Here is a 144,179-nt window from a genome sequence, read left to right as displayed (position 1 = left end):
ATACCCATCATATACATTAGATACTGGTATGTATCTGATACCTTGGGTCAGATAAACTTTAGTTATCTTTGGTAGATGCTGCCAGCACTCCACCCCTTTCTCCTCTGCTTTGGGATTGAAGCAGGCCTGACTTCCAGATGTTGGAAGGCTGCCTCCAACACTTAGACTCATGAGGTAGGGCCCAAGTACGTGAGAATGAGGGCCTCCTGGAAGCAGCTCTCAACCAGAGACTGAAGAGATACAATGTATTAATACCTCAGCTCCCTTACCTCTCTGGTTGGACTCTTTGGAAATGTGCGTTCCTACTGATTGCTAAAGCTCCCCCAAGAGGTTAAGATCCCATTGTCCACAGTGGTAATTTGATAACACACCCTTCCCTGGCCACCTTCCCTTCTCTGTCCTCCCACATTCTTCCAAGCCTGCAAGTCTTTATCAATTTCGCCTCCAAAATACATATACCTAAACACTTATCTCAAGGTTGCTTCAGGAAGAACCTAGACTAAGATAAGCTACAGCACTAGTTATGATTTTGAGCACCCCCTAGCAAAAATTTTAAAAGTGCATTCCCTTATCTTCTGTTTACTATAAAATAAACTTTCCCCCAGCAAGGACGATGTGCCCCTAGGGTCTTGTGCAATTAAGAAACAGTCCAAGTGGTATTCATACACTAGCTGAAACTTGGAGCAAAATTTACAGATGCCAAAAAAATGTATATATGATAAAGAATGACCAGATATCATCTGTGACTTTTTCTTATGGCAAGTGTATTGGTGGTGTTGGAGTGGGGAGGAGATGGGGGAAATGTAAAAGACCCACCATGAAACCTTACAATTGCCCATTGGGATTTAGGGCAGGAGCCTGATGCTTGGAAAAGAGATATGTTAGGATTCTACCAGAGAAATAGAACCAGTAGTATAGATAGATATGTGGTAGAGGATGATAGATATAGATAGATAGATAGATAGATAGATAGATAGATAGATGATAGAAAGAAAGAAAGAAATAGATGAGGGAGAGAGAGAGAGAAGGGGATTCACTGCAAGAAGCTGACTTACATGACTGTGAGACTGGCAGAGCAGGCCATCAGCGAGGCCAGGCTAGAAACGCTGGAAACTCGGAGATGAGAGCTGTCCCTGCCATTCCCAAGAGGAATCTCTTCTTCCTCAGGGAAACTTCAGTTCTGCTCTTAAGGCCTTTCAACTGAGAGGATTAGGCCCACCCAGATTATAGAGGATCATCTCCTTTGTGTAAAGTCAACCGTTGTAGATGTTAATTTCATGTACAGAGCAGCTTCACTACAACACCTACACCTAGTGTTTGACTGAGTAACTGAGTACTGTAACCGAGCCAGACTGAGACATAAAACTGAACATCGCTGGAGGTGTACTACTGAGCAAAAAGTGAGGGGAAGCCTCACCCACACCAGGAAATGCAGTGAGTGCTGGGCTGGAGCTCCAAAAATGGGCACAGAAGCCCCATTGACTTTAGGATTGCCTTAGCAAAATGCACCGACACCAAATTACAAGTCTGACAGCCATATATGACAAAAAACCTTTGCTCTATCCCTCCCCCACTTTCCACCTGTGAAGAGCCTTTAATGGTGAGTGGGGAGGAGCCTGGATGAGTGAGCCAGTAGCTAACCAGGCCCGCTTTCCACTGAGGCAAGCTCAAGCTGGAGTTTTTTCCAAGTTGTATATTATGGAGCCTGGAGAACTAAATTTTGTTTGTTGTATGAGTTTTGTGTATATGTTTATTTTAAATCATTTTGAAGTTTTGAGCTAATGTTCAATGTACAGAAAAGTTGTAAGAATTTTACAAAGAATTCCTGAATATTCTTCGCCCAGATTACCTACATGTTAACCATATGGCTTCTTTCTTTCTTTCGCTCTTCATTTATGTGTGTGCATGTGTGTGTGTAATTTTTTTCTGAACTATTGGAGTGTCAGTGGAAGACCTGATGTCCCTTACCTTAAATACTTCAGTACGTAGCTCTAAAAAACAAAGACATTCTTTTAAAGAACCATGTTACAGCTATCAAAATTAGGAAATTAATATTTGAATTAACTAGTCTACAGATGTTGTTCAGATTTTGCTATTTGTCCCAATAATACTCTTATAGCAAAAGAAAATCCCAGGTTGTGGGCTGCATTAGTTGCCTATCTCTTTCATCTCTTTAACTTGAAACAGCTCCTCAATCTTTGTGTGTGTGTGTTTTATAACATTGATATATTAGAAGAATGCATGCTAGTTATCTTGTAAAATTCCTTCAATTTTGAAGTCTTAAGTTTCCTCAAGATAGATAGCTTCAAGTGATACATTTTAGGCAGGAATACCACCAATGTGGTATTGTGCCCTTCTCAGTACATCAATGTTTATAGCAGCAATGTCCACAATAGCCAAACTATAGAAAGAGCCCAGATGTGCATCGACGGATGGATGGATAAAGAAGATGTAGCTTATATATATACAATGGAATATTACTCAACATAAAAAAAAAAAAAGAAATCTTGTCATTTGCAACAATGTGTATAGAACCAGAGGATGTGGGGTGCCTGGGTGGCTCAGTGGGTTAAAGCCTCTGCCTTCGGCTCAGGTCATGATCTGATCTCAGGGTCCTGGGATCGAGCCCCGCATCGGGCTCTCTGCTCAGCGGGGAGCCTGCTTCTTCCTCTCTCTCTCTGCCTGCCCCTCCGCCTACTTGTGATCTCTGCCTGTCAAATAAATAAATAAAATCTTAAAAAAAAAAAAAAAACTAGAGGATGTTATGCTAAGTGAAATAAGTCAGAGAAAGATATCATATGATCTTGCTGATATGTGGAATTTAAGAAACAAAACAGAGGCTCATAGGGGAAGAGAGGGAAAATGAAACCAGACAAAACCAGAGAGGGAGACAAACCATAAGAGACTCTTAATCCCAGGAAACAAACAGAGGGTTGCTGAAGGGGAAGAGGGGGGATGGGGTAAGTGGGGGATGGGCATTAAGGAGGGCAGTGATGCAGCGAGCACTGGGTGTCATATAAGATTGATGAATCACAGGCCTGTACTCTGAAACCAATAATACATTATGAGTTAATTAAAAAAAAAAAAAAAGGCTTTTGTAGTCAGCAGACCTGGGTTTGAATCTTCACTCTGCCATTTACTAGCTGCCTGTCCATGGATCAAGTTACAAATGGTCTTTGAATCTCAATGTCATCCTCTATGAAGTAGGATAATAATCCGACACTCAGTCTTCTGTCATGAGAATCAAATGGAATTACATCTGTTAGGTTCTAGTTTTGTGTCTATGCAGTCTGTGCTTGGTAAGAGACTTGGGTTTTTTTTAATTTTTTAAAAAAGATTTTATTTATTTGACAGAGAGAAAGGGATCACAAGTAGGCAGAGAGGCAGGCAGAGAGAGAGAGAAGCAGGCTCCCCACTGAGCAGAGAGCCCAATTCAGGGCTCCATGCCAGGACCCTGAGATCATGACCTGAGCCAAAGGCAGAGGTTTAACCCACTGAGCCACCCAGGCACCCCAAGCAACTTGTTTTTAACCCTCCTTCAGTCTCTAGGGGACAAGGTAAACCAAAAGAAGGTGCAGGGACGGAGATCCAGACCTAGATAATCAGAAGGGTAAAGGTTTGTTGAAGCAGAATCACTTTCAGACTGTCAGTTGAAGTGATTTGAACACCGAGACATTTTCTTTATCTAGTTTCTGATAATCAGAGAAAGATGAACATTACCCTTTTCACTATGAAAATAGTCACTTAATCCCAGCCGTATTAGTTATAGTGCCCAAATGTTAACTTTTTTGTTTCTAGAGCCTAACCCAACTTCTTCTAGAATTAAAATAGGTTATTAAAACAGAGTTGTAGTTGAGCTCCTTAGAAATAGAGCTTGAGATGGAAACTCTTACGTAAATGCTTTATTGCAGGAATGCTCCCAGAAGAGACTTTTCAGGACATGATGGATGCTGATAAATAAGAGGAGGACCTAAGGAAGAGAAAGTTAGATTCAGCCTGACTCCAGGGGGTAGTTGTACTCTGCATAGTCAACATTAGCCAGCCACCAGTGGGGACAGATACCTCACAGATGCAAGGTGGCTCCCATCAGTCAATGGCAATCCTCCAGAGCAGGGGGGGAGCTCTGAGCCACCAGCCACGGCCACGGAGCAATGCACGTGCCAACTGGTAAGGGGAATTTGGTAGCATCTGCTATAAATGACAAGTTTATGGTCACAAAGTTCAGGTGTAATGTTTCTGTGATTTCTTGGGGCTCATTTTGTATAACAAATTCTCTCTTTTAAAAAAGAGATGTAATTTTTGCAAACTTCCAGACTTGTCTAAATCATTTTTTAAAAGATTTTATTATTTATTTGACAGAAAGAGACAGTGAGAAAGGGAACACAAGCAGGGGGAATGGGAGAGGAAGAAGCAGGATTCCCACTGAGCAGGGAGCCCAATGTGGGGCTCTGTTCCAGGACTCTGGGATCATGACCTGAGCCGAAGGCAGTCACTTAACTGACTGAGCCACCCAGGCACCCCTGTTTAAATCATTCTTTTTTTTTTTTAGATTTTATTTATTTATTTGAGAGAGAGAGACAGGGAGAGAGAGCATGAGTGAGAAGGGCAGAGAGAGAAGCAGACTCCCCGTGGAGCTGGGAGCCCGATGCAGGACTCGATCCCGGGATCCCGGGATCCTGAAAATTAGTACTGTGAGAAACAGGCAAATGCATTCAAACCCTATGCTCAGGAGAAGGTCATGTCTAATTGGTACAAATGAATCACACATACACACACCCCAGCCGTGTAGTTGATTTAGCAATTTTTATTGAATTCACAATGTAGCAAATTCCCTATGTAGCCTTGAAGGTGCCCAAGAGAACCACTGAGCCTGCAGTTTGTTTTTGAGGAGGTGCTATGACAGGAGAGGGAGGGAAGAATTTAGATGCCTTCTGCCCCCAGCTATAAATTTGTAGTAAATAGTCGTCTGCACTGCTATTATTTTCTAAATATTTGTACAGTGGGTATATTTTTTCCTGGATTTGTGTTTCTTTAACAATGGATCCTGGAGGGAATTTATAAATGAGAGCAGACGAAGCATTTGTGCACATCAGATAAGCTCATGATAACATTCTTAGGTCCTTAGGCAATTGTTACTACATCATGAATTTTATCTGGGCAATAAAGAAGAATGGAATATTCTGTTAATATTCGGGAATTCACTGGAGATTTGTTTTTTCATCCCAGATAAATAGTTGAGTATTATGTGATGCATATGTGTGTGTATTTTATTCAGGATCAATAATGATGGTCTTTTCCTTTTATCTTCAGTAAATAAGACTTTGAAGAACTAATACATAAAAGATGATTTGATTTCCATAGCTTTAGTGACTTTTTTATAAGATGGTTTGAAATATCCGTGTATTTCCTTAAACCTGGGAGGTTATTATGTTCTTTGTTGTTGGGACACGCAGGCTCCAATGTGATGCTCCTCTCTTAAAGAAGTTGGAAATAAGAGAAATAAATATTCTCTCCCCAAAAATTATATAATGAAATTAAGACAGGAAGAATGAAATGAACAAGAGACAAAGTATTCCTGATAAGTCTGAAAGGATCCCAAACTAAAGCAACATATTGGTCAGCTAGAGAAAGAAGAGCATCGGCCAGAAGGAGGATTGGACAGTGATAGAATTATTGTGAAACGACAGCAGCCAGGCTGACGATGTTTCTCTAGATTCTACCCTACCGAGGGATCTTTGTTCTCTGTAACATATGCATTTTTGTTGTAGAGCTAGACCTTTCAAGACCGGTTCCACTAGAACTTTGAGTCAACCAACAACACTTTTTCTGTGCAAAATTTGGTCTGATTCATTCATTCAGCATCTGTTTGTTGAGCACTGATAAGGACGATCTAGGAACTGTTTCTTACTTTGCTCATGTGGTGTATCATGGAAAGGAACCCAGGTTTCTGCTTCCCTGGCTTCCAGCTGGATTTAGGCAAGGGTAGACACTGGTAAAAAAGATGGGAGAAGAGAGGAGGGAGAGGAGGAGCCTGGCTAGTTCTATGGTTCTCTCCTTGCCCTAGGCAGCTACTGTGTAAGAGCTGTGTCCATCTCCCTATGGTACATCTCTCCCCTGACCACCCACCAGGTTCCAGCTTCCACCAGGTGAACCTGGCCCCTGGACTCTGGTAGCACCACCCCTTCCATCTGTCCTTCCAGCTTGGGGATGATGCCGGCTTGTTAATATCCAGACTGACTCACTCAGCCTCTTCTACCAGCTGCATCACCAAATCCTTGCATTCACCTCCCTTCTGTAAGAGCTCAGAGTGTTTTCTGTTTCCCTGGCTGGATCCTGGCTCGCCATGTATCAGACATGATGGCATGTCAGGAGAAAATAAAATGCAAAAAATCAGGCTTGGTCCCTAAAAATCAGGCTTCCAGCTTGGTAGCAGAGACCTATTTTAATAGAATAACCACAAAATCCATCTGTGACTATCGCACGAGTTTGGATAATTAATGATTATCATTAGGACAAGATTCCATAGGGTATCCTCATGTAAATTTTTCTTTTTTAAATTCCAGTTAACATACAGTGTAATGATAATTTCAGATATACAATATAGTGATTCAACAATTCTCTACGTTACATAGTGCTCATTGTGCTACTTGTACTCTTAATCCTGGTCACCTCTTTCACCCATTCCCCCCTCTCACCCTCCCCAACCATCAGTTTGTTCTCTGTGGTAAAGAGTCTGTTTTTTGGTTTGCTTCTCTTTTCCCCCCTTTGCTCATTTGTTTTGTTTCTTAAATTTCACATGAATGAAATCATAGGGTGTTTGTCTTTATCTTATTTTCCTTAGCATAATACTCTCTAGATCTATCCAGGCGGTTGCAGAAGGTAAGATTTCATTCTTTTTTAGGGCTCATATTCCCATTGTGGCTATAGATCACACCTTTATCTATTCATCAATCAATGAGCACTTGGGCTGTTTCCATAATTTGGCTACTGTAGATAATGTTGCTATAAACATCGGGGTACATGTATCCCCTTGAATTTGTATTTTTTTTTTAATCGTTTGAGAAAATACCTAGTAGTATGATCGCTGCATCCTAAGGTAGTTTTATTTTATTTATTTATTTAATAAATGAATATGATAGAATATGAAGAGAGAAAAAGAATGCTGGGTGAGGGGAATACAGGCCCTGGCCTTTTACTTTGCCTGCAGGAATGAAAAAGAAAGTGCAGGAGATTCTCCCTACACAAAAGGGCTGAAACAGTCAAGTTCTCAGTCTCACATAGGGAGAAAGAGATGAGCCTTTCCAACTGTCTTGTATTAGGAACCCCTCCCCAGGTGGTCTTCTTTATTTTATTTGATAGAGACATAGAGATCACATATAGAGCAGTAGGCAAAGAGAGAGAGGGGAAAGCAGTCTCCTCGCCAAGCAGAGAGCCCAACACGGGGCTCAATCCCAGGACCCTGGGATCTTGACCCGAGCTGAGGCTTAACCCTCTGATCCACCCAGGTGCCCCCGTAGTTTTATTTTTAACTTTTTGAGGAACCTCCATACTGTTTCCCAGAGTGGCTGCACCAGTTTGCATTCCCACCAATAGAGGGTTCCCCTTTCTCCACATCCTCACCAATGCTTACATAAGGTTTTAATCTAGTTAGAGAGTACACTACAGCAAGACAGAGCATAAGGAATCAGAGTTGATTCTAAGGTTCCAGGCATACCACTGTTCTACCCCCCAGGGCCTTTCTTAGTTATTAGGATAAGTAGGACACACTTCATCTCCAGCTTATACACTATTAAGATAACTGGGAGCCCAGGGACTCCAGGTGGCTCAGTAAGTTAAGCATCTACCTTTGGCTTAGGTCATGATCTCGGGGTCCAGAGATCAAGCCCCAAGCCCCACATTGGGCTCCCTACTCAGTGGAGAATCTGCTTCTCCCTCTGCCTCCCCCCATCATCCTGCTCATGGGCACGCTCTCTAATAAATAAATAAAATCTTAAAAAAAAAAAGATAATTAACTATGACACCCATTTATTGAGGTAGCCTCGCACCACTGCAAGCTACCCTGTCCCGAGGCCACTCTGTGACTGTAAAGTCACAGAGTCCCTACAAAATCAGGGGACTTCACACTGATGAAATGCCATTTTAGCCGTGATCTGAAGGAGGAGTAAGCAATTCGGTTGGTCCTGATGGAAGGGAAGAGTCTGAAGGAAGGAACAGCATTTTGCAGGGCAGATTGGCTCCAAGAAATGAAATGAAGGCAGAATAATGAGAACAGAAACAGAAGCTGGGTGGAGGAAGAGGCCCAAACCAGATCCATGGAGAGCCCAACCAGGGTTTTTACTGAACTGACTGGGAGAGAGTACCTCTCTTCATTTGGGATTCTAATGGGTTGTGCACCTGGAGCTGTGGGTGGGCATCTGTGCCATGTCGAGGGGACGTTCTAGCTGAGACCAGAGCTCACACGAATTTAAGCAGAGCTGAAGGAGCCAGGGAGCTGGAGAGTGAGTGCCCACAAGCTCAGGAAAGAAACACACTTTCTCAAGGGTTCTGAGCAGTCTCGCTAGGTCCACCCCTGCAGATTCTAACCTTCCTGGGCCATCACGTTCTCTTTTGATTAAGAACCGCCCTTCAAAAGATATCGAAAAGTACCAGAAACTGGTGTTACTAAAGTGAAGGAAATGTCTAGGGTGAGGGAAGAATCAGCAGAATTAAATAGAAATCAATTACTTCCCAAAATCCATCTGCTTGCCTTGTAAATCTCTGAAGGGATATTCCTGCCACATTGAAAATGCAAGGTAACCTACACTTAAGTTATTTAAAATGGGTCATGGTGAGCAACTAAAAGTCATGCATGTATCTCCTTAGTGCCTAGTTCCCTGGAGAGAGGTTTCTTCTGATGCTAATTCATCCCTGATGGTTATGTAAGGACCTATTTAGCCAGAGCGACTCCATCTTGGTTAAAAGCCATTTTGTTGTTTGTGCAGGAAAACTTAAACTGACCCTGCCTCCCTTCCCCCAGAGAAACTTATTTAGAAGCAAGTCTGGGAAACCAGTAAAATATGGTCAGCTAGTTCCTAATAACAGAGCCCAGAATACAAGGCCAGGTCGGCCAGTTCCTGATAACAGAGCCCAGAATACAAGGACAAATCAGGCCAGGTGGAGACATCCAATCAGTAAAAGTACATATATTGTCTCCCTAACCACCGATGAATGTAAACTCCACCTTTTGGGCACCAAACTTAAGCGCCAATTCTGACCAGATTAATAGGTTAGTTCAAACAGCTACTAAAGGATAGGGACGCCTGGGTGGCTCAGTTGGTTAAGCAGCTGCCTTCGGCTCAGGTCATGATCCCAGCATCCTGGGATCGAGTCCCACATCGGGCTCCTTGCTCTGCAGGGAGCCTGCTTCTCCCTCTGACTCTGCCTTCCACTCTGTCTGCCTATGCTCGCTCTCGCTCACTCTCTCTCTGACAAATAAATAAATAAAATCTTTAAAAAAAAAAAAAGAAACAGCTACTAAAGGGTAAATTGTAATTCAATTGGCCACCTGCGTGTGACCTAACATGACTACAATCTCATTGGCCACCTATGTATGGCCAGACTTTTGCTCTATAAAAAGTAGTCTGTAAGCTGGGGAGGGGTCGCCCTGACCCGTCAGTCAGTCAATTCTTGAGCCTATAAACTGGGGGTGGCCGCTCTCTTCCGAGACGGCCCTGGTCGGTCAGTCTGACTTCTAATGCTTAGCATAGAATAGAGCTTTACATAACTTTCACCTTGTCTCGGTCTCATTCCCCTGTCCGATCAGTCTAACTTCTAATACTTATAATAAAATAAACCTTTAAATAACTGTCACTTTGTCTCAGCCTTGTTTCATTTAATAATGAACCTAACAGTTACACTCCTGAGTTCCTGCGCCTGTTTCTTCCGCATCCCTTGTTTCTTTCTGTGGGACTACATCAGCTCTCCCTTTTGCCCTTCATAGCTTTTTGTCTGGAGCTGGTCTTCTTCTTGTAAGGGCCTATTTAGCCAGAGCGAACCCACCTCGGTTGAAGAGCGATTTTGTTGTTCATGCAATAAAACTTAAATTGACCCTGCCCGCCCAGGGGAACTTACTTAAAAAAAACAAGTCGAGAAAACCAGTCCCAGGTAACAAAGCCCAAATACAAGGGTGGGTCAGGTCAGGTGGAGATAACAGCCCAAATGCAGCGATGAATCCGGTCAGGTGGAGACATCCAATCAGTAGAGCGTGCATATTGTCTCCCTAGCTACCAAGGAGTATGGGCCCCGCCCTTGGTGTGCCTTTTGGGCACCCATTCTGACTAAGGAGATAGGCTAATTCAAATAGCTACTATGGGGTGAATTGTAGTACAACTGGCCACCTGTGTGTGACCTAGCATGACTGTGCAGCTTTCTCTGTGTGTTGCAATCTCATTGGCCACCTGTGTGTGGCCAAGCTCAACCACATGGCCTTTGTTCTGTAAAAGTTAGTCTGTGAGGCAGGGAGGGGTCACATGCTCTGTAAGAGGCGTGGCCCCGGCTGGTCGGTTTGATTCCCGATGCTTGGCGGGAAATAAAGCTTTGCTTGACCTTCTCTTTGTATCAGTCTCGCTCCTTTAATCATGGACCCATTACTAGGGGACCCAACATTGGGGACCCAACATTCTAAAGGGCTGCTTCTCATCAGTGCCCACTGAGTAAGGGCCTCCCCCTTACTCTACCGTCCTCCTATCAGGGTTTCAGTTCCACCCCAAGCTTCAGGGTGCATAAAAAGTGTTATTATCGGGGTGCCTGGGTGGCTCAGTAGATTAAAGCCTCTGCCTTCGGCTCAGGTCATGATCTCGGGGTCCTGGGATCGAGCCCCACATCTGGCTTTCTGCTTGGCAGGGAGCCTGCCTCTCTGCCTGCTTGTCATCTATCTGTCAAATAAAAAAAATCTTAAAAGAAAAAGTGTTATTATCATTCTGAAAAAGTGAAGGAATTGCACATAAGCAGGGAGTAAGTGGTCTCAAAAACACTACACATGATTTGGCAAGAACATTTCTTTTTTGGAAGGCAGGGTGGGAGGCGGAAATGTTAGGCTAAGAACACTGCCTAGACCACACGTCAGCAGACTGATGTGTGCTGTAGCATTGATGTTGCCCTTGAGGTGCCAGTTTAGAAATGTGCCCTGTGCTTTACGATGCAAATGCGAGCACCTCGCCTCAGGCTTTTCTTCATTGGATATGTGTGAGTAGGAATGCACAGGAAAAAAAACACACACACACACACACACACACAAGAACAGATGATATTCTCTAAGCCATTTGGGGAAAAGAGTCTGACCAAAAAACAATGTTAAGATGTACTCATCGATTCGAACACAGTAATTGATTTGGGGCTTTTCTAGATCTCCTTTCTACTTATGGAAATCATCTTGGTTAGAACAGAATGTTCTTAATTTTTTTCTCTACGTCATTTTCAAATCAATAAGTCCAAAAAAGTTCATGTTTTTTAGACTTTGGGGGGTGGAGAGGGGAAGATCAGCAGAGGAGAAAACAATCTTTATTTTTACCTAAATGTTGGTTGTGTCAGGTTTCCCCATCTCTATTTTCTGATCGCCAGCATTAGAATAGTTGGCAAAGCTTAAAAGAAGAGAGACATAGAGTGATATCGGGGGAGTTCAAGCAAAATCCTCACTTAAAAAATATAAGTCTTTCATTCATTCATTCATTCATTCATTCATTGCTTTCAGTAAATATTAAGGATCCCCTACTTTCCCGTGAGCATCCTAGGCACCTGGTGTGGAACCTGAACAAAGCTCATTCACTCCTCCCGGGGTCCCTGCTGCCATGGTCGGGGGAGATAATAAGTAAATAAATACTAAATAAATAAATAAAAATTGTAATGAATTTTACTAGGTGAAGCTTTAGGTTGGGAGGCAGGGCTTCTCTGAGAAAGTATCTAATTCGCTACCTAAAGAATGAGGAGAAGCTACCAAATTGGGAGGCGAGAAGGAGGCAATCTGTACACAAAGGCAATCTGTACACAAAGTAACCACCTCCAAGGCTCGAAGTGAGAGGGAGTTGGGCAGAGAAGAAGCATGCTGCAAGGAAGACCAGACTGGCGGGAACAAAGACCGCGGTGGTGAGGGAGCTGCGGACTAGGTGGAGAGGGAGGCTAGACCCAGATGCTGAGAACTTGCAGGGAAGGGTGAGGTGTGTAAGACTTTCTAAGTTCAATATAATGGCATTTAAAGGATGCAAGCTGACAGATGACATGATCCAATTCTCTTTATTAAAAGGGCATTGTGGGGGGAAAAAATAGATGATTGTAGCTGCTTTATAGCAAAGGCTGAAATGAAGCAAAGTTAGAAGTGATCAGTTGGGGTCTTTTAATATTCTTGGTGAGAAATGATTATAGCATGGCTTGGAGTATCGGCAGTTGTGCTTGCCAGTCTCCAAATCAGCCCCCTCGATCCTCCTCCTGGGTTTCACATGCTGGTGCGGTTCCCTAGAACAATCAACAGGGGTGATCTGGGTAAGCAATAAGGCCATACCAAAATGATGGTGTGTGACTACAGAAAGTCAGTCCAAAGAGACATTACAGCCTCCTGTTTGTTCTCTCAAAAATCACTCCCTTTGGAGGCATCCAGCCACCATGTCCTGAGAACACTCAAGCAGCCCTATGGTTAATTCCATGTGGTGGGAGGAATGGAAGCCTCCTACCAATTGCTAACACAAACCTCCCCAACCGTGTAGGTGTGCTACTATTGGAAGCAGATCTTCCAGGGCTGGTCAAGCATTCAGAAGACTGCAGCCCTGGCCATCATCTCATGTTGGAATCACGAGAGTCCCCCCTAGCCGGAATCATCCAGCTAAGCCACTCCCATATCCTTGATCTCCAAAAACTGTATGCTATAGAAAACATTCATTGTTTTAAGACACTAAGTTTTAGTGCAACGTATGATGCAGTAAGAAATGCCTAATGCAGTTATGCAGGCAGAGAGAAGATACCTGGCTTTGAAGTGGGTTTGGAGGTAAGCAAGATGGGATGTGACCAAGGGTTGGGTCTGTGGGTGAGGTTTGAAGAGGGACAGCATTGAGATCACCTTCCAGATTTCTGGCTTGTGTAACCGGAGAGATTGCATTGCACAGTGAGAGCAAAGAAGACATCAAAAGAACACACATCTGAGGTCAAGGGTCTGGTTTGGGATATGCTATGTTTAGTTAAAGATGTCTATAAAACATCCCAGGGGATAAACAAACTCCAAAAAGAAATCTGGGTTACTGAGTCACCAAGGCGCCCATGTTCATTCACTCCTTAAACATTTATTAAATACCTGTTTTGTAAACCGTAAGAGACTCTTAATCTCAGGAAACAAACTGAGGGTTACTGGGGGTTGGGGTAGGGATGGGGTGGCTGGGTGATGGACATTGGGGAGGGTATGTGCTATGATGAGTGCTACGAATCATGTAAGACTGATGAATCACAGAGCTGTACCCCTGAAACAAATAATACATTATATGTTAATTAAAAGAATACCTGCTTTGCAGCTGGCATTTGGGCTAGGTGTTAGGGATATAAGGAACAAGATAGCAGTCAAGGTAATTACAGATTTGAAAAAAATAAATAAATGCACTTCAGTGTTTATATATTAAAAAAAAAAAGAAGTCTGGGTTACTGACATAAATTTGGGAGCTTTTGGCTTTATGATGGTGATTAGAGGCATAGGAATAAATTACAACAACTAGACCCAGGGGATGATTTTTGCCTTAAGAGTTGAAGTCAGAAGATTTCCATAATGTAGAAATCTAGAAGAGATGAGAATGAAAGAGAAAAACAGAGGAATTGGAAGAAAAGAGGAAAACAAGAGAGTGTGGAGTCATGGAAGCCAAGCTCACTGCTTCCCAAGAACAGGGAGGAGCCAATATCAAAAACTGCTGTGAAGTTTAGTACAATATTGACTAAAAGGAGCTTGCCATTCCTGACCTTGGGTGTATTTTGGAATCAACTAGAGAACATAAAAAGCAGCAAAAAAAAAAAAAAACCCCACAGGTACCTGTCCTCTACTCATAAAGGCTGCCTTAATTGAGCCTAGGTAGGGACAAGGTATCCGGATTTTAAAAATATATATATATTTATATTTTATTTATTTATTTGACAGAGATCACAAGTAGGCAAAGAGGCAGGCAGGGTTGGGGGGAAGCAGGCTCCTCACTGAGCAGGGAGCCTGATGTGGGGCTCAATCCCTGGACCCTGGGATCATGACCTGAGCTGAAGGCACCCCTGGTATCTGGATTTTTAAAAGCTTTGCAAGGACCGCCTTAAGTACAAAGTTGAGAATAGATCTAACAGATTTGGTGATAAGGCTGGACTTGTGGGTCTTGGCAAAATTGTTGGCCAGACACCAGATCGACAGGTGCAGGAATCAAATCTATTACAGTTTATCTTTCTTTGCTCTGGACCATTTCACTTCTTGTAAGTAGGAGTTATAACTGAGCCACCCAGGCACCACTGTCATTTCCCTTTTAACATCTGACATCTTGTGACCTTCAGCCCCTGCTCCTAGGTACTAATGAACCTCTGCTGCCCTAGATAGAGCAGCACCAAGCAAACAACACATTTTCCTTGCTTCTACAGAATCCCTGGCAAGTGGTTTCCACCCAGGCTGCACCCTAATACCCCAGGGTGTTTTCCAAAAAATCCCCTGGCCCTTCCCCCACCCTCGGGATCCATGGTCCACATCTAGTAAGCTGAGCTTTGTGGTAGTAACCCTGTCTTGGGATACTTATTAACTCTTTCTTAGGTCGGTCATTCTTATCATAGGCTACTATTAAAACCATGGGAGGAGCTTTGTAAAACATTCATGGCCCTATCCAGGGGCAGTCAAGTCAGATCCCGAGGGTGGGGGAAGGGCCAGGGGATTTTTTGGAAAACACCCTGGGGTATTAGGGTGCAGCCTGGGTGGAAACCACTTGCCAGGGATTCTGTAGAAGCAAGGAAAATGTGTTGTTTGCTTGGTGCTGCTCTATCTAGGGCAGCAGAGGTTCATTAGTACCTAGGAGCAGGGGCTGAAGGTCACAAGATGTCAGATGTTAAAAGGGAAATGACAGTGGTGCCTGGGTGGCTCAGTTATAACTCCTACTTACAAGAAGTGAAATACTACAGAGGAGAGGGGCTGAAATTGGAGGGTGAGTAGGACACGTGCCCCCTAGGAGGACAGACGTGTTTTTCAGACAGTGCATTGTATAGCTCCGGGAGGGTCCAGGACCGTGGAATATTTTGTGGACAATGTCCCTGGAGTTACAGTGTACAACAGGCCTGTCTCTAAGTCACCTTAATGAGAAATGCACACTTCTGAAGCAGGTTGGAAGGACAGTGTTGACTCTCCTGAGGGTTATTTGACTTTATCTTGCTAACAACATCATCCAAGTCATTGCAAGTCACATTGGTCCTATTAGTCACGAAATTATCCAAAAACTCCACAGGCCATAACATTTTTTTTTAATAAAGATTTTTATTTATTTATTTGACAGAGAGAGATCACAAGTAGGCAGAGAGGCAGGCAAAGAGAGAGGAAGGGAAGCAGGCTCCCTGCTGAGCAGAGAGCCCAATGCGGGGCTCGATCCCAGGACCCTGGGATCATGACCTGAGACGAAGGCAGAGGCTTAACCCACTGAGCCACCCAGGTGCCCCCAGGCCAGAACATTTTATAAGGAACTCAGCTCTGGTCACAAGGTCACTACTTTTGGTCTCCAGCTTTTGAGGTGTGCAGTTGGAAGTACAGCTAAGGGATTTCAGAGTTTACAACACTGAGACCAAGATATACCTGCGCATCTCTGTTCAGTTTCTAATATTCACGTCTTTCTAGATGTCACAGAATTGGTAGCCTCAGAATTTTCTACAGATTCAGTCTTAAGTCTTTATTTTTTTTTTAAGATTTTATTTATTTATTTGACAGGCAGAGATCACAAGTAGGGGGAGAGGCAGGCAGAGAGAGAGAGAGGAGGAAGCAGGCTCCCTGCCAAGCAGAGAGCCCCATGTGGGGCCTGATCCCAGGACCCTGAGATCATGACCTGATCCGAAGGCAGAGGCTTTAACCCACTGAGCCACCCAGGTGCCCCAGGCTCAAGTCTTTAAAAGCATCTTCACTCTCTCACTTACCAGCTATGTGACTTGGCAAACTGACCTCTCTCAGATTGTTTCCTCATGTGTAAGATAGGGACCCTTGCTCACTGTAGCAGTGGTTAGGTACTGTTTGCCAAGTATTTCCTGTCTGTCCCCACACGCTATAGGACTGCACTTCCTGCCCTGCCCCCTTCTGTGGGGTGGTTCCAGGCAACTAGTTGTGAACAATGAGTTGTGAGCAGAAGAGATGTTTGTCATTTCCACGCTGGAGCTTTGAATGGAAGGTTTGACAGTCACTTCCCTCTGCTGCTGGCTCTTCTGTCAGCCCAGGAGATACGGAGCTAGGTCCAGAGCTGCCTGTCAAGGGACATGACAGGGAGAGGTTCTGTCATGGTAGGTCATAAGCAGCTTGGATTACAGGTTGTCAACTACTCTAATAGACTTTCTTTCTAGATTTGTGTTGAGGACAGAGTGGGACAATAAATACTAGGCAATTTCTCTATTTATTATCTATGACACTATACAGTGCAGTGCTAAGTACATGTATGTTTCCATCATTCAGTCATTGCTGGCCTTCTGCATCTAAGTATTAGCATTTGTGTAGCTTTCAGGTTAGGAGTTTGAGGCCTAGGATTGGAGGACACTTTAGAAATCGCTATGCTGACATTTAATTATTCATGAAAATTATTGATCAAGTTTGTAGATCATATTTTCAGTTTGTGGTAATTGATAATATACAAGAACCTTAAGAACAACTCATAATGGCTAAAAACCAATACCTAATCTCCTTTTCAACAAATAACAGCAAGCAATTGATTTTTACTCAGCTCTCACCAAAGGCAATTGAGAAAAGTCTTAACTGTTTGATAAATATTGAAGGAGTGTTTAGTTTTAACTCATAATAAATGCAAAGCGTATGGGTTTAAAGAAGAAAATAAAAAGAAATTCTAAAATAATATTGATTCCTACCTTTCTCTTTGCCTTTTTTCAAATATTTACGCTCTACTTACAAATATGCATCTGTATAAATTATGACTAAAGCTGTTTTTACTGCCTCACAGTAAATCTTTTACTGAATATATGGAGCCTTAATCTCCGGTGTATTATGTACCAAAGGACAATAGATTTGGCAACAGAAATATTTACATTCCATTAAAAACCAACTCTATAATTCACAACTGGACTTAGGTTCTCTTCCTAGCCCAATGATACACTTAATGTGCAAAAGGTCTGAAACAATTTTTTAGTTTTATAATTTGCAGGGTCATATACTTTCCATTTTAAGTGATAGATTCTTATATTTATGTTGTTTTCCATGGGCTCAGAATAGGAGCTAAATGTCTTGACAATAAGTATGATTTGAGTAAATTCAGTAATCTCTTGTTAGGAGGTGGTTTGATTATTTGACTATTCCAATGATTAGTCATGTTATTTAATTTTTAAATACTTAAATACCATTTTTCTTGTAAAAGGAACACATAATCATCGAGGAAAACAATGGCAAATCTGAAGGAATAAGAAACAATGTCACCTATTATTCCAGCTCTAGAGAAAACTAGGGCTCACCCCTTGAGGACTTTTGCTCCGCACACATTTGCCATAGAGGTAAATGCAAATACAAAATAATATATAATGTTTCTTAACATTTGTTCCTGATTACAAATGTAATCCATATGGCTCCTTGTAGAGAATTTTGAGAATATGAAAACTAAGACAAAAACATAATCCAGGGGGAAGCCACCATAGATCACTACTACTAATATTTTAGGGCTTCCATTAAAAGCCATCATTACTTAGCTACTTCAGAGTTCTCTCAAAAGGTGTATTAGGAGAACAGTCGTCAGCAGCAGGATTAGATTTTTCAGAGTGCTGAATATTTATTCACTTCTGAGTAGGAGCACCTGCATTCATCACACGTTTGGGATACGGGGCAGCTACACTACATTACATCCCCCGGTTAGAGATAAAGATCCAGCCTGTTCTCACAAAAAGCTTCAGGTTTGGGGAGGATGTAGAGTAGAAAATAATTACAGTACAGAGTGATTAGTGCTAGCAATTGAGATAAGCTTAAGATGCAAGGGAGCACAAAGCTATCCTGCTGGGGAAGAACGTATAAGGCAAAACCAGCTTTCTGGAAGCTCTGCAGTAGGGCTTTGTTCTCAGGGGTGGGTGTAGCCAAAGACTGCGAGGCTGGGAGGATGGGAACCAGCAGGGAGCCCAGGCTACCCAAGAACAAAGGTAATCCCGCACACCGTTGGAAGACGGAAAGATCAAGACGAGAGGTGCGGTGGGAGACGTTAGCATAGGCTTTGCATTTTCCTTGTGAGGAGTCTGAGTTTTATGCAGATGGCAATGAGGCAATTAAGCAACAGTGACCTAATCAGGTGTACACGAAAGAGAGAGCACTCCAGTGGGAAGGGATGAGACACCCGGCAAGGTGGAGCCTGAGAGAGACCACAAAATATGGCATCATTCAGACTAGAACTGGAGAGAGCCCGTGTGAAGGCACATGTGACAATGACTACTGGGTACATCAAGGAGGCCTAGGAAGTCCCTCACTCCTTCACATGCCCCTCGGGGACCAACCTTTGATATTGACTATAACTGAAGTGAGAACACAGAGACCTGTGCTAGATCATGAATGGAGAGCAAATGACTCAGGCTGGTTACTTCAAAGACCGTTCTAGGGCAATGTGACCCCTGCAGAACTAGAAACGCACTCCTTCAGGCCATGATGATTTTATCTGAGGTACAGGTTGAAAGGGTTGACTCTATTCAACACAGTTATGGAATCATAATCATTCACAGTACACCCATGAGACAGTGACCCAAATAGGCACATACTTGCTGGATAAATAAACATGTTGCTTAGGGGATGAGGAATTTACAGATGTCAGGAGACATTAAGGTTCAATATAAATTTTTTTTTCCCCCACATGGGCTGGTTACATGGTTTATTTTGCAGAGTTCCCTTAATTAAGATGACCAACCCAGAAAGCTATCACATTTTTTAGCACAGCACTTACAACTGTCCATAATTAGGCCCCTGGATATTTTTTTCTTTAACAATTAGAACATTCTGAAAGTTGTTTGGAATGCATTGTGAGGGGATATTGAGTTTGCTATCACTGGAAGTATTCTTTATTTTTTTTATTTTTTTATTTTTTTAAGAGGGCTGAAAAACCACTGGAGGAGGAGAAGTTTTAGGTGAATTAAAATACTGGTTTAAAAAAAAATACCGGTTTACACTTTGAGGTGAGGATTTTTTTTCTGTTGTAGTTATGTAAAGATATGCTTATGTATTACTTTTTTCCCTTCCCGCTCTCCAGCATCACAAAGTCAGTGAAATTGGTATGAGATTTCAGATAGAAGATCAGAAACCCAGATACCTAGAATTCCTTTAAGACATATATTTGAAGTCTGCATACAGCTTAGCTAGTTGGATCTTCTTATAAAGCAATGACTTAAATGTTTTATTCATTCAGCCTTAACTGAGAGCTAACTTTGGGTTGCTAGCTATGGAAAAAATAGGTCACAGGAAAGGGCTATTGAAAATGGAATCAAATTACAGACAGAGTACAGGTGCCTATTCCCATTGTAAAGCTTTTTTAATGAAAGAAAATTTGATGAAAACAATCCATAATTATATGAAAAAACAAAGTTTTCCATCCGAGAAACAAACACTGTGAAGAGTCTCTGAGAGGCAGAAAAACATCACGTGCAGAGAACGTGACAAGACCAAATACAAATGGGATAGCATAATTCTTCCAAAAGTCAGAAACATCAGAGAAAGCCCAAGGAAAGGCGATACCATCTGTGGTAGAATAGGTTGGAAGGGGACATGCCATTATTTAATAACACGTGATGATGTTTCTACTGGAAGACTTCAGGAAATCTTTTAAGAAATGAGGTCTGAGCTGGCTTCATAATTCTTTAAAGTTTGTAGTATTCCCTCTAACACCACTGACTGAACTTGTTTAGGATGAAGCCACAAGTCCCTTGGGAGGGTGTTACACTGGAAGGAAGTAATGTGTGACTCAGGCAATTTGACAGTGACTCCCCTTGCAAGAAAGAAATCTGTGATGCAAGGTCTTTGGGGAAGACATCCCTTCTCATACTCATTTAAATCCCTTTCACTGTGCCACCATTACTTACAGAATGTCCACAAGCTTCAGGATTACTTTCTGAAAGATATGGAATTACCTTTAGGCTGAGGGGCAAGACAAAGTGGGGAAGTTTGTAACCAGACAAATTGGAGCAATTCCAGTCCCAGGTATTGGAATTGTCACCCTCACCATGTTGAGAAGGGATTGAGCCTTTCTGTGTCTCCAATGAGATTTTTTTTTTCCTTAAGAAACTAGATTAAAGAAACCTAGGATGGAAAATGGGAACTGTCAAAGCAGTGATTGGTGAAAATGGAACTGGGAAATGTGACTAATGGGTGGGCACAGAGAAATGAGAAGCATGATGTTAAAATAGGATCAAATGAAAAATCTGAAATTTTATCCTACAGGAGTTGGCTGAAAACAAAATAATTTCATTCTGAGTGAGAACAGAGAGCTAAGAATCACTCTTGAAGTAATCTAGGATTTAAATCTCCATGTTCTAGACTCAGAATTTACATGGGCAAACGGATGCAGAAGACTTTAGGACCACGCTCCTTTCTTCATATGTCTGGCTTCTTCCCATCCTTCCAGTTCCAACATTAAGATTATATCCTTACACAAAGTTTTCTGTGATTACTAAGCAATGTGGGCTTATGTAGTTCTTTGGAATGCAACACATTCAAAATCAAGTGATTAGAAAACTATGGGCCCTAAATACTGTTTGTGAAAATATGCATCCGTGGCAGACCCGAGCCCTGCCCAGCTTCTGCTGGCCCTCCCTTCTGATTCTTCTCTTCACCGAACAGCCCTTTACAAAACACCTACAACTCTCCCTGAGAGCTTCCTCTCCCTGCAGGAGCCTGATCCAGTGTGCTAGGAAGGCTAGAAATATCTATGAGCTGATGTCTCCAGAAGCAGCCCTCAATACCTGGCCAGTGGGAAATGGTGGGTAAGTTCTGGTGGGGAAACACGAAGGCATGTTATGCAAAATCTCCAAAGGCTTGAACTCCTGCTCCCCATGACCACAGTAATTCTGCTCATTAACACACCTTTAACACCTTTAGTGGCTTTTCTCCCTTCCTTTTCTTACCTCCTCACTCAGCTTTGCCTCCAAATGGTTCCTGGGGATCACCCTCCATATAAACTACGTGCACTCAGATCCTTATCTCATAATTTATGTCTGGGGAGACCCAAGTGGAAGCAGCATTTTCCCATATGAGAAGATGAAGCAAATATGAAAGAAAGTAGATTGAGAAGAGTTTGAGCCAACAGTGGCTGATGATTAAGAATCAAGCATACCTGTGATTGAGAACTCTAGATGACCCCACCGGGGAGGCACTGCTCAGGGTTTTCCCAAGCCTTGTGGAAATCCTCCTACCCACCTGTGCACAGCTGTGAAACAGTGAAGCTTTCACTGGAATCTGGAATTACTGTTCTCAGTAAATTCCAATAATGTACTAGCTAAAATGTGTGAATACTAAAGTTTAGTAATAGTGAATTCTTCATATAGTAGTTTACTAGTACATAGCACTTGCTTGTATATTAAAAAAATGATATATGGTATATTATTTGCTCATAATAAAGAAAAGCCTCTCAACCTTTCATCAGTTTGACCCTTTAAGACTCCTGAAAGCCTCATGAATGCTGCTCTACACTTTTGACAATTCCTGCCCTAAGCAGAGGTCACATTGGGTGAGAACCTCACTACTACAACCAAATGTTCTCTGCTTTCTTGGCAGCCTAACCCTTGGACCAAAAATACTTTAAACAGTGTGTTCCTAGTCTTTGAAAGAGCAAATACGCCTTTAGGGAAAAGAGGAAAAGAAAAGCACACAGCAGTCTTATCGATGTTGGGTTTGATATTTACTCTCTTTGTTGGGTCAAGGCTGCCGAGTATAAACTGGGCTCCCTTCAAAAGCCATTCTTCAGGAGGTTCTGCTTTTTAGAGGGAAAAACCAAAAGCACCTGGGAGGAAATCAGCCACACTTATGCTGTTCAGTGGTTCTCTGTTTGGGGTGGGTGGGGGTAATACATGGCATATAAATGTTAAAACATTCACTGAAGAGAACTTCCTTTGGGTCTAGATTTCCTCTATCACCTGGAAGCCATTTTTCTAGTTGCCTATATGTGTTTTGCAAGTTCGTCTCCACCTACTAGGTTGTAAAGGAGTTGAGGGCAAGGGTTTTGCTTAAAACCTACCTCCACATTCCTTGGACAGTGCAGAGCAAAAACCCTGCTCCCTTGCCTGCGTTTAAGGGGGAAAGCAAACCTAAGACCAGACTTCCACTGCAGCGCCCCCTGCAGGCTCCACCGACTCAGTCTGAATTCACCCCCTGCTTGACTTCCTTCCCGCTCGCTTCCACTGTTTATACTGTCTCTCTTGGAGCCGTTCCTTAACAAACGATTTGCACATGATTCTCATATACAGGTTTTCTTCGGTGGATCATCAGCTATGAGGTCAACCCTGAGGACTAAAAATTGGAGTACTAGCAATATGCAAATTAATGGCTACCATTTTGTCCTAGATAAGTGACTTCCAAGGAGAAACCCCCTCAAAGTAGTATGAATGGGGAGTTTACAGAATTTACATGGTACATGGTATACAGAAGTATACCATGCCGTGGGGGAATTAGAAAGTTACCTGTAACTTGTTTGTACCACATAGTCTCCCTTCTCTGATTCTCTCAGTGCATGAGTTCATTTATTTTGCTGCATTTCCATATTTCCCGTGATGTTTTACTCTAATGTAGTTGCTTGCACATGGCTGTGGCCTACTAAGGAAACAAAGTGCTTGCCCTGGTTCTACAAAAAAACAGCTTATTCGAACTCTTAGTTCCCTCGGTCCAAATGCCAAATATCAAGGGGGAAAAAACAAAACCCAAATGCCAGAATCTGATTAGCCCATCTAGGGTCAGGAGTCTTCCCCATTCTAACCAGATGCAGCTGTGGAGCAGGGTCCTTTTCTGAGACACAGCCCCTTCTTCAACAGTACCATGGCATGGGTGGACTTTTTCACAAGGGATTATAGGCTTGAGGCAAGACATCTCTCTCTAGGAGAATAATAAGCCAAGACTGTTTTGTTCTGCCTTGAAACCTCTCAGGTTAGCCCTGCCCTGCCCAATTCATCATGAAGATTCTCACTCTTGAACCTGTCTCATCTACTCGAATCTCATTGGCTTATTCACGGTCTACCAACATGCTATGCTAACTTTGTCTTCATGCTGATGTTTTTTTCCCACTTTCTCCAGCTGTACGGGCTTTGTCTCTGTTTCTGCAAGCATCCTACTTCCTCCATGAAGCTTTTCCCACCCTTCCCTAATGCCTACAGCACCATTCGATTTTGTTTGTTTGCCCAGGTTACATGATAAAGTGAGGGCTGTCCTCCCTACTGAGGAAGCACCTCAAAATCAGGGAAAGACCATGCTTCCTACTTCTGCTGCTTCTTTCACAGCAGCCGGCATCCTTCTGAGCACTCAGTAAAACAGCTGCTTTTGCTTAATGGAGTAAATCCAGTTGGAGTCAGTTGGAGTAGATCAACCTTTTCTCCAACACTACTTCAATGCCTTACTCATAGGCTGAAACACAGAGTTGTTTGTATGATCATTTTGGACCTTACCACTACAGTGTGAGCCTGCTCTACTTCCAGTGGCCAACATCTGCATTTCTTTGACAGAAGGCTTTCTTCAAAATAGCAGAAAGCCACTCTGGCCTCAGCACAGTTGACCAGACAAACTAGAAAATTACTCAGCTCTCTTGCCCTCCACAGAACAACTTGGGGTCTTCTACGTGGCTCCCAGAGTTCCCCAGTGGGCCTGAACTCCAGCTGCCCAGAGAGGTAGCTTAACTTGATAAGCCACTTCTTATGGTTTCCTTCCCTTCCTGTCTCACTTCCCGCTTCCTCACTAGTGTTTCCTGGGGTCACCTCTCAAATAAACTGCTTACCTTTTCTTATCTCAGGGTCTACTTTTGAGGGAAACTAAGCTAATATTGAACAAATATGAAATGAATGAAAAGGCAATTTTTACCTTCTCCTTACAGACAGAGAAGCCAGACCAGGGACAGGATTGGACTTCTCAAGCCTGGGGATATAGAAGGCTCAGCTCCCACTCTGCCCCTCAAAAGTGGAAGCATCCAAAAGGGAAGCTGCATGAAAATCTCTTTAAAGCAAAAAGTGCTGCATCCTGGGCGCAGTTACGAAGTTCACAGCATCCAGCTAAGCCTGAGAAAGCAGGTGTTGACAATACAGCTGCCCATAATTTACTGGTCCAATTTGGGAGGGTTAACATATCTTGGCAGCCCAATTGCCATACCCATATTTGTCTTGGTTTTCATTAGTCCAAGAAAAAGAAAAGCAGCCAGAAAACAACAACAACAAACAAACAAACAAACAAACTATGATTAGACATTTTGCTAACCTTCACAAACAACATTTGACTTGAGCTATGAAATCAAAGAAATGTCCCCTTTCTTGCATCTTAAATTTTGGAACAATGTCTAGCTGCTGAAATCATTTTTTAGAAACGAAGCATACAAAAACCCTACAAAAGAATGACAGGAAAAAACAGTTAACCTCCAATGAACTAGAAGAGCAAGCAGCTTGGGGTGCCTGGGTGGCTCAGTGGGTTAAGCCTCTGCCTTCGGCTCAGGTCATGATCTCAGGGTCCTGGGATCGAGCCCCGCATTGGGCTCTCTGCTCATCAGTGAGCCTGCTTCCCCCTCTCTCTGCCTGCCTCTCTGTCTGCTTGTGATCTCTCTCTCTCTGTCAAATAAATAAATAAAATCTTAAAAAAAAAAAAAAAGGGATATATCCTATAAAAGAAAAAAAAAGAGCAAGCAGCTTGAGTATTTCTGATGGCTGATTACATAATTCAACTTCTTGAACATTCAGTGTGTTATTCCTTTGTTTGCTGGAGGAATACAATTGCTCAATGAAATGTGAAAAGACTTGACAAGGACTATTTTCATGATTATCTACCAAGTTCTTACTTTAACTTGTTTGCTTAATCCGATGTCTACTTCTGATCTCTTTGCAAGGTTCTGAATTTCATTACCTCTTTCCTTAAAGAGAAGTTAATCTGCTTGGGAAGGAATAGGTCAGTGAACATTAGCACTTTCTAATGATTAGTCCCCAGCCTTGGTTGCTAGACAACTAACCAGTTCAGCAAAATTCTACTTCCTAAGAAATTGGCCTATTTTCAGCACAACCTCTGCAACCAGTGCAAAAAGTAATATCTCATAGAACTGTGTTAGTTTGTCATTATAGCCAAAATGATTTGCGACAGCAAAGCAACAATTAGAGCAAATGATGCTTGTCTCTTCATTGGGGGAAATCTACAAGACAGCTCTGTCATAACTTTAATTTGAGATCTGCCTGACTGTTCTGATTAAAACCACTGTAATGAACTTGTAAAATTCTCATTGTCTTCTATTGTAAAAATGTAAATAGCAAGTTTACTGCTCAGCCATACATAATCAGATGAGGAATACCATTACCTCTGTAGACTTGAACTTCAATAAACATTTTGCCTTCTCAGAAAAATAGCATGCTAAATGGAGGAGGGGTCTACATCCAAGCTAGAGAGATGGAGAGAGCCTTTAGTTTAATAGATGAAGGGTAGCTTCCTACTGTAAATCATCATGGTAGCCAGAAAAATGGGACCTTCCCCCAAAATGTCCATATCGTATTCCCTGGAACCTGTGAATATGTTAATCTACATAGCAAAATGAGGCTTTGCAGATGTGATTAAGTTAAGGTCTTGAGATGTGCAGTTATCCTGAATTACCTGGGTAGGTCCAACCTGATTACAAGGATCCTTAAAATCATACAAACTTTCCCTGCTGCAGTCAGAGGGAAATGGGTCTACAAAAGAACGGTCAAAGATGCACAATCTCGCTAGCTTTGAAAATGGAGAAAGGGGCCCAAAAGAGTGTAGCTGATTTCTAAAAGCTGGAAGAGACAGAAAAAAACCAAACCAAAACAAAATTAAAAAAACCAGGTTCTCTCCTGCCTCAAAAACAGGATGGCTACACTGCTGACACCTTAATTTTAGCCCCATAAGACCTCGGTCGTCAGAGTTTGGACTTCTAGAATGGTAAGATAATAACTTTGTGTTGTTTTAAGCCACCAAATTCACAGTGATTTGTTGCAGCAGCAACAGAAAGCTAATAATTATGATATTTTAATAATTCCTGAAAAAAAACCCTATGTATGAAAAAAATATATTATGATACTAAAGTTTATTTCACAACCCCAAAAATGTTCAGAAGTGTGCTTTTTCTTTTTTCTTTTCTCCTTCACAGTTCGGCCTTTTGTTCTTTCTGTAAAAGGATAAAATATTCATGATTGTTGAACATCAGGTCCCCTTTAATCTTAACCCCCAGGGGCATGCCCTGATCTACTTCATCAACCATAATCCTATTTCAATGTGTATAAGTATCCATTTTAAAATATTAATTATAAGTCCATAATCAATTACAGCATTATTTTATGTGCACTTTCTGAAATTTTATGTGTGAAGTCATAGAATGAAGGGTTGTTTGAAAAGAGCTGGAAGACAAAAGACACAAAGCCACTATCAAAGGTGACGCATCTTCAGAAAGAAAGAGTGGGGAGATAAGCTTCCCTTTGCTGTCCTACCTCCTGTTTCCTATCCATGCCTCCCATAGGCTTAACTGAGCCAGAAGCCAGCTGGCTGCAAAGACTGAGAAACGCAACTTGCAAGATGAGGCTTCTGCAGTGCAAAGGAGAGCAGGGGAGGTGTGGAGAGTGGATCAGGGAGCAAGCAGGCGAACGTATGACACATGTTTTGCAGGGTGTATTTAGATTTATAATGAAGTCCTTAAAAAAAAAAAAAAGTTTTGTTTTTTAGGTTTGCAGGGTGAAGAACATAGCATTGCTTTGTTGCTTTTTCCAAACTTTGAATGCTTAAAAGGAAAACCCAAAGGGAGTCCCTACCATGCAGAAGGGGACCTACTGGGCCAGGAGCCCTCCAGTTGGCAGATACCTTGTAGCGTGAGCCCTCATTCACCATTCTGCTTCTATTGTATCTTCCAGGTTCTGAGTGGAAGGAAGCACTCTAGAACCACGATCTCTGGAAAGTGCAAGAAATGAAGCCAAGTGGAGTTTTCTCAGGATTGCCAGATGATTTCAATAAAAATATCAGATACATAGGAGTAAACAGTTAACAAAATGGCAACCAAAGCAATACAATAAGGAAAGATTTCTGGAAATAATCTACAACACCATCTAGTGTTAAGTGGGATATTACCCCATTTTTTTTTATTTTTTAGGAACTTGTGTTTTATACCCTCAACTATTAGACTATCCCATAGAGGACCAGCAGAAGGATTGCCCATTGATCAACTAATGACATGAAAAATATTCAATAAAAACTACTTAATTAGATTGTTCCAGGATTTTTAAAGAAGACTAATATAAGAGGGACTGCTGACACATTTCTTCAATGCGTTTTCCAGAGTAAAAGTGCAAATCCTGAACACTGTCAGAACAAACCACCATGACCATTGGTTTGGTGAACTTCCTACAGAGTACCAGTAGGGTCTTCAAATCACTGGTTAGATAGTAACTGTGGAGCAGCATGGTCCAGTAGAAATAGAATATGAGCCATGTTTGAAACAGTATAAGGAAGTAGGTAAAATTTTAAGGATCCTTGTAGGAGTGCCTGGGTGGCTGAGTAGGTTGAGCATCTGACTCTTGGTTTTGGCTCAGGTCATGATCTCAGGGTTGTGAGATTGAGTCCCGTCTCTGGCTGCACACTCAGCATGAAGTCAGCTTGAGGTTCTCTCTCCTTCTTCCCTTGCCCCTCCCCCCACTCTGTCTAATCTTTAAAACAAACACTTTTAACTCAATATATCAAAAATATTTCAGGGACACCTGGGTGGCTCAGGCGGTTAAGCCACTGCCTTTGCCAAGGTCATGATCCCAGGGTTCTGAGATCGAGTCCCACATTGGGCTCCTTGCTCAGCAGGGAGCCTGCTTCTCTTTCTGCCTCTGCCTGCCACTCTGTCTGCTTGTGCTCTCTCTCTGACAAATTAATAAAATCTTAAAAGAAATTCAACATGTGATCAATATAACAATTAATAAACTATTTTTGCTTCTTTTCAAATCTAATCTTTAAAATCTCATGTGTATTTTATGCTTATACCACGTGTTAATTCAGATACCAAATTTTTATCAGCAATACTGATCTGTATTTAGATTTACAAAATGTACAGTTGGTAAGAAAATTCATATACTTGAGTTGTTCCAAGCATGCATAAAAACATCTTCCAATTACTAAGTATAAATTTTAAATTTTAATTTTAATTAAAATTAAATAAAATTAAAAATTACATTTCCAACTCACAGTGGCGGCATTTGCTGTGCTCAGTGGGCAGCTGTGGTTCATAGCTACCACAGTGAACAGCAAAACACTAGATCAGAGACCATGACTATCAGAACATGTGAGTTTTTTCCACTTTGAAACTTGTGTGTGCTAATTCTCTATGTGACCTGTTTTCTCTTCATAATGATGAACCTGAAGCCTTTGAATGAAAAGAGCCTGTGTTCTTGTTATTGGTGTTAATAAGGAGGTGAAGGTTCAAGGAGCCAAGCTTCATGTAAGACTGGGTGGATGCCAGTAGAAGCTTCAGAGAAAGGAAATCAACCTTACTGTCCAAGATTTATTACAGAAAGGATGGAGGCCCCCAGGGCAGCAGAAGGGGCCTGGAAAGTGATCTGTACATGTTCAGACAGGGCTCTTTGGTACAAATGACAGAACTTTGATTCAAACTGGCTTTGACAGTGAAGGTTCTCTATTGTCTCAAATAACTAAAAAGCCTGGAGGCTCTGTAATGAGAAGCTAAAGCATTTTACATCCAGGGGCTCAGGGGGCACTGAGTAGCTCATTGGGTTGAGGGTCTGCCTTCAGCTCAGGTCATGATCCCAAGGTCCTGGAGTTGAGCCCCTAGTCAGGATCGCCGGTCACTGGGGAGTCTGCTGCTCCCCCCTGCTTGTGCTCTCTCACACATGCTCTCTCTGTCAAATAGATAAATAAAACCTTAAAAAAAAAAAAAAATCCAGGGACTCAAAGAACATCATTAGGAATTTCCTTTTCTTAGTCCCCCAGCATCTGTGCCCCCTGGGTTGCTTTTAATCTCAGATTTTTCTCCAACCATGGCAAGATGGCCACACAGCTAGCTATCCCAGCATGAAGTCCCACACTTAACATCCCTACCAGAAAGAGCATGCATCTTTCCCGAAAGTCTGAACAAAAGTCTTAGAGTGGAGGCTCATTTCTCCCCTGCTCCCCAGGCTTGACTTATTTCCTAGCCTTGGAGATGAAGGGTCAGACCTGCCTATTCAAACCACATGCCCTAGCTGAGGAACAGGGTTTCTCCCAAGGGAAAGTTAGGTTGCCGTTGTTAGGAGGAAAAAGAAAGGCTACCGAGCAGGAAAAATCTGTTGTACGTCAAATCAAGACTCTCAGCAATGAGGCTTTTTGGTTCTCCCAAACTGATTACGCTCATTCAGAATTCATGTGGTTTCACGGAAGATGGCGTTATCTGCCAAATGGCTCACCTCCTTTTGCTATTCGTCATGGGGAAATCCATACCTTTTTCAAGCCACCCAACCTTGTAGTTGCTTAAACTCCCTCTGCTTTTGGGTTTCCATCTGTGAAACAGGATCAAGAATAAGACCTACCTCATACATTTATAATAAAATTTAAATATTAATACTTGTGAAGCTCTACCAAGAGTCTGTCACATGACAAGTGCTAAAAAAATAAACCCCACAAAACACTAAGTACACAAAAACGTATGTTTTTCTTAGAAGATTCATTGATTTCTCACATGAGCTCATATATGCTTCTTCCATCAACGGGGCCTCCAGAAAGAGGAGAAACTGGAGATGTTTATTGAATGAGTGAATTCCATTTTCAAAGAATATGTATATGTTTTTTCAGAGACACAACCCTGTTTTGTTTTTTTTTTTAAACTTTATTTATTTATCTGACTGACAGGGATCACAAGTAGGCAGAGAGGCAGGCAGAGAGATAGGAAGAGGCAGGCTCCCCGCCAAGCAGAGAGCCCGATGCGGAGCTCGATCTCAGGACCCTGAGATCACAACCTGAGCCGAAGGCAGAGGCTTTAACCCACTGAGCCTCCCAGGCGCCCCCACAATCCTGTTCTTAAATCTGGTTTGCTTGTATTGCCCTTTCCCTCTGAGCACACATCAGAATTTAAATTAAACCCCAATGCAACCTTCCTGTGTCAAGTATGTCTCGATGATATGTAACAGCACCAACAGAAACCCAGGGATCATGATCATCATGGGGAATACCTCCACCTCTATTCTATTCTTATTGGCGAAATATTTGTTATCAGTTACAGTAACTACCGCAAGTGCAGTTTAACTGAGAAAAGACTCCTTGAGAAATGAAGGTAACAGCTCCAGATATCACTGCTGCAGAAAGTAAGACTCATTCAACCCAGAGGAACTGTCTGCCCCTGCTAATGCCAAACTGATAAATGCTGGAAGCCGAGTGTCAGAATCCTGTTAGCTAGATTGCACTTATTAATAAAAGGAAAGAGTCACCTGTGAAAGGTGATTCAGGGTTCAACATGCTCCGCCTTCCCTAAAGGACTAGTGTGCCCTATTCATCCCTTCCCTCACCCCTAGAATCAGGTTATGATTGGATATTGCCTTCAGTAGGTCCTCGCCCTTCACAGGCGCGTTTGCCACCAGCAGGGACACACATTAACATCCTAGCTCCGCCACAACTTGCCACACACAGATAACACAGGTCACCCAGCTGGGGTACGGGAAATTTCCCCCATTCCTTATCCCTTTCCATACCCACACCCTTACCCAAGTAACTCTACAGTTCCTTCCGCAAAAAGTCTTGTTTGGCCCCATGCGGCTTCTTTGGCCATAAGGAATATAGACAAAAGTGGAGCTGTGCCAGTTCCGAACACCTGAGGTGAGAGCACATCTTTATTAAGGGACCCGGATTCCTCCACCAAACAAACAAACAAACAAACAAAGCGAGGCCGGATCCAAAAACAAAAAGCACAAGCAAGCCTGTATTACGGCCACAGCTCAAACTAAAAGGTTTCCCACCCAGCAGAAAGCAATCACACCGACCTCCCCAAACACCCGGAAGACCCTGCCTATATAGAGAAAGCGCCTGCACAGGTTCCCACTCCCGCCAAGTATGCTAATAACGGAGAGGGGAAACAGCTGCATCCTGATTGGTTGGAAAGATCATATCCTGATTAGTCGATATTGGCAGGCAACGCAGGCCGCTCATTGGTGCTTTTTGGAGCCCCGTCCTCTGTTTTAGGTCAGGCTTGTAGTTGGGGGCCGCATTCTGGCCTCATTCTTAGCCTGCTTTTTGAGAGGGGAGGCTTAACAGTAACAGCCAAGGGAAAGTGCTGTAGGTGTATAATGTTTTTCACGCGAGACTTCTTCCCATGAACCTTGTCTCCTCTTTCTGGTTGCCTCTCTTATGCTCACGAATTTGCATATTATATGCCACTGAGATTTGGGGTGGTTCTTACAGGATAGCTGTGGAAATAGTTGGCTTAATATACCAGCTATCAGGGAGGAAAGTCCTGGGTTTTGGCCACAGCCGATGCAGTTTCATGTAAGAGAAAGCAGAATTTGTAGGAACTTTCTTGCAGCCATTCCCTCTTCCCTTTTCCTTACTTTCTATAATTATAGACTCTTAAAAAGAAGTCCCTACATTTCCAGAACTTTAAAAAAAATTTTTTTTTAAAGATTTTAATTTACTTATTTGACAGACAGAGATCACAAGCAGGCAGAGGCAGAAGTAGGCTCCCTGCTGAGCAGAGATTCCCGATGCGGTGCTCAATTCCAGGACACTGGGATCATGACCCGAGCCTAAAGCAGAGGCTTTAACCCATTGAGCCACCTAGGTGCACCCCCCAACAACCCCCCCTTTTTTTTTTTGCCAGGGGAGGCCGTATGATCCAGTCCTAGCTCATGATACATAGGTCTAGTTTTGCAAGGGACTCCTAAGAAAACTTTAGCTGTCTTGCTCAGAAAAAAAAAGAACTTCTGTTACTGCCCTTCTCCTTTCTTCCTGCCTCAGAGACACTGGTGATGCCTGAATCCAAAGGAGCCAGCTTGCAACCAGCTGGCGAGTAGCATGAGGTTAAAGAGCCATCAGCTTAAGGAAGGCAGAGTATGGAAAAAAACCTGGATCCTTGATGATGTTGCTGAGTAGCTAAACCAGCACCAGCAAATGCCTATCTCCAATCTTCTCTTAACATGAGATACAACCAGTTGTCTATTTTGTTTAAATCCCTGTGAGATGGTATTCTCATCTCTAAAATGAAATGCATTCCTAATGGTATGACTGACTACATGACAGTTTGACTTGGGTCTGGCCCAGTCTTTGTATCAGAAAGATGCTATAGTTTCCTCCGCGTGTATTGTAGGAGTTAAGACAGAAGAAAACTGAAGTTTCCTAACCTCCTGTAGGAAGGTGGGGGGAAACAGCAGCTTTACCTTCTAACATCAGATAAAAGTCCCTTGGGAACTGAGATGGGGGAAGTTTGGATCAATTCTATCTCTGTCTCGACCAACTTGGTTTAATAAAATTCAACCCGCCCACCATTCTTAGCCCTATCCAAGAAATTTTCTCCAAATCCAGCCAGAATGAACCACTACTTTCTTTGAACTCCTGGAACTGTCTTGGTCTATGTGTTGTCCCTGAATTGATACATCACACTCGACCCTGAAGGAGCCCAGGTGTTTATGTCTTACCTTCTCTATAAGGATGGTGTCTTACTAGTCCCAGCAGAATCTCTTGCAGAATCTAGTAGAGTCGCCCAGCACACATCAGACTTTTAGTAAGTAGTAGAAACCATGAATTAAATAAAATGAACATGATCTTGCAGGATAGCATACCTAGCCTCACAACCAGGTTCATGGCTGTATCTGGAAATATAATTAGGGATTGGCAGCAAAAATAGTTCAGATTAGGATGCATTCCACCACAGAGGAAGCAGATTAAGCGAGAAATTAGGGGACAAACGAGAGGAGAAAGAAGGAACAATCCAAAGTCACCTCCAAAGAGACCAGAGTCTCCGTACAATTGATTCTCTCTTGGGAGCATTGCTATCAGATGTTCGGATGATAAGGAGTCAACCATCTGGCATGGTTTTGCATTTTTACCCTGTTCCTTAAAATACGTGTTGGATCATTCAGACTTTTAGCTTCCACTTCAGTCAAAAAGAAGAGGAACGCTCTTAGCTGGGAGGTGCTAGAACTCATAATTAAGAAGTGGGGGTATCTTAGACTGGATCCCCCAGAAGTGGGCCTTGAAACAAGGATTTGAATCTGAATGTTTTATTTGTGAGCCGATTCCAGGAAGCACAGGAGAAGAATATGGAAATGAGGCAGTGGAGGAAAAGAAGCTAATACAGGCGTGTTAATGAGAAAATTATGCCTGTGGGAAACTGCAACGCAGCCCTGGTGGGGAGCTCTGTGTAGAGCACACCCCCAAATTTTTCCTCACGGGTGATGAGGAGCTGGGATATTATCTGCTAATTCCCATTTATCATTGGGTGAGGAATGTTTGGGGGCATTAATGCTTTGACACTCCCAGCCTACCTCCCTCATGACTGAGCATGTTCCTGCAGCCAAGAAAATCCTTAAGCAGGGAATCCACGGTGCTTGCAGTAAGAAGCCATTGACATGGGGTGCCTGGGTGGCTCAGTGGGTTGAAGCCTTTGCCTTCCACTCAGGTCATGATCCCAGGGTCCTGGGATTGAGCCCCGCATTGAATCGGGCTCTCTGCTCAGCAGGGAGCCTGCTTCCTCCTCTCTCTCTGCCTGCCTTTCTGCCTACTTGTGATCTCTGTCAAATAAATAAATAAAATCTTTAAAGAAAAAAAAAAAAGAAGCCATTGACATGTACAGGAATGCTGAGCGTTGACAGTATATGGACAGAGCATCAATAGTACTTACTACATGGGGAGAAGTAGGAGATGGAGGAGCACTCACTGGGGGTGAGGGTGCCAGGGCTGAGGAGCACTCACTCACTATGAGATCTGGATAGCCTGGGTGATATGCCAATGAAGGAAGGTGGGTGTCACATTGAAACCCCTGGAGAAATGTGTCACACATCTTCTCTTTTATCATCTTGAGATTCTACAATGTCTTCAAAATCATGAGGGTCAAAACTCACATTTATCAACCCTCCCATCCTATATTGGGGAATGATAGAGTATATTCACACAGTGGAATATTCTGGAACTATCTGAAATTATAATGCTATTCGATGACCAATTAAAATCCAACTCAAAGAGTTTTCAATAACAAAGAAAAATATTTATTATTTAATGTTAAGTGATTAAAAAGAAAGCAAGATTCAACATTGTATATTCAGCAGGATTTCCAATATGTTAAAAAAAAAGGTACTTATTCAGTGTTGGAAGAAAATATTATTTTTTGAAAAGCCTTTGAGGGATGGACTTATGGTTACTTTCCTATGCTTTCTTATAATTTTTTAAACTTTACATATTTTCCACAATAAAAATGTATTACTTTCATAACTTGATCATAAAATCTTTAAGAAAATAGTATGTTACTCTTTGCCAATAATGACCCTAAAATGATTTTGCTGATTTGACCCATTTAAGTCTCTGCTGTTAGATTCTTTTTAGAACTGTGGTCAAGGATACCAGCTCCCAGGAGATGAACATCTTCAACTCTGTTCTTCTCATTCTGCAAGAAGTCCATGTCACATTCCAGTCCAGCCATCCAACCAACATGTATTCATTCATTTAGATAAATATTTACAGAGAGTACCCATTGTGTACCAGACAAAGCCAGACATAGACCCAGCCCTCATGGAGGGAACAGAGTAATGAAATAAAACAAATAAAAAAAAATTTGTATTTTTGAAGAGTGCTATCTGGAAGAGCCACATGGTTCTCTGGGAAACTACAGTAGGAGATTTAGATCTATTGGGAGCAGCTATGTTTTGGAACTGAGGTTCTGAGGATACATAGGAGTTAACCAGGCAAATGTGAATTGTGTTTCTAATGTGTGCATGGGGTCACCATGCCAGGGTCTTGAGATGTTATATTCAAACCCCTGCCCTCAAAAACCTAGCAATCTAATTATTGGGTCACAATCAAGTTTCCTAGAGTAAGATAACAAAGAGGAAAGAAACAGTATTGGATTAAATTCCTCATTGTTTGTAGGAAAATACGGGAGTTCAAAGGAAGAGGCAGTCAATAAAGATCTAGTCAAGAAAACTCTTTGAAGGAAATGTAGCTTGTTTCTGTGCCAGAAAGAAGGAAGGGTTTCCAAACAAGGGGAGCAGCAAGCATGAACACTCAGAGGGGTCAATGTCAAGGATCCTTTATTGATAGTGAGTAAAGGATGGGTATTATTTGAAAAGGGTGGCCTGTCCTTGGTAGCCAGGTAAGGATGCTTGACTTAATATGGTGGAACTAAGGAGCAAAGAGCAATAAGACTAGGAGAGTATCTACAGTACTCACGTGTCCAACTATGTCACCTGAGCAGCAAGAGTGATCCAGACAGCAACAGAGAGTCTCACAGGGAAAACAGCCCTTTTTTTCATCCAAGGGAAACTGGGATAAAAGAGGCTTGCTGGGTTTTTAGCCTCTGAAAAGGAAATTTCTATTAAAAGGGAAACAACTATATTGCTTAATATAATCTGATTCATCTCACTTTTTTTACCCATCTGTCTCCCATAACCAAGGAAATATACTGAAACTCAACCAATTTCTTTCCTTTTCCAGAAGCTCTCTGCAATGAGGGGGGGGGGGGCATATTTCCAAGTCATCTAGGACTCTGCTCTCTCAGAGCAAAACCGTGGACTGGGAGACCCTTTAACTTTCAGGAACCCTTGCTTCTTACTCAGTTAAGTTGCTCCTGCTATGCTGAGCAGGAGAGAGGGTGGCAGGTTTATGTTGGTAAAGGGCTTCTTTAGCCAAAATGCTCTGTTGGGGGCGCTGTAGAGCCATGAGGCTGAGGGAGAGGAGTCTCTTCCCCAGCAGATGCTGGCAGACAAAACAATGCAGATTCTGCCCTCTGCTCTGTCCTCCTGGCTCCTCTGGCTGGAGCACACATTGGTAGGTCATCTTCTAGATTTTTTAGATCTCTTCAGGAAGATGAGTTTCTAAACTTTTCCGGTGTTCTTACTGTACACTCTAAAAGCCTTTGAACAATAATAGAGAAGACAACTTCACCTCTGCTTCAATGTACATTGCAAAGTGCCAGTCAGGACAGTGCTAGGAGTTCTATCCCGGAGGGACCAATGTGTGGCAATCTTGTTACCCAAAGGGAATTCACTTGAGGCTATATTTGCATAGCAAAATGCTGTCTTGGTTTTAATTCAGTATAATGGGGAAGCACATGAAAGTCAAGGAGTACTAGATCCACACCTTCCAATCCTGTCCTTGATACCAGTACTGAGCCCTAAAACTAGGTTTCTTTTGAGCTAGACTCTCTTATGAAAGTCCAATACTTTCATCTTTACTTTCACTACAAGGACAGAAGAGCGGATAAACTGATCAGTTAACTACCTAACAGAGCTGGCTACTTCTTTCTCATGGGAAGGTGACACCTGCTAAGAAGGTTCTCAGGAATCAGGTCCACCCTCATCACCGCCCCCACCCCGCCCAGACCAGACCTGCCAACTGGCTTTCAGGGCCTCCTCCTTGGAAACACTGGAAAAGGTTTCCTGGATCTCTGAGGCCCTCTAGTGGCCATTTTAGGATGTTATCCTGCCTAACTGCTGCCCTTCCCACCTTCAAAAAATTCCTCCAACCCCAAGAAAGAAAAAGAAAGAGAATCCTTTTCCTCCGCTTCTCCAAAAAAAAAAAAAAAAACCAAAAACCAAAAACCAAACAAACAAAAAAACTTGGGGATGTCTAGTTTCTGACACCACCAAGATTAGTCTGACCTCTCAATGTTACCCTGGTTGGTTTGTTATTGATGAGCTTTGGAAGCATCTCACTGCCTGCTCTGTACTCAGAATGGCTCTCCCTTCACCCCTGTCCCCAAATTCGGACTTTAATTTGTTTTTTTGGTTTGCTTCAGAGCATTCCTTGACTGTCTTTCCCTCATAAAAATACAAGATCTAGCTGGGTCCTTTCCATGGCAGAGGACCAATTTCCCTGCCTGGTTGGCCAAGGTGCCCTAGCCAAGCTACTGCATGATTCCAGGTGCACCGCATAGAGCCTTCCCACATCCAGGAACTGCTTACTGTCTTTTGTGACTTTGGTAGGTGAACCTGGGGTGTGGTTTGAAATTGGCCACGTTGGCCATTTTTATGAATCGATTTGTACAAACAAACCCAAGAGAGGTGTTCCTAGTATAAACAGCCTGAGTTACTGCTGTCTCACCTTCATCTGACCTCTGGGAACTCTAAAGAAAAGCCCATCATGCTCACCTGGCCTTCAGCCCGAACCATGCAATTAGGCCGCTAGCCAGGATGAACTGAAAGAGAAGGAGCCTCCAAGTCTGATGACACCTGCTGTTCCCTTGGCTTGAGCTGTATGCTGACCATTGAATCTCTCCTATAGTGGGGGGTAGGTATGATCCTCTCCATCTGATAGACAAGAAAACTGAAATGCAGAGTTCGATGTATTTCCCAAGATCCCATAACTATGGTAGCCACAGTGTTAGAATTCAAACCCACTCTTTAGCCAGCCCCTACCTCTTGTACTTAGCTTTGGGGTTTAGGTTCTTGACTCATAGCCTATGTGAACTCCCCCCTTCTAGACTTGGGAAGTGCACAGCCTGAACATCTTGAGAGAGGCTCAAACCAACTTTGGTTGATTGGTTGATTTGAAACCATCCCGAGGCCACGAGTTTAAGCCTGGCTTTAGATCTAGAGCCTAGCTGCTCCAAGTATGATCCCTGCCCTGAAGAGATCATAATGCCATTGGAAAGCTCTGGAAGTGTTGGGAGCATTGTAGAAAGGTAAATTTGGGGGCGCCACCCCAGATATAGTGACTCACAATCTTCAAATCTATACCCAGGGCTTCTCAACTTTGATGTGCACTGAGATCACCGGGGGATTTTATTAAATTCAGATTCTGAGTCAGGAGGGCTAAGGAGATAGCAGTGAGCTTCTGCTCCTCTACCAGCTCTCAGATGATGCCAACGCCCAGAACCACATTTGGAATAACATGGCCCTAGATCAGCCATTCTCAAATTTGAGTCTGCATTCAGATCACTTGGAGGGCTTGTTAATACACAGATTGTTGGGTCCAAATTCAGGAGAATCTGATTCAGAGGGTCTGGGTGGAGACCCAAGACTTAAGATTTCTAACAAGTTCTCAGGTGATGCTGATGCCACAGGTACAAGGACCCCTTACCAGAACTTCCTTCAATTAGTGAACCTCATGCTTTCTGGCTTGGCATTTGTATGAGCTCTACTCCGTTCCTGAGTCCTCCTTCAGACTTCAGATACCAGAGGCAAAGCCAGGATGAAGCATGCTGACTCTCGACTCAAGATTGTTTACTCTGCTTCCCGCTGCCTCTGGAGCACCGTAAATTCTCCATGGAGCACCATAAATTCTCCAGCAACCAGCAACTGCAGTATTTTTGGTGTGCTCTCCCTCCTGGGCCAGCTTTGCAGGCACTTGAATCCCTATCAGACACATATGTCATCGGCACAATCCGTGAAAACACAGTGGCCTCCTACTTCACAGATCTGTGAAAAGAGAGCTTTGGAAAAAACCAGCAGCCAGGGATGGCAGCCGTGGTGGGGAGAAAAATGCAGCAGCGTGCAGGCAAGCCCAGACAGCCAAGGTGATTCAGCACAGAAGGCCTGGAGCAAAGTAATGAACCAGGAGACCGACAGCAACTGCCAGCTCCATTCAACTGGGCAACTGTGAGAAGGTCATTGAGCCTCTCTGTGCCTGAAAAATGGTCTTTTTTTCTTAAAGGAATGCCATACTCTCCTTCAAGGAAATACACATAAAAGAGGACTTCATATATAGACTTGGCTCAGGGGTCAGAACAGTTCGTTTCTGTCCTGTGAGAAGTCACTCAACACACTCAGTGGCTTAAAAAAGCAACTATTTATTATTGCTTATGAGTTTTGAGGAAAAAGTAGAAGTGTACAAGGTTCCTGCTATCACTTCTGCCATGTTCTGGTGGTGATAAGCAAGACCCACAGCTGGCCCACCGCTTGATGGGAGGGGCTGTAACATCCTTGGGGTAAAGAAAGAGGGAGAGGTGGCCATTTTTGCAGCGTACCACAGAGAGGTTTCGTTTGCTTAGGAGATCCTGAGACAAAGATTCCAAAGCACATGGTTTACTTGTTTACTTGGGAAGTGAAGGAAATCCTGGCAAGGAAGTAGGGATTGAGACACAGAGAAAAGTAGCCAGTAAAGGATCCCTAACTGGGCCAACGACCAGTCTGGGCAGTTGGAGCTTAATGCCATTAGAAAACTCTGGAAGTGTTGGACACAGGCTTTTTTTGTCATCCTACCTGAGTGAGCGAGCTGGAATATTTATGCTCTACATCCATTCACATCTGTCCTTTGTTGAGGGCTGCTCTCAAAGGGGACACGAATTCACATCAGCTTCCTACACTGGGCATAGTGGCTCAAGAGGTATGCAGATCCTGGTGGCTGGTGGTCTGGCCACTGTGCACTGAAGAAGTAAGAGTAGGGAGACACAGGCAGGACACCTATAGTAACTCCTGCAGGGCAGTGGTCATAAAAAAGAAGAAAACCCCTCGTGCTTCAGTTTTGAATTAGTCAAACATCTATCTTCCTCTCTTTTCCTCTTCTCTCCTCTCCTTTCTTTTTATCTATTTATTTTATTTTGGGTAATGCCTCACTTTTGTTGCTGGCAAAGGTTGGGACACTAGATGGCATCCTATCAAGTTGTCCTGCGGCTCAGGAAACCGATGTCAGGTAGTGTTAGTAGTGGTCCTTGGAACCGAAAAATACCAGCCTGGGCCAAGAACCAGGGATTGTGTCTGCATCCGGTCACGGTGGCAGCCACTTGGGAACCGCTCTGTCTGAGCTCACTGTGGGCAGCAACTTCACACACCACTGGAGCAGGGTGGGGAGCAGACAGGGTGCAGAGGGGCAAGTGGTAGTCGCTGGCACTTTCTAAGGAAGTGGGATTCACAAAATCCTGGGAAGGCAGGAGTAAGGAGGATGATGGTTTCGACGCCCAGGAAGATCTTTGAAGGGTCTAAAAAATGGGCTGGAAGGAAAAAAAAAAGATTTACAGTAAAGATTTATTCTTGGGGGTGGGAGTGGAAAGAAGACAGTAAGAGGAGGTGGAAAGTAAGGGTCAAAGTGATTTAATATTTTATTTAAAATATTTGAAACAAGAAAAATGTCAGGAATGACCAATTCTTCATAATGGATATTAGGTGGTTATCATATTATTATCTCTACGTTTTCTTAAAGAAAAAAAAAAAAAAAAGAGGTGTTGTGGGAGGTGGATACGATGTTCTGTAATTAGCAAGGTCCAGGAGGGTCCAAGAAGGAACACGGATCTCTTTCTTGAGTAACCTTTGCCAAATACTTTCCTATCTGCGCCTCTGTTTCGTTATTTAGAAAATGAAAATACTAAGTCAGGGGATTGCCACAAGCCTCAAATGAAGAAATGTGCCCACAGTAGCTAGTACAATGCCCCCAGGCAAGACGGTCTGTCCAAAAACGCTCGCTGCTCCTTTGCCCCCACCCCCTGGACACTTAGCACTAAGGATACAGAGGTTAGGCTCTTCTGTCACACTGAATCAAAAACCAGACCATCAGCTAGTTGTCTAGAAGTGGCAAGAAACAGAAGAATCTTAGTGAAAGCCTATCTTGACTCCTCTGAATCCAGAGACCGAGTTGATCTTAAAGACAGAAAGTATTTCATCCCCTTTGTGTAAAATGGGATTCTGGGATTTATCAACTCTTGACATTTCTCAAGGCCCTAAAGTTTTCTACCTTCCAAGAGCACTAACCTTTTCCAGAATAGACCTAGGTGTTTTTGTGTGGATTGCGAAACAGTTACGGCCTTTCTCTGAGTGGAATTGAGAACTCTTGATGCCTTATACAAATTAGAGAAGGCCCATGGCTAGCCTTGACAGCACAAAAGGCCATGAGGGTTAGAGGCAGAGGGAAAAAAATGGGCCTTTAAGAGTAGTTGGTATGGAATGAAGTCTATGGCATGGTGGAATTAGAACCTGACCTCCAGGAGAGAAGGCATCTCTGGCTTCGGCATCTCTGGCTTCTCTCTATCTTGCCGGGGAAGCTGAGGGTAGCCTCAGAAAGAAACAGAATATTCCTCAGGGCTTCTTTTTTATCTGAGAGTCTCTGAATCAGGAAGAGATTGTCCCTAAACAAAGACTGAGAAGGCAGAACCAAGAGCCACGCGGCTGGACTTGCTCTATGCAGGGATTACAAACAATCTCAGTCTTCTCCACACTCTAGGGTCCATGGGACGGGGTGTGTTTGCCTGTGCTTGTGTGTGTCTGTGCAGGGCTTCCAATCATTTTGTATCAGTTACCTGTTGTCATACAATGTTGCATAATAAACCACCCCAAAACTTAGTGACTTGAAATAAGAGCTATTTCTTTAGCTCCTGTTTCTGAGGCTAGCCATTGGGACTGAGCTCAGCGGGAAAGTTGTGGGCTCAGTTGGGCTCTCCTGGGTGTAGGGTCAGCGGCAGGTGTGGGAGTCCGCTCTGTAATCTGCGCTGGGCTTTCTCACAGATCAGGGACTGCGGTATTTATCTCTTCTTTCTGCCCATCTGCTCTACCTTCCTTTCTCTGCAGAACTGCTCCATTTACTTCCAGATTTCCTCATAGTCCTTACTGGCAGGCACGCTTCTAAGGCTACAAGAATTTATATCTCTGTCCTCCACTGCTAGCTGGCTGCAGTAGTCCGTGTGTGTGTGTGTGTGTGTGTGTGTGTGTGTGTGTGTGTGTGTGTTTCAAATTTCCAAAGGAAGCAAATTTATTAGTTCAGCCAAACCTTTACATGGCTATATTCGGGCCAGATGTCCATTCCTGGATTAACCAGTCATGCTGAGGGATGCTCTGAAGGGAATACGGAACTCAGATTTCCCCTGTCAAATGAAGGGTAGGGATTAAAAAGATCCACAATCCCCTTATCAGCTCTAACATTCAATGAAAACAGGAGAAAAAGAGAATGAATGAAGAAAAATTAAAAGCATTATGCTGAGTCCATCAAAGGGAGAGGCTGTGCTGTTGCTTGCTTTGTATTTGAATGCTGTGCATGGTTTTCATGATGGCAATAATAATTTATTGACAAAATGCTTTTATTGAATTGCCTTTACAGAAGAGGCCCTGCATGCTTTTTCACCAGCTTGTTACAATTAAAAGCAGCAGTAAACAGAGCCTTTCTATTTAGACTGAAAAGCAACAATTAAGCTTGCTCAGCTATAAATAGGAGGCAGCTTCACATCTATGGCCCTAACTGCACACATTATAGACTCCAGCCCCAGATGCCCCCAATTTATTTCTGCAGGGCAAACCAATAAATTATCAAACTCTGACCTTAAATCTGACAGTTTCTTAGAAAATGGAAGTAGGTAAATTATGCATAATTCTAGATAATTACTGGGATGTCCATGAGGCCAGGAAATGAGTACACATGCTGGAAATCTAAATTTATAAGCTTCTAGCTTTTTCATTTTACCATTATCAGACCACATTTTGCCTGTCAGAGCGGCTGTCAGACTTCACTCTCCTTTGCCTGGGAAGCATCAAAAAAAAATAATAAATTTAAAAATTAGGAAAGGGAAAACGGAAGATATAAAGTTCTTTCCCAAACTTCCCACTGATTTAGTAAAGAGAACAGAACATGGACAGTCGGTGCTACATAATTTTTAATTAAGAAAAAAAAAAGACCATTCATCCCATTGATAAGCCATATATGCTGAGTTTTCAAAGTTGTAAAGGCATTTATTTCAACCTTCTCATTTTCTGCAGGAGGAAACCAGAGGCTCAGGAAGCCACAGGAATTGTCCAAGGTCACAGAACTTGACAATGGCAGAGCTGGAACTCAATAGCTTTTCTGACTACCACTCCTGTATCAATTGAATGGAAAAATTTGCCTTCTCCTTCTTTCCAGTACAAAAGACTAGGTTAATGGGACCTAAGTAGCAAAAAGCCCAAAGGATGAAATATTTCTTTGAGTGCAAGACAAGTTTCAAAGGTGATGGGATTTTCCCACCTAGAGATATGGGATTCCCCTCTGCCTCTGTATCCCCCATCTGAACTGAAAGCCATCAGTTTCCAAACCACCCCCCACCACAAAGGGTGATTTTCCAAAATGTGTCTTGGGTAATATCTTTTTGATACTCTCAAGTCTTGGTTTTCTATTTGAGCATACCTTATGTCTCCCAGTGATTTTCCACCTGCCTCTGACTCTCCCTGGGTCATGTGCTAGGATAGTCTCTGAAGCCCTTTCCATCTTCTCTATCATCTCTGTGCTGCAGAGGACTGATGTTTACGGATTCCTCAATGGTACCCCAGTCCTTTGGCCCATTGAGCTTGGCTAATGTTGGGTAGGTAACTAATAGGAGACTGGATAGCAAGCGATTAAAAAGCCAAAATTTTTATTCCTTCATTTCCTGCAGAGTAAAGTAGAGTTGCCCAGATGAGCTCATGCCAGGTTAGCCAAACCCAAGCCAAAACTCAGACTCAGAAGTGAGAATAAATGACTGCTATAGTAAACCACTTAATTTTCAGTGATGGTGTGTTGTGCAGCAGTAATTGATACAAAATATGACATGGAGAAAGAACAGTTTAAGACAAGACCACCATTCTAGAAACTGAGATGAACCACTTGGGAGATCAGAAATGGAAGTGAATGCAGAGGAGTAACTGGGATTGAGTTTTCAGACTCACTGAACTCCAGATCCAGAAACAAATGGAGAAATCTGGGTTCCTGTGGGGTAATAAGAGCAAAAATGTCCCATGGGAAGGAAGAGACTGACTTTTCAAACTCACTGCTTGAAACTGGAAAAATGTTTGAGGTTTCTCACCCATGAAATACATTCTTAAAACATGTCCCAACTACTGTTTATATAAAGCTGTACGGCAAGGAAACTTTAAGAAATAAAGTCTTTCATCCTCAGTTGCTGAATATGTAATAACTCTAATCAGTGAAGTTTGGGAGCCCTGAGCTACCCATATAAGACCTGATTTTACAGATAACCATGTCAAAAAATGGGCAGAAGACATGAACAGGGGCACCTGGGTGGCTCAGTGGGTTAAGCCGCTGCCTTCGGCTCATGTCATGATTTCAGGGTCCTGGGATCGAGTCCTGCAACAGGTTCTCTGCTCGGCAGGGAGCCTGCTTCCTCCTCTGTCTCTGCCTGCCTCTCTGCCTACTTGTGATCTCTCTCTGTCAAATAAATAAATAAAATCTTAAAAAAAAAAAAAAGAAAGAAGAAGACATGAACAGACATTTCTCCAGTGAAGACATACAAATGTCTAACAGACGCATGAAAATATGTTCATCATCACCAGCCATCAGGGAGATTTAAATCAAAACCACATTGAGATACCACCTTACACCAGTTAGAATGGCCAAAATTAACAAGACAGTAAACAACGTGTGTTGGAGAGGATGTGGAGAAAGGGGAACCCTCTTGCACTATTGGTGGGAATGCAAGTTGGTGCAGCCACTTTGGAAAACAGTGTGGAGATTCCTTAAGAAATTAAAAATAGAGCTTCCCTATGACCCTGCAATTGCACTGTTGGGTATTTATCCCCAAAATACAGATGTAGTGAAAAGAAGGGCCATCTGTACCCCAATGTTCATAGCAGCAATGGCTATGGTCACCAAACTGCAGAAAGAACCAAGACGCCCTTCAATGGACAAATGGATAAGGAAGATGTGGTCCATATATACAATGAGTATTATGCCTCTATCAGAAAGGATTAATACCCAACTTTTGTATCAACATGGACGGGACTCAAAGAGATTATGCTGAGTGAAATGAGTCAATTATCATTTGGTTTCTCTTACTTATGGAGCATAGGAAATAACACAGAGGACATGGGGAGCTGGAGAGGAGAAGGGAATTGGGGGAAATCAGAGGGGGAGACAAACCGTGAGAGACTGTGGACTCTGAGAAACAATCTGAGGGTGTTGGAGGGGAGCGGGGGTAAGAGGTTGGGTGAGCCTGGTGGTGGGTATTATGGAGGGCACGTATTGCATGGAACACTGGGTGTGGTGCATAAACAATGAATTCTGGAAAGAAGTTTTTAAAAAAATGTAAAAAAAAAATAAGACCTGGTTTTATATTGAATGTTCTTAGGAGGAGGTGGAAGAAGAAACCAGATATAAATCTGCAAAACTGTGAGACGTGGGAGTTGAGGTGGAGGAGCGGGGGAACATCCATTCAATAATAAAATTCCAAAGCACATGAAGAAATAACACTAAGACAGCAACAAAATCAACAACTGGAAGTGGATTTTCTCAAGATGAAGTCAAAATAATAAGAGATTATTTTCCACTGAAAATAATAATAATTTAATAATAATAATAATTTCTTCACTGAAATAGCTACTAAAGAATATATTTCAGGCAGAAGAAGAAAGCACCCCACGAAACAGAGAGGGATGAAACGGAGTACATAAACAATAGCACAGAATTCCATAAAATATGATCAAGGTAGTTTGCGAGTGACTCAAAAAGAGAGTGATATTTTTCTCATAACAAGGTATAATTCAAATACTATCAAGGAAAAGATGAAGAAGGTATTCAGTGAGTAATTAAAGTATGCTAAGTTCTTGGGTTATTTGGGAGGAGGGTAGAGAAACTGAATAACTTAAACTTCGTTAATTTTTTTATGCTTTAAGCCTTAAGAACAAGTTTATCAGAATTTTAAAAATCCAGCCACATAGGGTTTATAATAGAAACTCTTAAAATATAATCACCTAGAAAGGCTGAAAATAAAGGAATGGAAAAAGCCAAAAAGGCAATTATTAACTAATAGAAAGCTGTGTAGCTATGTCAATAGCTAGAACACAGACCAAAAAGCATAGAAAGAGACACATTGTGATAAAAGAAACAATTCTGTATTTGAATAGGTAACACCTGGCTTGAAATATAAAGAAAAAAAAAAAAAACCACACTGATGAAATTAAAGACAAAATAGAAAGATCTACCATCCTATGCAAGGTTTTAAAAAATATATATCAAAACCTGTGCAATCAGCAGAAAATACTAATGTATATTTAAAAAGCTAAATAGGAGCACCTAGCTGACTTGGTCAGTAGAGCATGCAACTCTTGATCTTGGGGTCTACACTTCGGGTGTAGAGTCTACTTAAAAAAATAAAATATAAATAAAATATAAATATTTTAAATAATAATAAATTTTTATTTATATATATTTATATGTAATTAAAATATAAATAAAATATAAATATTTTAAATAATAATAATAAATTTATACATAAATGTATATATTTTTATATAAATAAAATATGAATACTTTTACAATAAAAATAATAAATAAATTTTTAAATTAAAAAATAAAAATTCAAATAAAATAATAACCCATTTTCTAGTTGTAGAAACTGAGGCACGGGGAAGTTGAGTGACTCCCTCAAGATCACGGTTTATATGAGTCAGAGCCAGGATTAAAACATCTTCTAATGCTAAATCCTATTTTATAATACTAGAACATAGAATAAACTGCATATTTGCAGAACTGACCAGCCTGTTTCAAGACCCTTAAAATAATTTTAAGTATGCATAAGTTAGCATCTCTGTTAGCACATCTTAAGTTAGCATTTACGTTGGTGTTTTACTCACATTTCCTTGGGTCCCTTTGACCTTTTCAGTTTTCCTTCATTTGCCTTCTAAGTGTTTTGCTTCTAATTGTCCAACTCTGGGATTCTCTGTAAAGAACCACATTTGGGCCACTGGGGTGGCCAGTGAGACACTGAAATTCCTCAGATCTATGTCCTCAAGAGTGGTCTTTATTCAATAAGGAACTGGGGTGGAAAAATGAAAGCCCAGCTCACTGGCCTTGGGATTAGGCCAAAATCAGTGGTGTAATTTACTCTTCCAAACTCCCCCGTGGGATCATGCTGAGGCTGGAACTCTGCTTTGCTTCTTTCCTTTTCTGTGCTGCTTTCTTTCCACATCTAGTTTTTCCCAAGAGGACCTCTTCAATAAGCCATATTGCACATGAATTATCATCTGGAGATCTGCTTCTTGGAACCCTTGCCTAAAATAAGGACCTCACAACTCTGTACTGAAAAGTATAGAGAGAGTAGAAAGCGATCCTGCTGAAAGAACATTTGAGTGCCTCAGGGTTCCTGATGCTGTCTTTTAGAATTTCCAATTTTATTTGGGCACTAGGAATCTGGCATTGTAAATGTGGTGTCTGCCAAAGTAGAGAAAAACTCTCTTGCAATTTCAGACTCGGGGTCAATAACTATTGACTGGCCAGCTTTCCCTTACAGACCCTCTTGGGTCCAATTCTGGATGAATGATGGTCAAAACTAGAGGATTCTTGATTTATAATTGTCTCTTTCTATCCTTTTCTCTCTCTCCCTCTTCTATTCCTTCTTCATCCCTAAGACTGGCTCTGAAGATGTAAATCAGGACTCTGGGCTTTAAGATGCAAAACCACTGATAGTCATACAAACATCATTATGACCTTTCAGGTTGGTCTGCTGTTATTTCAACCCCTACTTTTTATTGCATAGCTTTGCATTTCTTTACTTCCCAAGTTTGGAACCACGCGTGGGCCCTAAGTAGAAATCCAGGACCATTGCATAGCAGGCAAAAATTCCATTACTCACTGTGGCTTAGAATATTATTTCTATAATAAAATAGTTTCTATTTTCTGAATGTATGCTGTACGCCATTTTACAAATGAAGAAACTGAGGTTGGCAAGAGAAAACTAACTTGTCCAGATTCACATGGCCAATATGTAGTTAGGTCTTGCCACCAACAGACCAAGGATTTGGTAGTCTCATAAAATCCCTGAACCTCCATGTATACTACAAGTCATAGCATTTCTTACCCCTGGTTTTGCTGACCTGGGCTCTAGCATGGGGTTTGTCTCTGGTTTTCTTGCCAAGTACTCATATTTTCTTGGTTAAGAACCTGACATCCATCCTTGGCCCACTTATTTTCTTTCCCTGGGAGCTGACACCTGCTCCTCAAAATATATCTTTAATCTCTACCAGGCATCCCCTACATATACACTTAGCTGGAGGATTTGCCTGAATCCACATCTGTGGGGATTGCGTATTTCAAATCCCCACTCACCTCCTACCAAACTTAGCTGTGGCAATGAGCACTTAAAACCCTCAGTGCCATGTTAGGTCATTCCCCAGAAGCAGAACCCAGAATAGGGAAAATCAAGTGCCTATAGTACGTTGAGAAAAGACCTTTAGGAAGAGCATCTAAGGGAGGAAAGCAGACAGGGTAGGGCAAGAAGACAGACAAAGATGTGTGTTCAGGTAAAATCTAAACTTGGCCTGATCTATGAAAGGCTCTGGAGCATAAATCACAAGGTGGACATGATCGTCCTCTACTTAAGGCAAGGGGGCTGGCCTTCTGTACACCTTGATCAGTCAATCATTACTATAGGCTTCTCCTGGTGGGGGCTTAGAGATGTAACCTCCTAGGCATCATCTAAAGGCAATTCTTGGGGAAGGGGGCCTTTGTGAGCCCTTAGCAGCCAATACTTACAGCAGCCAGGGCCTGGGATCTTCTGCCCATCCAACAGCATCTACCTCAAGTACCTAAGCCACGGGCCCTGAACATGGGGGTTTCAGCAATCAAATCCCTCTTTCTCTCACTCTCTGTTCCTGGCCTCTTCCTGCTCCCCACCAGCCCAAATGGCTGGGGTCCCCCAGTTTACTTGCTTTTAGTATCTGCACAGAGTCAACCTCGTTGGCGCCCGACACTTTATTAGTGTTCTAAATCTTTGTTTACAGTTACCATGACTCCCCAGGTGGCAGCAAAAAAGTCAACAAGGAAATAAAACTCCACCAGCTGGCGTATTAGTTGGGGATAAAACCACCACACAGGTAACAGCTGGGTATGCACCCACAAGCCCTGGGGCACTGTTGGCCCTAAAGGCTCATCTGGAGTTGTGTGTTTTAATCCCCCTCTCCAAGCTAGCCTGTTTATCCTCCACATCTTCCAGGTCCTTTGCACCATGTGAGCCTCAGGAAGCTGAGCAGTTATGAGCTTTGAAGCTGTTCCACTGCCTTTGACAGCCCCTGACAACTGTTGGATCCAATTGCTGACTGTTACCTCCAGCAATCTCTTGGCAAAATCTGTGCCATTACACCCCATTGTCTCCATATACTAAAACTCCTGTCTTCTGATGCTAAATCCTATGTGCTTCCTAGTATGTGAAATTAACACTTTAACGTAGCTCTGAAAATACTCTCCAGCGTTTTTTATCTGGGACTAAAGAAATTAGGGTGGGGGAACCTGGGTGGCTCAGTCAGTTAAGCCTCTGTCTTTGGCTCTGGTCACCATCTCGGCGTGCCTGGACCACGTGCATGTACCCCATGGGGTAGGGACCCCATGAGGACTGCAGTGAGCTTGGTCTTGAGAGCTTGTGCTTGAAGCTTGGTTCTAACAAGAGAGCTGGTGATCTGGGGCAAAGAACTTATAATCTTCCTGCATCAAATTTTTTCTCTGCAATATAATAGAAACTATTACACAATTGTTGTGAGGATAACATTTGAAAATACATATTAAACATTCTGCTTCAAGACTGTATCTAGATTTGGTGGGGCCTGAAGTTTCTACAAATATGCCCTCCCACAATGAAAACATTTACATTTGCAAATTTTATGAAAACATGACTATGTGAATATGCTCAATCCCCTTCCAGAGCCTTAGGAAGGGTCTTGCATGTGAGGGGCCCCAAACTTCAGCTTCATTGGCTTTACTATAAATCTGCCTTTGCTTAACACAATGATTAGCATTTAGCTAGTATTCACTGAAGGTTAATGGTCATGGATTTGGTCTGGGAAAGAGAGTTTTCTGCTTCTTATACATGTGCTCCTACTTAGTCCCAGTGCCTCTTGGAAGTGACCTGAAGACCTGTCTTGGTGGTCTGGGATCTAGAGGGAATTTAGGATTTTTTTTTTAAGATTTTATTTATTTATTTGACGGAGATCACAAGTATGCAGAGAGGCAGGCAGAGAGAGAGAGAGAGAGAGGAAGGGAAGCAGGATCCCTGCTGAGCAGAGAGGCTGATATAGGGCTTGATCCCAGGACCTTGGGCAGAGGTTTTAACCCACTGAGCCACTCAGGCACCCCAGTTTAGGCTTTTTTTAAAAAAAAATTTTTTTAAAATTTATTTGGCAGAGAGCGTAAGCGATCACAGACGGGGGAGCAGCAGGCAGAAGGAGGAGCAGGCTCCTTGTTGAGCAATGAGCCCTGTGTGGGACTCGATCCCAAGATCCTAGGATTGTCACCTGATCTGAAGGCAGACTCTTAACCATCTGAGCCACACAGGCAACCAACCTTGGATTGGGGGTGGGTGTTAGGAGAATGTATGTGTGTCCGTGTGGAGTAGTACCCTAGGAAAGAGACATGACAAACTGTACTACTTAAGGCGAGTAATGTTAGTGCTGTACCAAACAACCTCTGCAATTTCAGCAACCCAGCAATATAAAAGTCTATTTCTTATTCATATATATTCCACCAGATTCTTCTGGTTTGGTTAAGGTCAGGCTTCTTCATCTCATGACTCCTCATCTTGTTGGTTAGAATCCTCTCCATTCACCTGGTAGATAGGAAAAACAAAATGGTAGAGAGCTCATGGGAAATTTTCATGGGCCACATTCTGTTGGACTGAACTCAGGTATATGGTTAAACTAAATCCAGAGGAGTCTAGGAAATGTAGTCTAGCTGTGTAGCCAAGAAGAAAGGGAAATGGGTTTGGTGAGCCAAGTTAATGTTCCCTTAAGCTTAACTAAGGACCACAAGGCTGGGGTGAAGTAGTTTACCAGAGCCTGATAATGGGCAGACTACTGTCCATAGACTGAGTAGACAAGAGTTATGGGGAACATGAGAGATTAAAAAGGAACCATGAAAGGCAGGTCTATAGCTTTAAAATTCATTGAGGTCTTTTGTTGACCTTTTGTTGATGCTCCTGAAAGAAACAATCAGGGGCAACTGGCTGGCTCAGTTGGAGGAATATGTGACTTTGATCTCGGGGTCATGAGTTTGAGCCACACATGGGATATAGACATTACTTAAATAAATAAACTTTAAAAAAAAATGGAAGACACAGTCCATGGAAAGATCCAGAGAAAATCTCCCTACATCTAAGATGGGGGAATGGGGATCTGCTGAAGTACTGGAAAAATACGCTGGACCAGACCTTGTAGACCAGCTAGAGATAGCAGCAAATGATAAGGAATAGTCCCCACCCCTGAGAGGTAGAAACAATTCATCCTCAAGGAAAATTCCACATTTGGGGAGAATAGACCAAAGGAAGAGGAAGCAAAGAGAGGTATCAGAAAGGAAGCAAAAACATCATCATCTTAGTAGGGAATATGACAGAACCTGCAGTAGCAAAGAGAGTCAACTCTACCCTTTGACCATAGCATCTCAGAAAATAAGGAAATATGAAGGCATTCCACATCCACAGAAAGCAGTAAGCAGGCCTTACTCTGGATTAATAGTCTCCATCATGTGAGGATGTACAGAAGTTTCCCCCAACAATCCCTCCAACCAATCCCTATAGCAGCCTCAGGAGCCAAAAGCAAAAAGATCTTGGTTTCATGATGTAGTTGGGGGAATTATGGTGATTTGGGGTGAATTAAGTGATTTGGGGATTTCTGTATGTTATGAGGCTCCAAGAGACTTTGGGTTATTCTCATCTGCCTACTGCAAAACAGAAAACATTGGATCCTTTATCTTTTTTTTTTTTTCTTTTTAATGTTTAATTCCATTCGGACACACTTTAGTTAAAGTTTATACAAAGTCCAGTACACTTCCAAGATGGCAGATAAAGTCAAGAAGGAAGCATCACCATCCACCTTCACCCCATAGAATGAGGTCCCCTGACCCTCAATTCTAAAAATTGGTGGACTCCACAGTTAACCTTGTGAGAACCTTTCTGCTTCAGGGCCTCCACTTCTCTTCTCAGCAGCTACTGAACCTCACCAGTCAGCTCAGTTTTACCCAAATCTCAAAGGTCAATCTCTACCTGTGAAGGTAGAATTTACCTAGCTTTCATGGTATCAGTTTTTCCTCAGTGCTCTGGCTCTGAGCTGTCTGTAATCCTGTTTAAATAGAAAGATCATTTCTTCCAGATACAGCCCACTACCAGATGGCTCAACACCAACTGGTTATGTGCTACTGCAAATTCCCCTGCTCATTGTACCTCTCTTCTACTGGATCACTTGCTTGGTCTCATGCTACTGTGTCTGCCTGATACCTTCCTATAGATCCCTGCTTGATTCACTCCTGCATACTCTTTAGATCTAACTTAAATCTCAGCTCCTTAGAGTATTGTCTTGTGATTCATTTATCTCAAACACAGCCTACCTCTATCATTCTCTTTCACCTTACTTGGCAATTACAGAATTTATTTATTAATATTCATTTTTTTCTGTTTCCCCTACTAGAATACAACACACATAAGGGAGTGATTTTGTCCTGTTTACCACAATGACCCTAGGACCTGTGGGAAATTAATAAATATTTGTGGGTTAAATGGATACTGTATTCTACCTGCCCTTTGATTTTTTTTTTCCCCCAGCAACAGCACCTTGGTTTTTCCCCTTCAGCTTAACCCTGAGTTAATGAGTCTAGTCCAGTTCTGTCCCAAGCTACAAAATTTCACATTGATAGAGAATGACAAACATGCACTTTGAACAAGTATTTGTGATTTTCTATCTTAGGGAAATTTGACTAATAGATTCAGTCTTCTGGAAAACATTTGCTATTGTATCAGCCATGTCTGGGGTTCTCTGTATTTTCTCCGGAAAGTATTATAGGACTGGGGGGAAAGGAAGAGCATCACTCAATTGTAAAGGTCAGTAGACTTCCTCTTGGTCTCCTTCTTGGCTTTACAGTAGAAACGAATAATGTATAGAAGTCCCCCCCCCCCTCCTTACCCTGCTGCCAATTGCTTCTCCAGAAAGACATGGTGTTAAACTATAAGTTCCATACATCAAAACTATGACTGCCTTGTTCATTTTGTAAGCCAAGTCCCTAGAGCAACTGCTGGCATATGGTGGTGCTCAATAAATGCACGTTGAATGCCTGTGGAAGGAACCCCAGTGGCCACCATCGTAAACATTTACCAGCTAACCAGAGTCCCAAGCCTTGGGAAGAAAGAGGCTGACTGTACCACTCCCACGTTAGTTCTGCCAGAGTCACTATTAAGAGGATGGATTTTGCAGGCCCAAATGTTAGCACACTAAGGAGTAGAAACCTAAAGACCTTCTTTGCTGGTTTTATCATTTTATCAAGTTCTCTTCACTCAGCAGAATTTAGCTCCTAATGAAAAGCCAATTCTGTAACGGAGAATTTTATTCCACTGTTTCAAAGGCATTTAAGGTCCAATGAAAGCGGTTAGCCCTGGGCTAGGTGTCAGAAATTAAAAGGAAGACAATCTACATATCTTTCACCTATGCAATTCCTTCCTTCTTTTCTTTTTTCCTTAAGATTCTGTTTATTTATTTGATAGATGGAGAGCACAGGTAGTCAGAGAGGTAGGCAGAGAGAGAGAGGAGGAAGCAGGCTTCCCACTGAGCAGAGAGCCCGATGCGGGGCTTGATCCCAGGACCTTGAGATCATGACCTGAGCCAAAGGAAGAAGCTTTAACCCACTGAGCACCCAGGTGCTCCTATGCAATTCCTTCTTAAACACCCTCACAAACATGTGAGAATGAGGATTCCCTAAATCACTTTTAAGTGGTTTCCTTTGAAGAGTTAGGTAGATGCATTCTTATCTTGCTTTCTCCCTGCCTTCTGATTTTACATACATGCTGGGTAATCACCACAAGGATGGAAAGTTTGCAGAAAGCAGAGCTTTGAGCCTTGGTGCAGTCAGGTGTTCTTATATTTTCCCTTTTACTCTCAATATGAAGACTGCCAAAGTTTTCAATTAACACTAGAACTCACCTTAAAGATAACATTGCGAGGTTTTTTTGGAAAATGATGAAATTCCAAGCAATAACAGATTGTATCATAGTCCCTCCAGAGTGCCTGTCTACTATTTTTCTCGAGTTTAGCTGTATTCTATAGAAAAAGCCCAAACTACTGGGGTGATGTATTGCAATAATTTAATGAGTGTTGAAAAGGATGCCAACTATCAAAAATATGCCGGTGTGCCCAGATGAAGACCACTGCACTTGCATGTGATGTCTAAGCCTCTTTTCTGGCACATGGTTGTTTAAGAGACCTCTTTTCTTGCTGTGCCCTGATAATCTCACCTTATTTCCACCAAAAGCAAGACAGAATCAGAGCAGCATGACCAGGGATAATCCCTACAATGTGATTTTGAAGGTGTGAAGGGGTTTCTCGGAGACCTGGAAACCACACATTGTTTAGGTTGACGCAAAGTCATCCCCAGGGGGTAAGATGGTTTTAAGAGGACTGTACATTCTTTGAAACACTTCCCACTAAGCGATGAATCTGTCCCTACCCCTTGAAATTGGTTGGGCTTTGTCATTGCCTCAACTGAAATATTGCAACAGAAGTATCACTGTGTGACTTCCAAGGCCAGGTATGAAAAGGGGCATACAGGTTCCTCCTTGTTTTCTTGGAACACTCACTCTTGGTGTCTTCATCTGCCCTATACGAAATCTGACAACCTGGAGGCTTCCCTGCTGGGGTGCCATGTGGAGATGCAACGGAGATGGGGAAAGAGAGAAAAGAAAGAGAAAGAGTTGAACAGTGAGCCCCAAATGTTCTAGCTCCTGCCATTTGATTTTCTCAGCCTAGGGAATACAGTACATATATGAATGAAGAAGTCTTCAAGAGGAATCTAGCCCTACCTGCTATCTGTAACCACTGAGAGCTGGAAGCTAGAAATGGCCAGAGGAACATAGTTGACTCCAGAACCATATGAGATACGAATAAATTAGTACTGTTTTAAGCTGCACTAAATAACTGGAACAGGAGGCACATGGCACAGAGTGTGTATAACTTAACCCAAATGATTCTCCTATCTATTACTGTGCATAAGTTTATGATAGACAGCACTGATGAGGACACACAGAGACAAGGCAATGCCTTATGGGTGAGTAGAGCTAGTAGTTGTCAGCCTGCTTCGATTTGAGAGACACTCAATGGAACCTCCCTCAATGAACTGCTCAGGCCCCTGACTGCTCCTATGGTTAATTGCTCTGATAAGATCTGCAAGCTGGCAAACTTGCAGAATGTAGAGATCCCCACATCCAATGGGCTTCAAACTAGGAACAATTAGGATTTTGAGAAGGGGCTGCCAAGGAGATAGGGCACAATGCAAGCCTGGTGGGTATAGCTTACTCTATTTGTCTCTTTTCAGGGATGGGGCTTCTTCCTTTTTCCCAGCCTCACTGGTGGAACATGTGACTCAAGTAGCCAATCAGCACAACACATTCTTCTGACCTTCATAAATGGTGTAGGCTCAGACACGTGGTCCATTCCAGGTCAATCAAAATGAAAGTTGGGACATTCACAGAGAATGCTACAGAAAAGATTCTCTCTCTTTTTCAGGATATTAGAATTTAGAAGAATATTGCTCTGGGACCTGCAAGCAGCTATCCTGTGATAAGGAGGGACAGGCGATCTAGGTGATGGAACAGAAAGAGGGAAAGCAGAGGGAAAGAGGAGAAAGAAACAAGCAAACAAAACTGATCTTGATAACTTTGTTTGTACCTGTGCATCTGGCTATTCTTGAAGTTGGATCTTCCTGGGCTATTTTGTAGCGTGAGCCCACAGATTTCTTTTTCTTGTTGATTTAAGCAACTAGAATCAAAGAACATCCATGAATACATATATGCTAAGACCTTTTGAATTTTATGTTTGAAAATTATTTTTGGTGCTAAAACTGTATTTAGAAATGGCTGATCTTAGTCCAGTTTATTTATTACTTTTTGTCTTGCAAAAGGAACGGAGTAAAGTAAAATTCGTACCTAGTTGAAATTAGCCATGTCAACTGGACATAACTCCATGGAATAATAACCATGATGACGATAATGATGACGAAACTAACATTCACTGAGCCCTCATCCTTGGCAAGACAGTGTTCCAGGTGCTATTAATATATTAGCTCATCTAATCATATTACTACTATTATAGAGTACTCCATTATTATCCCCATATACAAATGATGGAACTGAGGTACAAAGAGGTTAAATAACATTTTGCAGATAACACAGTTAGTAAGTGGTGAAACTCAGATGGAACCTGGCTTATTCTCTTAGCTATCCTCTACATCACCTCTGACGAGGTAGACTGCCTTTGGTCAACCAAAAGTTCTGGAAACTTTGTCTTACATGACACAAAGTACCTGCCTGATTCATGTCTACTTTTGATATCTTTACCATAGATAAGAAGATGCAGACATCAAAGAGAAGAATTTTAACCTACGTTGTCAGCTTGCCTCTGCTTCCCAAAATTCTCATGCTTAAAAATATGGCACAGTGCTTTATTCTTCATTAGGAAAAAAAAATCAAATTGTAGCTGACTCCAAGTTCTCATTTCACTTGTATTAGGGAGAATTCAATCACAGTGAGTATGTGGGTTCTTCTCCCCCACCTCTCAGCTCACAGAAATTTCCAGGAAGTTGTATACAGAAAAGAATTGGGGCTTGGGGGGTGCATTCAGGATTCTCCCTGGTATTTTGTTACCCTGTATGCTCATTGTTCAGACTTGTACAATCCCTGGATGGAAGATGGCTCTGACAGTTCTCTATCCTTCTTGGATACAGGATACTTACTTTTCTGAGACAGTTTCCCAGAGAAGAGTGTCAAACTTCCCTTTGTGGCTCTCACATCCATTTAATTCTGAGATGCTAGGGTACAAGATCAGAAGCCACCATCCCTTTCATTGTCTCCATTAATTTCTTCCTATCCCTTCCCTTTGATGAAGAGCACAAATGCCCATACTGCCCCCACTCTGTTCTTTGTAGGACTATTTATACTGCATGGATTTCAGCCTGAATTAAAGTAGGACTTTAAAAGAATTGTGAGGCTCTTAACCATTCAAGCATCATTTACTTTCATATCCCCTTAACTACCTTTTGAAAAATCTCTTGGAAGTCCAGTTAATTTAGGGGTTAGTTACTGTGTATTTTAATTGACCATTCAATTCAAATAAATGTGAGGAAATTATAACCCTCTTCAACAGCTCAATGACAATTTAAGGAGAATGAGACTTTGACTGAAACCATTAGGAACTTAGGAACCAGACTCGGATGTGGTTGGATGTGGTAAAAGAAAACAGCCCAAGAACTTTTAAATCCTGTCTTACTTTGCTTTAAGAAAAACTTCAAAAACCACAAAACTAGGAGAGATACTACCTCAAATTTTGAAACCATTTAATAAACAGATTGAGTGCAATTATTATACTTGGCATTGAAAAATATGATAACCAAAATTTTATCTTTTAAAAATAAAAATGATGGTTCTCACCTAGCCTATAGGCTTAAAGCTGGGAAAGAAAACATTTCAATATCCTGTCGTCTGTTACATATGTTGATCAACCCACGTAATCAGACAAACTCCTGATCAGATGGTCCATCTGCAGACTCCTAAGAACACTCTTCTCTATCAGCTGCAGTTTATTTATTCCCTTTTCAAATCTGTGAACAGAGGTAGTGATGCTTTAAACTTGTCCAAGGTCTGCAAACAGGCTAAGGTTGGAAGACCATCCTGACAGGCAATCAACTAAACTACAAATAAGAATGAAGAAACAAGGGGCACCTGGATGGCTCAGTTGGTTGAGCTTCCGATGCTTGGTCTCCACTCAGGTCTCAATGTCAGGGTCATGAGTTCAAGCTCCATGCTGGGCTCCATGCTCGGCATGGAGCCTGCTTTAAAAAAGAAGAAGAAGACGAAGACGAGGAAGAGGAAGGAGGAGAAAAAGAAGAAGAAGAAGAAGAAGGAGGAGGAGGAGGAGGAGGAGGAGGAGGAAGAGGAGGAGGAGGAGGAGGAGAAGAAGAAAAACAAGAAAAAAGGAATCTATTATGTGTTAGATAAAGTGCAGGAGCTTCTTCATAAGCCTTTACATTTTCTCCTCCCAACTCTAGGAGAGGAGGTGAGCATATTACAGATGAGAATCACAAAGTTAAGTGACCTGGTAAAGATTACCCAATGAACTGTATAGTTAGGACTTGTGCACTTATTTGTTGGCTGACCATCTACCAGTAGCCAGGCACCTGACTATATAAATGTTTCTTAAAATTTTGCACTCATCAAAATCACCTGGAAAGTTGGTGAAACACAGTTTCCTGGGTCTCACCTTCCAGAGGTTCTGTCTCAGTAGGCCTGAGGTGAGGCCCAAGAGTTTGCATTTCTAACATACTTTCTACTGCTGTTGCTGCTGCTGCTAGGTGAGGACACCATTTTGAGTGGTGAAGGACATGCATCACCTCTACCTTCTCAGAGCCCACAACCATCAACAAGCAATGTTGAGGGGTAGATGGGGAAACAGGGGGCAGTGGAAGCACATGGGAGGGACCTCTACCTGAAAGTTTGGGGATCAGGTTTCTTGGGAGAAATTTCAGGCTAAGCTGACAACTTTAGATTGAGAGGATGTTTTGCCATGTGAAGGCAGCTTGGGAGGTGGAGAAGAAGAGTAAGGGGAGGGTTCTGAGAGGAGGGGACAGCGTTTGCAAAAACTCCATGATGAAAAGGCATATTTAAAGAAGGGAGAAGTCATTGAATAGGATGGAGTGGCAAGAGGAGAGACAGGATATGCAAAAGATGTTATAAACTATTTAAGGAATTTGCGGTTTATGCTGGGGATAAAGAGAATGCTTGAAGGGCTTGAAGCAGAACAGTGTCAAAATCAGATCTTTGTTTTACAAGAACATTACAGCCAATATTCAAATGCACAGGTGAAGAGGATGTTGAAGTCATTTCACCTTTAAGTTCAGATCTATCAGTCTCTACATCTTAGAGTCCAGCATTGGTATCACAAGCATCCTCTGGCCTTTCCCCAGAGAGAATCTTCTGTCTATAGAGAAGATGTGTCTCTGGTCTATAGGAGGAAGTCTCTATGCCAGTCCTACATGACTGTTCCCATCTCTGCATGACTGTTCAACCTCACCCTTGTGTTGGCATACTTACTTCTGAGTGGGGCAAACCCTCTTTCGTTCCCAATAGGTTTAGTACCAGCTCTGCCATGAGGAAGCATCTCCCTGACCTTCCCCTGCCTTTAGTCTCCTCACCCCCAGCTCTCTTCCTCCTCTGACTCTAGATCATGTGTCTCCCCTGATCCTGCCTCACAAAGGGCTATTATTTAGCTAAAATGTGAGCATATTTATGCCCTCTTCAATTAAAATGTTCAGCCCTTTATTAAGTAACCTTCCAAGTCACTTAGGTTAAAGTGAATCCTTCCACAGTAGCAGCAAAAATCCACCCCCTCAGCCCCACAGCAAATATTGACTCCACAAATAAGCACTAATTGGCTACTAGAGAAATGGTCATAATGTTTTATTAAAATAATTATCAAGATGACTACTATTTATTGAGTACTTACTATGTGCCAGATGCTAAAATTTTTTAGATATCTCATTTCATCTTCACAACAACCCAAGGGAATAGAGGTATATTCTACTGTTATCTCCATTTTACAGTTGACACAAAGATTGGGGAGATAACTTGCCTATGGTCACACAATTAGTATAGATGCCAGAGGCTATATTTGTATATAGACAGGTCTATTTAACTCCTGAGACTTAATTATACTTCATAGTGAAAATATTATATGTTCCAGAAAACTGAATCCACAATATATAGAAAGGAATATACAACATGATCTACTGGGATTTATTCCAGCAATGCAAGGCTGGTTTGATGCCCCCAAATCAAATAATGTAATGCCCCATATTGATAGAACAAAGGCCGCAGACTACACGATAATCTCAATAGATATAGAATGAACATTTGACAACATTCAACACCTTTCATGATAAAAATATTCAATAAACTAGAAAAGAAGGGAACTTCCTCAATCTGACAAGGCCATCTAAAAAGCCCACAGCTAATGAAATACCAATATAAGATTGGAACATTTTCCCCAAGAATAGGTCTGCTCTTCCCACTTCTATCCAACATTTTCCTGGAGATTCTAGCCAGAACAATTGGACATTAATTAATTAATTAATTAATCAAATGGCATTCAGACTGGAAAGAAATTATTAAGACTATCTTATTCACAGATGACAAGATCTTGCATGTAGAAAATTAGAAAGAATCTAAAAAAAACTATTAGAACTAATTAAAAAATTCATGAGGTTGCAAGCTAGATCAATATATGTAAAACAATTTTATTTCTATATACTAGCAATTAACAACCCAAAACTGAATTAAGAATAACATGCCTTATATAATAACATCAAAAAGAACAAAATACGTAGGAAAAAAATTTAAGCAAAAAACTACAAGACTTGAATACTGAAAATAATAAAATATTGCTGGAAGAATTGAAAGAGTACCTAAGTAGAAAGACTTCTCATATTTAGGCACTGAGGGCTTAATATTGCTATGGTAGCAATACCTAAATTCATCTACAAATTAAAACAAGTCCCATCAAAATCCCAGCTGCATTTTTGTAGAAACTTACAAGTTTATTCTAAAATTCACACAGAAATACAAAGAATTGATAATAGCCAAAACAATCCTAAAAAAGGAGGAGTAAACCTGGAGAACTTATACTTCCTCATTTTAAAACTTGCTGCAAAGCTTCAGTAATCATCTTGAATACAAGCATAAGGATAAAGATATAGATCAATAGAATCCAATTTAGAGTCCAGAAATAAATCCTTACATTTGTGGTCAATAGATTTTTGGAAAGAATGCCAACACAATTCAATAGGGAAAGAATCGTTTTTTCAATAAATGATGCTGGGACAATTGGATATCCACATGCAAAAGAATAAAGCTGGATATGCGCTTCACATCATATGCAAAAATTAGCTAAAAATAGACCCAAGATCTAAATATAAGAGCTAAAATAATCAAAATCTTGGCAAAGAAACTAACTGTCAATATTTACAATACTGCCTTAGGCAATGACTTCTTCAATATGGCACCAAAAGCACAAGTGACAAAAGAAAAAAATAAATAAATGGGACTTCATCAAAATTAAAAATGTTTGTGTTTCAGAGGAAACCACAAAGTGAGAAGACAACCGTAGAAAGGAAGAAATAATTACAAATCATGTATCTGATAAGGGACTAGACTGTATAAACAACACTTACAAGTCAACAACAAAAAGACCAAAACAAATTAACTTAAAAATTGGCAAAGATTCTGACAAAACATTGCCCCAAAGAAGAAATACAGAAGGCCAGTAGCACAAGAAAAGATGCTTGACATCATTAGTCACTACCTAAATGTAAATCAAAACTATAATGAGATACCACTTCACACCCACGAAGATGACTAAAACAAAAAAGACATACAATAAATGTTGATAAGGGTAGAGAGTTTGGAGCTCTCACATTTTGCTGATGGGATTGTAAAGCAGTGCTGCCACTTCTGAAAAACAGCCTGGCAGATCCTTAAAAGTTAGACATAGAGTTACCATATGATTCAGCAATCCCATACCTACATATATACCCAAGCAACTTGCAAAGATGTTCATATGAAAACTTGTACATGAATGCTAATAGCATCATGACTTATAATCACCAAAAAGTGGAAACCACTAAATGTCCATCGCCTGATAAACAGATGTAGTGTATCCATACAATGGACTATTATTTGGCTGTAAAAAGAATAACATACGGACACATTCTAAAACATGGAGGAATCCTGGAAAACACAATGTTAAGTTAAAGAAGTCCATTACAGAAGCCTGCATACTGTGTGGTTTCATTTATATGGACTACCCAAAATGGACAACTCCACAAAGAAAGAAAGTAGATGAGTTATTGCCAGGCACTGAGGGGAGGGAGGAATAGCGAGTGACTGCTAATGGTTATGTAGTTTCTTTTTGGGGTGATGAAAATGTTCTGGAATTAATGGTGATGATTGCACAACTCTGTGACAATACTACAAACTATTGAAATGTATGCTTTAAATTACTGAATGTTATGTTATGTGAATAATATCTTAACAAAATTGTTCCAAAAACTATATATGTTAATATCACACATTATATAAGCCATGATGATCAATATAGTGTGTATTATACATATATATTATGTATTGTTACTTACATATTATATAAATACATATGTAATTATAGTGTATAAAATGATAAGTAATTGGACATGTTATAATTGTTAATGAGCCCTATACCTCTCCTGATCTAGTTTTGAAGACGCCTAAATTCTTTCAACCCCCATAAAACGTCCTACTTACATAAATAAGCTAACCCAACTTCCTTTACAGGGGATTTTTTTATTTGTTGGTTTGGTTTGGGTTGGGTTGGGTTGGGTTGAATTGGTACATTATGTGGTTAAGAGTTCTAAGGTCAGCCTGTTGGACCACTAATCCTTGGCTTTGCCACTTTACTAGTTATGGTTTAGGTGAAGTTAGCTGCCTCTCTTTGCCCTCTCTGTCAAATGGGATGAATAATTGAATTCATTACACGAGGTCATTAGGAGGCCTAAATGACTTCCTAAAAATTCATGGTTCAGTCATTAAAACAAGGATTTATGCTCAATACATGATAAGAGCATGTTTATAGTTACTGTCCTATTTTGCAGATTCTCAAAAACATCTTAAATTTTAAACTACTTAACCTTCTTATTGGAGCAGACTCAAACTCATTCCTAATGGGGGGAAATACAGAGAATGTGAAAAGCAAAAAAAGAAAAAAGAGAGAGAAAAAAAAAGGAAAAGATGAAACCAACCAAAAAACAAAGAACATGAAAGATAAAGGCTCAATATTCATAACCTCAGGACAGTGCCTATGAACCCAAAATTGGGGCATCCCTTTTTGCTCTTCTGCAAATGATCTCTGTTTGCATTGCCTATCTAACCTCAAGATTAATTACTGAGTTTAGAGGGAGGACCTTGAGGTTTGTCCATAAATTTTCAGCATTTAAAAGGAAGATTTTTGTCACTGAATATTCGATAGTGAGCATGAGTTCAGGAAAGTGACTCAGGCCATCTTCTTAGAGGAGGCTGGCTATAAATCAGCTTTTGCAGAAAATTAATCTCCCTGGAATCCTTTGGAAAGTTAGCAATTATTAGTAGCTACTGAGAGAGTCTTCAAAAGAGGAATGGTAAGACAATGTCACCTTGAGTTTCTTCTAAACTCACTGATATTAGAGAAAAGTTGTTCCCTCAAGTAAGCTTTGGACAGGAGTGGTTCCTGCAGGCAAATGCAGCCAAAGGAAGTTCTTGGTGCCTGAAATTCACTGCATATGTGAACTGGATCCCAAGAAATCCTTGGTATGTTAAGGAAAAGATAAGATTTCATGAAGCTATTTGACCCAACCATGGATTGTTTTTAGCCACTGCTAAATACCTAGGATGTCTTGAAAATATTTCACCAACCATTTTGACAGTTTGATTACCAGCATCCAACAGCTGAATATGGAGAGGATTCAGGTCTTTTGGCCAGTGTAGACAAAATTACAGAGCTAGGAAATTCAAGAAACAGACACTGAAGTGTCATTCACTTTAAGCTCTCAACTCGAGGCAGGTTTCCACTGAAACCATCAGAGATAGGTTTGCCTCCTTTCTGAGCATCTCTATCAATGGGTTCTTAAAGTGTGATTCCCAGACCAACAACACTGGCATCTCCTGGCAACTTTTTACAAATGCATATTCCTAGGCTTCTCCCCAGTTTTACTGAATCAGATTATCTGGGGCTGGGACTCAGACATTTGTATTTCAACAAGCCCTCCTGCTGATTCTGATGCACGCTCAAGTCTGAGAATTACTACTCTACTATTGCCAATAACAGAGCTACTTTAAAGAAGAGTAGATATACCAGTTGGGATTGTTTGGGGCTGCAAGACACAGAGAGTCACCCATCGTGGTCTCTCTAAATGAGGATTTCTCTTTTGTCACAAGAAGACTGGAGGTCAGCACCCCTGGGTTGATGCTGCAAATCCCACATTCTTATCATCATCCCAGCTCCTTCTACCTTCACTCTGCCGGTCTTGGTAAGTGGCTTTTGTCCTCAGGTACAACACTTCAAGGCCACAGGATGGCCTCTCCTCCATGTCAGGAAGGATGAAATAAAAAGGATGATTGATGACGAGCAGGAGGTAAAAGGAACAAGCAAGCTGGATCTCTCTCCATTTCTGAAAGGCTTCCTGGAAGCTTCAGCTAGTGATTGCCACTAACGTTTCGCTGGCCAGGACTGGCAGCTGCAGAGGAGGGTGGAGTGGTAAGCATTTTTAGCTGGGTACTTTGCTGCTCTGAAAAAGAATCAGGGTTTGGATAGTGAGGTGGAGAAAGGACATGGTTGCCTAATTAGCAAAGTGCTAAGTGGGCTTGGTAAAGAAAATGCAATTGTAGTTGAGACTTCCTTCATTATTTCTTCATCCCTGGGTGGTTTTCAACCTTGGAGACATTTCAGAAGTTGAATGGCTAGCATCAAGTATAACATTTGCCTGTAAGGCTGGGTCACTGTACTCGAGCAAGATGGCTTACGTTGTCTTTCTTGACTAACTTCAGTTCACTTATTTGTGGAATTTCTTTCATATCATACTGTTATTTCCTGGTCACAAATTTTTTAACTTTGCAAATAACCCAAATAAAATATCTTTATCACAGAGAAGTATTTCTTAAATCCACTTACTCTGAAGTATACAACTTTGTATACTCTGAAGTATACAACTTTCATCAGTGACTTTTTTTTTTTCCTGGCAGCAGAGTTTTAAATTAATTGAGAAAATACTCCATTCATACTTACAGTAGCACCCCCTTCTCACCAGCTCCTTTTCTAGTGCCAAATGAAGCCACTTAATACTTATCACTGCCTATCATGCATCCCAATGAATTCAACTCCTCTCCACCCACCCCCAACCCCTGGGCCCTAGCCAGGAGAAAGTTAAAAACCCCCAATGAGCACAGGTGGAATGAGATGGGGGTGGTGCTAAATCGAGGAACCTAGACTCAAAGTATGGTGTTCCGACCAGCAGCAGCACCACCACCATCACCAGGAAGCCTGATTAAAACACAGAGTCTCAGGAGCATCCCAGATGTGTTGAATCTGACACTTTATGGGTGGAGCCCAGTAACGTGTTTTAACAAGTCCTCTGGGTGATTCTGCTGTAAACTCAGGTCTGAGAATTGCTGTCTCTAGACCAATGGTCTTCAGTCTTAATTACACAATGAAATTAAAAATTATTTTGTCCCCCACCTTCAGAAATTCTGATTTTATTGGTCTAGAGAGCCACGGGATAGTAGGATTTTTTAAAAAGTCCCCAAGTAGGTTTACTGTGCAGCCAGTCTAAAAGATGAGAAAATTCTTCTAAGTGGAAGACCCATGTATCTAAAGGTACATCTCCAGTATGACTCAGAGCCAGAATTGAACCATACAGCATACAGTTTTGACAGGGATGTATCTAGTGAACTTTCTTCTTAGGGTCTATCTTGATCTTTCTTTTAGGGCCCACCTTTCTTTCTCCTTTGTAACTGGAGCTGTATGTACCCCATGGCTCACTTGTACTAACAGAAGAAGTGTATTTGCCCTGAATCAATGTCTCCATTATATACCTTCTTCTTAAATCTCTGGTCAGAACTTCAAGAACTCCTAGTCAGCATCTCTGTCTTTCTTTGAGGAACCTAGCTAATGTCCTATACTATCTACTTGTCAAACTCTGTCCAGTCACTTTTTGGGAAACTCACTACTCCTAGGATAGGTCTTTTCATGCACAAATTTGATTTCATGGAGGGTCCAATTATGGATCCTAGATCTGCCTACAGAAAAGTGTTCTCTACATGACATTACGGCTCATCGAATATTTAGACAGTTGTCAAACCTAAGATATTGTGATCTATAATAAGAAATATATACTTGGTCTTGTCCCTGTTTCTGGCATAGAGCTCCTGAAACCCTTGGAATTTCCCAAGTGACGAGAGCAATAAAAGAGTCTTTATGTTAATAGATGGCTTTTGGACTGCACTAAGGGTGGGGGCTGTTTGCCAGGAGAACCAACAAGGTGATTAGGGGGTTTCAGTCCCATCCCCCTAAAACTCTGCAGACTAGGGAAGAGCTGGAGGTTAAATCAGTTGTCAATGACCAATGATTTAATCAGTCTTGCCTATGTAATGAAGCCCCCATAAAAACCCCAAAGAACAGAGCTGGGAGAGATTCTGGTTTGGTAAATATGTGGAGATTGGGGTAGAGTGGCATATTCGGAGAAAACATGGAAGCTCCTTGCCCATTTCCAACTCCTTTTTATAAAAAACAAACAAATAAACAAACAAACAGACTCATAACCTGGTAAGTAAATGTTTCTCTAAATTTTGTCAGTCATGCTAGTAAATTACTCAAACACAAGGTGGGAGTCATTGAAACCTCTAAACTATATCTAGTTGGTCAGAAGTACATGTAACAACCAGGACTTGTAACTGGCTAGCCTGTGAAGTAGAGGGCAGTCTTATAGGGCTGAGTGCATAGCCTGTAGGACCTCAAGTAGACAGTATCAATTGAATGAATGTTGAATATCCAGCTGGGGCCTGAGAACGGCTTCATGCTGTGGGAAACCCAACCCCTTCCCCCATATTAGAATTGGGATGAGAACCTTTAAGCCTCTTCTATACTTTCTCTAGTTCTGCTTTGAGTTCAAAGTTCACTTTCTAGGGACGCCTGAATGGATCAGTCCGATAAGCATCTGACTCTTGATTATTAAAAGTCAGCTTTCACCTTTCAGAGTCAACTTTCAGCTAAGGTCATGATGTCAGGGTCTTGAGATTGAGTCCCACATCAGGCTCTAGGCTAGGCATGGAGTCTGCTTGAGATTTCTCTCTCTCTCTGCCCCTTCCCGTGCCAACTCCTGCTCACAGGCAATAAATAAATAAATAAATAAATACATAAATAAAATCTTTTTTAAAGATTCACTTTCAACATAGTGCCTCTCCATAGTAGATAGAATTGGGGTCAGCTCCAGACCCCCTTCCCTGGCTACACTCCCATTCCCACCTGCTCTGAGAGCTCACAGCTATATCCTCCAGAAAACTGCCTGAGGCTGATGGGAGCCACAGCAATAGAGATGTGTGCCACCCCTTACCCAGGGATAGCTGCAGCCAATGGCATGCGAACAAGAAAGCCCAGCTTCCTTCTCTCAAGGTGGAACAATTCTATCTCGAGGGGTGACCATGTCCATGCTCCCCTTTTCCTGAGAAGCTTCCCTCAACAAATCACTCACAAGAAGCCCCATTTCAGGCTTTTCTAGGGAATTTGACCTAAAGTGGTTTCTCATGAGCAGGAACATTTAAGACTGCTCCTTTTATGTGATCACCCACATTGGCACACATTTGTTTGACCAGTCAGGATTAAAACAGCCTGCTGAGCTCCAAAGGAATCATGCATAAAAGAGAGTTGGAGAACAGATTTGACTGTTTTTGTGGGGCGGGGGTCAAGGCAGTCGCCTGGGAAGCCTGAATACCAGCTGCTACCCCATAAATGCTTTGCAGAAAGGTAAAGACTCTATTCTTAATTCCACTGTCTTGATGCCCCAGCTACAGGGATCCGATTGATTACCAAAAATGGCCCTGATTTTCCACCCTTTTCTATATGTACGCTTCTTGCAGTGTGATTTTGCGGTTCTTCCAATATAGAGGTAGAGAGTGTCTCCCACTTCTGGAACCTGGGTTGGACTGGTTTTAACCAATAGAGTCAAGGAGAGCAGCAATTTGCCAGTTCCAAGCTTGACCTCCAGAGCCCTTGAACACCTCTCTTCTCTCTTTTGGACCCTCCAGCCACCACCACGTGGCAATGAATGCCCAGACTAGTCTGCTGGAGGATGGGAGATGTGTGATATAGTCGAGCCCATTTCCCCAGACAGCAGCCAGCTGACCACCAGCCATTGGGTGAGGCCATCCTCCAGAAGTCATCCTCTAACTGACCACGAACTCACAAGCCACCCCAGCTGAGATCAGCAGAGCCTGGCCCTGAGCAGAAAGACCACGCAACTGACTCACAGCCTTGAGGCCTAATTATGGTTGTAGCTTGAAGATGTTGAGTTTTGGGGTGGTCTGTTAATCAGCATTGTGATAACAGTTCACAGATACCCCACAGCTTTCAGATCCCTCTTGAAGAAACCCAAATATGGGACAGAAACAATGAACTACAAACTACAAACAGCTCTGTATGCCTGATTCTTGTCTGGGGAGACAGGTTTGCAGCTGACAACCATGGGGGGAGCAGGGGTTCTGGTGGCTAGAGAAAAACAGGGGAGCAGGAGCAGGTTTTGAGCTCAGAGGGGAACCTGTGAGCAGCAAAATCCACCGTCTGAGCCCTCCCGTGCAGTCACAGGGGAAGTGATGAGAAAGCATGTTCTATTTTTGTTCCAAGGTCCAGCAAAAGTACCTGGAAATTCAGCAGGGAGCAAAGCAGGGAAGTTGACCGATACAGCCAACAGGGGCTTCCATTCTATAAAAGATGTGGGTTGGAAGGAGAGGGGAAGAGGGCACAGAAATGTGAAAATCAGGGATGAAATTAGAAACAGACTTTCTCTTTTTGTAGCTTTAAAGTGTCTCCATTGGAATGTAACAAATATTCAGTAATTAGTACAAATCTTAAAAGTCCATAGCAGTGAATTGGTGGCGTCAGCACCCAGACCTGGATGAAGGATCTTTCCAACACCCAGAAGGCTCCCTTATGCCCATTCCCAGTCAACACCACCCCTTCATACAGAATTAACCCTGTTACTTACTTTTGCCTGGTTTTGAACTTCATATAAATGGAATCATGTGGCACATGCTCTTATGTCTGGCTTTTTCTGCCCACCCTTTCATTTGTAAGATCAGTAAATGAGGGGTACATGATGTAGTATTTTGTTCTTCCCCCTTTTTTAAATCATTCTGTAGTATTCCATTGCATGAATACACAATGATTTATTTATTCTACTGCTATTAGACATTTGAGTTCTTTCCAGCTTTGACTTTATGAATAGTGCTGCTATGAACAGTTTTGTACATGTGCGTTTTGGTGCACACACATTCTCTTTCTCTTGAGAAAACAATGGCTTTCCATCAACCTCTCTTTTGTCCTCTATCTGGCCCAGGTAAGGACCCCAAACCCTTGGTCACCTGTTGAACACAGGCTTAGGTAAGAATCTGCATTTGAATCTAGATTCAATCTTCTTTCTGGGAGGAGGGAAAGAGAAGAAAAAGGGAAAAGAAAGGAGGAGGCAGCTCCAACAACAAGAGAAATGTTAATCAGTTTCTCTTAACTTTACATTTTCTCTCTGGTAGCCATCTGAGATGCCTAAAATAATGACATTCATTTGAATTAAAGATGTGAAAGTCCCTTTAAGATGCAAATACGCTTTTTTGGGAGGGCAAATACGTAAAATAATTAAAATGTTACAGTTCCTTGGTGTTTTGTGATGTTTACATTGTTCTCTTCTTTGCTAGCCCATCTTACTCAGAGTGATCCCAACCCCGGAGCATCCATTAACCTGGACCTTTGTTAGACCTGCAGACTGTCCTCACCCCAGGCCAATGGAATCAGGATCTGCATTTTAATAAGATCCCCGGGTAATTTCCATGTACATTAAAGTTTATGAACTACCCCTTTTGATACCCACAAGACCCTATAAAACAGAGATGATGAGGGAGCAGGAGGCTGGCTGAGGACAAAGCAAAAGCTGGCGCCTTGCACACCCCCCCCCCTTCACCTGCTCCCCTCCATATGTGTAGCATTCCTCAGGCACCCCTGACTGCCATAAAACGATAAATAGTTAACTTGCAGAGATCACAGTCCTGCAAGGTAGGAGTCTCCCTTGGTTTGCAAATGTCCTTGAGATTTACAACAAAGAAGTTACCTTATCAATAGCCCTAATGTCACCCTCCCCTCCATAAAACACCGAAGAGCACGAAGAGGCGGAGGTAGAAGGAAAAGTAAATAAAGTTAAATTTCTTCTAAACCTAAATCTCATTAACAAGGATGCATGATAGCAGGAATGTAACATTCCACCAGGAGACTCCCAATTGTCTTTACTTGATAAATAACCAGGCCTTCAATATCCTGGTAGTGCTTTTTTCGCCTGCGTGGGCTAACCAGCCAGTTCTGCTTCTGTAAGATTGCTTTGTCTGCTTTCGCGCGGGGTCCCCTGACCCAATCCACTGACGCCAAGTATGCCTGTTCAAACTATCAATCAATCAGCTCAGCCCCACCCGAAACTTGTTTGTATCTGTCTATAAAAACCCTGCATCGACCCAGCTCTGGACCTCTCGGCGTTATCGGCAATGAGCGCTGCAGAGGTCCAGGTTCGAACCTGCAATAAACGACCCTTGCTGATTGGCTTTGACTCACGTCTCTGGTGGTCTTTTAAGGTGGGGGTAATACTCAATTGGCATTTCAATGAGAGGGGTATTTGTTCTCATTTTACAGATGGGGAAAATCAAGACACAGAAAGGAGAACTTGATGTACCAAGGGCACCTCGCTGGTTCCATGCCAGGGGAAGTCCTCTAGATGGAAACTGCTCATTTTCCATTCCTTCCCCCTGATACCCACTGACATGCCTAGCATGTCATGAGGCCAAACCAGCCTGTTTCTCTCTAGAAAGCACTGTGCCAATGGGAGGCCCTATAGTCTGGGTCACTTTCTCTGGAGGTTGGCCTGAAGAGTCACCGGAAGGACACAAGATGTGGCAGCGTGGGGGTGGGGGCGGAGAGGGGTGGGGTAGAGGGAAAGAAAAGGAATGAGGAAACACATGAAACAGCAGAGAGGCATGGAAAGCATTCAAAGCAGCCCCAGAGAAACATTGTAAGTCCCTGGCATTGCTGTTCTCCTCCTTCCTTGCTTGTAAGCAAAAGGTCTGTGCTGTGACGCAGTCTGCAAGAGACTGTTGGCAGGCAGCCCGGAGCTGGCCCGGGGCCCTCACTGCAGTGAGACTGGAGCCTACCGGGTGTACCTTTGCTGGGCCCCGCAGAGCATCAACACCACCTCCGCCAGAGGGGACACGGCTCTGCAGCAAACAAAAACCAGCCAGACTGCAGAGCTGTCTGGAAAGCTGGGTGCAGTAACCCGACACAGGCGCAGCTCAGGGCATGCCTGTATACACTTGCAGAGTCTAAGGACCCTGGAGTTTCACCTTCCCGTTCTGTCCCTCCAGGGGGCAGCTCCAGGCTACAGACTTGCTCCATCTGGCCTGGAGACATCTGAATGTTCCCTCTTGACCCTGACCCTGTGCTGACTCAGTAAGGCTCAGAGTTCAGACTGGTGCGACTTACCTAGACCCTATGGTCTTCCCTCAAATACAGCTGGAGGGGTCTGGAAAATACCCAGGGCTCTGTCGGTCTGGGTGCTGACATAGGATACTTCAAGGAAACCTATAGCCTCCCCCTCACCACCCCCACAGATGCCAGACATCAAAAGTACAGTTAACAGTAGCCTTCCAAAGCCAATGTCTGATTTGTTTCCTAACCCAAAAGGATGGCACTAATAGCAGAGGTTCCAGAACAGGCAAGGGGAGGGAGTCACCATGGGTTGGAGAGAGCTACTTAGGGAAGGTGACAAAGCTTGTGGGAGTTAGAATGGGGGCCCAAAGGTCCCTCTAAGTCTAAAGAGCAGAACTCTAGCTATCGCCTTGACCTGTAGCCTCCTGAGATCTTCCTACTGCCAATTTCCATAACCTTCACTCTTCTGCCATCAACGGCTTTCTTTCCCCCATGTTGGGAGACGACAGCCCCCTTTTCTATGAACAGCTGTGGCCTGTTTATTCAGTCAGAGTCCAGTTGTATGGCAAGGACACTGATCCAACCTCCTAACTGATAAATATATGCAAGAATGAAGATCAGTCTCCGGGCCAAGGTCAAAAACTGGTCTGTGCATTGTACGTGTTGGTGGATGGTCAGAAGTGGAGAAAGGAGGAGATGAAGGTCACTGGAAAGAATCCATCAGAATCACTATTTGAGGATGAACAGGTTTTCATGCAGCCAAGGTCTTCCTTCCCACTAAGATCCTCCAGAGTAAATGTTCTCCCCCCTCACCCCGCGACTCCTGCGGACCTCCACACAGTTACCAAAACAGGACATATCAGTGAATTTACTCAAACCTTCTTGTGAGAGTGGAAACACATTTAAAAATCTTCATGGCAGAAACGGTGGGTCAGCATAGGTGTCAGATACCCCATGACTAGAGTATAAACCAGTTAATTCCAGACACTGTGTTTCCTAAATTTGCATCCATGATTTTCCTACCCGTTTGGTTCAAGCAGCCAGAGCTTAGATTTTTGTCTTCTCTCTGTTGTTACTCTCCCACCAAGCCTCCTAGGTACTGGTAGTTCATTCATTCATTCAATTAATTATTGAGCACTTGTGTGTAAGTCATTGTGCTAATGAAGAATATAGTTTCTGCCACATAGGAGTTTCTTTATTCTACAAATATTTATTAGCACCGCCTGCTCATATCATACTGTGCAAGGTGCTTGAGAGGGTGAAAAGGAAGAGAGTATATAAGCCCTCAGGATGATTCAGACGCATCTGGAGAAATGTGCAAGATCACAGACAGCCCATTTCTATTGTCAGAGAAGTGACTTCTTGCTACAGAAGTGTGGATTCAATGAAAATGTGTGTGAGATACAGAGTCTCAGCCCAGCCCCCCACTATGCCCCCCACCCCAAACCTGCTGAATAAGAACCTGTATTTTAACTGAATCCCCAGGGAACTCCAAGCACAGTAAACTTTGAGATGACTGATGTGGACAATTGAAGCTGTTAGAGTTCAGGGGAGAGAGAGAGATTATCCTGTATTTCAGTGGTCAAAAATATACCCATGCATCGGTTTGGCTCTCAAGAGTGACTAGACTTTGGCTGGGTACAGAGGGCACAGGGAATAGTAATTGTAAGGTTTCATAGGCGAGATAAACACGACACCAGACAAAGTGGGTACAAGGCAAGATTTATTAAAGGCTCTCTCCGGTGAAGTTTCAGGGCTCAGGAGAAGGGGAGCCAAGAAAGTTGCACCGGGAGGAGGTGAGCACCCTCGGCGAGGTTCCATGACTCTGGAAAGCAGAGTGGGCGAAGTCGCTCTGGGAGGGAGTTGGCGGGGGTCTTTTATCTGTCTCCCGCATAGGTATCGGGTTACCTATGGAGCCGTGACCTGGGCATACATCCTTTTGGCGGGAGAGTCAAGGGTTGAGGAGTAGGGGGGTTGGCTGGAAGACAGTGGCGAGACCCCCCCCCCCCCCCCGTGGCAGTCATTTCCATTGCTCTTCCTGCACTCCCTCCCGGAGCCCACCGACCCAACAGTAATGTCCCACTTCCACCAAATTCATATGTATATCTGTCTGCAAACTGCAGAAAGCAGTAAAATTTTGCAGACACATTTTCTACAACAGCAAAAGCTTTGAGTCAGGTAGAATGAGTCAGCAAATTCTCGTGGCTGTCAGTGTCAGGATCCCCAAATGGCAACTTTCCCGGTTTGGACGGCCTCAAGGTCAGATGGCCTTGTGTCCTGGAATGGACCAGCCCACACAAGACTCCTGGCCTTGCCTAACCTGCCTGAGAGTCAAACAGATGACCAATGAGAAGCTGGCTCATTATTTTCCAGCAGTTACTCAGCCAATTGGCAACTCCCAGCAAATTGAGTCCTGGAGTGGCATCATATGAGCATCAGTGGGGTGGCTGCTTTATCAGGCCAGTCCAGGAGAGCAGATAAATCACCGTGAAGTTACTGTTAAAGGCAGTTTCTACCGTGACTATTGCTCTGTATCAGATCAGCTGAAGTGGGTGCCTCAATTCCCTTGCACTCACCCTTCCTACATCCAATTTAAGAATTAAGCTTTTTGGTCTAAATATAAACATTGAAACAAACAGATCAAAACATGACTACCTTAGGGCACCAGGGTGGCATAGTCAGTTAAGCATTGGACTCCTGGTTTAGGCTCAGGTCCTGATCTCAGGGTTGTGAGATCCAGCCCCACATCTGTGCTCAGTGTAGAATCTACTTTGGGATACTTTCTTTTTCTGCTCACCCCCAAATCTCTCTCTCTTTTTCTTCTCCCAAATAAATTAATTTAAAAAAAAAAGCAAAACAAAACATGACTACCTTTGATGTTATCTCCCGTTTCTACCTACCACCCCTCATGTCTAAGTGTGTCCATTAATTTAATCATAAAGAGATGATACAGAACTTCACAAGGCCATCAAAGGCATTACTTAAAATTCAGGCCTGCCCTCCACAGTGATAAAAACTGTGCATCTTTTCAGAAGTCACACCAAGGAGAATCTGCTCTAAAGCAGGTAAGTTCTAAAGATAATGTGGCCTGATTCATCTACCACCAGGCAGCTTTCTCCTTGGATTTCTTCTTTAGCAGCAGGGTTGGGTCTGTTCTGAGTGCTGCGTCCTCCATATCCTCTAAGCTTTGGAGCTGTGGTTTGTTTTGTGAGGCAGCTGGCAAGGTAAGGAGCTGAGCAGACACTGGGTAGCAGGTCCCAGCTGGCTGGACCACAGGAAAGGGAATCTCAGGTCTTTGACTCATCAGCTCTATTCTAATCCCATTGATCTGACACTTAATAACATGGCACTAACACCTGTCCTGAGCCCACCACCCCTCATGACCACTCTCTTCTGTCTTCTCTGCTCCAGTCTATTCTAATCCCATTGATCTGACACTTAATAACATGGCACTAACATCTGTCCTGAGCCCACCACCCCTCATGACCACTCTCTTCTGTCTTCTCTGCTCCAGTCTCCAGGACACTGGAAGCAGGGGTCGGTCAACTGCTTCTCTTAACCATTACCATGGATGTGATTTCAAACGGGTGCAGGCTGGGTTTATGCTTGGGCAAGATGGCAGGTAGGGGCAGCCACAGACAAGAAGGGTAGACCAACTCCTCTTTATATAGGGACTGTGCTTTTAGGAAAGAGCTTTTGAGTGGGGAAGTTTGAGCGTCAAATGCTAATCTCATCATTTTGCCTCCTTATTTCAGAGACCAAGCCTATTGTACTGTGTTTTTAAAAAAGATCAAATGAAAATTTGAGAAATCTGGGAGCCATATAGATTAAGAAATGGTTGAAGGTACTGATGGTGCTCAGATGCCAGTTATTTTCAAACTTTGGAGATGTTGTTGTGTGAAAGAGGGAGCAAGTAATTTTTTGTGTGCCCCTGGATAGTATGTGAGGAAGGAAGCACTTCCTCACAAAGGAAAGCCACCCATCAATGAAGGTAAGACCCTGCTTCTTGAGGTAGGGCTCCTCATCATGGCAGGTACTTAAGTTCCATGACTATTTTAGGAGATATCTGCACTCTATGAGAAAAATTGGAACAGAACTTGATCATTCTTCCAACTCTGATTCTAAGATATACACAGAGCTAACCTTCACAGAGTAGTTCCTATGGTCTCATTTCATATGTGTGATCCCATGTAACTCCCACAACACCCCCATAAGGTGAGTCCAGCTGTTATGTTTTGTTTTACATTCCTGCTCCCTCTGCGTAGAATATTCTTGCCTCTGGTACTGCGTGGCACCCTCCCTTCACAGTACTCTGGTCTTTTGTCTCCTCTAAGAGCCTTTCTTCCCTGTTCATTGTAATATCCCTTCCCTCAACTCCCCTTCCCTTTCTCTACTTCATTTGATTCTATGGCACTTAGCATTATCTAAAATTATGTTACAAATAGATCCATGTATCTACCCTCTTCTCTATGAGAACAGAAGGATTTGGCTGGTTTTGTGTAGTGCTCCATTCCTAGCATATGGAATCAATGTTGTGGTATGTGGCAGAACATATGTTTGGAATGAATAAATGAGTCTGTTTTACAGATGAAGAAACTGAGGCATTGAAGAGGTGAAGCTAAATCCCCAAGGTCACACAGGGAATAAATAGCTAGTGAGTGCTCAAGGATTTGAATAATATGGTTCAAGAGTTCACACTTGTAACTGCTATACTCCATTTGATTCTTTGAAGGAACCATGTTTTCTTGAAGAAAGGCTTAAACCCTTAAAAATTCAATGGCTGGCTCTGGCCAGTTACTTCTTGTTTTATTACTTCAAATGACTAGTGCCTATAAGCAGGTGACCATGGGTTTGCTCTAACATGGTATCAAAAAGTCCAGTGAGAAGGCATAAAGCAAGTCAGAAGGCACAAGGACAACTCTGTTTCACTGATCTTTTGCCTGCACAAAGATTTGGTGAGCAGAGAAGGTGGGTCAAAAGGGGACAGCAAGTAGCTTGACAGTCACCTGGTTCTAATCTGCCCGTGGGCAGATATATTGACTCTGACACCAGACCCATGCCCGGAGTCCTCAAAATCAAATTTGCAAACTCATACCAGATTCCTTGCCACTCCATGTGACTTGAAGAGGTTGAATTTATGTTCCCTGCTTCCTCCTTCTGGGTAGGACTTGGATTTTTCCATGACAAAAATCATATTGATTTGAATATTAACATGTCATAAAAGAGAGTCAACATTAGCTTTTGCAGTTAATGAAAAAGAATACAGACCTGAAGATCAGACATGCCTCAATTAAAATTCAAGTAAGTTATCCTCTGGGCACTTTAGTTTTCTTACCTGAAAAATAGGAACTAAGCCTTCCCACATGGTTTTTGTAAGGATTATCTGAGAAAACACAAAGGAGGATATTTGCCATTGATTTTCTCTTTAAGTGTCAGACCATTGTTTTCCTGCAAGGTGCCTTCTACTCCTTCTGTGACTGGTTATAGAAAAGAGCTTTATCAGAAGGAGATACTGGTTGAATCCAAAACAGCAAAATCAAATTGAGGGGGGGGGGAGGACATTTCAGTTCATTGAAGTGAGAGAAGTACTATATTTGTATGTTGTCTACATCTTAAGCTCTTTGGATCAGGCTCTGGACCATCTTCCTGCTTGAGTCCTCAGCCCTCCGTATCCTGGCTCACAGAGATTTAGCTCACTGTGGCTTCAAAATGGTGTACCTAAGAGAGGGCTGGAGCAGGAGCTTTCATAACCAGAACCTGCCATTGGTCACACCTTCTCCTGGAGCCTGCAGTGGGAGGTGAGGACATTTTTGCTAGGGTGGACATTTCCAAGGGCTCAACTGGGCCAGTGGATATGTCATAAAATTCCTTCTGTTCCAGGTGGATGAAAGCCCAGTGCCCAGCACTTTTAGGCTCAACCTATTACGTTTTCTTTTGGGGTCACCACTATTCTTCAGCTTAAAAATCATCCTCACTCACCCAGTAGTATCAGATTCTGCTGGATGCTTCTTACTAACAAAGCATATAAAATATTTGCTCATAAAATATAATACTAACATAAAATATACTGAGAAATATATCTATAAAGTGAACTGTGCTTATATCATTACCACTAAAATTTTTGTACCTATCCCTGGCCATTACTGGGACCCATGGAGTCTAATACAAGGTCCTGTGCAGTTGTGTTGGGTTGTTCCTAAGGAAGGGTAAGAAAATACATCTCTAGTGAGAGGTGGGCTCCACCTCTTTTTGAGATTCATAACACCAAGGAAGGGTATTCAGAGTACAGGGTGAGCAGAAAGATTATGTTCACTCTTGGGGTGCTTTAAAATAAATGTGAACTTCCTTACAGTCTTATATACTGAGTTTCAATCAAAACAAAATATACAGAATTAAACCTAACATCTTGGAATGAGAAATCTTAAGACTTCCTGGCACAAGGTAGGTTCTCCATAAATAATTTGAGTGGATGAGAGAGTAAATGAATAACTAAGTCATGAGGCCTCTGATGTTTGAGTGATACAGAAATATCCCGAAGTTCTGGTGAAAAAGGAAAGCCTTTTTTAATCCAATTAAAGAATTTCAAATCTCAAAAAGGGAGCAGATAATTACTTTTGCTGTATGTTTTTCAGTGGGTTAATAAAAAGAATTCTGGGGGCACCTGGGTGGCTCAGTGGGTTAAAGCCTTTGCCTTCAGCTCAGGTCATGATCTCAGGGTCCTAGGATCGAGTCCCGAGTCGGGCTCTCTGTTCAGCGGGGAGGCTGCTTCCCCCGCTCTCTCTGCCTGCCTCTCTGCCTACTTGTGATCTCTCTCCCTGTCCAATAAACAAATCAAATCTTAAAAAAAAAAAAAAGAATTCTGGTCTCTTCTCAGAAGGCTATCTGGATTGATACCATAGACTTGGCCAAATTTTCCTTTTTGTTCCTAGTGAATGATATCAGTTTTAATGCTGTGCTGCCCAAAGATAAATTTGATATGCCCTGAGAGAAAGAAATATGTAGCTGGGCCAACTTTTGTCAACCTTGACGCTGTTGACATTTGGGACTGGATAATGCTTTGTTGCAAGGAGCTATACGTTGTAAGATGTTTAATAGCATCACTGGCCTCTACTCACTAGATGCCAGTGGCACCACACCCTGAGTCATGACAGTCAAAATACATGCAGACATTGCTAAATATCCCTAAGAGGAAAAAATGTTTTTACTTGAGATTTAGACCTTAAAAATGGTCAACTGTTAGAGATGTAAAACTGACTCCTAAGCTTTAAAAAAATTGCAAACCAATTGGGCTAAGTGCAGCTCTGTGTTAATTTCTGCTCCAAGTCAATTAAGCCCTGAATAGAGTAGTTACAGAGACCAGAGATCTCACAGGGGGTTAAATCTACAAGACTTGTTGTTTGGCCAAATGATACTGTCTTAGTTAACTATTGACATAATCATATCACATACCACACCAATGTGGAATTCAGAGATTTCAAACAACAGTCATTATTTTTAATGCTTTAGGGTCTACCAGTTGGCTGGGGCCACTCTGCATCTGTAGGTACACTGGGACAGTTCTGCTCCATGAATCTAATTTTGAGACTCAGGCTGAAAAGGGAGCAATTACTAGGCAGAATCCCTTCTCATGATAGAAGAAGTTTCCAGAAGCACTAACAAAAACATGCATTATCTCCTTCAGGATAAGATACCATTTCAAAGAGGGAGAAGCTGAACGTATGTCAGAAAGATAACAAGCAGCAGTAACACTGTCATTTCCACACATATTCTACCCATCTGAACAAGGCACATGATCAAGGCCAACATGAGTTGGACAGGCAAGTACACACTTCACAATTCCCTCGGAAGTTGAGGGTGAAGGGAGAAAGGAATTGAGATAAGCTAAATAATAATATACTACAGTTACACCCATGAACGTCAAAGACCGCATTCAACACCACCATACTTTCTTCAGTTCTCACTGGCTTCATTTTTTTGAGAGACAAAGTGGGGGAGGTATCTTTGGCATTTGAATCATGTTTGCAAAAAATATTAAGATCTTAGCTGGGAAAGCACACAACATAAGTACCAAAATTTTCTTAGTTACTTTTAAGAAATCTTACTACTAAATCAGTAGATGGGCAGTTGTTTTTTTTTTTAATTGTGCTTTGTTTTCAGGACATTTGGTGAATATTGTCTTAATTTGGTTAATTAATTTTAAAGAAAACCTAAAATATCAATGCAAATGGTTTAGCCCTGCTTCTTTGTAACCAGAATGCTAAATAAATCACTAGCAGCTTGACAACAGCCAGCAGCCTACGATAGAGGTATAGTCTGTATTTTCTTCCACCTTCTTATGTACTCTGCTACATTAGTCATGACCATACTAGAGAGCTCTGTGTATTGTTTAGGCTTCTATGTGTTCTAAAGAATATAAAGAGGAACTGGAATGGGTCCAGCAACAAAATTATTGTTGTAATGGTATAGAAATTGGATGCTCTATAAGATAATAAATATCTACTCTGGGTTTCATTATTTAATCACTCAAATGCTCCTGACTCAACTTCCCAGGGACCTCCTGGAGGCTAATCCCATAATTTTATGAATGAGGAAATGAGCTGAAAGAAAAATTCATGTGTTGTTTAAGGTTACCCTTTAGCTGTAGCAGATATTAAGCTAGATCAGCTCAGGTGTTCTGGCTCCCAAACCAAGAACTATCTAGCACACTATTTTTCTTAATAAAATAAAAGACCTGGGCTGGCTCAGTTGGTTAAGCATCTGACTCTTGATTTCAGCTCAGCCCATGATCTCATCGTCATAAGATCAAGCCTTGTGCATGTGGCTCCATGCTCAGTGGGGATTATGACTGAGATTCTCTCCCCCTCTCTCCTTCCCTTTCCATCTCTTCCCACAAACTCTCTCGCTTTCTAGCTCTCTCTCTCTCTCTCTCAAATAAATCAATCCTTTTAAAAAATAAGAAAAATAAAATAAAAGGAAATAAAGTTGAGTTTTTGCCCTGAAGGAGACTTGGATTGGATTTTAAGTACATGATAGTCTTTTCCATCATCCATGGTGCGGAACTCTGGGATCTCAAATGAAATAGATGAAAAGTGAATTTTTGAGAATAAATTCTTGAGACCACCTCCCCAGTGGTCTCATCTGTGGAGAGGTGAGATAAGAATATTTATCCCAAATGATGGTGTCTTTCTGTCCCTCCCCTATCCTTACTCGGCATATTGTCCCTGGAGCCTAGGATTATGGCTCTCAAATCTTTTTCCCCAGTCTAAATTTTCCTTCTAAACCCAGAGCCATAGGGGTATCTAGATGGCTCAGTCGGTTAAGTGTCTGACTCTTGACTTCAGCTTAGGTCCTGATCTCAACGTCATGAAATTGAGCCCTGGGTTGAGCCCTAGATCAATCCTCACCTCAGACTCCATGCTCAGGTGAAAGTCTGCTTCAGATTCTCTCTCTCATTCTCTCTCTCTCTCTCTTTCTCTCTCTCCTTCACTGTCTAAAAGAAATGAATAAGTCTTTTAGTGTATGTGCTGCCGAAGCGAGCACAAGAAATGAATAAGTCTTTTAAAAAAAGGTTTCTGGGGGGCGCCTGGGTGGCTCAGCGGGTTAAAGCTTCTGCCTTCGGCTCAGGTCATGATCCCAGGGTCCTGGGATCGAGCCCCGCATCGGGCTCTCTGCTCCGCAGGGAGTCTGCTTCCTCCCCTCTCTCTCTCTGCCCGCCTCTCTGCCTACTTGTGATTTCTCTCTGTCAAATAAATAAAATCTTTAAAAAAAAAAAAAAAAGGTTTCCGGGGTGCCTGGTGGTTCAGTGGGTTAAAGCCTCTGCCTTCTGCTCAGATCATGGTCCCAGGGTCCTGGGATCAAGCCCCGCATTGGGCTCTCTGCTCACTGGGGAACCTCCTTCCTCCTCTCTCTCTGCCTGCCTCTCTGCCTACTTGTGATCTCTCTCTGTCAAATAAATAAAAAAAGTTTCCTTTAAATAGATGGATTGATAGATAGATAGATAAGCAAGCCAGCCAGCCAGACAGCCCAGAGCTTACTTCAACCTCTGGGTGAATATATGTTGGCCCATAGTCACCTGACAATAAATTCTCTCCTCCTGACAGTCCTTCAATCAACCATATCCTTCTCTAGTCTCCCCAGCTCAGTGAGCATCATTTTCATCCACCCAGTTGCCCAGCACAGAAACTAGGAATTCAATGTAGATTTCACTTTTCCCCACCATGCCTCACATCTAAGAAGCCAAACCCTATAATTCTGTATCCTCAATATTTCCCAATTGTCTTCTTCCCTTCACTCATTGACATTGTCTTCAGTTCAGTTCCTTTGTCATTTCTTGCCTGGATTATATGCTGGCCTCCTAATTACTCCTTCAGTACAACTCCAGCCCTCTGTACAAGCCATCTGTATAGAACACATATTCTTCAGTGAGTTTCCTCCGGTAAAAAATAAATTTGTGGTAGCCTGGTTGATATCAGCACTTGTACTCTGAGCATGGGACATTTGCTTATTTATTTATTTAGTGCCCATTATGGGCCAGGTCCTGGAAAGACAATAGCAGGAAAAAAAAGGGGGGGGGGGACAATACCCAAATCTCTCTCAGGGAGCTTGAAACTTAGTAGGGGGAGACATACACAATACAAATTAAATAGATACTTAAAATTAATAATATGAATCAATAAAATATCTATTAAGTTAAACAATAAAAGCATTTGTTAGAGAAATAAAGCAGAGAGGAGAATTAACGGTGTTGGAAAAGCAGGGCTGAAATGTTACATGAGGTGATTATTAAAAGCTACTAAGAAGATGACATTTAAGAGATCTGTACATAGTAGGCACCCAGAAAACTACTTTTTAAATGATGAAACACCTGGGTAAATGCCCAATTTCATGTGACACCCCCCCCGTAACAAGAGGTGAATTAATCAAAAAAGTAAATCTTCCCCTATTTTAGAGTTAAGGAAGCAGGGGCTCAGAAAATGAAATTGACTTGCCATCCAGGAGATGGTGGAGTCAAGTCTCAACCCAACTTCTTATTCTTGAATACAAGTGAAGAAACGAGTAACATCTCAAAATTCAGTTTACAACAACTTGAAGGCCTATCCTTGATTGGGGTGGTCAAAAGCCTGGCATGTACTCTGTTGTAAATAGTTTTGATCAATCTTACATTCTGTGAAACACAGTAAGGTCCAGAGTGAGTCTGAGATGGGTTCGAGCTTCTCTCTGGGTTAGCCTGGCTGAGCCAAGCAGGCTGGCTGTTCCTTTGCTCATTTGTTATTTGTTCACATGGTGAGAACGGAACGTCTGTAACAAGCAGTGTTCTAGACACTATGGGTTCTGCTGTGAACAAAATAGACTTCCATGGAGCACTTTGAAAGGCAGACAATAATAGGTAGTGAATCTGCTAGTCGTAGCTCTGGAAAAAAAAAATGAAGCAGAGTTGGAGATAGGAGGTTAAGAGGTGGGCTGACCAAGGAGAAGTGGAAGAAAACAATGGTCCTCACGCAGAGAAGGGTTTGCTTAGCTGGCAACATGAAGATGCAAAGTGCCAGGAAAGGAGTTGGTTCAGTGGACAACTCTTGCTCAGAGGTTTGAGCTCCACCTGTAGGGGCGTCCCCAGTATCCCACCTCTTGCCCTCTGCAAAGGCAACAAGGTCCTGCTTTAAAGGGACTGTTGGTCTTTGTTTCAGTCTCTGAAATTCCCTGGGTCACCTTTCCTGATGTTTTTCCTTCTCAGATTTGTAACTCCAGGTTGGATGTAAAAATGTGAGGTCTACCCTAGAACTTAAGACAGAGGAGGAGATCAAAGCACCTTCAAACTGATTATAACCTAATAAAGAGTTTCCCCAAGTCCATTGATGTACACTGCCTGTGGGAGTGTGGGTTCTGTGCGGTCCTCTCTATCTCCCCACCAGGAAAAAATAAAAAAGAAAGAAAGAAAGAAAAAAAGAAAGAAAGAAAGAAAGAAAGAAAAGAAAACTTGACTATGAGCTGCTCAGAAGCCTGCTTTAATTCAAACATGACCTGTCATTTCATTGCAAATATTGACTTCTGGCTCACACAAAGTGTATGAGGGTGGGGGGCAGGGCAGACAGGTAGCATGGGAGGAATAGTGCAGTTAGAGAGAGGCTGGGAGAAGAACCTTTTATAATTACTCTGTTCTCTCAGGGAGGAAAAATATTTTTGGCAAGTGTAAGGCAAAAAAAATTTCCTTGCATTTATTTTGACAATACCTTCTGTTAATGCCAAATGATCTTGGATTTTCATTTACAGTATAAATATAAGGTCTTCTTAAAAAGAAAAAAAAAAAAACAAAAAAATTTAATGTGTACAGTGAGTACAAGTGACAAGTTCTTGGATTCCTTCTCAACCTCTTCTTTTCTTTCCAAGGTTGGAAGTCTTAAAATTATACTTTCCAGATGCCCTTGCTGTTAGGGTTCTGGATACAAATTATATTGTGCCAGTTTGATGCAGTTGCCTGAGGTTTGTAAGGCAGAAATAAAACAGAAGCAGTCTGTACAGTAGAGGCAGTTAAATTACGCTTTGAAAGATGAGTGCACACAGGAGTCAGACTCAGGGTTCTGCTTTTCAGTCGACAGCCTCATGGGAATGACACTTAGAGAGGCACCAACAGTGGAAAATGTGATGAACACACTCTTTTTTTTACTTTGACACTGAAACTAAGATCCCTCTGGTGCCTCTGACTTTCATTCTTCTCACCAATTTGTAAGCACTTATTTCCCTGTATTAAATCACCTTCTGCTTGAAATAACTAGAATGGTTTTGCTTTCCTTCACTGAACCCTGGTGATGTGGCACATGTGACTAAAATTGTGAAGGTGGTAGATACTGGTCTTATGGAGCCATAACTAAAAACACACATTTTCCACATTTGCACACAAAGGTGAAACAAGTGAATTTCAGAAATGTTACAACTGGTGAAGCAAAGTAAACCTGTGGATACTGAGGCAAATACTCATTGGTGGATGCTCTGTGACCTCAAATAATCTATTCAAATTCTCTTATGAAATGTGTTTTCAATTAACTTAATTGTCTTGGAGTTCTCTAGTTGATTCACTTTTCCATTGGCTAGGAAATATCTATGTGGGAGACATTTTTATTGAGTGTAGGAAAGTGGTTTGTTTCCTTGATTATCTTCATCATGGAGTAAAAACTACACACTTACCTGAACTTGCCCACCATTTCCCCCCACACACATACACTATTTGGTTTGCCATTCAATTTCATAGCATTTGAGCTTCACAGGAAAGTGGACACTGGGCTCATGGTTTCTTTAAATAAACATGAAGAACAACTTTAAAAACAAACTGAGGGTTGCGGTGGGGTGGGGGTTTGGAGAGGGTTGGGTTATGGACGCTGGGGAGGGATGTGCTATGGTGAGTGCTGTGAAGTGTGTAAGCCTGATGAGTCACAGACCTGTACCCCAGGGGCAAATAATACATTATATGTTAATAAAAAAATAAATAAATCTTAAAAAAAAAAAAAACTGTGGATGAACCATGGACCTTTGGGGCTTCATACTAATAACTGGAAAGTCTGTGAGGAGGACAGAACCCTGGCAGTGGATGCTGATCCTGTAAGCTCTTATATATCCAAGAAGTCTGTTAAGTTTCTCAGGGGAACTTGGAGAAAAATCTAGCTGCCTCAGGAAGCCTGAAAGAGAGTAAATAGAGCGCCCAGAAACATCAACAAATATCTGCACCGTCACTACTACAAGCAGAGGAATCTTTTGAACGCTGAACCTCCCTTGGTCTAGAATTAAGGTGCCCTAGGTTTTAGGGGGGTTTCATAGACAGAAATTGCCTCTCTGGCTGCAAGGTTCCCCTTTTCTTTCACTTTGGTAGTAGATCTTTGTTGTTTCTCCTGCTACTATCCACTCTACCAATGTTTGCTAATCATTCCTAACTCTTCCTTGGGAACCACTCATCTGCTACTGTCAGCCCATGTTCACATGGGCTGACTGGCCTGGTCCCTGAAGACTTTTGATAGAACCATTTGGGAAAAGGGAACTCTTTCTGTTGGTATTAATAAACAGGAAGATGTAAGCTTATAACTATAGAAGGATCTCCTTGTGAAGAAAGCTAGAAGGAGAATGAAGCCAACAGGAAGGAAAGATAAACAAATGGAAATGAAAGTGAAAGACAGAAACAGAGACAGAGAGAGTTCTTTAAATGGCATATGAGCCCTGAATCCAGCCATACCTGAACTCAGAACTTCCCTCCTAGACTTAATTACATGGGCCAATGAATGTTCTTTGATGCTTAAATCAGTTTGAACTGAATTTCTGTCACAATACAAAGCATGCTGACTAAAACTTTAATTGTTCCTTCAATATTAGTATAGTGCTAGAGCATGTACTTTTTCTTTCTCCTTTTTTCTATATATATTTTAGAATTCTTCTGACTCTCAGTTTCATCATCTAATCATTCAGCAAATATTTATAAAGCACTGACCATATGCCAGGCATTGTTCCCAATGGTTTTAGGAAAATTAATAAGGCTTGGACTTGCCATTTAAAAGTTCAGAGTCATCTCCAGATGATAAGCTGGTCGTTTTGAGTCACCAAAATTTCAGTTCTCAAAAAAAGAAAAGAGATTTAGCACTCAATTTCAAGTGTTTGTAGCTCTTACCCATAATTTGACTTTATTGCATATGAATATTTTGACTTAGTAGCAGAAGTCACCTTTCCCCAAATTCCTTCTTATTTTCAATGTGGTTACCCCATTTTTTTCCTTAAGAAAGTTACTTAGGCTTCCTGAGTCTTAGTTTTCTCATCTGTAAAATAAAGGGTGAAATGTAGTGGGTTGTCTGATTTCTTCTCAAACTGAAATTTTGGCAGTTAATTTATATAAATCCTTTTCTTCTTTGGGAGCAATGTCCTACTCTGCCATGTAGCAGCCTTCTCCATACATATCTTTCCCACCTCCAAAATCCAGGACATCAAATGAGTTTCTCAGACAATTTCCATTCTTATTCCATTCTTAATACCTATAAACCATTCTCTATGCAGCAGCCAAATTGGTTTCCCAACCACACGTCAAATCAAGCCACATACTGTACAACTCGCACTTAAGATCCCGTGGAATGCTATCACCTTGGAATAAAATTCAACTTCCTTATGTGGCCCCTGTCTTCCTTTTCCTCTCTCATCTAACCGCCTTTCCTCCTGCTCGTTACTCACTATACTCCAGCCACACTGTCCTGTTTCCTCCCTCTTGAATCTGCCATTCTTGTTTCCCTCTTACCGTCTTTGGTCTTGCAAATCTCTTTCTGGAAAATTCCTCCAGGTCCAGGCAATGTACCCTCTTTTCACTTAGGTCTTCACATATGTCACTCATTCTGTGATTTCCTGACTCCTCCTCCTACCATCCATCTAAAATAACATCCAGATCCACCTCTTCCATTGATTTATTTTCTCTCTAGCTCTTATCACTCCCTGGAGTTATAGTAGATCATGTTATGACGATACTATGTTATATAATTAACATTGAATTTAATATAACTTAATGTAAATTATGTTAGCATAGAGAGGAACAAATAGTAGAGGTTCATTTGGTGTTTGTGGAATGAATGAGTAATTCTACTCTAATTCCCAATTAGCCATCTGTTTAGCTCTGAGGCATATATGACAATATCCTGTTGTAAGCATCTTTTGCTCTAATGCATGGACAGTTTTTCTATCTAAGCAAATTTTCAGAAATTTGAAGGTCCCACAAGCAGATAGCTCTTCTTTTGTGAATTCTCATAAAATGTCACTAGCTAATAGAATTGTAACAATATTCTCATAAGAGAATAGATGCTTTATTTTTAAAAGAACAGGTTTTTTTCATATTGTTAAAAGATTCAATTGGAACATGGCAGAATTATAAAACAATCTGTATGGGCAGTAGATATAATTCAGTCCACCAGATGAAACCACAAAAGAGTCTGGAGATAGAGCTCAGGCAGAAGACCACAGTCAGATGGACAACACGCTCCTGACTAATCTAGGAAGAAGTTCATGAAAATCATCTGTCTTCATCTGTATTTTGTCCAAATTAAAAGATCAGGAACAGAAATCTGGGCCACAGTCCTGGTGAACAGGAAGAAATTTAACAGATGAAAGGTTGAGAATCTTCTTGCTATCTGTATTTACTAAAAAGTAGTAAGAATGCACAAGAATTTTTGTAACAGCACTGTTCCTAAACTGGGGAGACTTCCCCTTATCCATAGAAAGTAAAAACGATAAACAAATCATATTATATTCATGCAGTGGATTACTATACAAAATACAAGAATGAATGATTTATAACTGCATGCGGAAATAGTAATACATCCTACAAATGTAATGTTGGGAGACAAAAACCAAACAACCAGTCACAAGAATATATACTACAAACAACCAGTCACAAGAATATATACTAAATGATTCCATATATAAAGTTCAAAAATAAGCAGAATTAATCTACAGCATCAGATCAGGATAGTTGTTACCCTTAAAGAGTTAGTGACTAGAAGGGGGATGTGAAAGAGATGCTAGTAATGATCTAGTTCTGTTTTTGGGTCCTGGTTATGTGGATATGTTAACTTTACCAAAATTCATTTAGCTGTGCATTTATATGTGCATGTTCCTGTATTTATTTCATATTTCAATAAAAGTTCACTAAAAAAACTTCATGTTTTAAGGAATTTTAAGCCAAGAAAATTAAGAAAGCCTCTTTTGCAAGTACTCACAGATTGATATGCCAACTTTCAAGCCCATCAGAAGCATGTGTTGAAAAGAAGTTGAATCTCTAGCTGAATCTCACAAAAAGAACACATTTGAATCTGAAGACGTTGCATATCCCAAGTCTTTCAAAAGAAAATGGCTTGGTATTCATAATGCCAAGTTACATATTTTTATAATCTCATACCTTCTCTCCTTGTCATTCACCAAAACACATCAATGAATCAATGTATATTTTTATTATAAAATATATATGTATATTTAACTGAAGAGGAAAGGTATTGGTGGATAGACATCTTTTTTCTCTTCTAACTCAGATCATATATTGCTAAGAGTTTTCCATCATGATTATGGCTCTGTAGTGGGTTAGGAAAGAGAGGGAAGGAAGTAGCTGTAAGAGTAAAATAAAAAACAGGCAATAGGGCAGTATCTGAGAAAGGTAGCAGTTCAGATTTTTTTCTTCTAGGCAGGGTATAACCAGCCTCTAAAGTTTATACACAGGTGACTAGTCTATAAATCTCATTAGCTTGAGACATCTGCCTTCAGTACTGGAAGACCAAGTAATATTGAATTAGCCTTATCACTAAGGACAACTAGAAAAGCCTGAGAAAATATATTTTAAAAATTAACAATAGGGATGCCTGGGTGCTCAGTCAGTTAAACATACAACTTGATTTTGGCTTAGGTCATGATCTCACAGTCATGAGATAGAGCCCTGTGACGTTGGTTTCTGTGCTCAATGGGGAGCCTGCTTAGGATTCTTTCCCTCTCCCTCTGCCCCTCCCCTCCATATGGGTGTGCATGCATACTCATTCTCTTTCTTTCTCTAAAATAACTAAATCTTTTAAAAAATTAATAAAAGCTTGAAAGCATAAAGAAGTAAATAAGATGGCAAGGAATTACCAACCAAATCCAGAGAAGTGATTCATTATTAGGTGCCACTTTTTTCCCCATATAGAAAATGTATCTGAAATCATGTAAAGGGTTTTTGTCAGTCTCACTGTATCAGGAAGACAAAACTTGGGATCAAAGTCACCCAGCTCTCATACATAGTTTAACTTTGAATTATCTGGGTTGCTCAAATAAATCACTAACTTGGATTAAGGTGCTTTCAAACTGCTAGTGTCCCAGGCACATGACAGAAAGAAATACAATTTCTTTCTAGAGGAAGGTAACTTCTACAATTTTATCCCAAATATAACGTTTTATACAAAATGAAATTAGGTAAAATTAGAAAACCTTTAAAAAGAAGCAGACAACAGAAAGAAAACCATGGGATCTTCCTTATATTTGAATATAAGAAACAAAAAGTCTTTAAAATAACTTTTTGCTTTATTGAAACAGGTTAAAAATTAAGATTGAAAGATTTTACAAAGAATTATAATTTTTTTTTAAAAAGGACAAATGAAATTGTAGAACTGAATGTTACTATAGCCAAAGTGAAATCTACAAGATGATTTTAATAGCAAAATTGATGGAGCTGAAGAAAGAATTTGTGAGCTGGAGAACAGCTCAGAAAAAAAAAATTAACCCAAATGAAGCATGGGGAGAGTGAACTGAAATATTATACCCATTTAAAAAAAAGATAGGCTGCTTTGTAGCAAAATCCTGCATGTTGCCCCATTCTATGCACCATGTCCTTCTCTACCATCGCCACCACCACAACTCTGAATCAATGTGCTATCACTCTAACTTTTTCCTTCACTGTTGTTACACTGTATGGCAATTTTAGTTTGATTTTACTAGTATGAAAAGATTCAAAGATGACAAACGTGGAAGTTGCTGTAGGCTTCATTTCACAGATAATTTATTTGGGAGGCTATTTACAAGGCATTTTTAAAAGATTTTATTTATTTATTTTATTTGAAAGAGAGAGAGAGTGAATGAGCATGCAGGGGGCGGTGGGGAAGGGCAGAGGGAGAGAGAGCATCTCAAGCAGCTACCACAGTGAGCACAGAGCTTGACTCAGGGCTCAATCTCAGGACCCTGAAGACATGACCTGAGCCAAAACCAAGGGTCAGAAGCTCAACCAACTGAGCCTCCCAGGTGGCCCCACAGGGCATTTTTCAAATGTTTGAATATAAATGTCTTTACACTTGTAAAGGGGGAGAAAAACACTCCCTCCCTCTACTACTTACTTCTGACACCAAATGTGTGTTTTCTTTTTCCACATCAAGCAATTCTTCAGTTCTCTGCTGACACTAAGTGTCCTACAATTTAACTCAGTTGTGACACAAAGTACCCAGAGTTAACACAGACCCCACAGTTCAAGGGCTCAGCTCCCAAACTGCTCTCTAATTCAGATGTCAATCAAAAGTCTCAGGTTGTTACTGTACTTCTGACCAGGCCACTATAAATTAGAGGTTCCCACAGCCTCTCTTCAGGTTTGATAATTTGTTAGAATGGCTCACAGAATTTAGGAAAGTCTTCATTTACTATTACCCATTTATTATACAGGATACAAGAAAGGAAAAACAAAAAGGAAAAATGCATAGGGTAAGGAATGGGGGGAGGAACATGGAGCTTCCATGCTCTCTCTGGGCATGCTACCTCTAGCCAGCACATTAACATCCTCAGCAACCAGGAAGCTCTTCAAATCCCTTCAGTTAGGACTTTTTATGGAGTTTACATTTAGTAGGCAAGATTGATTAAGTCATTGGCTATTAGTGATTAACAAAACCTCCAGCCCTTCTCCCCTCCCAAGAGAATGGAGGGTGGAGCTGCAATTTCAACAGTTAGTTGAAGGGTTAGTTCCTTTGACAACCAGCCTATCACCTCTCCCCCCTACCTCCCCTCCTCCCAGAGCCACTTCATTAGCATAAACTCAGGTATGATTATATGTGCTTATTATGAATAACAAAAGGTACTCTTCTTAGGCCTTTTATTAAGAAAGCCAAGAGTTTTAGGAGCTCTTTGCCAAGAACCTGGGACATAGACCAAATACAAATTTCTTTTTTTTTTTTTAATTTTTTAAAAATTATTTATTTATTTATTTGACCGAATGAGAGATTACAAGTAGGCAGAGAGAGAGGAGAAAGCAGGCTCCCTGCTGAGCAGAGAGCCCGATGCAGGCTTGATCCCAGGACCCGAAGATCATAACCTGAGCCGATGATACTCAGAAAATGTCAACTCTAAAAACGAGCCAAGTTGGTGATGAAAAAGAAAAAAGAAAAAGAAAGAACTCCAGGCTAGAAATTCAACTACTCATGAAATTCGTAGGCACCTTGAGGATAGATCATCAGTGTTGCCTTTATAGAGAGCTTCTGGAAAGAAAAACAACAGATTCTCCATGAGAAATTCAGCTCTTATCACCTCAACTCTGACTGCAAATGTTCATGTAAGAGCCCTAGACAACCTGGTCTGAGAAACTGAGTCCCTAATCTCGATGGGGTCTGCTGGTTTAGAGTTATGATTCTGTTACCTCCACCCAGAACTGCAATATGGCCTGTATGAAACCACTGGCCCACTCAAAGCCTTATACTTCTCATCTATAAAAAGGGTGCAAACCAGGTGACTTTGTTTGTAAAGGTTGATTTCCGTTCTAAAACCACACTTTCTAAAATGCAACATTCTATTTCTTAATGTAGGTAGTGGTTACACAAGTATTTGCTTTTAATGATTCTTTAAGCTGAATGTACATGTTTTATAGAGCCTTCTAAACAAGTAATGTTTCAAAATGTGTTAAGAGGGAAAAAAAAAAATCCTATCAGAGGAAGCCAGTCTAGTACCATTCTTGAATTCGTAAAAGTAGGTGTGAAAATTGAATGTCGGAGGCAAAAAGCCAAGAGCAGATTGAAGCTTGTAAAACTCCCGAGCCTTCAAACCATTTCAGTGATAAGATAGAATCGAAGAAAATGGAATGAATGGGAACTTGCAGGGCATGTAGGACTGTTATGAGCTCATAAAAGTCCCCACAATGGTCCTTGAGGAAATTGAAATCCAAGGGTTGTTACTTAACAGCTACATTTCCTCTTAACCAAATGTGACCATGGACATATATTGAATAGCCTAGGAAAAAACCTTTCTTCCAGTTTCCAATAAGGAGCATCTTAACATGCTCAAAATTACTTGGTTATAAAACTTTTTCCTTTATAGCATCTATTTCTTTCACCAGGTCCTGTGCTGAACAGATAGGTCTGCTCTCAAGGAGCTTTCAGACGTAGAAGCCTCTATGTCATTTAGAATAAATTCCAAACTCCTTACTCCTCTCTAACCTTGTCAAAGAACACCTCTCCCCTGTCTCCCACTGACCTTCTATTTTTGCTTCAGCAAGCTTCCACCTCAGGGCCTTTGCACTTGCTCTACCCTCTATCAAACATTCCCTTACCCCCATCATTACATGGCTAGTTCCTCACCATTCAGGTTTCAACTCGAATATCAGAGATGCTTTCCTTGACTTTCCAATTAAAAAATGTAATGTCCTTCCTCTCCCTCTCTTCATTCTCTGTCACACTTCTCATTTCTCAAAGTAATGGTCTTCCAAATACTCAATATCTGTAAGCACCTGTTTTTAAAAAAATATTTCTAGTCTTTCATCTTCCAATGTAAAGAAAGTTCCATGAGATCAAAGGCTCTATTTGCCTTGTCCACCAGTATGCCCCAGTGGCTGGGTCAGTGCCTTGCACATAACTGTTGCACATTAAGTATTTTTAAATGTTATCATTATTTACAAAGAAATTAATAATATGAGGGGGGAAAAAAGCTTTACAAAATTATTTTAAGGTTTTGTTTAGTCTTAAGACTCCCATTCTCCTAAGTGATATCAAAAAGACAAACATCAGGAAGTTGTAAATGTAAAGAAAGGTGAAATGAATCCTGAGTACATTTATGTCATCTACATTGGTTGGAATGATAGAGTGATTTACAGAAGGTGCCGTTAGTGGGATAGGGAAAATCATATATAATTCTTCAAGATAGAGAACGAAAAAGGTATTCCAGGTCAAGAGAACAACTTGAGCAAAGGCATGAAGAAATAAAAATATTCAAAATGTTGCTAGAACAGAAGATGAATGGAAAGGAAGAGTACTTTGAGTAATATCCATGGAAGGCTTTCAACTTTATGCTCTATTCTGGAGGTGACGAGGATTAGGAACATAAGATGACCTCACTCATCTTATAGAACTATTAGTCTGACAGCAGTATGATGAATGGGTCTCTGTATGAGCATCAGTGAACACTTTGAAGTTGTGGCCAAAATTCTGTACATGTGTATGTGTGTGAATGTGATATTTGGACATTTTACTGGAGAGAAAAACTTTGTAGCTTTCATCAAGGCTCAACATTAAAGAAATAAAAAAACAATAAAATATAAACACTAATGTAGGGGGAAAGTAAAAAGTACCCATCCTGAAGTTAAAGGGATGATCAAGCAGAAAAAACAATTGTTGTTGTTGTTTGTTTGTTTGTTTTAAATAGGTGATCCAATAAGTGGTATAAGCCCCCTTTCTTAAAAAAATTTTTTTTAAGATTTTATTTATTTATTCGACAGAGAGAGACACAGTGAGAGAGGAAACACAAGCAGGTAGTGGGAGAGGGAGAAGCAGGCTCCCTTCTGAGCAGGGAGCTGGATGTGGGGCTTGATCCCAGGACCTGGAAATCACAACCTGAGCCGAAGGCAGGTGCTTAACGACTGAGCCATCCAGCTGCCCCATTTATGAGCCCCCTTTAATTGAGTCTTCATGCTTTTTGGAAATACTCAACTATACATACTATAAATATCAGGTAGATTAAACATTTCTAGAAGACTGGAGAAGTCAATTTTTTATTGGTAACATAGGAATAGACTACCTTATGTAAGACAGTATTTGCTTAAAGATAGGAAAGAGAGGGAAATTTAGGTCTTAACAAGCTAAGATAAGAGAGAAAAAGAAAAAAGTATGAAACATACTTAGGTATGTTCTATTTGATTCTTGCCTCTGCCTCAAAGATCCATTCCATAGTAGGTGCTCCCTATGCTAAACAGTTCCTCCCATCCCCCTTACTGATGAAGGGTCAATTCTTTGGTCATCCTCAAGCCAGTTCTCTGGTGATATAATTTGCAAAACGGCTTAAAGTGTAAAAATATCAGAGTTAATCATCTGCCCTAAGTTATTATAATACTATTCTAGTGAGGAAGAAACACACCCAAAGTAGAGAATTGCAGGATATTAATGGTAAAAACGAGAGAGAAGAATTCAGAAGAGAAGGTGACCAACAGGAAAACTGGATGCAAATCAAGCCAATGGTCATCTCTCCATGGAGACCAAATTGGAGGAACACTGAGGTCAAATAAGGACACTGGCAAGAGAAGGCAACAGGCATTGGAGTCAGATGGCCTCGTCCTTGTAGAAGCTATGCACATCCCTTTGAAGAGGAGGAAGTTGGATTAGAGGAATTGGCTCTAATTCAGTAGGAAGAAGTTGCAGGAGCCAGGAGGCTGAAAGATGTCTGCCATCTGGAGAAACTGGGGGAAGGAGAATTGGAAGCCATGCAGATCAGGGGTGGGGAAATGAGAAGACAGGCTATTTGGCAGGGATACTTGGGTGTGGTCAAATGCCCCCACAGTGCTCTAATTCTGGGATGTGGTTTGCACAGTCTTGACATCCAGTAGAGTCAACAGTAAGAGAAAATTCTTTCATTTCCAAATTCTGATAAATCTATATTTTGAACTGACATTTAGGAAAACTGTCTTTAAATATGTAAATGTAGTGTTTCACTGTGATCCTCAAAAAAAAAAAAAAGTAACAAATCTCAAAAGTCATTAATAGCAATTCTAAAAAGTACAGTAAATTTGTGATCTTTTTTAAAGATGAAGGAAATGATACAAGATCTCTCTGGATATAGAATTTCTTTTGGAGAAGGAAAATCCAGTAGAAGGCACTGAAATTCTGGCAGAGCTAAGAGTAAAGGTTAGGGGTGGTTACAGGTACAGGTTTGGCTCTTGAAAGAGAACACGTGAGATGGGAACTGAGGTCCGCCATTTACAAATTGTGTGTTCTCGGGCATGTTCATAAACCCTGTATACCTCAATATCTTCCACCTTACAATGGAGGTAGTATCACATCAAAGTGTTATTATGAGGATTATAATTCAAAATAATGCCTGTAAATTGTTTAGCACAGTGCCTGGTATATTTTGAGAGGTAAATAATTATCCATCATCCCCATCAACACTATAATTAGAGAGGGCTTCCAAAGTTAATGGATTGGAGTCTTCTGTTTTCTACTGAAGTGCTGTATGAATTCCACCAAATGATTCAGCTATAAAAGGGGAACAAGATCTAGTTCCAGACTGAATCTCAAGCATTTAGATCATAGACATTGTTATTATTAACAATAAATTGTTACATAAGGGTATTGTGTTCCTTGTGTCAACTCTACAATGAACTCACTGTGATGCTAGATAAGCCACACATCTGTCTAGGTTTCTGTTGTTTCATCAGTAAATACAATTGAACTACACAATCTCCAAGGTTCATCTGAATTCTAACAGTCTTTGATTCTGCAACCACAATTTCAAATGCAGCACTTGTGAGCTAAAACCAACATAACAGCCTGTATAGGTCCACACACATGGGTATTGAAAATGCAGTGTGTATATGACCTTCCACAATCAAGAGGTGGGTTGCCCTCCTCAGCCCAGCCTGCTTGCTCAGAATAGCCATTTTGTTCTGCCCTTGGTTAGCTGTCTCTCCAATAATTTTCTGCAGCAAACCCCATTCTTATCCCAGCCGGCAAAGAGGAAAATGAATTTGCCCCTCAGTCCCAGGCATCTCTTTGGATGCTGCAGGGAGAGAACAGGCCAGACATTTCACTGTTAATTATCAGCAGCCTGGCTGCTGTGGCCCCTTGCTGTGCCAATTTGAGAGATGAGACTCTTTACACTGCTTATTAGGCTCAGCTAAATAAATATTACCCGGCATTAGTGTTGTCAAAGATACAGTCTGAATTCAGCTTCCTGGAGTGGTTGTTGGTACCCAAGCTTTCACCATTACATTTTCTTCCTGGCCTTCCCTCACCATACCACTATTAATCTTTCTCTCTTCCCTGGATATTCAACTGGATTCTGACATCAAGGAGTTGAAATATAATATCCTTGATTTAATTGCTTTCCTTAAGGTTATCAAACACCTATGCTGTTAGACTTAAGTCCTTAGTATTAATTACCTCTATTTCTGTCTCAACAGACTAAATTTCCCAGCCGTGTGTTTTGAGTTAGAGTCACCCTTCCCTCACCCCCCAGCAACTCAGAAATGAGTGTAGATAGACTTAAGCTCCCTGGCTGCGGGATGGGAAGATGGAAACTTGACCCTAATCAGGACAATCATAGTCCAGAAGACTTAATTCCAGGACTTGTTTAAGCTATTTGAAAAACACACCCTCTCTTCTTAGATAGATATTGAACCTAGAGACTAGAACCCTAAAAAGCTACTATAAGCTATCTTGTAATCATAAAGGTAGAAACTACCAGGAATGAAGCCAACACATAGCGAGTGGTGAAAAGAGATAGAGAAAAGAAACTCATGCTTGTTAAAACCGTTAAAAGCCTGGATCAAGCTTTACCTGAAGCCACCCCAATCTTTGGACAGTTCAGTTCTGAATGATTATGCCTCTAATTCTATCATTTATTTATATCTCTTAGCTGATGTGGTCTCCCTTACGTGTCTATATGCACCAAGTACAGGTGGAGCCCTGCCCATTTTCTTTCAGATCTTACCATTGTTATATTCTTCTGCCTGAATTCCTACTCTTGGGCTTACTGTAGTGTTTCTGCCTTTAGGCCAAAAGTGCTGGGTAATTAACACCACTCTGAGGCAACCCTCAACCAATAAGTGGGAGGGTTGGTAAATACCCTAGCTGCCTTGCTCCTTTGGGATAGTTAAGATACATGTTTCATATGGGTTTTCAGAGTTCCCAGGCAGGACTGAGCCTAATTTGTTTGCAAATGCTCCCTGCATTGGCTGCCTTCCTTTCCCTGTCTCACTTCCTCACTTCTCTATGGGCTTGTTGGCATCACCTCCTAACTAAATTACTTGCACTTGGGTCCTTGGAAGCCAAGACACTGTTTATCAGAGCAGCAAACTAAAGCTACAGTAGTCCACAGGAATTTATAAAAAGTAACATCTACTTATAACTTTAAAAAATTCACCCCATGAGTTGTTTGGCTTACACAATTTTCATCTTTCCACCCCCAAGTAGACTGATGTATACACATACCATCTTGACATAGACTCAGTCTAGAAATAAGCTATGAATTTGAAATCCAGTGAGTTGATGCATTTTTTCCCATCAGTGCCAGCCAGACAGAGGGTGATGTACTAGATAGAAGATTTCAGAGAGAAAAAGAAGTAAAAGCATGAACAGGCAAGGTGCAGAGGATGCTCATCAATCCTCTAGCAATGACCATGAGCTGTCTAGAGTCTTCATTGGAAGAATCATGGTCACTGAGGTTATTAATATGGTGGTGCTAAAAGATGAGCAACACAGACATGTTTAGTCTCTGGATATATTCCTCTCTCCCTGCATCATCTCTCTTCCAGTTCCTAAACCTTCCATGCTAAGAAAAACATCACCAGGCATGGGGCTTTGCCAAAAACATGCATTTGCACTCCAAATGGTACCTGTCAGATGAAAAAAGCACTTTAAATAGTGTACTTGCTGCCTAGTCTCACTAATGGGATGTTGTCTATTATTTACATGGAAAGTGTTAGAATGCAGACTTCTTTGTTTTATTTTTATTTGGGGTATTTTAAACAAAACACTTACTTTAATGCCAATGGGAAAAGGTCCACTTCTCTTTTTGTTCCTTTCCAGCTTCCAATACTAAATTTTTGCCAAAGAGCACATATGGACAACAGGGCTCATGCTGAGCCCAGTGTAATTCCATTTCACTCCTGTTAGAAAGTACGATCATGGGATAAAGGAGTCAGCACCTTCCAGGTAACATCATACAACCTCTTCATTTTACCAATAAGGAGAAGGAAGGCATGAATGTCTTAGATGACAAAGCTGGACAGGACTTTAATGGTTAATTCACTCCTGTCACAGATGAGGAAACTGAGGCAGAGATCAGTGAAATGATTCATTCAAAACTTCATAGGAATTTAGGGACAGAATTGAGGCTAGAACCAAGAAACCTCAATTCCATACCTGCACCTCCATCAGACCACTCTCATTAATTTTGGTTTAATGGAACTTTTGTTTCACCTGCATCTTTGTGTTATGTTAAGTTAACGTTTCTATCCTGTAACCTACTCTGGATATGGTATGGGGTGTTTCTTCTTAAAGAATGTGAAATTATACCACTTCATTTAGAGGCCTTTCCTAAAGAGTCACACTGGGGAGGAACCCTCCCACACAATGAGTTTTGTCATGGATATCACAAGAAAAAGTCACATGACCTTTCTTTCTCTTTTCAGAAATAGCCTGAAAAAGTCAGATTATACTGCAGATCTCACCTTAGTCCATTTAGTTTCATGCTCTTCCCTAATCCCAAACCATTTCCTGGGCTTGAGCCCAGGTACTGGTGTGGCCAGGAAAATGCCAGATGCCATATGGACTCCCCAGGCCACCTCCTGGTTGAGGTTGGTGGCACAACACCTAGGAACCAACTCACTCCAAGAGACAGAACAGATGGCATTCTAGATATGAATATGCATAATTTAGACTGCTAAGGTTGTTAAATAACTATGTGTTTTTAGATGGATTCATGAAAATCAAGAATTTTATAACTGAAATGAAAGCCAAGCAAAGGAAACCACAAGGCACTTTCCAAAGCTGTTCATTATTTCATATTTACTGGTATTGGCCTCCATAACATGCTGTAACCTCCAGAGAAACCACTGGAAAATAACCAGGAAGCGAGAAGTCACACCGAAACAAAGGACCTTGACTTCAGATTTCCATGCTGTGAGACCCCAGAAAGGCCAGTGATGACAGAACAAGAAGTGGCTGAATTTCTCCTTGACTCTACCATCTCTTTCTATGGCCCTTACCTGAGAAGTCAACCCTGACTATCCATCCCCAACTCAAACCATGCTTTAATCTGACTACTCCAGGAACAAGGCTTGAGGGCACAACAGTAATACAAGTCACTTGATCAGTGGAACTGGATAAGAAGATGGATTTCTAGAAATCTCCAACATAAACAGTACCCAGCAATAATACTATCTTTCATGTGCAGCTATTTCCAGTTAACAGAATATTTTCATACTTTTGATCTCCTTTGACTGGATCTTTATAACAACCCTATGAGATAAATTGAGCAGGAATTCTTACCTCATTTTACAGATGAGGAAATAGAGGCGCGGAGAGGTTAAATGCCCACTTGGGGATGCACAGAGGGTAAGTGGTACCACAGGGACTTGAACCCACGACTTTCTGATTCTGCATTTAGTGATGCATCTCATTTGGCATTTGCCAATGAATCAACAGCCAAAAGAGCCTTCAATGGGGAAGAATTCCAACTGCTGCTAGAACAGCCTAATCCATGGATTAACTACTTTAATGAGTTAGAACATCAGGGGGTGGAATAAAGTGATATTCCCATATTCTGGAGACATTCCAAAGAAAGAAACTGGATTCTTATTATGCATCATTGATACTAGTGCTTCACCTCTTCCTGTACCCATGACCTTTTGCTATTCCTCCAGCCAGAGGCAGAATACATTTTCCTGTTTCACTCGTGATAGATGTGGCAAAGTGACTTGCTTTACCCAATGAAATGTTAGCAATCATGATGTAAGCAAAGACTCAAAATGAACTTGCTTCGTTGAGTTTGCCTTCTTGTAGTTTTATTACCTTCCCAGTGTAACTCACTAAACCAAGGGAAAATATGTGTGTGCAGATATAGACCTAATCTGTAATTGTAAGCTGAGCCCATCTGAAGCTCAGCCTAGATCAACCAACCTCTATCCAACCAGTGACACATAAGCAAGAAAAAAAGATTGAAACTACTGAGCTTGGGGCTGATTTGTTATACAGAAATAGCCAACTGGTATTTTACCTTTCTTTCATCTTCCCAACTTCAGTTCAATGTAGATAGGGGTTGCCTTTTGTTATCTTTACTCCCTGTTTTTTGTTTTTTGGTTTTTGTTTTTTTCCCCAGGCAGCGCATCATCAACTCTTCCTAAGTCTTAGATTAGCAAGAGTTTCAATCAGGATTGGTATCATCATAGGTTTATGAAAAATTATTATTAAGTACCCAAAGGGTAGTAAAAACAAGGTAGGTAAAGTTATACTTGCAAAAAAGAGCACCATAGAAGTTAAATAAATATTTAATAAATGATTTGAAAACTTCGGGCATTTGAAGGCTATTTTATAATTGGGCTATTAGTGAAAACACATTGCCATTAAACAATATTTCCCATGTGCCTCTTTTCATAGTGACCTGGTGCTCTATGTGCTAGGAAGAAAGACCACCCATCCCCTAATGGCTTACTGACGAAAGCAGACAACACAGACGCAGGCAACTGGTAGAAAACATCTTATAGGTAAAAGATAAATAGATAAGTCAAGGGCAAGTTTCGATATTTTATTTGGTCTGATTCTGCCATTTTAGCTTTGTTGGATGCACTCATAGTCTCCGAAGCCCCCCAAAACCCAATTCTTCTGACTCCTTAGAACCCTGCGACAGGCTTCCATCTATAGACAATTATACACTTTTCTAGGTGTTTAAGAAGTTCAAGTCCCCTAGTTCATCAGCTGTCCCAAAGGGTGGTTGAGGGCAGGAATGGTATCAATATCAGCCCACTGATGGAAGAAGGATGTGGCTGTTCATCAGTTATCTGAGGACAGTTTCCTGGAGATGCTAGAAAAACTATGCTTCGCACCTGGCCAGCACTCAAAAATATTTGCCAAATGAAAGGATGGAAGAAGATAGGAACTAGCCTCTGCCCTACCCAGCCTTCCATCCTTCCACTCTGTTTCATCTCAGTTTGATCAAAACTCATCCATTTGTCGGCTCCCTCCGACTCCTACTGGTTCCAGCCATATGATTCAGCCATCACAAATATCCAAATTTGTTCACTGATCACATTTCCTCCCCAGTCCCTGGCACGGTGCTTGTTTCAGACTTCTCTCTCTCTTTTTAAAAAAGATTATACTTATTTGAGAGAGAGAGCACAAGAGAGAAAGCACAAGCAGGGGAGAGGGGCAAAAGGGAGAGGGAGAAGCAGACTACCTGCTGAGCAGGGAGCCCAACAATGATGTGGGGCTCGATCCCACAACCCTCGTTTCATGACCTGAGCTAAAGGCAGAAGCTTAACTGACTGAACCCCCCAGGCAGCTGACTGGCTTGACTCTTGCTACCTGCAGATTGTCCTTTTAGCTCTCAACCCCATTTTTATATGCTCCAGAACACTGTATTTTGTACACAGCCTCCATCCTGGCCGTCACTCCAGAAGGATGGACCTGGATTCTCAGTTTCCTTTTTAAAAATTCTTTCAAACAGCATCATGCTGGGCTTGACTGTTAGACTGCTTACAAAGCACTCTATTGCACACTGACTCATCTGAGCCTCACCACAGTGCTCTCAGGTAGATAGCACAATCCCACCTGTTCAAATGAATACTTGGAATACAAAGAGGGTCTCAGAGTTGGTATACAGAGCAACCAAGATGCAAACCCAGTTTTCCTGTCTCCAAATCTGGAAGATACTTCTTTGCATTATGGTAGTTTAAAAAGTACTAGCACTGCTGAAAGTCTCAGACATCTTTTATAACATTTGAACTTAGGAGAGAAAAAAGCAACAATTGCTAAGAACAGGAACTAGTTATTATAGCTCAAAAAATGGCCACAAGAAGACTGATCCATTTAGAATGTTCGAATTTGCCCAAATAAATGTCAGTGATATTCCAACACATTGATACAGATCTTGTGATTCTGGGTTCATTTAGCAGGATTCCCTCTTCCAAAAGTAACTCGAGCCTTAGTGGGTAGAATAAACTTAAGTACAAAAGCCCTGAACTCTATAAACCTCAACTTCCAGCCATGCTTTCAGAGGGGATTAAAGCAATGTCAGGGGAGACCAAAGGTTGGCACCACATCGCGAACCACTCAACATCTACTGGAACTTACTACCTTTATAAATATATACACGACAGAGTAATGGAGCATTTGGAGGACCCTAAAAACTGCATCTTGAGAAGGTATCCAGCTTCCCCAGGGGCCATTGTCCAATCTGATTCCACTTCGAGATCATTTCCAATAACCAGCTTAAGCTTGAGATGGTAGAAAAGTTCTAGGTCTGGAGGAGATGATGAAGGTTCAGCTACTTGGCTGTACCACTAAACTGCGTGAAATTGAGCAAATTCCTTGGACTATCCCAGCCTCATTCTTTCCACAAATATGTATTGAGCACCTAGAAAGGTCCAGGCACTGGGAATTAGAACAGCCCACAAGACAAAGTTCTTGCCCTCAGGAAACTTACATGCTAGGAGAAATGTATGATAAATAAATAAACATATAAGGAACATAAGAAAACAGTAGATCTGCAGAGAGAGAGAGAGCAGAGGCGCTATGGATAGGATGCTATTTTGGATAGGATGCTGTATTTCCCCCTTTGAGATAAAGGGGGAAGAGAATTCCAGGTGAAGGGGATCGCATGCAGGCACGTCCTCAAGTAGGGGAACTCTGGTGTGGGCTTTCTAGAGAAATCAAGTGGGATTCCCACTGCCCCTGTATGAGCTGAGATGCCCTTATATACTTTGCTGAGCAGGTCACTGCCTGTCCTGCTGAGGCATGTCTAGACCCGTGACAGGTCTTTCCAGAGGCCCTGAGCAGCGTCATTCCCTGGCCATTAGCATACTGGTGTCTAGGGAAGGACAGATTCCAACCACAGCAGAAGAGCCGGCAAAACCCGGAGACCCCACTGGTAGCCCCAAGACATTAGGGTGGATTTTCAGAGATGGACCCTTTAAGTGATTTCAGAGAGGACCCGATTGGCTACTTTTCATTTACATCCCGCCACCAGCTTTCTTCCCAAAAAATCATCTGGTAAAGCCAGTAGGGTTAAGGCACTTGGCCTTTGCCCGGCAGAGTGACTGTTCAGGGGATGCTCGAGACTTTCAGATCTTACTTCCTTTTCTGGGTCACCTGCTTGGTGCGAATTCACCCAAATACATCAGTTTGTTATTTTAGAGTTATACATTATACCTACATTTCTCCTCTCCCGCAGAAATTCGAGCTCAGTGTTGGGGCACAGCCCCCCGCGGTTGAGACTTAGAGCTTGGCAAGGCCCCTCGCGTCCCCCTCCTTCTGGAGCCAGCCCGCCGCACCGCCGCGCTAAGCCACTTGGAGAATCCTGAGTCATTTCACCATTTCTGTTTCTCCCCCTTTCCCCGGGCAACGTTCCCGACGCAAAGGAACACTGCAGCTCTGCGAGCGCCTCCCTCCAGCAGGGCGGGCACCCGCACCCCCCCTGGCCTCCCTCCAGCAGCCGCGGCTGGGGATGCGGGCGGAAGGTCGGGGAGCCAGCAGCCCCGGGCGAGCAGAAGGCGAGGGCGCGGGAGGCGAGGCGCGAGCAGGCCGGGAAGGGGAACGAGGGACACCGCAATGGGGCGAGGGCGTGGGCGGGCGGGCTCCGGCGGGCTGTGCCGCAGTGAGTCGGGTGGCGGTGATTCGTTCGCGGGTGCAGGGGGGGAGGCGGGGTTCCTGACTCACTGCGGCACAGGCGGGGCTGGCGCGCGCCCGGCTGGGGCTTGGGCCTCCCCCGCGCCCCTGCAATGTGCTCGCGAGGCAAGGGGCGCCGGCGAGGCATCCCTTGGGTCAGGGGTCCTCCTGTGGGCTCTCGGAACAGCCTGTGCTCATTTCCGCGGGAGCCCTCGGGGCGCCGTATTGTCACCGCACAGTCCCTGTTTGTTTATTTCCACATCGGCCCCCAGGAGACTCCGTTAGGGCAGAGCTTTCTAATCCACCCTCTGATGGGTTCTGGGGCCCTCGCACTTGGCACAGTGCCTAGCACGTCGTCACGACTTGGGGGATCAGTAAACAGCAGTGGAAGGAAGGGAGAAGGAGCGGGGAGGAGGGAGACAGGGCAGGAGAGAACAGAAACGGAAGCAGACTCGAGCCTCCATTTCTGCAAAAGTGCCAAACATCTCCCCATGTGCTACAGAGGTTAAAGCCGCGGTGGGCGACATGTGAGGATTCGACTTAGCTGCCCCTCACACACTTGGGGCATCATCCCCAGTGTCTTTGCTCCTAGAATGATAGTGATGGTGGTCAGGAGGGAAGATAAGGATAAGGAGGAAAGGAGTCGTCTGGCCCTTTGAAATGGCAAGGGTCATAAACACTCCATTCGCCCAAGCCAGCAGTTGCCCCCCAACCAAGGCAAAGCAGGTTGGTGGCCCCTCTGTTCTTTATCATCATAACCTCAGAATCTGCAGAGCCTAGAGGATTCTCAAACAGCATCCCATTTTACAGGGGGGCTCCCTCATACGCCCAAGTAGAGGAAGACAAGACAGGAGACGATGGGTTGGGGCTTGGATTTCCAATCCATTACCTTGACTACAGCATCCCACTGCCTCTCCCTGAGCAACCCCCCGCCCCCCCCCCACCCCAGGTTTCTCTAAGGTGAAATTTCTGGGGGAAACCCCACATTGTGATTTGTTCAGGGCCTGGTCCCTGATAAAGGAAAATGTGAAATTCTGAGTGCAGCTACCCAGGCAGCCAGAAGGCTCTGAAACCCCCACCCCTCCCCAACCCGGGGCAGTGAGCAGCTGCCAGTTCTTCCCCCTACCCCCAACGACAAGCTTTCTGGGGCAGCTCTTCACACGGAGAGGAGTGTCTCTTGCAGCTCCAAAAACAGATTTTGCCATCTCATCCCCACATTTGCAGTCTCAAGTTGGCCTTTCGTGATTGGCCAGAACTTTTCCTCACTAGAAAGATGAGGAGAATCTGCCTCCTCCAACCAGCTGGGAGGAAAACACTGTGCAGAAGCCAAGATGCAATGGCTGTCTCACCCGCCTCTGATGGGGTACAGGGGAGTCAGGCAATGATGCCAGGGACCCACCCCCAAGGTTCTCTAGGCTTGATCCTGGGAGCTGTGGCATCTGAAAGGGTAGTTAAACTTGTACCCTCCATTCTGTAGTGGGGGTGTCATAATGGGTTCTTTGGCTTTCTGGAGCAAAAGGCTTCTCAAATTTAATCTCAAAAGTTGTTATCAGGGCTGGCAGCTCGTGTACACAGCAGATGGTTACTAATATGGTTCAAATTGGGGGCAATCAGAGCTTCCTGTCTGCCTACCCCTGTTCACTCCTATATCTACCACACTACACTGACTCATAGCCTTCTCCACTGTGGGAAAGTCTACCCTGAGAGATGCAGTCTTTTGGAGTGACCCACAGCACTTCAAGGCATTCTCCAGGGTAAAGGCATAATTAGCTATTAATATCCCAAATGCAGCCATTCTTTGCCTTAACTGTTCATTAGAATCACCTGGAGAGTTTAAACGAAGACTGATGCCCAGGCCACACCTAAGACCAAGTAAATCACTATTTCTGGTGATACTGTCAGAAAGTTCCCCCAGGCGACTACAGTGTGCTGTAAGATTGGTAACCACCGTTGTCATGGTAACTGCTGGTTTCGCCTGCCCACAACTATTCTCCTTTCTAGTAATAGCACCTGAGGTTCCTCTGGAAGCCCCACTCTCTCTCAATCCACTCCATTCAGTGATACTAACCCCACCATCGTCTCCTGTACTGTGTTTTTTGGGGTGGCAGGAGGCCAGTAAACAGGTCAGAAGTCTGACCAATTAGCATGTTCCATTCCCCTGTAGAAAGTTAAATGGGTCAAGCAGGACATGTGACACAAAGAGGTCCAGTGAGAATTGGCCTCAAGACTTTTGCTGAAAATGAAGGGGACGGTCTCTCTGTGCTGTGATTATTCAGCAGAAAACAGAATGCGTCTTGGGCTCACAGCAGCCATTTTTGTCACCACTGGAGAAAGCCTGCCCGTAAATTAAGGCAACGTGAAGGAAAAGAGAGATTACTGATGCAGTGAAAGAGACTAAAACCTGATTAAAACCATGCCTGAAGCCAGATAACCTTCAGTAGCAGAAACAAATAAATTCCTCTTTTTACTCAAGCCAGTATGAGCTGAGTTTTCTATGATGTGCCACATCAGAGCAGAATTAACCTGTTACATAACTAGATGTTACCTTGAAATGCAAAGAACACGGTCCTGATCTGAATGAGCTTAGATATTCATGGTGAATGGTCCCAGGCACCTAAAGACAGCAAGAGGATGCTGTCCACCTCCAAAGTGGGGGCTCTCAAAACAAGGGGTGCTGAAACTAAGGACAGATATATCCCAGCCCATTGTTTTCTTTCATGAACCTCAGGAGTCAAGATTCTCTCAGTCTTAACGAAATAAGAAAATGCTTGAGGCAGAAGTAAATAGGTCCAAGGGATAATGTGTGAATTAAATTTTAACCCTGACTGTTAGAGCTTTTTAAATAGCCAATATGAGAATGACATAGGAAGTTATATGGTCAAACAAAAGCTGTCCGCAGACCATCAAGACAAGGTACTTGTCGCTTTCTTGGTCAGGGGTGCTCGCCTGGAAAATGTGCCCTCTGTCGGAAGGCACAAGTGAGAGCCAAGTCATTGACTCACCGAATTTTCAATTTGGAAGTCACATCAGTGAGCAGTGACTGCAAAACTAACTACCCTTAAGCTTGGTAGCTGATACAAATGATTTATTTGGCTCCTTATTCTGTAGGTCAGCATCTGGAGTTCGGGTCAGCTTGGCTGTTCTGGTCTCTGCTGGGATCACTCTTTTATCTGCAGTTTCTGTTCAGCGAAGGGGCTCTGTTTCTAAAACTGGTTGGCTGATGATTGAGGCCCGGGGTTGGGGGGGAGTGATTGGGCCTTGTGTCCCTCATCCCTCAGCAGTCCAGTCTGGGCTTATTAACAAGGTGGAGGCAGGGTTCCAAGAGTGAAAGGAAACTCACACAAGGAATCTTGAGATCTAGGCTCTTGCATTTGTCATTCTGTCACATTCCATTTGTCAAAGCAAGTCACAACTCCACTTTCTGACAGGACGAGTTGCAGAGGCCCATGGCAGTGGGCCAATGAGAACTCAGAGATGACAGGACCCATCATGTCCCATTTGACGGTCAGCCAGTGGGCTTACGTCCCCGCCTGAGTATGGAGGATCAGTCTGGCCCCCATACTCTGTTTACTACACTTCTTTTTTTGGTTATTTCCCATACTTAGTTATGTAGGTTTGCTTGACTCCTAGCAAAATCTCCATGAAGTAACTAAGGCAGACAATGCCTAAATTTGCTACTTTAAATTAAAGAAATGGATACTCTTATTCTCAAGGTCACCCATCAAATATATTTGGATTCTCTCTGGATCAGCTACTGTGACACAACAGAAAATAGGTCAGATATGTCTATACGCACAAAGCATCAAGTTTACCATTTAAACGGCAGGTCCAAGACCGTTCTGAACCAAGACCAACCTATTCTTCCTCTGGACATATTTCTCATCCCCAGTCACTGTTATGGTTTTCCTAATTCTGGTCAGCGTATAAAAGCCAGCTGTTCATATTTCTGATGGGAGCAATTTTTATTAATTTATGGAGTTTTCAGCCTACCCTCATTCCCTTTCCTATCCCTGCTATGGAGAATTTTCTCTTGACTCTTCAGCTTTGTCACCTCTCCCCTGGAGAGTTTTGTCTTTGCTGCATTGAGTCCCAGCTGTTCTAGGAACAGATGAATCTGGATAACGGAGAGAACAAGTTTGGGAGAAGCAGGAGGAAAAGACTGAGAGAATGATGACAGAGGGAAGCCATGGGCAGGGGGGGGGGGCTTCAGAAAGAGCAGAGGTAGGGAATAGTAAGAAAGGGATTTACAGAATAAGAAAGTCCAGAAAAGCTATAGGTTTTATGAAAATTAGAGAGAAGAAAGAATCTTTTAAAATGCTGTGTTGAGAGGGGTGCCTGGGTGGCTCAGTGGGTTAAAGCCTCTGCCTTTGGCTTGGGTCATGAACCCAGGGTCCTGGGATCAATCCCCACATCGGGCTCTCTTGGGGACCCTGTTTCTCTCTCTGCCTGCCCCTCTGCCTACTTGTGATCTCTCTCTGTCAAATAAATAAGTAAAATATTTTTTAAAATGCTGTGCTGAGTTATAAATTGGATCTCTTTTGTTTTATTTTTCTTTCAGATATCCAAGTAAAGTTTACCCTACCTTTTATTTTTTATAACTTTTTGCTACTAATTTTGTTGAGTTTTTTTTTAAAAAGCTTTTATTTATTTATTTCACAAAGATCACAAGTAGGCAGAGAGGCAGGCAGAGAAAGAGAAGGAAGCAGGCTCCATGCTGAGCAGAGAGCCCGATGCGGGGCTCGATCCCAGGACCCTGGGATCATGACCTGAGCTGAAGGCAGAGGCTTAAACCACTGAGCCACCCAGGCACCCCTGTTGAGTTTTTTTTTTTTTTTTTTTTTTTTTTTTAATGTAACATTTGGCAAGCTTTGACCGCATGAAAACTGGAAATTTAGCTGGGACAAATTTAATTTAGAATCATTATGTCCCCTGGCAAGACGACCAAATTCTGTACCTTTAGTAGATACGTGATAAAAAAAAATCAGTCATCCTTTTTCTCAAAAACAAAGACAAAACTCCCCAAACTTCATATTTCTTTCAGATCTCATTGGTTTTTCCTTAATGATTTTTTTTTCTGTCCCAAGATCCCAGTTAGGATGTCACATTCATTTAGCTTTTATGTTTTCACTTGCTCAGACTCTCCTTTTTTTTTTTTTTTTTTTATAAACTTGACAGTTTTGTGGAGTCCTGGTCAAATGTTTTGTAGAATGTCTTTCCCTTTGTTTTCTTTTTCTTTTTCTTTTTCTTTTTCTTTTTCTTTTTTTTTTTCATAGTTAGCCTTGGGTTATGGGTTTATGGAGAATGACTACAGAAGCAAAGTGGGATTTTAAAAAACAGATCATATCATGAATCAATATGACTTATCACTGATGATGTTAGCCTCAATCACCTGGCTAAGGTAGTGTTTGCCAGGTTTCCCCACTGTAAAGGCACTTCTTTCTCCCTTTCCCTAACTGCATTCTTAGGAAGTGAGTCACTCTGTGTAACCCATCCTTTAAAAGTAGGACATTCTGCCTTTTACCACAGTACAGAATTGTATTTACTGCAATTTCTCTTCAAGTTCAGAATGGAAAAGGAGATAATTCTCCAAAGCACACCAGTGCAGTATAGTGTAATGTGCTGGGAATTCCAGCAGGCATATCAGAGATTCTGAAACGATGAAATGGAAAGCCACGTGATGCTGAAAGGGGTGTGTGGAAGTGAAGGGAGCAAGTTTACCAGATGTTCTTCCTGGGAGACTTTGGAGAGGATACCTGGTACCTGGAGAGGATAGTCCCAATGTTTTCTGGGCCACTCACTGTGAGAAGCCCCTGTGCTATATCTTTGAGGAAATGTATAGTAAAGATTTCCATTTGTCTCCAAGGCATCAGAAGCCACACTGCTCTCTTCCAGGCCAAGAGTGGTCTACAATAGTCTTCTAACACTTGGGTTGTTACGGGCAAATGATAAATCAGGCTATGTCTGGCTCTAGAGTGAGAAATACACAGTCAAAGGCTAGATCAAGCCTATTATGTAATTTCTTGACCCTCATGGAAGTTTTTAAATAGTCTCATGGAAGGTTTTTTTTTTTTAAATATTAAAAAAATTTTTAATAAACATACTTGTATTTTTATCCCCAGGGGTACAGGTCTGTGAATCGCCAGGTTTACACACTTCACAGCACTCACCAAAGCACATACCCTTCCCAATGTCCATAACCCCACTCCCCTCTCCCGACCCCCATCCCCCCAGCGCCCCTCAGTTTGTTTTGTGAGATTAAGAGTCACTTATGGTTTGTCTCCCTTCCGATCCCATCTTGTTTCATTTATTCTTTTCCTACCCCCCAAACTCCCCATGTTGCATCTCCACTTCCTCATATCAGGGAGATCATATGAAAGTTGTCTTTCTCCTATTTACTTATTTCGCTAAGCATAATACCCTCTAGTTCCATCCACATCATCGCAAATAGCAAGATTTCATTTCTTTTGATGGCTGCATAGTATTCCTCATGGAAGAAGGTTTTTGCAACATCATTCCTTCCACAGCTACTCCTCATTATTTATCTGAACATGCAAATGGTAAAGTGGCTGGTGGTGACATCTTCGCATTGTCCAAAGATTGGACTCTTTTGAGAGTCTTATATTCCTTGACTATTGCTTTTTAATTATATTGGACTCCATTGTGACCCTTGTATTCTCTGATCATTGCTATTTACCAAAAATTTTATATAGACACATATGTGTATGTATATATATATGTGTGTGTGTATGTATTAATAGGTAACAAATGTATTTATATATAGACATATATAATATGTATATTATATATAAAATTATATGTATTTATATATATATATATCACATAATTGTCTTTTATGTTTCTACTACAGAGACAAAGATTGTTCCCTACTCAACAGCCTCTGAGTGGTTGTTTGGTCTTTGCTCTCTTCATCATATACATCTGTATCAATAAAAGTTTAAAGAATATGCAAGCTTCCACTAGAAAGATTATTCCAGTGTTTAAAGAAGCAATAAACATGTTCTAACAAGAACCTTGCAGTCAGCAAAACAAGGTGTGTGGTAAATAGGTCCTTTCTTGGGAACGGGCAGAGCCCCAGGGTGTGTGCTGCTTGTGCTTCCAAGAAGACCAATCAAATTAATAGTCTGGTAGGCATCCACAGAGCTCCTTGGCTGGGGGGCAGAAGCAGGACCCTAAACAGGTGCCCCTTTCCACCATTTCTGGGCACAATCTCATTTCTAGGCCAAGCGGTGGCAATAGGAAGTACAATAGTTCAATCAAGCATCTCGGGGCCTCTGTAGACTAAAAATGCAAGAAAATTTAGTTATGAAGAAAAGAAATACCCATAGTTTTTAAAGCACCAGTCCTAAGCCTGGGACAAGCAGTCGCAGTGATTCCGTTACTCTTAGTCAGAGGCCAGTTTCCAAGTGATATTGTGGTGCCAAATCAGCGCCCCCCCCCATGGGATTATTAGAGTGAAGACATTTTAATGCTGTTTGTTATCTACTAATATCAGTAATGTCATCAGTGACAATGAGGCAAACCATTTAGCGTCTGCCATCTGTGTGCGGGGAGGCAAGTGTCCTTTCTTCTTCCATCTGTGTTTTTACTGGTCTCTCAGGCCATCTTTGCTTTGAGAAGGAGCAAGGTTGGCAGCCTGGATGCTTGTTTGAGTTAGTAACTGAAATATGTTGGTCACCTAAATCTATACTTCACAGAATTCTCCAACTGGCTAATTTTTAGGCCCCCAGCGCTCCAAGTTGGCTTTTTAAGACAGATGTAAAATGGTCAAACTCAGCAAGCTCCTTCTCTTGGGTCCACAATAAAATCAATAGCATTCTACAGAAAAACAGAAAAATTCTTTGTTTCAGTATCAAAATCTGGAGTGGGGTGGTGTATACACCAGAGAAGAAGACCATCCTTGGAAAAACCTATCCCAAAGCCAGACGCAATCCAATTCTTAGCCAGGAGGAAGCATTGGTTGGGGTAAATGCTGTGCTGCCTCAGCGTTCTGGATGGCAATGCTCTGGGAGACAAGGATGGCTCAGCCTTGGAAAGAATCTAAATATCTATCAGATAAAAATGTCTATACTGGCCCGTCCCCTTATTCTCCCAGTGGTAGGATGTGAGTAGTGAGTATAGGATTGCTGTGCTTGCCACATTTGGCTTCTTCAGCTGTCCCAATCATCCTGCTGAACTTTCTCTATCCTGAATCCACAATGAATGGGCCATTAGGTGGGAAGGGAAAGGCAGAAAGTAACTCAATATGAGTTGGCATATTAACACTTGTCACTTAGTTTTAAAAAAAGACTTCTTATTATTTAAACTATATGACTCCTATGCATTTACAATTGTAATGAAACTAGCCTTCTTCAGTTAAAATTTTTTAATTGAAAAGTAATACATACTTATTGTAGAAAATACAGCTAGTATTACCCATAATGCCAGAGCCACAGATCAGTTAAATTTTATATGTGTATATGTACTTATAAATATATATGCATATATAGTTTTATACCCCACTTAATTAACAGTTTATTGTGAACATTTTGTCATGTCATGAAATAATTCTTAAGAACCTGAATTTAATAGCTGTTTAATACTGCCCTAAAAGGTGTGTGCCAATTTTATTATTTTGAGACAGTTAGAATTTTCCCATTTTTATAGTAAATAATGCTTAATATTTGCCTGAAGACTCCAAAACACTAAAATTTCCTTTTTTCCTTATTTTTCTTTATTTATTAGTTATGATAATAGTATCAGAATTTTGGCACTGAACAAAGCCTTAGAGAAAATATCTCTCATTCTATTTTAAGGAACTGTACTTTGAGATGTTTTTGAGATCACAGCAAATTAGAGGGAATGATGAAACAAACATTAATTAATTATATATCCTTCATAATTTTAATTAAAGTAATTAGAATAAAGCTGAAGTCTAGTTTATTTCCTTTCAAACAGTCATAAATATGATGTATATCACCCAGTTAGATTTTTATATTTTTGCCACATACATATGGGAAATATATGGAGTTGCTTTTTCATATGGCTAAATATTATTAGACTGAATGTAATATTTTTCTATTTCTTTTTCCATTCAAGATTTTTAAAAATCTGTCTATATTGATTCATATGATTCTCGTTCATTCATTGTAACAGCTGTATAGCATTCTATCATGTGAATATATAATCTGTTTATCCATTCCATTTTTTTACAGCTGTTCAGGTTACTTCCTTGTTTTCTCCATATGAACAGTGTTGCAGTTTGTATGTGACTTTGTTCATGGGCAAGGCCAGCATTCTTTCCATAATTGCCTGATGTATTAAACATCTTTTCCATCTCCTTGTTTCCAACTTTTCTGGGTCTTGTACATCTCTGGAAAGCAGCAAATAGATGAATTTTTTTATGTAATCGATTTGTATTATTTTAATTACTGATATATCTGTACTCTCTGTCATCTTAATTTGTGCATTCCATTTTGGAGATTTCTCTTTGCTTCTTTTCCCTGTCTCTGAATTTTTTGGATCCATCTCCTTCGGCTTCTTATATTGGTTGGGATGTCACATTTTGTTTATACTATTTTAGTGGTTAACCTTAAAGGTTTAAGATGTATACTTAAGAAACCTCAAGTTTGGGGCACCTGGTTGGCTCAGTTGGTTAAGTATCCAGCTCTTGATGTTGGCTTAGATTAGGACATGATCTCAGGGTGGTGAGGTTAAAACCTATGTGGGGTTCTGTCCTGGGCATGGAGTCTGCTTGAGGTTCTCTCCCCTTCCCTCTATGCACCCTTGTCTACACCCCACTAGTGTGCACTTTCTCTCGCTAAAAAAAAAAAAAAAAAAAAAAGGAAATCTCAAGTTAATCTGCATCTTTCTCCTTCTTCCAAATAGTACAAGTCTTAGTAATGCACTAACTCTGACCTTCTAGCACTCATCCTATTGTTTTCTAGTACATTTGTTCTGGCATTTCTATGTGTTTGAGATGGAAGGAGAGATTTCCTGGGTCAGGTCAACGTTCCACTGGAAGTCACAGAATAGAATTTCCAAGTATTGAATATTTGAAATTTTCTGGATAGATATGAACCCAAATATTGATAGCAATGGTCTCAAAAATGTATGATTGAAAGTGCCTTGTAATTCTTTTATATTATTTTTTTCTATATGTCCTCTTTTTCCCCATAATAAAAAAGTAAAAAGAGAGAGAGAAAGAAGAAAGACAGAAAAAGAAAAGAAAGGAAAGTAACTTTCTTTACTGTTTCATTTTCATTTTGTACTGTGGTTTTCTTTCTTTTCTTTTTTTAAGATTTTATTTTTAAGTAATTTCTACACCCAGCGTGAAGCTCATCATAACCCTGAGATCAAGAGTCGCATGCTCCACCCACTGAGCAGGTTAGGCACTCCCTTCTGTGATTTTAGTTTTAACTAATGACAGGTTATAGTTCTAAATTCACCAGTGAAGGACAGCTCAATTGCCCCAATGTATCATTATCGATTGACAGACACAACAATGCTACAAAACAAATGGTCTTAAAACCCGAACAGCATACAACAATGAGTATTTATTTCTCACACATCTGTATCTGCTGGTATTGGTCTGAATTGCTTATATGACTGTTATGATAGAATAATGGTATCCAAAAGTGTCCCTGCCCTAATCCCCAGAACCTGTGAATATATTACCTTACATGGTGAGAGGGATTTTGCAAATATGAAATCAAGTTAAGGATCTTGAGATGAAGAGATAATCTTTGATTATCTGGTGGCCCTGACATAAATACAAGAGTCCTTATAGGAGGTTGGCAGGAGGTCATACAGGAGAAGATGCTATGCTGCTAGCTTTGAAGATGGAGAAGGCATTCATGAGTCAAAGAAATATAGGCAACCTCTAAAAGCTGAAAAAGGCTAGGAGATAGATTCTCCTCTATAGCCTCCAGAAGGAACGGGGAGCTCTGTGTACCCATTTTAGGCTTCTGACCTCCAGATCTATAATAATAAATTTGTGCTGTTTTAAGCCACTAAAATTATGGTAATTTGTTAGAGTGACAATAGAAAACTAATACATCTTGAGATGTCTGGCTGTCAGATGATCTAAGATGACTTCAGCTTGGGGATGACCAGGGTGACTCAGCTGTCTTCCACATAACCCTTAAGCCTGGGCATGTTTTCGTGATGGGGGCAGACACAAAAGTACAAGCAAATGGAAGCACAGAAGGCCTTTTGAGAACTAGGCATAGAACAAGGACATATCCCTTCACATTCATTCCATTTACTAAAGCAAGTCACATGGCCAACTCCAGAGTCAGATTTAGGAGTGTGGAAACAGACTCTGCCCTAGACCCTACCTTGTTAGAAAGAGGAGTTATGAAGTCACATGACAAAAGACATGGATATAAGATGGGCAAAGAATTAGGGCAAATGATGCAAGCTATTATAATGAATTAAACAATCACATTTGAGTAAATGATTAAGTACTTCTAATTCTAGATGTTCTAAAAAGGTTGTATCCCTTCTTTCTCAGTTGGTCTCATAATCTGATCTACCCTTCTAATATGAGGTTTGGGTATAGGTAGAAGTTCACATTCTTTCTTACGTGTGGTTCCCTGCTGACTCCCACTGAGCTCAAATTTGTCTCACTTTACCTCGCAAAATTCTGATCTTATTACATCCAGCACTGATGGGTCTTATGTAATGATGTGGTCTGGCTGAATTGTTCTACTTTTGGGGTCTTAATGGTGATGCTCCTCCTTGGGACACGGCAATGATTTCCATTCAACTTTGATCTTGAGGGGCCCACCCTGATGCCCTCTACTACAAAATCACCACATCCTTTACTACAAGGATCCCCTTGATTCAGGTCATAAGGCAGCTACTTCAATTATCATATGTGCCCCTCTGTCCCATACTCCCTGGGGCTTACAAGGGATTCTGAATGCCTTACAAAGCATTCTCAGGCTAAAACAGGTGGTATAAACTTCCCTGAAGATTTAACCATATCTTGCCATGTGCCCTTGTCTATTCTGCTTTTACCTCTTCTTTTTGGCATAGGACTCTTCTAATAATCTTGAAATTTTCCTTGGATCTGTTCATTAAAATTGAGACATAATTCCCTCCACACTGGCACTTCTCCAAAACAGTATGGTTATTTCTCCCATTGTATTATCTCAGATGTTTTTGGCTCTAAATAACAGAAAGTCTGGCTCAAATTAGATTAGAGAAATAAAATTATTATATCACAAAAGAGGAAGTCTAGCATTAGGATTGTTTGGTTCAAGACCTTAGTGATAGCACATTATCTGCTGGAAAATGGGTTCTTTCCATCTCTTCATTCTGAGAGCTACACTGTTGACCTCATTCTAAAACTGTTTACCTGCTAGCTCAGAAGTTGCCTGTAAATCATACTGGGAGCCTGCTTCCTGCATCACCAATGGGAGAGGGAGGGAGAGCACTTCTCTGTAATCTTATATTAAATTTTTTGTCCTTTTCATTGGACCAACTCAAAACAAGTAAGAGTAGACAGAAGAATGGCTTGTGCTGATTGGTAAAAGCCTGCATCTCTGAACCAACTGCCGTGAAGATGCTTGAGATCACCATAATTTGGTTCGACTAACGCTCCACCCCTGTTACTGGAGGTAAATTCAGTTTCCCTAGTCACACAGACTATGTAAAGACTCTAAAAAAGTCTTCATTCTACCAATAAGAAGATAAACACTATGGATGTTTGCTCTATAACAATAATGTTCCCTAAAAACACATTTCAAAAGCGTTTTCTTTTTTTTTTTTAATTTATTTATTTATTGGACAGACAGAGATCACAAGTAGGCAGAGAGGCAGGCAGAGAGAGAGGGGGAAACAGGCTCCCTGCTGAGCAGAGAGCTGGATGTGGGGCTCCATCCCAAGACCCTGAGATCATGACCTGAGTCGAAGGCAGAGGCTTTAACCCACTGAGCCACCCAAATGTCCCTCAAAAGCATTTTCTTAAAAGACTTTTTTATTTATTTGAGAGAGAGAGAGGGAGCAAGAGAGAGAATGAGAAGGGGGAGCAGAGGGTGAGGGAGAAGCAGACTCCCCATTGAACAGGGTACCCAACCCAGGCTCCATCCCAGGACCCCAAAACCAGGACCTGAGCTGAAAGCAGTTACCTAAATGACTGAGCCACCCAGGCAACCCACAAAAAGGTCTTTTTTAAAAAATATCTACTAGAAAGAACCAGTATGTTCTTATCTGACCTCTTGTCCTACAGTTTCTGTCTCTCCTTCTCTCTTTTAGTAGTGAGAAACTTACTACTCCTTTCTGTCTCATTGATACTTCTCTTTAAATATACACTAAATTCTCTCTACCTCTGGCTTATTGTGAAACCCTGTATTTAAACTCCAATTCCCCTTACGATGTAAAGGAAAGGTTTAAGATTTTAAAATTCTTTTTTTCTTTGTCAACAAAAGCTAGCTTTTTAAACTGTTGTTTACCAGACAGAACACCCTTTATAATGATGACACTCAGCATCTGTCCAGGGGGCATCTGCCATCCTCATGAAGACATAAATGCCAGTAAGCCAGTGAGTGGAGTGTATAAAGGCAGCAAGACAAACAGATTCAGAATGTATTACAGAAATATAGCAAAAACAAAAATAAAAACAAAAACAAAAACAAAAAACCCAACCCACATCACATTGCCTGCCTGATTTTTCCTCCAGGCAAAGAAGATTAAACCTTTCAAATTTCAGACAATGTCAACTCTGTCCATGTTGCTTAACATTCAGTCCAAATTACTTTCCCCAGTAATTCTCTAGTTCACCATTATATTGACTTCCTTCCTAGAAATTATTAGAATTTGTAATTATCTCTCTATTTGTAACTATGCCTATTTATGTCCTTGCTAGTCTATTTCTGATTTCCTGCACTAGAATGTAAGAACCATGAGGGTAGAGAGTTCAGCTATACCATTCACTACTTCATCTTCAATATCTATCAGAGGACCTGGCACAAAAATAGACATCCAGTAATTATTAGTTGGATGAGTGAATGAATGGATGAATGGATAAACTTTTTTTCTCTTTCTAAATTAAACAACTCTTAATGGATCTTCAGATACATTATCTTAGTGGATTCTCAGAACAAAATTACTCTTTTCACCAGATAATAATAATGATAGCAGTATCTGAGTACAGAGATGTTAAGTGACTTGCTCAAAGACACACAGTAAGTGTTAAATATGAATCTCAAACTCAGGTGTTCTGTCTTGGATTCTGTGGTCTCTCCATTCTGACCCATGGTTTAAGGTTCTCAAACCTTAAGGACCACTTCCACAGTTACATATGGTAGAAAGCCCTCTCTTTCAAAGAGAACAGAATGAACAATGTTAGGGAGGTAAGAGGCAACAGGGAGCATTCTGGGAGATCTGTGGTGCATTCTGGGAGCACTTTCTTGTACCTAGCCCTATAAAATGTCTGGGGAGATGTAAGACTTCCCACAGAAGAGGGGAGGTTTTTCCTGCTTGTTTTTGGCTGCAAACAACGACTACTGCTTCTAGCGATGTACAGAAGCAAGTTCCCTGCATAAGAGTCTGAACGGAGGACACAGAATAGGAATCACAAGGTAAGGAAGATTAAATTTAGCCTCTGTTTTCCTGGAATGTTCCCGGAGCTAAAGTTACTTGGGAACAAGGCCAGCAATCTGAGAGCAGGGCTTCTCCTTCAGCAGAGGGAACTATCCCAGGCCCTGCAGGCATGCCCCATTTCATGCTGAAGGACTGGCCAGGGCGGGTATCTGTCAGGAGCCTGGGGAGCTGACCACAAACCAGGAGGGAAGCTGACAGGACAAGCAATGCTGGCCTTTTCTGACCTTGAAAACTCCAAAACCTCTAAAACCAGAGACCTGAGGAAGCTTAGACGCTGCAGCCACTGTACAACCTCACATGTACTTGAAGAGCTTCCTCCCAATATAAGATGGGATAAGCATTATCTCCGAATAACCACTGGTAGGACCCAAGTCCATCCTCTAGCGGCCACTGTTCTCACTGACCCTTATTAAAAAGCATTGCCAGGGGCGCCTGGGTGGCTCAGTGGGTTAAGCCGCTGCCTTCGGCTCAGGTCATGATCTCAGGGTCCTGGGATCGAGTCCCGCATCGGGCTCTCTGCTCAGCAGGGAGCCTGCTTCCTCCTCTCTCTGCCTGCCTCTCTGCCTACTTGTGATCTCTCTCTGTAAAATAAATAAATAAAATCTTTAAAAAGCATTGCCAGAGGAGTTGGGATCTCTCTTACCGTCCTTGGGCTGCCATAACAAAGCACGACAAACAGGGTGGCTTAAAGCAACAGAAATGTATTGCCTCACAGTTCTAGAGGTTAGAAGTCCAAAATCAAGGTGTTGGAAGGACCATGTTCCCTCTGAGAATAATTTTTCCTGCTTTCTTTCTAGCTCCCAGTAGTGGCAGTCAATCCTTGGCACTTGCAAGCTTACAGCTGTATCATACCAATACCTACCTCCATTCTTCCATCACACTCTCCCTGTGTGTTTCTGTCTTCATCTGGTGTTTTTCTCTTCTTATAAGCACAGTAGTTATATTTGGATTAGGGCCCACTCTAATCATTTCATCTTAACTTGATTTCATCTGCAAAGATCCTATTTCCAAATAAGGTCCTATCCATAGGTACCAGGAGTTAGAACTTCTACATCTGTTGGTGGGATACAATTCAACTTACACAGGCTACTATTATTATCTCTGTGTTTTGGAGGAGGAAACTGAGGCTCAGAAAAACAAAAAGAATTATGTGATGTTACTATGGTGAATCAGTTGCCCAGTAACCCCAATTTTTTCCATGACTCTTCGTATCTACATGTTTTGGTAGTACCTTTCCACACTGACTCTGGGCTTAGCATGTGACTGGCTTCCAACAATGGGATAGAGCAAACATGATATAAACAGAGGATTAAAAAATGCTTTTACATTGGGACTTGCCATTCTTGCTTACTCTTGGAGATCTGTGGTCATCACATGAATAAGCACAGGTAAGGCTTGCTGGATAATGAGTGACCACATGGAGAAGGATCCCAATCATCCCAGTGTCACCATTAATAAATCAGCCAGCACAAGCCAAACTTCCAGTTGACCACAGATACATGAGCAAGTCCACCAAGAACAGGCAAGTTCAATCCATACCTGACCCACAGATTCATGAATAATCATGAATAAATGGTTTTTGTTGTATTCAAAAAAAAAAAATTGAGGGTGGTTTGTTATACTGAAAAAATTAACTGATATAGTCACAAAACAGCAGAGCTAGTTGTGGTAAAGTGATGGGAGAGAGCAGGTAGGGAAGAAAGGGTTTTACTGAATCAGTTAGCTATCGTTATGCAACAAACCACTCCAAAACTAAGTGTCATAGCTAGATGTGGTAAAGCGATGGGAGAGAGCAGGTAGGGAAGGAAGGATCTCACTGAATCAATTAGCTATTGTTATGCAACAAACCACTCCAAAACTAAGTGTCATAAAATAACAACCATTTGTTATTTCTCATCAGCCTGTGATTCTACTAGGAAGCTCTGTATCCTGGATCAGTCTTGATTGATCTTGGCAGGGCTTGCTCAGACATCAACTATCTACTGCCATACTGGTTATCAGCTGGCTGGTCTAGGGTGGCCTGTGTTGGGATGACTTGGCTCTACTCCATGTATCTCTCACATGCCTCTAGCAGGCTAGCTCAGGCATGTCCTCTTGACGGCACAAGGGTCCAAGAGAGAAAATGAAGATGCACATGTACTTTTCAATAAGGTGGCTATTATCTCATTAATCGAACACATCATGGTCAGGCCCAGAATCAGTGTGGAAGGTCATTAACCAATGTTGTGGATAAAATGAGGCATGGGGGCATGTGGGTGCCTCAGTTGGTTAAGCATCTGACTTTGGCTCAGGTCATGATCTCAGGTCCCTACTTGCTCCTCTCCCTCTGGCTTTCCCCTCTGCTTGTGCTCTCTCTCTCTCTTTCAAATAAATAAATAAATAAATAAATAAATAAATAAAATATTTTTAAAAAAGAGAGAGATGGAAATCTGTGTCTATTAATGCAATCAATATTTAATAACAACTATTAATCATGAAGCTAGACAGGGAACAGGGTTCTTGGAAGAAAGAATAGCAAAATGCCTATCATAAGAGGACCTGAAATATTTCAGAAAGCTCAGAAAACAATGTGGTAACTAGATGAGGGTGAATTCATTTACAAGTACTTGCAATAAGTACTTGACTAAAAGTCTGTGGAGATCCTATCTACAGATGGCCCCAGCCTGGCCCAGAGTTGCTCCTACTGTCTACCCAGCAATAATTCCCTAGTATTGACTAAGAAGACAAGAAAATTTCCTAGACGGCACAAGGGCAGATCCAGTATGAGCTAAGGTCTTCCAGAGTATGGTCTTGGTCCTTGAATGACTTTGGACAGAGACAGAGCTAAACATTTCATGCCTTCTATGACCTTATCATCACTACCATCCCTTGCCTGTGAACCTATTGTGATTTCCATGTCTCAAATTACAGGGTAAGAAATCCTCATTCTAAGGAAAAAACAGCAACTGTTTTTTAACAACTTTAATTTAAAAGTATATAAGATGAAAAAAATTATGGTATTACTTCTACCCCATTCCTCAGGGGTAACCATTGCCCTCAATTTGGACACATCTTTCCAGTCTTTTTCCTACGTTTGTACTTCTCTGTGTGTGACTTTCATGCATTATTGAGCAGGGCTGAGGTAATGAGGCCAACATTCTAGGGATCACTCTGACAGTCCAGAAAGCCATCCTTTTCATCCTTCTTGTCCACCCCTTGTGCTATCTTTCTCTAACCAGAAAAATACTCCCCCTGCATGTTTGTGAAGCATAACACTAGAAAGTCCAATGTAGAAACACTGGGGGAAACAAAAGGGGAGAGACAAACAAAACAAAACAAAATAAAACAAAAAGCAAGAAATATCAGAAGGAAAAAAGTGATAAAAAGAAAAAAAATCTGAAACAATGCTGTGGCAAATCTCTGGTCTAGTATTTAATCTAAGGGCCTACTGGAAGTACATCACATCCTGAATAAATATGGGTGATGCGCTCAGAGATTAGATACATCTTCATTATGACCAGGCCAGTTGGGGCCTCACACATCCCATTTAATATTTGGTCCGTTTTAGCCATTTTTGTTTCAGAAGTCCCACTTCCACCAGTGCCTTTTATTTGAAAATTTGGATTTGGGTGTACATACATGTAACAGAAAATGCAAAACAATGGTGCCTTAAGGAAGACAAAAGTTCATATCCCCCTCACATAAGGAGAATCTAGATTTAGATCCCCAGGGCAGATTTGGTATTCCCCCATACCAAAGACCTAAGCTCCTTTATCTTATTGATCTATTACCCCTGTCACATGGCTTCCACCTCAAGGTCCAATCTAGCTCCTAAAATTCTAGCCATCAACTTTGAATTCCAACCTGTACTGTGGTGGAAGACAGTGAGGAAACTTCTCCAAGGAAACTTCCCATCAGCCTCACACAATACTTCCTCTTACAGTTCATTGGCCCATATGTAGTCTCATGGCCATGGTTAGCCACAAGGAAAGCTGAAAAATATAGACTTTGTTCTCGGGGGAAGTATATATGCCCAGTTAAAAAATAAGATGTTCTATCACTGTATGAAAGGCAAAGGGAGTGGAGGGTCAATTAGTAATCTCAGACATATAAAGTCATCAAAAATTTCCCTCCTAAACCCTTTTGAGAAGCTGAATACATAAACACAGATGATGTCTGGGCACCTCAAATTTGTTTTGTTTTGTTTTTAAAGACTTTATTTATTTATTTGACGGAGAGAGATCACAAGTAGGCAGAAAGGCAGGCAGAGAGAGAGGGGGAAGCAGGCTCCCTGCCAAGCAGGGAGCCTGATGCGGGACTCAATTCCAGGACCCTGAAATCATGACCTGAGCCAAAGGCAGAGGCTTAGCCCACTGAGCCACCCAGGCGCCCCTCAAATTTGTTTTGAATACAAATTTGTCTTTTCCTAAGAAGGATAGAAGGAAAGTTGTCCAAGTTAAAGAATGCAGATGATTTTAAGTGATTGCAGTTCACTTAGTCTCCACCTGCCCAGAGGCCATCCAAACCCAGAGTCTTTCCCATAGAACACCGGGCAATGATATACATTTTTGTCTAGAGAGCATTTGATTTTGAGGTAGGCAGTGCTCTCCTTTCCTTCAAGGAGGAGTACTACCTTTAAGCACCCTTCAATGGGGGAGGAGGGAAGTTGAGTCTATTCCTTGTGCATAGGGTCTCACTTGTGACCAGTCTTCCCCAGGTTCTTCAATGAGTATGAGAAAGAAAGCCTGCCTTGTGTTAGGCAGAAGACACTGGGCATGCTTTTGGATGTTTGGTGTAGTGCAGAGAAAGACACAGAGAGGACAGAATGCTGAGAGGGTGTACCCTTATGCTTACTTCCCTCATTTGGAAACCACTGGAGAGAAAGATGCTTTGTGCTTATAGCAAGTTTTCCCTTTCTGTCAGCTTTCATTTTCCTAATATATAAAACAGGGATGGTGAAACCAGCTTCATAGGCTTATTAGAAGGGTTATTTTGAAAATCCTTGCTGAAGTTCCTGACAAATATTTCTACTTAATATGTTCTAGTTCCTTTCTCTTCTTCCTTTTGGGATAAAATAATCTGATTTTAAGGACACATTTCCACAAGAAACCATGATGAGAAAAATTTGGCAAAGTTATCGAGAGCTGTAAAATGGTGGCCACTAGCTCTTTGTGGCTATTAAATACTTGAAATGTGTCTACTATCATTAGGAACTGAATTTTTAAATTTCATTTTAATTTATTTAAACTTGAATTTAAAATCTGATACTTGATTCAAGTACTGGGAAATGTTTATGCATGTGTGGAGCAACTTAGGTATGTGAATCTCCTTTTTCAACCATAAATTTTATGAAATAGAAATACAGATCAAGGATTTCCTATGAAAATTTAACACTTGAATAAAGATGTGCTATGCCAAATACTAGATATTAAAGACTTACTACAAAAAAAGAATGTAAAATATCTCATTAATTTTTACATTGATTACATGTTTAAATGATATGTTGGGTAAACAGAATACATTATAATATTAATTTCATCTGTATCTTTTTACATCCTTAATGTGGTGACTAGAAAATTTAAAACTGCATAAATGACTTGCATTATATTTCTATGGGATAGTGCTTGGCAGAGGAAACAAATAATTGGATTGAGTTTTCTTACCAGAGGGGCTGGTGATTTTGGCCTTGGTCAGACATTCCATTAATTAATTGAGCACCTATTCTGAACTAAGGATAAAGGAGAAATTAAATTGTAAACAAGCATATAAACCAACATTGTAAAATAAGACAGTTACAAATAATTTTCATGAGTACAAAGAAATAATATATGCTGTAATGATTAAGGGAATAATTAGCCAGAGATGGGGGTGGTTTCCTTAAATGAGAGAGCAGGCAGAAAAGGCCTCCAAGAGAAGGGACATCTGAGCTAAGACTTGAAGGGTAAAGATGAACTAGAAATGCAACAATTTACATGAGAAGAACATTCTACAAGAATATTAAACGATTGTCCTCAAGGTCAGACAGCCACCCAAGAGTCAAAGTAGAATTATATACTCAGATTGGTCAGTCCCCAGAGTCTGTGATCATAACCGTTTGTGAAATGCTACTTTTCCCTCTGATAATAATATTGTCCTAGTCTTCTAAAGAGGCAAAATTATTGCCACTGACTAACTGCCCTTTTCCTGCACTGTTGTATAGAACGTATCTCATTATGTTACGAATGTGGTCTTCCTCAGGTTCCTAAGGGCAGGAATCAATACACATAGGCATGTGACATATCTTGGAGGAAAGTATCCTTTTCTACTCTTTTTAGCATTTTGATTTTCTACGGCAAGAATAAATTACAAAGATTGCAGAAATGGTGGAAATTATTTCTGAGGAAAGGAGTTAAAGAGGGGCGCCTGGGTGGCTCAGTTTTTAAGCGTCTGCCTTTTGCTCAGGTCATGACCCCGGGGTCTTGGGATCCAGTCCCGTGTTGGGCTCTCTGCCCTGCCAGAAGCCTGCTTCTCCCTCTCCCACTCCCCCTGCTTGTGTTCCCTCCCTTGCTGTGTCTCTCTCTGTCAAATAAATAAAATAAAATAAAATAAAATCTTTAAACAACAACAAAAAAGGGAGTTAAACAAGTGTATCTTTCCAAAGTTATGACTTAATAGGGTCAGACTAACAAGCTTCAAGGAATAAAAATGACCTAGTGGGAAAATAATGGTAATTCTGAGAAGGGGACAGTGTGGATTTTGGAGGGGGGCCCCAACCAGTACTAAAGTCCCATGGGGAGTTCTTAGGTCTGGAAGATCAGTCATCCCTTGAGGCTTTGATGGACTGAAAAACTGATATAATCTGCCTCATTGAGTTACAGGAATTTTTAGGCAACACTGATGAGAAGCACCACCTTTTTCTCAGACTTTGAGTCTCCCATATCTCTCCTGAACTCCTAGAGGCTGCTGTGAAATTGAAATGTATGGTGTGGAGCCATTTAAGCTTGATTTTTTTTTTTTTTTTTTTTTTAGTGCTATAACTAAAAACCCAGAAATTTGGCTGGCCTTTGCTTTACTTCACAAAATAAAAGGACTGAAGAAAATCTTCATAGGTACAAAAACAATGATGGAGTTAAATAACCCCAGTGTTGTGTGAAGAAGCACGGGGGACTATTGAGATTCACAGGTTTGGAGAAAGGCAGATAGAAAGCTGTGTTATAAGAATAATTCAAATTAAAACAAACAAACAAACAAACAAACCCCAAACCTCCTTTTTGTAAAATAAGTGTAATTCTATTTCTATCTCATCTGTGGCTCCAGGCATAAACCCAATTGCCCACTTAGCATAGAACCACCAACAGAAAAAATTTCTCATGGTCATCCCAGATTGAACATGCCTGAAATAGAACTTATGGGTTCCATGCCTAGTTTTTCCCATCTAGGGAATTTAGCACTATTTAATTGCACAAGCCATACTTTCTGATATCAATTCTGCCATCAAGTACAGTTAATTTTATGTCCAAAATGTATTTAGAACTTCTTTGCTTTTTTTCCATCTCCAGAATTGTTCTCCCCTAGTCCAAGCTACCATCATTCTGCATGGCAACAACAGCTCCGGGTGGGTGTCTTGGCTTTTATGATTGCTTCCCAGTTCGTTCTTCAGGTGGCAGTCTCAAGCCAACCCAGAGCCAAGGGAGGCAATGTTGACCACTAAACTCAGTAAAAGGCATGTTGAAGAATTTGTGGCCATTTTTTTTTTTTTTTAACTGACACATTCAGAATTTGGTACCCGTTATAAAGTATTTCCTTTGGCATTCACACTGCTTCTGGTCATACTCCCTGCCCAATATGATTAAAAAAAAAAAAAAAAAAAAGTCCTCACCAACTGAATCTTTCCACAAAGTCCACTGTTTGCATGGTTTACCTATAAGAACTCAGTAAGCCCGTGTGTTTAGACTTTAAGGTGACTGACTCAGAGCCACCCTTTATCTCTGTATTGTTAGCTCTTCAGTTAGCCTTTGGCAAATTATTTAGTTTCCCTAGGGCCCAGTTCCATCATGAATTAAGGGTCCATATATCTCATCATGTCTAAGTGCCTTGCATTCAGCCAGCAATGTGAGAGTTCAGTCACTGACCATGCTCCCACACTATAGATAGACAGCTAATAATAATTTTCAGTTGCTTTAGTTATATGAGATCTGCTTACATGTCATCTTTTCATAGAACATGAAGTAAGTTTTCTGAAGATTTGAGCTATTCTGCCATCCTCCTCCATAGCATCCCTAAATCGTCTGAATCAACTTTAGATGGTATGATGATTTCTATAGGTAATTTCCTAAAAGCTACTTTCTCTTTTTTGGCCCAGCCAATTTATTCTCATTCCAGTTTTCCAAGCCAGCCCCTATCTGATTTGCCCCCCCCCCCCGCAAGATCTTCTTTTCTTTCTAACTGTTCCAATTTTTTTTTCTTCAGCTGTCTTACCAGAAGAGGTTTATACTTTTTGTTTGCATAAATTTATAACAAAAAGCCATCTTCTCACTGAATTTCTTTTGCTCTTGTGTTAAAAATACAATGCATGTTGAAGTAGAGAACTAAATTCCTTTTACATTTGGGGGTTCATTTAAGCTAGGGTAAAAGACAAAATACATTAAAAAAACTATTTAGAAAAAAGTTTTTTAAATCTATTTCGATTGAACTACTTATAAGAAGAAAAAGAATTTTATTTTGTTTATCCTCAAGCCTCTTTTTCTAAATTTTGGTTTTGAGACACATGTGAATATATCACATATATGTAAATAAATATAACAAAAGAAAAATCTTCTGAAAAGACTTTTATTATTTGACTTAAACTAAACAACTATAAGTATTAATAATCAAGAGGGATGATGTAGCTTTTTAAAAATATTTTATTTATTTATTTGACAGACAGAGATCACAAGTAGGCAGAGAGGCAGGCAGAGAGAGAGAGGAGGAAGCAGGCTCCCTGCTGAGCAGAGAGCCCGATGCGAGGCTCGATCCCAGGACCCTGGGATCATGACCTGAGCTGAAGGCAGAGGCCTTAACCCACTGAGCCATCCGAGTGCCCCTGAGGTAGCTTAAAAAAAAAAAAAAAAAACAACCTTTTAGTGTGCCTGGGTGTCTCAGTTGGTTAAGTGTCTGCCTCTGGCTCAGGTCATGATTCCAGGATCCTAGGATCCCTGTTCAGCTGGGAGTCTGCTTTTCTCTCTGCCCTTCCCTTGGCTTGTTCTCTCTCTTTCTCTCAAATAAATAAATAAAATCTTTTTAAAAATTTATAGTATAACATATGCATGGAAGATTACACAAATAATAAGTATATGATTTGAGGAATTTTCACAAACAGAGCATCCATGTAACCAGCCAAAGGACCGACTTTTATCTTGCTAAAAGATCCTCAGTGATGGACTCTTGAGAAACTCCTGTATAATCGTCCTATATTGTTACTAACTTTATGTAAGCATGAGGCTATTCTCTCCAACTAAATAATTATACTTCAATATGGTTTCTACAGTAGGACCATAGTTTAGATCTCATTTTCTTCTATCACAGACCTAGTTAAATGCCCTGAACTGAGGACAGCTTCGACAAATGACTATGAGCTATATTCAGACTCAATTTATTAAACATTAATACATGCCAGTTTCTTCTTTATATGCTTCTATTTCTTACTTCACCTACATCACTGACCTTCTAAGTATTTTTGCTGACCCCAACCTTCACTGGCCAAATGGAATTTCTTAAGACTCTGCTTCATCTACTTTTTCACTCTAGCTGATCTCAGTTGTTCCCATATTTTAAACTAACATCTACGTGCTGAAGACTCTCAAATTATAACCTATAATTTAGTCAGTTAATGCATTGATGGCCCCAGTTAATGGTCTCTGGGTAGTCATACCTTTGCAATGTGACTTTACAACTGCTTCCATGATGAGGTGGAGTCTGTTTCCCCACCTACTAAACTTAGACTGGCCTTATAACTTTCTTTGGTAAGTAGAATACTGGAGAAGTGATGGTGTGAACTTCAGGCTCTGCTTACTCTCCCTCTATTATATGAGAAAGCTCAAGGCACACCACTGAAGAATGAAAAACCACAGAGATCATTACAACAACTGACAATCAACCAACCCTAGCACCAAACCACCTTGCCAACCCAGAGCTGATGCATTAGGGAAACCAGGTGAGACCAAATAAGACTCCTAGCTTAATACAAGATGATTTGCCAACCTGAAGAAATGGAGCATGACAAATAATTATTGTTTAAGCTGCTGACTTTTGGAGTGGTTTGTTACATGCAATAGCTAACTGATATACCAGTTTAGACTTATATATAGGCATACATTCAACTACCAGCCTGATATCTCCATACAAATTGTCCATAGGCATCTTAAAAATCAAAAACAAAAACAAAACAAAACAAAACAAAAAACCAAGAGTACACTACACTGTTGATTTTTACCCCCAAGTACAAAGCCTCCCCTTGCTAATCATTTCCTCTTGGAAAGTAGCTCCACCATACACCGAGATGTTCGAATGCAAAGTCTGGAAGTTATCTTTAATTCTTTTTTGCTATTACATCTCAAACACAATCCATCAGCAAATCCTGTTGACTCTATTTTCTAAATTTGTCTTAAATCTACACTTCTTCCCAGCACCTCTAACATCACTACTCCCAGTCTAAGCCTCTGCCATCTTTTGCCTATAACACCACCGTAACCTCTATCTGATCTCCCCTTCCTACTCCCTACTGCTAAACCTCTCTAACCCCTTTTCACACCAAAGCCAGTTTTGACTTTAAAAATCCTACAAAATCATATCACTACTTAAAACTCTTCAAAGACTTCCCATTGGGATTTAGAATCAAATCTAAATTTCTTGTCACAGCCTATGAAGTCCTCCTACATAACTAAGTCCCTGCCATTGTCCTGCCACTCTCTCTTTAACTCATCACATTCCAGCTATATTGGCCTTCTTGCTTCTCCCAGAACAATCAAACTCCTCCCATCTCGAGGCTTCCATTCTTGCTGTTCTGTTGGCTCTAAACCTCTTCACTTGCTTTTTGTTCTTGACCTGGTGGGCTCCATCACATCTTCCTCAGGTTAATTCTCATCACCTCTGTGTTGTCTTCTGTGGACACTTTCAAGTGGTATTCCTGATACACTTGTTTTCTTCCATCAGCCCATCTGGTCCAGCTCAATGAAATTATTTCAATTTCTTATTCTTGCTTCCTTTCTTCCTTCCTCCCTTTTCCTTTTTTCACGACCAGATCAGAAGTCCCATGAGAGCTGGAGATTGTCTTTACTTTGTTAATTTAATATCATCAGTGCTTACCATAATTTCTGTCCCATAACAGGCACTCAGTAAATACTAGTTGAAGAAATGAATTTAATACAATCCCTTCAATATCAATATCAGATAGATTTTTATTATCCCAATTTTAAAAATAGGAAACTTGAGGGAAAATATCTGTATAACCATTTTTTCAGTGCAGACAAAAGAGATGGGAATGTGGTAGCTAGGCTAATTTATTAGGGAAAGAGTGGGGTACTGGAACCAAATTAACCTATTAGGAGCAGATACAGGGCCTAAACCTTAATCCCTCAATTCCAGTGACTTGAAAACGAAGCAAGTGTGCACTGGTCAAGAGGGAGTGTTGTAAAGGGATACAGGAAAAAAAAAAATGCTCCAACTCATAATTAGTTGTTTCCCACCCTTGGACTGTGGCTGCAGTTCCTAGAGTCACATCCTCAAGAAAATAAATCCAGATGTAGGAAGGAAGGGACAGACAATAAAGGGTTTTCCTCAGTACCTCTTTCTTAGCAGAGAACAAAATATTTCCCAAAAATGTCCAGCAGATTTTTAGTTATATTTCATTGGCCATAATTAGTTCTACTCCTACTTTTAGACAAGTCACTTGGTAAGGAGACCAAGACTGCCACATCTGATCTGCATCCATCACCATTCATCACCTGGGCTAGGTTTCTCACCACACAAATGCATCAAGATTTGGTATCCATGATAGAAGGGGAGAATGGAAATTGATCATGCAAGCAATAGCAACTGTTGCAGCATTCAATTATCCTGTGTGGATAGGTTTTGGGTTTTTTTTTTTTTTTTTTGATCCCACTCTATCCTAGAAAGTATAAGTGCCATAGATTTAGTCCATGGACTAGAAAACTCAGAATTCTATCTCATGACATTGAAGGTCGGCAAGGTTACAGACTATTTTTCTCAGAAATTGATGAACCCATATGTTATACTCTACGAATTTCAGCCTCTGGCCTCCTCACAATGCATAAACTTAAATACCAGGCATAGTGAAACAAAACAAACATAATAAGGCACAGTTCTGATAATAAACCTAAAATTGTCCTGATAAATATATCCAACTGTGTTTTAAATTCAGTATTTGAAAAAAAAACTAAATATGCTAATATCAAAATAAATCACTTTTAGCTAAATCTCATTGTTCCTTTCCTCATAGACACAAGTTTTATTTTCCATAAACTTCAACCTGTGTGTTTCTGTTTCACTGGTAATCATACAAGAGTACTGAAAAGTACATATAGACTAATAGAGGCAACTTTGACCTGATAGAGCCAGCCTTTCCCTGAGAATTGGAAGAGTGGATTCTAGTCTTGTTATAGCCCCAAAATGGCTGAATTCAAGTCTCTTCCTTTCTTCTTCTGTGAAATGAAGAGATTAAATAGACTGAGAGCTTTCTAAGTTCTAAAATCCTGTGATTATATTTGATATCTAAGTTAAAGCCAATTAGACAATGTATTGGTAAGGGTAATTGATGCTATAATAAACAGTTCCCAAATTATAGTGGCTTAACACCATAAAAGCTTATTTCTCACATAATGGTCCAACTGGATTTATGTGGCTTTCCTGGTGTCTCCCCCAAGCAGTGTTTCAAGGCCCCAGCTCCATTCATTTCATGGTGTTACCATTCTCTGTATTTGGCTTCCATGATTTCTGTAAGAGAGAACATGAAGGATAAAACATGAGTTTTTATAGGAGACATATCAATTTGGGCAGATGAATTAGCAAGAGTCTTGTCACATGGCCTCAGATGAAATAAAAGTGAGCCTGGGTAATGTAGCCTGTGAGACCCAGAAAGAAGCAACAGGATTGGAGAGTATAGAGCCAGTCTCTGCCATAAACATTTTTGGAAATATTTCTTTCTCTGAGTTCCATGTAATTAAGGGAAATATTAATCTCACTTTGAATATTCCCATGTGTCACTGCATATCCTGTGTTCTCAAGTACCTTATACTACTATTATGTTTTATCATGAATTAACTGTTTATACATCTATGTCTCACTAGTTGATGGGACTTTTGGAAAGAGGAACCTTGTGTACTTCCTTTCTATACCCTCAGGGCTCAGCACAGTGGATGGCACCTATTAAGGATTGAAGATCCTGGGCAAATCAGAAAAAAGAAGATAAACCCAATTTCTTTGTCCTGAAGTTGATAGTCAGTGCTCACTCCCAAATATCTGTATTGAGTAAGGGTGATCTATAAGGTTTGATATTGTGTCATTGTCATTGCACAGGAAGGTGGGGAAGATTTTCTAAAATGGGGTTTTAAGAGGTAAAGCTATCAACTTTGAGCATCACCAGTATTAAGAAAGAATAATAGTGGAAGTAAATAATGAGATGATTGTGTATTTGTGAAGCTCAGATCTTTTTCAGCACAAGCTGGCAAGGCCTCCTCCCTGAACCCATGGCTTTACCAAGAGAAGGTATCAGGGCCACCACAATGACTGACATAATAGTTCTGCTCTAGGAAAATAACTAACTTTCCCACCACCTGTCCTATGGTCCAACACTGTCACTCAGCATGGCCTAACCCAGAGTCCACTCCCAAAGAAGTGATTCTATGGGTTGCCAGAATCCCAAGATGCCCATACCCCACAATTAGAAAACATCCCTGTGGGATTCTCACGTTTTCAGCATACAGACCAGGGATGCATACATGAGCTTCTTTTATTTCAAGTTAAGAATGCATTTTAGTGGGGTTTTTTAATTGAATAATAATAAACATTTGTTGAAAACCCAACTTCTAGAAAAATACCATAAAATACAGTAGTTGCTGGCCACATGTGGCTATTAAAATTTAAATTCAAATTAATTAAAATTAAACAAAATTTAAGATGCAGTTTGTCAATCATACTAACCACATTTCAAGTGCCAAATACCCAGATGTGGCTGGTGGTTACCCCACTGGACAATGTAGCTACAGAATATTTTCTGGCGAGGCCAGTGTGCCAAGTGCTGCCATGGCAGGGACCCTGGGAAGCCCTGGTGTTCTCCTGGGAATGCTTTTAACCACTCCAAGCTCTGTTTCCAGAGGGGCTAGCTCTGAAACCAGCACCTCTTCTCCCCCATTGCCTCCAACTCCAAATGAGCTGTTTCTCACATCTTCTGCATATGGATCTCCACACCTGGGTACTAGGAAGGGAGACTGACTGCTTTAGAACTCCACCTGAGAGTGGCCCAGGAGAGTAGTTGGTTGACAGTGCCCAGGCTGTGTATTTTGCTCTGTTGGGCATTCCCAGTTAAAAAAAAAAAAAGTACGAGAGAGATAGGACCACAGCCTCTCTCAGAGCTGGTAGTGGAGCCCTGTGGCTGTGGAGACAGGTGACCCGCAGGTGCTCCTGGACAAGCTAAGTTACCTTTCCTCAGAGACCAACCCTTTAAGAATGACAAGAGGAAATATGTTTTCCTACCTATTCTTTTTTTTTATCATATAAAAGTATTTAAATATGCTAATAGGGATACAGTATAAATTATAATATCCATTTGTATAATTTATGGTCTCAAAAAGAAAAACTAACTTCTTGAAGATTAATACAGTGTAGAACCCATTTTCAATACCCATCCTGTCTAGAAGAAAGGCTTTCATGGTCAAATACATTTTGGAAATGCTGTACTCTATTCCCCTGTTAGAAAGTTTCATTGCATATTGTTGTAAAAGGACCTGGTAGGGGAGGAGCAAGATGGCAGAGGAGTAGGAAACCTAAATATGGTTGGGTCCCATATTGATAGTTATCAACCCATTATGAACACCTACAAACTCAACAGGAGATTGAAGAGAAGAAGAGCAGCAATTCTATGAACAGAAAAGCCACTACTTTCTGGAAGTTATGACATGCAGAGAAGTGAATCTGAGGCAACATATGGGAAGAGAGACTGCAGGGGGAGGGGCTGGATCCCCACAAGCAGGAGAGCAGCAGAGCACAAAATTGGAGCTTTTAGAAGTCTGCTCCACTAAGGAACATCGCTGCAGAGGTTAAGTGGGTGGTGAAGCCCTCACGGGGACACATGTAGTCTCAGGTCCCTCAGGGTTACAGAAAGACGGAGAATGCCTGAGTGTGGCAGAGCTGCCAGGGATTGGAGGGAGGAAGCCCGTGGCAGAGACAGAGATGAGGAGTGGGCTCTCAGCTCAGGGTACCTAAAACTGTGATCTGAGGCACAGTCAAGCCACTGTTCTTTGAGGAGGGACCCGACAGGTGGCAGATCCAGGGAGACCCCCTCCTTCCTCCTCTGGGAGGAGTGACAAAGGAGTGATGCATGAATCTGCTAGGTTTGGAGACTCCAAACAGGGCTGTGCACTGGAGATAGAAATGCTTGGTCACAGGCTGGGTGAGTAGGGAGTGTGGCTGGAGGCCAGGGAGATGGGAGGGATTGACTGCTTTTCTCAGAGGGTGCACTGAGGAATGGGGCCCTGAGCTCTTGGCTATTCTGGGTAGCGATTGGGAGGCCGCCATTTTCATTCCCATTCTCCAAAGCTCTAAGGAAAGCATTCAGGGGAAAAAAGCTTCTGAAAGTGAACCTGAGTGCTTAGCTTGGCCCCTGGCAAGGGCGGTGCAATTCTGCCTCAGGCAAAGGCATTTGAGAATAACTTCAACAGGCCCCTTCCCCAGAAGATTAGCCTGAATATCCAGCCCAGACCAAGTTCACTGATTAGTGAAAACTGTGGAACTCCAGAGTTAAGGGAATGCAACACACAGAATTCATGGCTTTCCCCCCATGATTTTTAAGTCTTTCAAAGTTAAATTTTGCTAATTTTATTTTTTTCTTACTCTTTTTAAAAAATTTTTCTTCTTTCTTATTTTAACCTTTTTAAACTATTTTATCTTATCAATACCTTTTAAAAAAACCTTTTAAAATTTCATTATTATAGTCATATTCTATCCCTTCATTGTATTTAAGCTTATTTTTTGTATACATATAGTTTTTTTCTTTTCTTCTCCCCCTGGCTTTGGGTCTCTTCTGATTTGGTTAGTGTATATTTTTCTGGGGTTGTTGCTACCCTTTTAGTGTTTTGTTATCTCATTCATCTATTCTTATCTGGATAAAATGACAAGACAGAAAAATTCACCTCAAAGAAAAAGAACAAGAAGTAGTACCAATGGCTGGGGACCTAATCAATATGGACATTAGTAAGACATCAGAACTAGAGTTCAGAATGACGATTATCAAGGTGCTAGCTGAGTTTGTAAAAAGCATGGAAGATACTAGAGAATCCCTTTCTGGAAAAATAAAATAAAAGTTGAAATTTAAAAAGCTATTAATGAGGTGCAATAAAAAATGGAGGCTCTTACTCCTAAGATAAATGAGACAGAAGAGAGAATTAGTGATATAGAAGACCAAATGATAGAGAATGAAGAAGTTGAGAAAAAGAGAGATAAACAACTACTGGACCAGAAGGGGAGAATTCAAGAGGTAAGTGACATCATAAGATGAAACAATATTAGAATAATTAGGGGTGCCTGGGTGGTTCAGTGGGTTAAGCCTCTGCCTTCAGCTCAGGACATGGTCTCAGGATCCTGGGATCAAGCCCCGCATGATGCTCTCTGCTCAGTAGGGATCCCACTTCCCCCTCTCTCTGACTGCCTCTCTGCCTACTTGTGATCTCTCTCTCTGTCAAATAAATAAATAAAATCTTTTTTTAAAAAGGAATAATTAGGATCCCAGAAGAAGAAGAAAGAGAGGGGGACAGAAGGTATATTGGAGCAAATTGTAGCAGAGAATGTCTCTAATTTGGTGAAGGGAATGAGCATCAAAATCTAGGAGGCACGGAAAAGCCCCCTCAACATCAATAAAAATAGGTCAACAGCCCATCATCTAATAATAAAACTTATAAGTCTCAGTGACGAAAAGAAAATTTTGAAAGCAGTTCAGGACAAGAGGTCTGTAACATACAATGGTAGAAATATTAGATTGGCAGCAAACATATCCACAGAGACCGGGCAGGCCAGAAAGGACTGGCATGATATATTCAGAGCACTAAATGAGGAAAAATATGCAGCCAAGAATACTATATCCAGCTCAGCTGTCACTGAGAATAGAAGGAGAGATTAAAAAGCTTCCAGTACAAACAAAAACTAAAATAATTTGTAAACACCAAATCAGCCCTACAGGAAATATTGAAAGGGATCCTCTAAGCAGAGAGAGAGAGAGCCTAAAAGTAACAGACCAGAAAGGAACAGAGACAATATACAGTAACAGTCACCTTACAGGCAATACAATGGCACTAAATTGTTATCTTTCAATATTTACACTGAATGTAAATGGGCTAACTGTTCCAATCAAAAGACACAGGATATCAGAATGGATAAAAAACCAAGACCCATTGAAATGCTGTCTGCAAGAAACTCATTTCAGAACCAAAGACACCTCCGGATTTAAAGTGAGGGTGTGGAAAACAACTTATCATGCTAATGGACTTTAAAAGAAAGCTGGGGTGGCAAGCCTTATATCAATAAAACTTGATTTTAAGCCAAAGACTATAATAAGAGATGAGGAAGAACACTATATCATACTTAAAGGGTCTATCTGACAAAAAGATGTAACAATTTTAAATATCAATGCCCCTAACATGGGAGAAGTCAATTATATAAGTCAATTAATAACAAAATCAAAGAAACACATTGACAATAATACAATAATAGTAGGGGACTTTAACACCCCCCCCCCCCACTGAAATAGACAGATCATCTAAGCAAAAGATCAACAAAGAAATAAAGGCTTTAAATTTACACACTGGACCAGATGGACACCACAAATACATTCAGAAAATTCCATCCCAAAACAACAGAATATACATTCTTCTCTAGTGCACATGGAACATTCTCCAGAATATGTGACATCCTGGGTCAAAAATCAGGTCACAACTGGTACCAAAAATTGGGATCATTCCCTGCATATTTTCAGACCACAATGCTTTGAAACTAGAACTCAACCACAAGAGGAAAGTTGGAAAGAACTCAAATACATAGAGGCTAAAAAGTGTCCCACTAAAGAATGAATGAGTCAACCAGGAATTTAAAGAAGAATTTTTAAAAATTCATGGAAACAAATGAAAATTAAAACACAACTGTTCAAAATCTGTGGGACACAGCAAAGACAGTCCTAAGAGGAAATTATATAGCAATGCAAACTTTTCTCAAGAAACAAGAAAGGTCACAAGTATACAACCTCATCCTACACCTAAAGGAGCTCTAGAAAGAACAGCAAAGAAAGCCTAAACCCATCAGGAGAAGAGAAAAAATAAAAATCAGAGCAGAAATCAATAAAATAGAAGCCAAAAGAACAGTAGAACAAATCAATGAAACAAAGAGCTGTTTCTTTGAAAGAATTAAAAGACTGATAAGCCCCTGGCCAGATTTATCAAAAAGAAAAGAAAAAGGACCCAAATAAATAAAATCATGAATGAAGGAGAGATCACAACCAACACCAAAGAACTACAAACAATTTTAAGAACATATTATGAGCAATTATACACCAGCAAACTTGACAATCTGGAAGAAATCATTCCCATTTACAATTGCAGCCAAAACCCTAAGATACTTCAGAATAAATCTAAGCAAAGAGGCAAAGAATCTGTACTCAGAAAACTATAAAGTATTCATGAAAGAAATTGAGGAAGACACAAAGAAATGGAAAAGTATTCCATGCTCATCGATTGGACGAACAAATGTTGTGACTATGTCTATGCTACCTAGAGCAATCTACACATTTAATGCAACCCCTATCAAAATACCATCAATTTTTTTCAAAGAAATGGAACAAATGTGTAAAATTTAACAAATTTATAAAATTCCTAAAATTTATATGGAACCAGAAAAGACCCCGAATAGCCAGAGGAATGTTGGAAAAGAAAACCGAAGTTGGTGTCATCACAATTCCAGACTTCACGCTCTATTACAAAGCTGTAATCAACAAGGCAGCGTGGTACTGGCACAAAAACAGACACATAGGTCAATGGAACAGAATAGAGAGACAGACCAGAAATGGACCCTCAACTCTGGTCAACTAGTCTTTAACAAAGCAGGAAAGAATGTCCAATGGAAAAAGACAGTCTCTTCAACAAATGGTGTTAGAAAAATTGGACAGCCACATGCAGAAGAATGAAACTGGACCATTTCCTTACACTGCACACAAAAATAGACTCCAAATGGATGAAAAACCTCAATGTGAGAAAGGAATCCATCAGAATCCTAGAGGAGAACACAGGCAGCAACCTCTTTGACCTCAGCCACAGCAACTTCTTCCTAGAAACATTGCCAAAGACAAGGGAAGCAAGGGAAAAAGGAACTATTGGGACTTCATCAAGATCAAAAGCTTTTGCACAGCAAAGGAAACAGTCAACAGACAACTGACAACCAAAAGACAACTGACAGAATGGGAAAATATATTTGCAAATGACATATCAGATAAAGGGCTAGTATCCAAAATCTATAAAGAACTTATCAACCTCAACACCCAAAGAACAAATAATCCAATCAAGAAATGGGCAGAAGACATGAACAGACATTTCTGCTAAGAAGATATCCAAATGGCCAACCGACAGGTGAGAAGGTTTTCATTCAACATCACCCGGCATCAGGAAAATACATATCAAAACCATAGTGAGATACCAGTCATACCAGTCAGAATGGCTAAAATTAACAAGTCAGGAAATGACAAGTGTTGGTGGGGATGCAGAGAAAGGAGAACCCCCCCTCTACTGTTGGAGGGGATGCACACTGGTGCAGCCACTCTGGAAAACAGCATGGTGGCTTCTCAAAAAGTTGGAAATAGAGTTACCCTATGGCCCAGAAATTGCACTACTGGATATGTACCCTAAAGATACAAATGTAGTTATCCAAAGGGGCACAAGCACCCAATGTTTATAGCAGTGATGTCCAAACTATGGAAAGAACCTAGATGTCCATCAACAGATGAATGGATAAAGAAGATGTGAGCCATATATACAATGGAATACTATGCAGCCAACAAAAATGAATCTTGGCATTTGCAATGACATGGATGGAACTAAAGAGTAACTCTGTGAAATAAGCCAATCAGAGAAAGACAGTTATCATATGATCTCTCTCATATGAGGAATTTGAGAGGCAGGGTGGGGGAGTCATGGGGGAAATGGGAGGGAAAAAATGAAACAAGATGAGACCAGGGAGGGAGAGAAACTGTAAGAGACTCTTAATCTCAGGAAACAAACAGGGTTGCTGGGGGTTCAGGATGGGGGGGGGGGGGATAGGGTGGCTAGGTTAGGGACATTGGGGAGGGTACGTGCTATGTTGAGTGCTGTGAGTTGTGTAAGACTGATGATTCATAGACTTGTACCCCTGAAGCATTGTATGTTAATTTAAAAAAAGAATAAAAGAAAAAAAAAGAATATTTTCTGGCATCACAGAAAGTTCTACTGGATATAAATGTTCTAGAAATTGCCTCCATATAGTGTGTCCAGCTTTCTAGATCAAGTTATCTTAACTCTATTTGGTAGAAAATATGAAAAACTCTTTTTAAGATATCAAAAGAGGACCTATATTTTGCTATAATTTAGACATATACATGCAGTTTCTTAAAATAAAGTTTACATATTTGAAGGGTCTGTCCACCTTGGAAAGTTAAATTTTGCATTTCTAATATGAGTAAAGTTTTCACTGCCTGGAGCTCAGGCATCATTATAGATTAAAGGTTAAATAAAATCACAAATCTATTATCTCCTGAATCTACAGACAGAGAGCAAGCAATATAAGACCCTTTTCAGATAACAATAGAAGTAAGAATGAACTGAAAAGAACCTTGCCTATTTTTAAGGGTATAATCTCCAAGTACATATCATTTTAAAAATAAAATTCTATATTATAATATTCAAAGCACTGAAATATTTATAATCCTTATACATGTGAACCTGTAAGCTGTATAATAAGCTTTTTTTTTCCCAAGAGAAGTTCGTCTACCCAAGAGGAAAGTGAATTGACCAGGAACCTATTCTATTATTGGTCCAGGAGAGGCAAGAATCTTACCTGATCATCAGAGAGGCCATCTGGACTAGTTATTATGACTCTTCACAAAAATTTCAGTTCTACTTCTCTAGGAATATGGGAGATTCCACTTCACCACCCCCTAAAGTAAGAGAGGCCAGATGACTTGGTTTGCATGATTAAATATGAACAGGAGTGATGTATGTCTCGTTTGTGTTAGCGCTTATATTCCTCTGCTTGGCTGATTCCTCCTTTCTCCCCATGTTGACAATCATGGAAGCCCACACTGGAGTTTCCGTCAGTGGAAATCCATTAGTGATTATGATGAATAAAGGCCCTGCTAATTTGTATTGGACAAGTAGCAAGTGAAAGGATAAACATTTATTATGTTAAGCCATTATGAACATGAGGGTGTTTATGGCTGCAATATAAGCTAGCCTCTTGTGATCAATACATCACCTAAATCCAGGTCATATGGTTCAAAATGGAAATGATGAGTTCTGAACCTTTTGTTTCTGTGAATAAAAATAGAAAAGCTATATGTGTGCAGATCAAGAGTTAGAAGCAAGGGATCAAATTTGACAAAGTCAATCCTAGCCCTGATTTCTTATAGGTCTTAAACATAGGGAGAAAGAATAGCTTGTTTGTGCGAGTGTAAATGGTATATAGACATTTATTTAAGTTCTGCTCTGAGGTGGGAACTCTTTTCCTGTCTGGTTGAAGAAAAAAATGCTTATAGGCTGTGTATTTCTAAGATGTTTTTCCTACAAAGGCTTAAAATTTCATTCCCCTCTTTCTAGATATGCTGCTAAGATGATTTTTTCCTTTTAAGAAAAAATAAACCATTGAGATTAACATCCAGCTTGCTGAGTCACTTTTCTTCCACTTGAATTTTAACTAGACATCTGAAGGCAGCAAGGAGAAAGATGGAGAGACACAAAGATAGACAGAGATGAAGACACAGAGACAGATTTAGGGAGAGAAAAAGAAAGGTTGATCCTAAAAACAAAGACGAAAAATCTATTAAGTCATATGGGAAAAGCAAAAATGAAATTTGAATGATTTAGCTACGACATCAGTTTTCTTACTGTGTAGTAGGAGCCATTTATACAATATTTTAAATAAAAAGTGTAATGTGATTAAGTTTTGAATCAGGTTTTCACAATGGAAAGAGCAAGTTCATTAGAATGGAAAAGGCTTGGTAGGGAGAGGTTGGTGGGGTTATGGACATCGGAGAGGGTAGGTGCTATGGTGAATGCTGTGAAGTGTGTAAACCTGGCGATTCACAGACCTGTACCCCTGGGGCTAAGAATACATTATATGTTAATAAAAAATAAAAAAATAAAAATAAAGAATGGAAAAGACTTAAGGGTTTTTAGCCAAGCACCTCCACTACTAGCTTCCTGACTGATAAAAGTCAGCTCAGTTTTCTGAGTCATGAGATTTCCTCATCTATAAGAATGGAATAAAACTTAGCACATACGTTGTTAGGAAAGATAGAATGCTATAAAGTCATATAAGGACTTTGGAAAGTGCCTGATGCCAAGCAGAGATCACGGTTTCTTTCTCTCTTCTGTCTCTCGCATGATTTCTTCTTTATTCTACAAGGACATTTCTTTCACCATAAGGCTTTCTAAAGACCAGCTTTAGAAGGCAAAACATAGTTCTAACTCTGCCACTTATTGGAATACTGTGTTAAGTTTTTCACCTTCCTTATTTAAGATTCACATAATTCTAGGTAAGTATATTCCCATTTTATACAGGAAGAGATTAAGAGCTAAAAATTTGCCCAAGTTCACACAGGTTTTTAATAATCTAATGCCATAATAATGCAGTCTTGCAAACCTCAGTGGCCAAAACAGTCATTTGGTATGGCTTGTCAACCTGTGGGTCAATTGGGCAGTTCTGCTCATTTGCATTGGCCTCAGCAGGGCCACTCATGCAATTGCAGTCATCTGGGGTTTGGCAAATCTCTCCAGTCTAGGGCCAAAGAATGATAAGTGAGCAGCAGGAAGTAGAGTAATCTCTGGCTTCTTTATTGAATGAAATGCTGACCATGAGCCAACAAAGTAACCTTCTCTGAACCCTAAGCCAGAAACCTTCTTTGGTTCAATGCCTTAAATCTGTATAGGCCTGCAGCAGGGAAATGAGAAAGCCCATGATTCGGACAGAAAGGCTGCCTCCCTCCCCATGTTGTCCCTGAAAGAGATGGCTGACAGCAGGACAGAGCCTCCTAAGAAGTTTTGAGCCCCTACTGTTTCAAGGGAAGGGCAAACAGCTTGGGAATACACCATAGCTAGAAAAGATTGAAGTTGATACCTCAGCACAGTACCACACCAAAATGTGGTGCATGAACGGGTAACATGAACATCAGTTGGGAGTTTGTTAGATATGTGGATTCTTGGACTCTACCCTACAATTCCTGAATCACAATCTAAGAAACATTTTTCAAAAAGATTTTATTTATTTATTTGTTTGTTTGTTTGTTTGTTTATTTATTTTATTGAGAGACAGAGAGAGTGCATATGAGTGGGGAGAGCGGCAGAGAGACAGAGGGAGACAGAATCTCAAACAAACTGCACTGAGCACAGAGCCCAACTCAGGGCTCGATCTTATAATGCTGAGATCATGACTGGAGCCAAAATCAAAAGTCCCATGCTTTACCAAGTAAGCCACCCAGGAGCCCCTGAGAACTACTTCTTTATCAAGAATCAAAATAGAGTCATACCACTGGAATAGCATCCTTAGGCAGATTTGTGCTAGTAGGTGAGTTAACCTTTCAAGTCCCAGCACCTTGCTGAGCTTGCCTCTGACCTCCTGGTAAAGTTCTTAACGCCTTCAGTTGCTCAACAGGCCCTAATCTCTAGAACGAGCATCTATTATTTTTGCTTACTCCACAAGCATTTCCCTTCCTGTTGACCTCACTCTGAGACAACGGTCCTCCCTGACTCCCAGCCCAGGTATTTTGGATGGGATTTATCATTTCTGGGAAAGGACTTTGACCCAGGATACCCTATTAGAGCACAATATTTTCCTAGCCACAGTGACTAGTTCTGGAAGAAGCACATAACCTGGGGCTGGCCAATGAAAAGAATAATCAGGTATATTTGTTGGAACTAGTGGCATGCTCTTTTCTGCTGTTGACTACAACCTGTGAAGTCTGTCTGAGAATGAAGTCAACACATAGATGATAAGAGGTAAATTTTTGATGTCATTATTTGAGCACCTGGATCCAGCTTTGCTTGAAGACAGACCTAACCCTAGACTTTTTAATGATGTGTCAATATGTTCCACTTTTTGCCTAAGTTGTTGTAATTTGGGTTTCTATAACTTGAAAGTAACATAAACCCTATCTTCCAAGATTGCTAACCCCAAATAAGTCCTCAACTTTCAGCTTCCATGGTCTCTTCTGTTCTTCATCACCTGTGACATGATCATTTCCCAACTTCCAAATTCCATAATGTTTGTAATTGTACTTGTTGCCATGGTCACAAGCCTAATGGAGTTTCCTAAGATAATACTGGTCACATCCCTAGAGATTTGGGAAGACATAATTTTTTTCCAAGTGTAACATTGACCTGAAAGTGCTGAGTTCTATCTAGAGTTTCACTATTCAAAGTATGGACCAAGAGTATCAGTATCACTTAGGAGCTTGTTAAAAATGCAGGATGTGAGGCTTTGCATCTCCCTAGGGTGCCTGGGTGGAACAGTTAGTTGAGCATCCGCCTTCAGCTCAGGTCATGATCCCAGGGTCCTGGGATCAAGTCCTGCATCAGGCTCCCTGTTCAACAGGGAGTAGGCTTCTCCCTCTGGCCCTATGCCCCCCTCCCCAACTTGTCCATGCTTTCTCTCTCTCTATTTGTCACTCAAAATAAATAAAATCTTTTTTTTTTTTTAAATCCCTACCTGTAATTCATGTACATAAATGGTAACAGTTGCTGCCTGGAAGTTAGAAGACCGGTCTTTAGTTCTTTTTCTGTCTCAGCTTTTTTCACCCATGAAAAGAGCAGACCAGACTATTTCAGCGATTTACTCCAGCCTGGACTTTCTAAGATACTCATGTTTTTCAGTCCTTGGCTCACAGAATGTGACAGCCTAGCATATGGATTAATAGAAAAAGCAGGGGGCAGAAAAATAAAAGAATGCCTCTATCAGTCAGAAAGCAGTTGGTTGGACCCTATGTATAGAATGATATCCACCTCCAACTGGAAAGAATTTTTATTTTAAAAATGAAAAAACAAGCCCAGAGAGGTTAACAGGTTTTCAAAAAACCACACAGTGAGGCTATAGCAGAGCAGACATGAGAGGACA

General features: G+C 41.3%; 3 long non-coding RNA genes across 6 annotated transcripts; all 3 read right to left on the bottom strand.

Annotated features, from left to right (window-relative positions):
• Positions 1-12,251: 12,251 nt before the first annotated feature.
• LOC309871430 lies at positions 12,252-49,189 on the bottom strand. Of its 3 annotated transcripts, none has more exons than XR_014315272.1 (3): positions 49,107-49,178; positions 47,038-47,147; positions 12,252-12,486 (listed from the first exon to the last, which is right to left on the bottom strand). It is a non-coding gene; the product is annotated as an uncharacterized lncRNA (long non-coding RNA). The 3 variants fall into 3 exon arrangements; XR_014315271.1 differs by lacking the exon at positions 12,252-12,486 and adding an exon at positions 39,289-40,448 and having other exon boundaries at positions 47,038-47,455; positions 49,107-49,189; XR_014315273.1 differs by lacking the exon at positions 12,252-12,486 and adding an exon at positions 39,289-40,448 and having other exon boundaries at positions 49,107-49,158.
• A 1,685-nt stretch (positions 49,190-50,874) lies between these two features.
• On the bottom strand, positions 50,875-143,852 carry LOC309871435. 2 transcript variants are annotated; one of them, XR_014315278.1, is made up of 3 exons: positions 143,775-143,852; positions 131,447-131,564; positions 50,875-50,996 (listed from the first exon to the last, which is right to left on the bottom strand). It is a non-coding gene; the product is annotated as an uncharacterized lncRNA (long non-coding RNA). The 2 variants fall into 2 exon arrangements; XR_014315279.1 differs by lacking the exon at positions 50,875-50,996 and adding an exon at positions 58,169-58,246.
• Positions 87,500-103,741, bottom strand: LOC309871437. Its single transcript, XR_014315281.1, has 2 exons — positions 103,558-103,741; positions 87,500-87,789 (listed from the first exon to the last, which is right to left on the bottom strand). It is a non-coding gene; the product is annotated as an uncharacterized lncRNA (long non-coding RNA).
• Positions 143,853-144,179: the final 327 nt, after the last annotated feature.

Source organism: Mustela nivalis, assembly GCF_964662115.1.
Source record: "Mustela nivalis genome assembly, chromosome: 8".
NCBI classification, from domain to species: Eukaryota; Metazoa; Chordata; class Mammalia; order Carnivora; family Mustelidae; genus Mustela; species Mustela nivalis.
The sequence above is the reverse complement of the archived record's forward strand: the minus strand, read 5'-3'. Positions and strand labels throughout refer to the sequence as shown.